Source organism: Lethenteron reissneri, chromosome 3 (assembly GCF_015708825.2).
Source record: "Lethenteron reissneri isolate LAM-NWPU_2019-01 chromosome 3, ASM1570882v1, whole genome shotgun sequence".
In the NCBI taxonomy this organism is placed as follows: Eukaryota; Metazoa; Chordata; class Hyperoartia; order Petromyzontiformes; family Petromyzontidae; genus Lethenteron; species Lethenteron reissneri.
Window position 1 is genome coordinate 10,132,656 of NC_083781.1, and position 108,333 is coordinate 10,240,988.

General features: G+C 53.3%; 3 protein-coding genes across 5 annotated transcripts; 2 read left to right on the plus strand and 1 right to left on the minus strand.

Moving 5' to 3' along the window:
- Nucleotides 1–1,439: 1,439 nt before the first annotated feature.
- LOC133346211 (extracellular serine/threonine protein kinase FAM20C-like) lies at nucleotides 1,440–18,763 on the plus strand. The gene is made up of 9 exons (XM_061557727.1): nucleotides 1,440–3,638; nucleotides 6,893–7,080; nucleotides 11,363–11,441; nucleotides 12,960–13,168; nucleotides 13,577–13,757; nucleotides 14,580–14,689; nucleotides 14,832–14,913; nucleotides 16,337–16,396; nucleotides 16,869–18,763. Exons 1-9 carry the CDS (start codon nucleotides 3,028–3,030, stop codon nucleotides 17,242–17,244), a joined length of 1,896 nt encoding a protein of 631 aa, XP_061413711.1. The 5' UTR covers nucleotides 1,440–3,027; the 3' UTR covers nucleotides 17,245–18,763.
- A 12,752-nt stretch (nucleotides 18,764–31,515) lies between these two features.
- Nucleotides 31,516–40,431, plus strand: LOC133346417 (forkhead box protein A2-like). Of its 2 annotated transcripts, none has more exons than XM_061557975.1 (3): nucleotides 31,516–31,659; nucleotides 36,685–36,865; nucleotides 39,271–40,431. In XM_061557975.1, exons 2-3 carry the CDS (start codon nucleotides 36,704–36,706, stop codon nucleotides 40,192–40,194), a joined length of 1,086 nt encoding a protein of 361 aa, XP_061413959.1. In that variant the 5' UTR covers nucleotides 31,516–31,659; nucleotides 36,685–36,703; the 3' UTR covers nucleotides 40,195–40,431. The 2 variants fall into 2 exon arrangements, with proteins under 2 accessions (XP_061413959.1, XP_061413948.1); XM_061557964.1 differs by lacking the exon at nucleotides 31,516–31,659 and adding an exon at nucleotides 31,948–32,906.
- An 8,316-nt stretch (nucleotides 40,432–48,747) lies between these two features.
- LOC133346223 (platelet-derived growth factor subunit A-like) lies at nucleotides 48,748–96,029 on the minus strand. Of its 2 annotated transcripts, XM_061557771.1 has the most exons (7): nucleotides 94,530–96,028; nucleotides 77,987–78,083; nucleotides 62,884–62,952; nucleotides 61,709–61,896; nucleotides 52,819–52,939; nucleotides 52,219–52,305; nucleotides 48,795–49,777 (listed from the first exon to the last, which is right to left on the minus strand). In XM_061557771.1, the coding sequence occupies exons 1-7, from the start codon at nucleotides 94,587–94,589 to the stop codon at nucleotides 49,761–49,763; spliced, it is 639 nt and encodes a 212-aa protein (XP_061413755.1). In that variant the 5' UTR covers nucleotides 94,590–96,028; the 3' UTR covers nucleotides 48,795–49,760. The 2 variants fall into 2 exon arrangements, with proteins under 2 accessions (XP_061413749.1, XP_061413755.1); XM_061557765.1 differs by having other exon boundaries at nucleotides 48,748–52,305; nucleotides 94,530–96,029.
- Between the last annotated feature and the right edge of the window lie 12,304 nt (nucleotides 96,030–108,333).

The following is a 108,333-nucleotide window of genomic DNA, read 5'->3' on the forward strand; positions in this document are numbered from 1 at the left end:
CACTACGATGATGACGATGGGTGACCGCTGGGGCATTGTCTCATTCCCCCCCCCCTTCCCCCAGAATGTCTAATTCACGTCCACTGGACGTTCGCTCTGCTGACTCCCCTCTCGAACCTCCCCCCTGCCACCCCCCACCCCATCGCTTAATTGAATTTACGACTTAAGACGCAGTTATTGTTTGTGTTGTTGTGGCGTTTTCTATTTACGTGATGTGCTCTACAGAAAGGCGTTCTCGAAATGTAACTTATTGTCATGATATTACTCACATTCGTGAATGGGGAAGGCCCTCCAATCCCCCCGCCTAAATCTGTCTCTCTTGCAGGCCCATTGCCCAAAACGTCAAGGCCACGGTATTAGTTGTTTCTGTTGTGTACCACCGCTGACGCAGCACCAACAAGCGCGGGGGGAGTTATTCCTAGCCCATAGCTGCCACGTGGCACATTCGTTGCGTCGCCTTGATAATAGGAACACACACACAACACACACACAATACACACAATACACACACACACAACACACACAATACACGTGTGTGTTGTGTGTGTGTGTGTCTTGGTAATACAAGACAAAGACCCCCCCCCCCCCCGTGTAGCCTTGCACATGCTGTTGGGGCAAGTGCTGTGAGTGAGTGGCACCGATGAAGGCCTGCACGGCGCACGAGGTAGGGGGGCGGAGGTATGGCGAGGGTTTCCGGTATCACGCCCGGCCGCCTTTGTCTCCCCAGTGCTGATGTTTGATTCGTGCAACACCAAAACAAATATGTTTTTTAAGGCTGAGTCAACCTAGGGGAGGTCCAGGATCGAATTCAGATGTTCGTCACCTGCGTTGGTTTGTAGCGTGGGCGGGAATCGAACTCGGTTTTTGCCGGGTTTGTAGCGGACTACGTCTCACGCACACACACAGCTGATGGGACCGGTGTTTGTCGGACAGCCGATTGCAGTAAGATCGACGTCACAATCGTCATCTACTCTTGTTACAACACCGTGATTGCAATGGCATCTTCGTGATCATTATCGTAGCCAGCATCATCGCATACAGTCGTAACAACACCGCGACTGTTGAATCATCTTCATCATCATCGCCAGCATCACAAGCATCATCGGCATAATCATCATCACCATCACCACCATCATCATCACTCTATTGTAGCTCTGTGTAGTCACTGTTGTAACCACACCAGCACTGTGACGACACCACCACCGTCACCATTGTAATGACACCCTCAATCACCATTGTAATTACATCATCATCAATCATCATGATTGAGAACCAACAGCGGCGGCAGCAGCACACGAATCTATCGCCCCCTTCAGAGCGCATGCACCGCGTGCATCCATTCCATCAGCTCTCTCCTCCTCCTCCTCTTCCTCCTCTCCCCCCGAACTCTCTCCCGCCTCCCCATCCACACCGCGCATCACTCTGCCAGCTCCGATACACGCGCGCACGCACGCACACGCGCATTCTCTCTCCCTCTCTCCCTCTCTCACACACATACGCATTATCTCTTTCTCTCTCTCGTTCTCTCACACACACACACGCGCATTAGCTCTCCCTCTCTCTCACACACACGCGCGTGCTCTCTCTCACTCTCACACACACACGCGCACACGCGTGCGTCTCTGCGATTCAGAAGCGGGTCACCGCTTCCGAGCCAAGGGGGTGGGGGGTGGGTGGTGTTAGTGGGTAACGTTTTAATCAGGAGCCCACGGCTCATCGTCGCTCGATGGAAGATCTCCGGTATAAGAGGAGCAGCAGCAGCAGCATCAGCAGCAGCAGCATTTGCCACCGCGAGCACAGCGACCAGCGCAGCTGCCGGTAGACGGAAGGAGGGAGACGCAATGAGAATTGACTAAGGTCGCGGACGGACAACGCGAAGCGAGCGGTGTTGGCTGGCCGCCGCTTGGCTGGTTAGGTCGGTGGGACGACGCAGGGAGGAGGAGGAAGGAGCGTGGTATGGGTTTCGGGGATGTATAGCAGCAGTGAGAGATCCGATGAGAGTGAGTAGAGAATACAATTATTTGTATCATCAGCGGAGGCGGAGGCTTTCACAATCGGCGGCATCCGAGGCAGCGAGCGGTGGTCGCCTCTTCGTGCCGATGTCATTCGGCGACACGAGCGTAGGATTCGCTTTCGTTCTGCCGTCTAAAAAAACACATCGCCGCTCGTATGCGTGTCATTGGACGATTGTTTATCATTAGCGCTGCCGCTACGCTCGTAACGATTTGTACAACAGTGAGGCCGTCTCGATCAATGCCTCTTCATCGTCGCCGTTTGTATGATAACAATAATTATTATTAATGCATTAGTTAGTATAGGGAAGGAACTGCCTTCACACGATAATGATACTACACGATCGTCAGGATTGTTATAACCTATTGTGTGTCACTGTCCGGTAGCATTCGGTATTCACACGGGGGTTTTTCCCCTTGTACGGGAACAATTCCTATCGGGTCCGATGACCATTATTATTATTATTGTATAATTATAATCATTGTTTGGTTATGCGACTGCTATCATTGGCCGCAGTGTTCGATCACAAACGACACCAAATGAAACACAACGCGTTTGTCCATAGCACTACCTCTTAAAAGGAGGAGGAGGAGGGTGGGGCGGGTATAAATATATATAATCGGCGACGTTTCGGGCGAGAGGCCAGAGATATAAGTCATCAAATCATTTCGATTTAAAGCTTTCGTGACTGCAGGGATTCATCTTCTTGGTTTTTTCGGTAAAGTCGCGTAGAAGGGAAATAATAAAATAATACAAAATAAAACATTATAAAATCATATCGGCCGCTACAGCTGTCGGGGAATAGAAGAACGGGGGATTCGGGTGGGGGGGGAGGCAAGGAATATCGCAGCAGTGCCTTTGGCGTGACTGTAGCCTCGGTAGATATCTGGCTATAGATAGCTGGCCAGATCACACGGCGAAAGGAAAGGGGGCTAAGAGCCACCACCACCACCATCATCATCACCATCATCATTAGCATCACCGGCAGAAGTGACACCAACGACGGCAGCCAACATGATGAAACGCAAGTTCAAGCTGCTGCTCGTGGCCGTGCTGGTGCTCGCCTGTTGCCTGCACATCGTGCTCGACCTCCTGCCCGAGCTGGAGAGGCGAGTGATGCGCGCGGACGAATGCGGTTGCGGCTCGGCAAGCAACGTGGCGAGGCGCTCACGGCACAACGCCGCCAACGACGGGGGCAAGGCGGCTTTGAGAATTCTACAGGACGTTAGCAGCGGCGTAGTCGGTGGTGGTGGTGGTGGGTCATCGAACAGCAGCTACCACCACCAACACCACCAACAACAACAGCTGCTGCGGCAGGCACCGCCGGCGGCTGACGACGGTGGCGACGAGTCATCTCGTGGCCGGAAGAGGATTGCGGGCGTTGATGGCGTTCCGGCAGGCGGCATGCAAGGGGTTAAGAAGAGGTCGAGGGATAATGGTGGTGGTGGTGATGATGCGGAGGTGGTGATGGTGGAGGACTCGGCGTGGTCGTCTCTAGACGCGCTATTCGCTCACCCTCTCTACACGGTGACCGTTCCGACGCCATCCAAGGAAGATCTTCTCTTCATCGTGGAGCCGGGAGCCAAATTTAATCCCAAGAGTAAACGCCTGGACAGCGATGGGTGGTGAGTGTGGTTGATGTATGACGATGACAGCCACTGTCACCCCCACTCCACTCCCTCCTCCCCCCCCACATCAACTGTGAACACAGTCATGACGGTACTAATGTGATTATCAGCTCGTGAAAGATACCGCAATCGTCATCCGCCTCGCGCAATCGCCATCATTATACAATTATCGTAATCATCATCACCGCCACCAACATCATCGTCATGACCATAATTGCACCACCACCACCACCATCATCAGTAGCAGCAGCTGCTGCTATTGCAACCGTCATCAGCAGGAGGGAAAAGCACCGCAATTCCATCATTACACCATCACAATCCACTACAAATATAATTGTCATCGTCAGCACTTGCACCACTGCAAACATCGCCAGCCACTGGAATTGTCATCAGCGCCAACATAGCCCACAATCATAATCCTATAACGTCACACTGCAAATGTGTTTAAGGGATACTGTATCTACACGTGTGTGTGTATATTCAAATGTATGTGGGGAGCGGTGGTGCAGTGGTTAGCGCACTGCGCTACGAGCCCGGCGACCCGAGTTCGATTCCCGCTCACGGCCAACACCGGCGATTATCTGAACCGATCCTGGGCCTCCCCTAGGTCGACTCGGCCTCAAATGAGTACCTGGTGCGGTGTGTAAACATCGCCACTGGGGAGACAAAGGCGACCGGGCGTGGTGCTAGCCACCCACCCACCCCCTCGTGTTCCGTTCTGGCCTTCATATGTGCTTGCTAACAGCACTTGCCACAACAGTCAGTTACAGGCTATACGGGAGATCTTTGTCTTTGTTAAACGAAGAGGATGCACCCCACTGCATTGTCTTGCGATGTTATGCATGCATGCATGTACAGTGTGCTGTGCGTGTCCCAGAGCAACGTTGCGAGCTTACGCGAGTACTGTACAATGCAATTTGCGAGGAGCGGTGGCGCAGTGGTTAGCTTCGCTGGCTCTGCAAAACCCGGCGACGCGGCTTCGAGTCCGCCAGCTCTCGCAGCACAACATCGGTGAGGAACATCTGAACCGTTCCCACGGCCTCCCTCGAGGTCGACTCGACCTTAAATGAGTACCTGGTAAGGTGTGGATACAAAAATATATTTTTTTAAACCCCCTATGAGCACTGGGGAGATAAAGACGGGCGGACAAGGAATGATCACCCCACCTCGTGTGCCGTGTCGGCCTTCGTAGGTGTTAGCGAACAGTGCTTTGTCTTCGATGTTAGGATTAGGTACTTGGCAACCAGCAGCGTGAGAAACATCATCACTGATGACAACAAAACGATTAGAAACGTAATAGTCATTACAGCCAGCGCCTACCACCCCCCCCGCCAGCCCCCCCCTTTCCCCCGGGCACATATATACGTGTTTTCCGGAGATCAGTCCCGGGCGGCTCCTGCTGAAATGAAGCCGCTGCGTACATAATAAGAGCACTCGCTGCACTGGCTGACGCGTTCACACCCGGCTGACGGGGTGGGGGGGTCCTGCCGGGCGCGAACGTCGGGAACAGTAGCCGCTCTCCAAGGTACTGACTGGACTTTGCTAATTGAAAAGAAAACACACGAACACAACACGCGCACACACCACACGCATATACACACACACACCACGCACACACACACTACACACACACACCACACGAATATACACCACACACGCACACCACACGTATATACACACACGCACACAACACACGCACACTCCACACGCACAGATGCTCCTGTTGATTCCGCCTGAACGGGATTGAGTCTCGTCTTGCAAGATTCGCCTGGGCGACATCAACATTCCAAACGGCAACGAAATCTAAAACAAAGTCGACGAAGCGATAGTGAAAACGGAGCGAACAAACCGCGTGCGTTCACTATCCAGGATCAAGCTTGATTTGCCTTCTTAGATGGAACTGAATTTGGGCGGCGAGGCGCGTTTCGCAGGCCAGGTGCCCGGGGTCGACCTTGTGTCGCCGCACAGGGACAGCTGCTACTGGGGGTGCCCCTTTTCAAAAGTGGGTGGCGGCGGTGGTGGTAGTGTGCTTTGGTATGAAGGGCGCGACGATAACGATGATTTACACCATTGGAACCTCCTTTGCCAGTAACAAATATGATAATTGTTTTTTTACCCTTCTATCTGGCAACAAAACTGACACCTTTTTTACGAGGAGTCATGTTTGCATAGACCACAATACCTGCAGCCATAATGCAAACAAATAACATAACTCTGATAATATATGCACTGTCCTGGACCAATCAACTTCAAGGACAGTGCATATATCATCGGAGTTATGTTATTTGTTTGCATTATGGCTGCAGGTATTGTGGTCTATGCAAACATGACTCCTTGTAAAAAAAGGTGTCAGTTTTGTTGCCAGATAGAAGGGTAAAAAAAACAATTATGATAACGATGATGGCCGTGCGTGGTGGAGGTCGCAGATCGTGGTGCTGGCCACCCACTCCCTCGTGTACCGTGCCGGCCTTCGTGGGCGTTTACTTCCTGACGGCACTTGCCCCAACAAGTCTGTTAACGCCATACGGGGGATCTTTGTCTTTGGTCGTGGAGGAGTTTCGGTGATGAGTGGTTTTTATTTATTTTCTAGAAATCCAGGAGAGCCACACTGAGTCGTAATAAGGCAATTATTGACGAGGGTCCTTGTCACATTTGGGTTTAAAAAATATATATTTTAGGCTCATCATTTCTGAGCGGTTAAACCACGTGGGAGGAAACCGGAGCGCCCCCCACCCCGCGCGAGAGAGAGACAGGGGGGGGGGGGGCACAACGCTCTTGACAACCTGAATGTGAAATGGCAGTTGTTGCTCTCCATCTACATCAGCAGCCGTACGAAAGAATAAGAAGAATAAGAAATGTGGAGTGCGGTGACCCCCTGGCTCTCCACGGCAGCGCTCGATGATTGCCAGGAGGCCACGTGAAGCGGCGTAGCCACCACCACCGCCGCCGCCGCCGCCGCCGGCACCGCCCGGCTGTGAAGTTGCGTGGTGACGACGGCGCCGGTGATGGGAGATGTGGACGCCGCTTAGAGCTACAACATGAACGACTCTGATGATGATGATGATGGCAATGATGGCAATGATGATGATGGCAATGATGATGATGATGATAATGATGATGATGGCAATGATGGCAATTATGATGATGGCAATAATGGCAATGATGATGATGGCAATGATGGCGATGATGATGATGGCAATGATGATGATGGCAATGATGATGATGATGGATGTTCCTCCCCTCCCCCGCAGGACGAGTGACCCTGCGGCCGAGCCAATCCCCGGCCCGCATGCCGCGGCGAGCCGCAGCCCGTACGACACGTACCCCAACTGGCTGCGGTTCCACGTGGGGATCACGCGGCGTGCCATGTACGGGCGCCGGGCGCCAGTGGTGGACGCCCTCCTGGGCGACCTGCTGAGCCAGAAGATCGTAAGTGTGGGTACGCGGGCATTTTCCTCTCCTAAATTCTGCACACACCACGCCATGTCAGCATGACGCCACGCCATGGCGACGCACGCCACACCGTGTCATGCCACGCATCGCCACACCATGCCACGCCACGCCGTGTCATACCACACCACACCACGCCACACCACGCCATGCTGTGTCATACCACACCACACCACGCCACCCACGCCATATGTCACACCACGCCACACCATGTCATGCCACGCATCGCCACACCACGCCATGCCGTGTCATACCACGCCACGCAATATCATGCCACGCATCGCCACACCACGCCACACCATGCCATGCCGTGTCATACCACACCATGCCACACCACACCACACCACGCCACACCACGCCATATCATGTCACACCACGCCACACCATGTCATGCCACGCATCGCCACACCACGCCATGCCGTGTCACACCACACCACACCACCCCATACCGTGTCACACCACGCCACACCACACCATGCCACGCCACGCCAAACTTGCCACATCACGCCGTGCCACGTCACATCAACCGACTCCAAACCACCCTAGTGCTCTGGTCAGTCACACCACGTCCTTGCGATCACGCCACACCGTACCACACATCACACCGTACGTACCACACATCACACCGTGTCACGTTACACCCGCGCCACGCCGCACGCGTTGCTATGCTTTATACTAACGTTGCTGCTGCTGCTGCTGTTGTTGTTGTTGTTGGTGGTGGTGGTGGTGGCGGTTCAGTTGAACTCGGGGTGCGAGTTCAACTCCCTGGTTGGGAGCCGATAACATGAGCCCCAACTTTGTGTGGAAGTCAACGGCGGTTTGTTCCTAATGGGTAGACCCGCCCCCGGCCATAGGAATGTGGAATTCCCACCACCGGTGCTGCAATCCGTGTTGGAGCATGAGATCGCCTTCAATGTTATGAAACTTGTGGCAGTGGTCAAGCGAATGGCGATTTAGTCGCCGTGGTCACGTCGGTGCCATTACACCGGCGATGGTTTCGTGGTCAGGGAAGTCGCCACCGGGGGAGACGGAGCGGTGAAATCGGCTCGCGGATCGGGTGGATGGGTTACAACGTGGCAGCACCGCGAGGAGTGGCGGGTCGACGGATTGGGGCAGGCCCTTCATCCAGCAGTGGAGTGACCATGGCTGCTGATGATAACACTGGTCAACAAAAAAAAACTATTCTGGCCTGGACTTTTGCAGCTGTTCTAGACTAATTTCAGGGTGCTGATTCCAAATCTGATCTCAGATTTGCTCTATCACATCTCATTTTTATGCTATTGGCATACCCCATTTTCATTGATTTTACCCGAAATTAACTCTGTCACTTATGATTGCAAGTTGTTGCGAGTCAGTGACTGCTTTAGTGTTAAAATATGGTGCTGTATTTTTAGGATAGTGTGTTTATAATATCATTTTATGTAGATATCCACATTTATTTAATATTTTTCTTCCGCAGTTTTTATTGAAAATGCAATATTTGATATCTCAAAAACCTGATGTGATAGACAAAAACTGATGCCAGATTTGGAATCGGCACCCCAAAAATTACCTTAAAACCGTTGGAATACCTTATGCCAGAAAAAGTGTGTTGACCAGTGTAATGACGATGATGACGAGATCTGGCAGCAATGAAAACGGTAGCGCAGATGCAATGCAGTATATATATAGACTGTATATAGACTGTTTATATTCCAGTGGGGGTAGCTATCGAGTGTGTAGGCAGTACAACGGCACCAGGGCCCCCACGGGTCTGGGAAGCGAGAGGGGGGAGGGGAAATTGGAGACGGGGGAGGGGGGAGGGGACATTGGACAGGAGGGAGGGAGGGATGGAGGAGTGACGATGCCCAATTCGATTTCAATCCTCGGCCAGGTTCTGCTCTCCCCCCGCCCCTCCCCCCAATAATCACATTAAACAATGTTCTGGATGAAAACAGACCGGTGGATGATTGAGTTTAAAGGCGTCGACCACGGGAGACAGAACGAGCTGTGTGACCACCGCTGGAAGCAGCAAGCCGCTGTGGCGAGGAGACCGCTGCCTTAGGGGCGTGCCGGTTAGAAATGGGAGCCTAGGTTCAATTCCCAACTCGGGCACCTCTCGCTCTCTGTCTGTGGAGGTTGTGTGTTCTTCCTCGTGTTCTCCGTGGGGTTTCCCGCCTGGGTTCCTCCCCCAGCTTGAATAAAGGCAGCAGCAGCAAGAGCATCAGCAGCAGTGTGGAAGAGCAGGCTAAAAATGCCCTCCAGAGCTCCCTCTACTGAAGGGCCTTCTGGCAGCAGCTGAGTGAGAAAGCACTTGCAGGGCATGCACCTTTAGCTGTATCTTTGGCCGGGACCAGCCTAGCGAGTTTCCCACGTGGACTTTGACTCGCCTGAGTACGTCGATATACCTGAAACTAAACTCAAACAGTAGAAACGGTTTTTTTTTGTATGTTACCATGTAAGCCCCACTGAGCTATACAGATTTTATTTTTCAGAAGCGACCTGGCCACAAATGATAGCTCAAAGAGAAGTGGCTTATGTGGATTTCTTTTTTAGCAACCAAATACTCTGAACGCACGTTTCTAAATGTGGAGGCAAAAAACCGGAGGATCCGTCGACAAATCTATGCTACAACGGGGAGAGAGAGACACGCAAACTCCAAATATACTGCACCCACGACCTCCTGTATACCAAGCGAGGTAGTTAACATCTCCTAGCCACTGTAACTGGGATCACTCGCACACATGCAGTAGCAACATCGTCCCATTACTGCGAAAACCTGGCAGGACCCTCCTAAATAAAATAAAAACAAGTCTTGAGACTCAACGCGACAGTGACAAGATGTTAACTACCTCGCCTGGTATACAGGAGGTCGTGGGTTCGATCCCGACCCTGACGCATTTTATATATTTAGAGTCTGCGTGCCTCTTACTCTCCCCGTGATCGCGTGGATTTTTCTCTGGATATTTCGGCTTTTCCCTCCACATTCAGAAACATGCGTTTGGAAGATTTGGCTGCTATACATTTCCACATTTTAAAAAAGCCAACTTCGTTGAGCTGATCATTTATCGCCAGGTGGCTCCTGCAGAAGAGCTGTACACAGCTCAAGTTGGGCCTTACCTGGTAAAACAAAACAAAAAATGTAGTCTTAATAGTGGCAGGCACTCTCCCGGGTCAACAAGCCCGTGGCGACATCGACCACGCTCTGTGCTGCACTGCCCCCGAGTGGAGACAGCGGGGAGTGAACGTCACTCGCAGCGCACGGACGCAGATCAATCGGGGTTCCGGGCGTCCACGACTATACACAAAGACCAAGATCCCCGGTAGAGCCTGCGGCAGACTGTTGGGGCAAGTGCTGTTAGCGAACACCTAATGAAGGCTGGCACGGCACACAAGGGGGTTTGGGTGGCCAGCACCACGCCCGGCTGCCTTTGTCACCCCGGTGGCGATGTTTACACACCGCACCAGGTATTCATTTGAGGCTGAGTCGAATAGGGGAGGCCCAGAACCGGTTTTGATATTCGTCACTTGGTGTTGTTGGCCGTGAGCGGGAATTCGAACCCGGGTCACCAGGTTCGTAGCGCAGCGCGCTAACCGTTACACTACCGCTCCATTAATACACACCACTACTACACACGTGTAGATCTGGCTTAGAGACCCCTACAACATTTTGGATTGAAATCCTCCTTTATTATTATTTAAAACATTTTAATTGCAAACATTTTCCTCGCAGCGTTCAGTTTGTGCTCATGATGCTTTAAATGCAATATTAACAGTAGCCTGGTTTGGGCCACTGGTGCATGGTGACGTCACCATGGCGCTCGTACCAAGCTAGGTGCCCCTCGAGGCCGTCGCGCGAAGTTGCCGACGGCCCCGCTGCTGGCAGGAGGTCACGGGACGGAGGTCACGGGATAGAGGTCACGGGTTAGAGGTCACGGGTTAGAGGTCACGGGATAGAGGCAGGTGCCGTGGGTTGACTGACTGAGATGACTGCCAGAGGCACCACCCACTCACCCGTTCTCCCCGCCAGCCACCACCACCACCGCCACCACCACCACCGCCGGCCGCCACCACCACCACCACCGCCGCCGGCCACCACCACCGCCACCCGCCGATGAACAACAGCGCACGCGGTCGCACCGTTGACACTTGAACCGCCGCGCCATCTGGTCGGTCCGCACGCACACCGCGTGACCCCACTGCCGTCCGTTCGGTGTGCCACCCTTCCTCGACCCCTTCACCCCCCCCCCTCTTCCTCTACCCCCCCCCCCCCCCCGCACTTCCCGATTCAGTCATGAAGTCGGGTGGCACGCAGCTCAAGCTCATCATGACCTTCAAGAACTACGGCCAGGCGCTCTTCAAGCCCATGAAGTAGGTGCTAGCACGCGTCGCACCGGGCTACACTATAGTAGCCACCCCAGCAAGCGCGCCGACGTTTATAATAAAAAAAAAACGTCGGCGTGTGGCCGGAAACCGTCGGACCAACGTTGCCTCGACGTTGGCTCAACGTTCCGTCAACTTTTGGCCCAGAGGACAGGGAATGGGGAAGGGGTTGACCCCATTTCATGCCTTGCACCAGGGCTCATTCGAACCAGACTGGGGTATGGAGGGGTGGGGGTATGAATGGGTCCACTCCCAGTTGGTCGATTGTCAGGTTGCTTGTTGGTGGGGTAAAGCGTGGGTACTCACACCTCTTGGAAAAACGTGGGGCACCACCTTGGCCTTGAATGAAGGCGTAAGCAGCAGCAGCAGCAGCAAGAGCATCAGCAGCAGTGTGGAAGAGTAGGCCAAAAATGCCCTCCGGAGCTCCCTCTACTGAAGGGCCTTCTGCCAGCAGCTGAGTGAGGAAGCACTTGCAGGGCATGCACCTTTAGCTGTATCTTTGGCTGGGACCAGCCTAGCGAGTTTCCCACGCGGAAGTTTGAGTAAACTGAGTACGTCGATATAACTGAAACTAAACTCAAACAACGTAAAGTTTATTGGTATTTGACCAGGTAAGGCTCACTGAGCTTTGTAGCTCTTTTTCAGAAGTGACCTGGCCGCAAATGACTGCTCAAAGAAGTGGGTTATCGTGTGGGAATTTATAGCAGCCAAATGCTGTCAACGTGATGTCGATTCTAAGTGTGGAGAGAAAAACCGGAGGACCCCGAGAAAAATCCACGCGACCACGGGGAGAGTAAGAGACACGCAGACTCCAAATATACAGCAGCAGGCGTCGGGGTCGGGATCGAACCCACGACCTCCTGCGTACCAGGCGAGGTAGTTAACATCTCCTAGCCACTACATAACGAATGACAAAATAAGTATAACCCGTAAAAACAAAGTTTTTCACTCTAAATCCTTTATATGCATGGCGGCTAGAGTCCTCTCGTCCTCTGGCTTGAGATGGCTGCCACCTATGGGTCAGATGATTGTCTGCAGTATTAAACAATTGGTAATTAAATATTTAATTTGTTTTCCCTAAACAGTGTAAAATTTTGGACAAAAAATTTTCACGAACATTAATTGTCTCGCACAACGAGTCTGTGTGCAAAATGTCAGCTCGATTGGATCACGGGAAGTGGGTTAAAAAACGACCGAAAGGTTTGCACGGTCGTAAGCAAGCAAGCAAGCACGCAAGCACGCACGCAAGCAAGCAAGCGAACTTAATATAAAGGATTAAAAAAATTAACCCGTAAAAAATTCACGAAAATTAATTGTCACGCACAACGAGTCTGTGTGCAAAATGTCAGCTCGATTGGATCACGGGAAGTGGGTTAAAAAACGACCGAAAGGTTTGCACGGTCGTAAGCAAGCAAGCAAGCACGCAAGCAAGCGAACTTAATATATAGGATTTAAAAAGTTCACTGCTTGAGTTACGAGCGCTCCCGCTCCGTCTTCTACCCACAGGCAGCGGAGGGACCAGCAGACGCCGCCCGATTTCTTCTACTTCTCCGACTTTGAGCGGCACAACGCGGAGATCGCCGCCTTCCACCTCGACCAAGTGCTCGACTTCCGCCGCGTGCCCCCCGTGGTGGGGCGCCTCGTGAACATGACGCGCGAGATACGCGATATCACCAACGACAGCAAGCTCATCAAGACGTTCTTCATCTCGCCCGGTGAGCTGAATTGTTCATCCGGTCCGTCCGTTGGGTTTGTCCATCCCTCTGTAGCTCGCTCCATCTGTCCGACCATCCGTTGGTTCGCACACCCATCCGTCGATCTGTTGGTGTATTGGTTTGTCCATACATCTGTGCATCTGTCCCATTCGGATTGTGCATCCCTCCCTGAGTCCGTCAGTATGACAATCCGTCTGTCCACTCGTCCGTCCGTTAGCCTGTCCACCCACACAGCTGTCAGCATGTCCATCATCCATCCGTTAAGCTGTCCATCCATCCATTCGCGAGCATGTCCGTCCATCCATGAGTTAGCCTATCCGTCCATCCATGAGTTAGTCTGTCCACCCATCCATCCGTGAGTCTGCCCATCCTTCCGTAACGTCTGCCCACGTGTGCGTGCGTGAGCAGCGAACAACGTGTGCTTCTACGGCGACTGCTCGTACTACTGCACGACGGAGCACGCGCTGTGCGGGCAGCCCGACCAGCTGGAGGGATCCCTCGCCGCCTTCCTGCCGGACACGGACATCGCGCCGCGCACCTCCTGGCGCAACCCGTGGCGCCGCTCCTACCACAAGCGGCGCAAGGCCAAGTGAGCGCCCGAGTCCGGTCGCGGGGTTCGAGGCGGTAGCGGTGTTGGCGGTGGTGGTGGTGGCGGTGGCGGCGTTGGTGGTGGTGGTGGTGGCGGTGGCGGTGTTGGTGGTGGTGGCGGTGGCGGCGGCGGTGGTGGTGGTGATGGTGATGGTGGTGGCATCGGCGGTGGTGGCGGTATCGGCGGTGGTGGTGGTAATCGCGGTGGTGGTGGTAACAGTGGTGGTGGTGGCGGTGGTGGCGGTGGTGGCAGTGGTAGTGGCGGTAGTGGCGGTGGTGGCAGTGGCAGTGGTGCGCGCTACCGCCACAAACTCGCACGTGGTCGACGCCGGTGTCGCATATCTGAGCAGGTCGTGGGCCTCCCCCTGCGTCGACTCGGCCTCGTGCGAGTAGCCGGCGCGGTGTTTAAACGTCGCCGCTGGGGAGACAAAGGCGGCCGGCCAACCGCGCTCATCGCACCACCGATTAGCACGGTTGGCTACGTACGGTGCGAAAGAAGTTCGACGCGCAGTACACACACGGCCACCCACCCCATCGTGTGCCACAGCGCCGGCCTTCACAGGTGCTGCTCGCTAACAGCACTTGCCCCAACCGTCCGTTACGGGCCACACGGAGCACTCATTAGCGGTGCGGTGCGCGCAAATATTCCGGGGAGACAAAGGCGGCCGGGCAGGCGTGGCGTTGTCTACCCCACCGCCCGCCTCGTGCGACGCCCTGCGAAACCTAGACGGGCACCTTTACATTTTTTTTGCGCGTGACCCCCCCCCCTGTTCTTGCCCCCCCCCACCCCTCCACCACCCCCTCCCCCCCCCCCCCGTACCAGCTGGGAGATCGACCCCAACTACTGCAGCGAGGTGCGGAAGACGGCGCCGTACAACTCCGGCACGCGCCTCCTGGACGTCATGGACATGACGGTGTTCGACTTCCTCATGGGTGAGCCGAGCCGAGCGTCCGCCGAGCGTCCGCCGAGCGTCCGCGCGCGCCACTGCGTGCCCGTCCCCCCGATTCGCCGCCGTGCGACCTCCGCTGTGGCCCAGTCTCTGACCGGCGGGCGGTCGCGTCCGTGACTTTGCAGGCAACATGGACCGGCATCACTACGAGACGTTCGAGAAGTTTGGCAACGAGACGTTCATCATCCACCTGGACAACGGGCGCGGGTCAGCGGCGCCCTGGATTCACTCCCCCGCCCCCCCCCCCCCCCCACACGATCGAGTCGACCGCTCGCTCGAGTCGAGTCGACCACTCACTCACTCGAATCGACCACTCACTCACTCGAGTCATCCACTCACTCACTGAAGTCGTCCACTCACTCACTCGTGTCGTCCACTCACTCAATGAAGTCGTCCACTCACTCACTGAAGTCGTCCACTCACTGACTTAAGTCACCCATTCACTCACTGAAGTCGTCCACTCACTCACTGAAGTCGTCCACTCACTCACTTAAGTCGTCCACTCACTTACTGAAGTCGTCCACTCACTCACTAAATTCGTCCACTCACTCACTTAAGTCGTCCACTCACTCAATGAAGTCGTCCACTCACTCAATGAAGTCGTCCACTCACTCATTTAAGTCATCCACTCCCTCACTGAAGTCGTCCACTCACTCACTTAAGTCGTCCACTCACTCACTGAAGTCGTCCACTCACTGAAGTCGTCCACTCACTTAAGTCGTCCACTCACTCACTGAAGTCGTCCACTCACTGACTGAAGTCGTCCACTCACTCACTGAAGTCGTCCACTCACTCACTTAAGTCGTCCACTCACTGACTGAAGTCGTCCACTCGCTCACGTCGTCCAATCACTCACTCACTCACTCAAGTCGTCCTTCTCACCTGTTTAGCCTTTGAGCCGAGGGGGCTGATTGATTCGAGGGTATCTCCTGGGGTGGAATATGCTACCAGAGTGTCCACTAGGGGCAATGTCCACAATGGGCAGAACACTTCGTGTGGATACTGTCTGTCATATAGACACTGTTTTGGCAAAACAATATTCTTTATCGCACATACTGCAACACCCTTATTTAATTACAATTTTTTCATGGACAGCTCCCACAGTGACATTGCTATCGTATATTTTTGTGATCCAGAGATAAAATGCTTCGTGAAAATACGTGTTGGCATTTGCCACCCTAAGGCGTACTGACAAAACTATCTCTGGGGCAATGGCTCAATGACCAGATTCCTAACCAATGATCCATTTACTCATCCATCCATCCATCCACTCATTTACTCACCCATTGACTCACTCACCAAACCACTCGCTCACTGACGCGTCCACTAACTCACCCATACATCCACCCTCCCACCCACTCATTCATTGACTCATTCCCTCACTCACTCATTAACTCACTCACCCACCTGCTCACTCACTCACGGACCCGCCCACTAAGTCACCCACTCACCCACACACCCAGCCACTCATTCACTCACCCATTCCCTCACTCACCCATTAACTCACTCACCCACCTGCTCACTCACTCACTGACCCACCCACGAAGTCACCCACTCACCCACACATCCACCAACCCAGTCACGTGTCGACCTTGACCAGGCACGTGATGGAACTTGTCTTGTCCTGCAGGTTCGGGAAACACTCTCACGATGAGATGACCATCCTGGTGCCTCTGCAGCAGTGCTGCTGGTAAGATGCACCACGGCTCGCCATGAGCACGATGATTTAGCACGATTCATCATGATTAAGATCTGGAAGAGTGTGTCAAATTATGTTGTAGAAAGAGAGAGGCTTTGTAGAGCTTCCTCTAGCAGCGGAGGCCCTTCCGCCAAAATTGGCGTGAGCGAGCACTTGCAGGGGCTGCACCTTTACCCATTTCGCTATCCCGCATATCAATTGTGAGCTTAACTTCTTCTCTCCCTCCCTGCCATCATCACCGTCATCATCACCGCCACCATCACCACCACCGCCACCATCACCACCACCGCCACCATCGCCACCATCACCACCACCGCCACCATCGCCACCGCCACCATCACCACCACCGCCACCATCACCACCACCATCACCACCACCGCCACCATCACCACCACCGCCACCATCACCACCACCGCCACCATCACCACCATCACCACCACCACCCCCACCGCTCGTCCTCCAGCATCCGCAAGTCCACCTACCAGCGCCTGCAGCTGCTCGCGGAGCCCCGGTACCGGCTGAGCGCCGCTATGCGCGAGTCCCTGAGCCGCGAGCCGCTGGCGCCCATCCTGATCGAGGCTCACCTGCGGGCGCTCGACCGCCGCCTGAGCCTCGTGCTGGACGAGGTGCGGGCCTGCGTGGCCAGGCTCGGCATCGACGCCGTCGTACTCCCAGAGCCGCCCGCGGCGGCCGTGGCGGCGGCGCCGCGAGGCGCGGGCAAGGACGCAGGAGGGAAAGGAGGTGGTGGGAAAGGAGGTGGAGGAGGGGGAAAAGGAGGAGGCGGTGGCGGTGGTGGCGCCGCGGCGAAAGCCGCCGCAGCCGCGGCACGGCGGAGATAGCCGTGCCGACGGCGCTCCTCCCACGGGATGTTGTTGCCGGCGGCGTGGCGACGTCGCCGCGACGTTGGAGTTGGCCAGAGGGAGGAGGCCAAACGGGGCCTCCCGGCGTCGCGGGAGGGCTGCTGCGTCTGCGCGGCGCAGAGACGGGGACGCGTTGCGGGAGGGACGGGGGAGAAATATCTCCCGTGGAGCGACGAGCTGCGCCGTCAGTCGTGTTCGGTTTTTTTGCCTCGTCGCGATCGCGGAAGCTCGCGGAAGCTCGCGGGATTCTTACAAAAGGCTTCGTCGGGGAGAGGGCACCGCACCGCCCCGGTGAAGAAGACACAAACTCTAAACCCCAAGGGGCGAGGTGGTAACTCGCCCGGGCGTCCGCGACGATGGATTTGAACGACGGCGGCGCGGCTGCACGTGGCCGGGGGGGATGCCTTCGTTTCTCGCCGAATCATTTATTTTGTTGCCGGCTCAACTGGCGGGCGTGAGGGCCTGGCCACTGGCCGCTGGCCGCTGCCCGGCGCTGGGCCCGATTGGTGTGTGTGGGCCCTGTTAGCCGGCCAACGCGGTGCGGTTGGGACTGGTGAGTGTTCCGGAGTGTGGGGGAACGGCAGGGGGTGGGGGTTCAGGCTGGCAGAGGGGGTCACGTCTAGTTCTCTCCATACCTCTCTTTTCAGCTGTGCCCCCCACAGCCGCCCCCTCCCCCCCCCCCCTTAATCGCACCGCTCTCCCTGGCTGCAGTCGTCCGGTGCTGAGTTCCCATGGGCCAGCGGCTCGGAGCAAGCCGGGGCGAGCGGCTCGCCCGACGACTCCCCGAGCTCTCGCGTGGCGAGGCGGAGCGGTGTTTTGCCGTTGCGCTCTCTCCTCGCTCACTCGCCGCAGGGACGGAGGAAGTGGGGGGGGGGCTCTTTCTCTCGTTTGCTGGTGGGCCTCCCTCCAGTTGCGTCGGATCCTCCATTGGCTGCCGCCTGCTTTGTGGAAGGAGCCCAGTGGGGAGGGGGGGGCCGTAGGGGAGGGGTCGTGATTTAGACAGCGGCACCAAAAATGGGGGTGATCGATCGGTGGTGAAATTCTCAAATTTTTTTTATCGAAATTAGATTTTATTTCTTTAAACTAAAATATATATTGAAAGAAAATATATAATATAAGTTGGGATGCCTGGTGGCAATTTTGTTTTTAGTTGTTGAGTCATTTTTAATTAGCGGCGCAAAAGTTTTTTTTTTTGTAAAAATATTTTTTAAAAAGAAGAAGTGACGACAAGTGACAGACACAAAACCACCCGCGGAGGGTTTCGTCGCGATGGGGAATTCGCTTCCGTAGGTTTTCCTCTCCGTTCTCGCGGCTTACGATCGCTAGCGAAATGTGCGACTTGGCGGTAGTAGTGGTGGTGGTAGTGGTGGTGGTAGTGGTGGTGGTAGTGGTGGTGGTGGTGGTCGTGGTGGTGGTGGCGGTGCGGAGGGCACGCGCGTGCCTGGGTAATTTATTAGCGACGATGGCGAGCTCCGTCGCTTCTCGTGCAATGGGAATCTGTCGATCGATCGGGACGGCAGTGTGTGGGGGGGGGGGGGGCTGGGGGGGTCGAGGGGGGGTGGAGCGGGAAAAAATATCGCAGTGGCAAAACCAGAGTTTTTCGGCAAAATAAAACTTCGCTTAAACAATATATACACACACACAGATAGCAAAATAAAGATCCCCACCCCGTATAGCCTCGAACAGACTGTTGGGGCAAGTGCTGTTAGCGAGTAGCACCTATGAAGGCTGGCACGGTACACGAGGGGGTGGGTGGTTAGCACACATGCCCGGCCGCCTTTGTCTCCCTAGCAGCGATGTTTACTCCGCACCGCACCAGGTACTCATTTGAGGCTGTGTCGACCTAGCGGAAGGTCCCGGACCGATGTGTATCTGTACTGTACGTTGAACTTCTTTCGCACCGTACGAAGCCAACCGTGGTCGTCGGAGGTGCGTGGAAGGACAACAAACTAAACACAAAAAATCATTTCTAAAGAAATTATTTTTAATTTCTAAAGAAATTATTTTTCAATCGACACGATTTAAAAGTGCGTTCCAGACGGCCGCAGAAGCGCCAAATCTGAAAGTGGCGCGCGACGGCGATCACCATCATCTTTCGTCCATGGCCAAGCCCAAAGCCCGCCGCCTCCGTTGCTGCTGCTGCTGCTGTTGCTGCTGCTGCTGCCGTTGCTGCTGCTGCTGCTGCGAGGATAAGCGGAGTTGGCGTGCTTGATGGTTGATGCTCATCGACACCACTAGACAGCCGTACACGTTGACGCGGTTTTAGTTTTTTTGTGAAAGCTTTTTTTTTCGTGTCAACTCTCGTTCCGTTTAATCGTACGGCCTCGTCCGAGGAGCGCCGCCGCTGGCCCCGGTGATGGCCCCGGCGCACGGCTCGCTTGTGCGGTGGAAAACGAGCGGAAGAAGGAGGACGAGAAAACAAAAACGACGAGAGAGAGGAACAATTCCGTGGACGGCACTGCGGCGGCGGCGGCGTGTGAACGTCGGTTCGCGACGCTTTGCTCTTTGGGATGGGTTTTTATTTTTATTTTGTTGCACTAGAGGGGCGTACGACGCGGATGTGGAACCAGCGCCTTGCACGCAGGGACTAAGCGCTTGCTAAGCGCCGTCACGGGCGTGCGCTCGATTTTAAGCCCCACACACATTCCCCGCGCGATTATAATTATCGCCTAACTTATTTTCTGCGAAGACAACAACGACGACGGATGTCGTGTTTTGGTGGCGGGCGGGGAAGGCCTCGGCGGGTCTCGGCACTCGTTCACGTGGAGGATTCCTCCATTGCACGCGTTGGACCAATTCCCCTTCGTATCATCGGAGTCAGGATGTTTATTTATGCTGCGGGAGGAATCCGATGAGCTATTAAGCTCTTCTCTTTCTTTTTTTTATTTCTCACATATGTCCGGTCAGGGGGCACGGGGTCAGAATGTTACAATGACAAACACAAAAACACCGTCAGGAGTGCCAAAGTATGGGAAAGGTTGTCAAATCACTTGCGAAAAATCTACAGATGAAACTAAAAACATTTTCTTACCAGGCAAAGTCCACTGAGGGATGAACTTATTTTTTCAGAAGCGACCTGGCCACAACTTATAGCTCAACAAAAGGGGGCCTATCACGTGGACATTTGGAGCGGGGGGGGGGGGAACTGGTGGCATGCATCTTGGGTGGTGCTTATCTTCGTTGGCGATCCAGTGGTGGGAGAATCCACGTTCCTATGGCGAAAGCCCAGTATGTATATAATGTGGCACAACGGCTGTTCATTTCTCACAAAGTGGTAATCATTTTACGGAGCCCAGAGGAATGATGGGCTCGGTTCCCTCCTCCCAAGCAAAACACAAACAGTACAAAGGCAATGATCCCCCGTATAGCCTTAATATACTTTTGGGGAAAGTGCTGTTAGCGAGTAGCACCTAATGAAGGCCGGCACGGCACACGAGGGGGTGGGTGGCCAGCACCACGCCCGGCCGCCTTTGTCTCCCCAGCGCTGATGTCTTTTTACACACCGCACCAGTTACGCATTTAAGGCTGAGTCGACCTAGGGGCGATGGGGGCTGGTAATCAAACTCGGGTCGCCGGGTCTAAGCTGTTAGTGCGCTAACCACTGCGCCACCGCTCTCTGTATGTTCGCTGTCACTTCAAAGTGCGATAACGGCGAGTCTTGCCGATGCGTGGCAACGTTGCAATCACTACTGAAATGATCGTCGTCATCGTCGTCGTCATCGTCGTCGTCATTATTATTATTAGTATAATTGTTTCGATTTAAAGCTTTCGTGACTGCAGGGATTCATCTTCTTGGTTCTTTCGGTAAAGTGACGTAGAATGGAAATAATAAAATAATAAAAAGTAAACATAATAAAATAATATAATAATAAAAAATGTATTACTTTATTATTTCCATTCTACGTGACTTTACCGAAAGAACCAAGAAGAGTATCATTGTTGTTCACGTGATTATTCCGGCTCACGTCGGCTGTAAATATCACTTTGATTTCACTTCGTTGTTGCTTTTGTTGTCGATGGTGATCGATGCAGGCGTGGCGGGTGATGCGCCGCGAGGTGATGAAGCCATGGGGGGGGGGGGTGGGTTTGGTTTTTTGGTTTTTGCCTCTGCTTTGGACCAGCCGCACCACGCCGAGACAACGCCCCTTGACACCTCCACTGGCACACGCGAGCCGAGCCAGCACGGCTCCCAAACGGCACGGGAGTTTTTATTTTATTTTATTTTCCCACCGGTTATTTGCCACCGTGCCAAGGCCGAACCAAACGGTGATGCGAAGCTACGCTATAGCTAAGCAGTTTTTTTAGCAAATTATTGTTTTTATTTATCAGGTAACGTCCAACTGAGCTGTGTAGCGCTTTTTCAGAAGCGACCTGGCCACGAAATGATAGCTCGACGAAGTGGGCTCATCATCATCATCATCACGTGGAAATGTACAGCAGTCGAATACTCTGAGCGCGTGATATTGATTCTAAATGTGGAAGGGAAAAACCGGAGGACACGGAGAAAAATCCACGTGACCACGAGCAGAGACAGACACGCAAGCTCCAAATATACAGCAGCAGCAGGCGTCAGGGTCTGGGTATAGCCCACGACCTCGTGCGTACCAGGCGAGGGAGGCTGGCTGCCCTCACAAGAAGACGTCTGACTCGGGGCCAAGCAGGGCCAGGGCCGGTGGCTTGGTGACTCAATCTTTGCTCGTGACGTCAGTGGCACGGCTCGGTGTGCACAGTGGAAAAACAACCCGGATGCGACGGCTAAGTTGTTGTTGTTATTGTTGCTGCTGCTGTTGTTGTTTGTGCTCGTGCACAACTGGCAACGCAGCAGCAGCAGCAGCAAGGGTCGCCGAGTAATTTGTTTATATACTTGGTCAGCGCGTCACGTGGGTTATCTCAACAACCAAACATGACAAATCGTAGCATCGGGGTTGTTGGGGTTCTTTTTATTCACAAGATATGGACACGCGGATCTCATGGGGGTGGAGGAGGGGGGTGGCATCAATTTGGCGCTTTGGCAAATTAAGTGGTGGGCACGCTCGGTGCGCAAACGCAGAGGCAAAAATTCCGTCCCCCACTCCCCCTTTTCCCCTCGAGCGCCGCGTGCGTTGGCGTGGCTGTGCAATAGCGTTGCGGGGACGCTTAGAATGTCGTGGGCTCCTGTGCGGACAGGGGTGATGATGTCGTGAAAAGTAAATTGTTTTTTTAATCAGAACGGTAACCGTTCTCGGAGCCGCCGTGGGGCCAATCACCGGGCGCGCCGCGTTTCCAACGGCAAACGGAGCAAACCCCCGCCCCCCCTCCCCGCCGAATGGGCAAAAATAAATTAATATATACACGCAATAGGCGACGTTTCGGGCAATGGCCCTTCTTCGTAGCAGCACCTTCAACGGAGGAGGGGGAGGAGCTTCAAAACGACACGAACTCACTCGCTGTGTCTGCTGAAGCCCTTTCGTCGTAGCCAGCAGCAGCAGTGAAACTTCAACATTGGTGACATCGATATCCTGAACCACATCGCTGCCATACGCGGAGATACATAGACGCATAGGGATACATACAGACACATGGAGACACACAGAGAGTCCTAGAAATACTTAGTTACAGCCTAGACGAGCCACAGTAGTGGACTTGTGGCCACGCTACCCACACTATGGACCATATATTAAACACAGAGACACACAGAGATACAGACTCATAGAGACCCAGAGAGACACTTTAAAGACAAGCCGCAGGCGTGCAAGTGTGGCCATGCTACCCACACTATGGCCCATACAGTAAGCACAGAGACACACAGAGATGCAGACTCACAGAGACTCACAGAGAGACTCATGGACCGCAGAGTGAACCCACTGCGGCCTGCGCTCCTTCAACGCAGGAGGAGGAAGAGCGGCGACACGACACGAACTCTCTCCCTCTGTCTCTCTGCTGATGCCCTCCCGTCGTGGCCAGCAGCAGCAGCAGCAGTAAAACCTCCACATCGGTGACATCGAGCTCGTTGGACCACATCGCTGCTGCTGCAGCTGCTGCTGCAGCTGCTGCTGCAGTCACCATGCGCACCTCCTGCGTACGGTGTGAAAGAAATGCAGCATACATACATAGTGGCCAATCAAGGTGTCACGTGGGGAAACATTCCAATCGATGTGTTTTTATTTGTTCGGCTATCACTTGTACGACGTTTCGCCGCAGATTTGCGCTGGAAATCAAGCGACGTCACCAAAAGCGAAGTTTGTTGATCTTCCCCCCGTACGGTGCGAAAGAAGTTCGACATAGAATAGCAGAGAGAGAGAGATGTTTGTATGTACGCGTGTATGTTCAACTTCTTTCGCACCGTACGGAGTCAACCGTGCGAATCGGTGTGCCGGGGGAAGGACAACAAACTGAACGTAAAAAGCGCTTGTAAAGAAATGAGTTTTTAATTTGGATAAATTAGGTAAAAATGCACACACGTTTAATTCCACTCAAAAGTAGAAACACATATTTTGACTCCAGAAATAATCAAATTTGAGGTGCTGAATAAAAGTGGGTGGCTTGCATAAAGACAATTAAACTCATCGAAAGGAAACCACCCGATAATATTCAGCACATCAGATGTGATTATTTCTGAGGTCAAAATTATATATTTTCTACTTTGGAGTGTAAATAAAAGTGTGTGAATTGAAAAAAAACGTGTCTTTAAACGCGGGACTTGAACCGGTTTCTTTTTTTTAAACAAAATCTTTAATTGTCACGCGGGACCACGAGTCTGTCTAGAACATTTCAGCTCGTTAGGAATTCGTACATCCGAACATATTGAGCGTCATAAGATTTGCAGGAATACAAAGAGACATCAGGACGAGTTCAATAAAAGTGTGTGTCATGATTAAAATGAGTTTCATTGACAAGTGACAGGTGTCGTTTGCCAGTGCGTGGTGGAGGTGGGGCGATATTTGTCACGTGATTTTTTTTTAACCAAATCTGGTGATTTACTAAAAATTCTAACTCGGCGAAATTGGACTCCCCCCCCCCCACCCACTGTATAACGTCAGGTGCTCCATAACCGCGCAGCGCAGCGGCGTGCGAGTGTATAGCCGAGCAGCGAGAGAGCGTTCCAGACGGCCGGTGGAGCAGCCACGGGGGGAGAAGACCGCCCGCTCAGCCAGCACCGGGCCTGGGGTCATCTCCGCCTTGTCGATGATCACGACTCAAATATTCGGCGCATCCTCGTGCGGGGAGGGGTGGAAGGGGGTGTTACAAGACCGTTCGTGTTTGCAAGAAAACCAAAATATCATTTTCTTGTCTCTCATTATTACTCTTCCTACTGCGTAATTTGCTACGTGCGGAATAAATAAATAAAAACAAGACGCAGAAATGTTTTTTGCAGTTCTTCGCTTGAAGCTGTCGGCGCCGTGGTTTGTTTCGTGAGCAAGTAAATGCCCAAACGACGTAGCGCTCACGGTTCCAGCCAGTGCCATCAGCATCAGCCCATGGTCAAGCGCAGGCTTTCAGAATACTCGCAAACCCTCGCCCTGCCGAAGAGCAAATATTCAACGTGCACCACAGCTACCACCACCACGTGGTGTCCTTCCCCCGCACTTCCGATCAGCACGGTTGGCTACGTACGGTGCGAAAGAAGTTCAACGTACGTACCACTACCAACCGCCCGCTACCAATTACTAGCAACAACAAGAACAACAACCGACATTCGCCACTTCAGTAGCGGTGACGTCGCCACGGCGCTTGTGCCTGGCTAGGTGCACGTTGAGGCCGCCGCGTGAAGTGTCGAACGCCCGCTGGCAGGAGGAGGTCACGGGTGCCATGGGTCGACCGACTGAGATGACTGGCCGATGCACCCACGTGTGCCAACTTGCTGTGTTTTCGCCCTCCGACGCATACACACGCACGCGCCCACAAAGACAAAGGTACCCCCGCCCCCCCGTACAACACCACGCCCAAGGCCGGCTTTGTCACGAGCCGACTGACTGAGATGACTGGTCAAAGCACTCGGGCTGCTGCGACCACCACCACCACCATCACCGCCACCGCCACCACGCTATTTGCTTTCTTTGCTGTGCCAATTACAATGATTGCCAGCGTAATTCATGGGAAAGCGCCCCCCGTCTGCTGAACTCCCTCCCGGGGTTGCGACGCTCGCACGAGACGGCATCGGCCTCAACGGCCAAAGCCCCCGGACGAACGACGCCTCGCATGGGAGAGGTCACCCAGGAGCAGAGGTCGCAACCGGGTACCCGATACCCGTACCCTACCCGATACCCGGCTACCCGTACCCGGCCGGGTACGGGTACCCGTTTGCGACCCTGGTGCGGCTGGGTACGGGTACGGGTAGGCCGTGAGTCACTGGTGAGTAACTGTTTGTCACTCATTTCCCAACGTCTTGTCTCTTCTCACAATTCAAGTTCCTAGAATCAACCCACCCGCGCCTGCAACATGGCTTCATCCCAGAGGTCGCAATCAGGTACCCGATTCCCGTTTGCGACCCTGGTGCGGCCGGGTACGGGTACGGGTAAGGAATCAAAACCCGTTTGCGACCTTTGCCCAGGAGTCGGAGGTGGTGGCGGTGGTGTTGGTGGTGGCGGTGCTGGCCACCCACCCCCTCGTGTGCCGCCCTGGCCTTCGTAGTTGCTCACGACCAGCATTTGCCCCAACAGTAAGCTAAGGCTACACGGGGGATATTTGTCTTTGGTGGTGGTGGTAGTGGAGGAGAAGATGAGGAGCTGGTGAGACGAGCGAACATCGTGAGGGGCGGGCGGGGGGTGGGGCACGGTGGGAAGACGCAGAGAGGGAGAGAGGGTGGCGACTTTTAATTAAAGGAGGGGAAATCTGGGGGGCTTGGCAGCGTGGAAAGTTTGGAGAGGCCTGCTCTAATGGTGTTATTTTAACTGGGGCCGGTCCCCTTGATTCTCCCCAGCCGCCTCGCGGATAAACAAACATGAGCGTGGAGGGTTTCTCCTCCATCTCCTCCATCTCTCTCGGCTCTTCCACCCACCCACCCTCCTCTCTCTCCGTCTCTTTGAGGAACTCACAGCGGCCGTGGGGACTCTCTGGAGAGGAGCTCTCATTCAAACTCTCACGCGCGGGGGACCCTGGGATCGAGCAGAGAGGAGTTGGAATCCGTCGAATTCCAACGCTCACCCGGCATAGTCTAATAATAATAATTATGAAACATATAATAATAATACCGGTAATACAAATAATCATTTAGCAGAGGTCGCCCCAGGTCCGTTCAATCTCCCGGCTTGGCAATATGAAAGTTTATTCAACACCAAAGACGAAGATCCACCCGGTAGCCTGAACACACTGTTGGGGCAAGTGCTGGGAGCGAGTCGCACAAATGAAGGCCGGCACGGCACACGAGGGTGTGAGATGGCTAACACCACGCCCGGGCCGCCTTTGTCTCATCAGTGCTGATGTTTACACACCGGATCGTACGCATTTGAGGCTGAGCCTACCTAAGGGAGGCCCATGACCGGTTTGAAATATTCGTTAGTTGACGTTTGTCGTGAGATTGGGGAATCGGGCTCGGTTTCGTAGCGCGGTGCGCTAATCACTCCGCCACCGCTCCCCCCCACTCCCCCCCAAACCGTCACTGCCTCTGTCCACCCAGCAAGTGGTCGTTATTTTTAAATCCTTTATATTAAGTTCACTTGCGTGCTTGCTTGTTTGCTTACGACCGTGCAAATCTTTCGCTCGTTTTTTAACCCACTTCCCGTGATCCAATCGAGCTGACATTTTGCACACAGACTCGTTGTGCGAGACAATTAATGTTCGTGAAAAATTTTTTCCAAAATGTTACACTGTTTAGGAAAAACAAATTAAATATTTAATTACCAATTGCTTAATACTGGCAGACAATCATCTGACCCATAGGTGGCAGCCATCTCAAGCCAGAGGACGAGAGGACTCTAGCTGCCACGCATATAAAGGATTTATAGTGAAAAACTTTTTTTTACGGGTTATACTTATTGTTGTTATTTTCTTTGAACCTATCCACGTGACTTTACCGAAACGCCCAAAGAATATGGTTGGAACCGTTGGGTCGTCGTTCGCGGAACGTTCCACATTTGCAGGTCACCTGGTGGTCGAGTTGGTGTCGGTGGGTTCATGGGTACACCTGGTTGGTTGCTCGGACTCGTTTGGTGAGTTCATTAAATGCCGTTGAAGGAGCGCGGACTGCGTTGGTCGACTCCACGGTCCAGTTAGTCGATCGGTGGCAGTTCGCGTGTGGTCAGTGGGGAGCGGTGGGTGTAGTAGTTAGCGCTACGCTGCGCTACGAACCCGGCGACACGGGTTCGATTCCCGCTCACGGCCAACACCAGTGACGATTATCTGAACCGGTCCTGGGCCTCCCCTAGGTCGACTCAGCCTCAAATGAGTACCTGGTGCTGTGTGTAAACATCGCCACTGGGGAGACAAAGGCGGTCGGGCGTGGTGCTGGCCACCCACCCCCTCGTGTACCGTTCCGGCCTTCATAGGTGCTCGCTAACAGCACTTGCCCCTGCAGTCTGTTAAGGTTACACGGGGGATCTTTTGTCACTCCCGCCTCTTCCGAGACGCCGTCTAACACACCATCCACACACCTTAGCCCTCTTCTTTTTCTTCTTGGTTCTTTCGGTAAAGTCACGTAGAAGGGAAATAATAAAATAATACAAATAAATATCATGTTTTATTTTTATTATTTTATTATTTCCCTTCTACGTGACTTTACCGAAAGAACCAAGAAGATGAATCCCTGCAGTCACGAAAGCTTTAAATCGAAGTTCACTCTTTGTTAAGCTCACTTGGTCAAGGGGATATGCAAATTAAATGAAGTCGTGGAAGAGTTGGGCCATCAAAACCACAATCTCTCTCTCTGTCTCGAGATGGGACTTCTCTACGGCTCCCTCAGGCTGGGGAGCCGTTCCGACAGCAGTGGCGTGAGCGAGCAATTTGCAGGGCTGCGCCTCTAACCTTGGTGACAATGTCATTGATTTGTAGGATTCACTTCAAAGTGGAATTTTACATCCAAATCGAGTGCAGAATTCGACGCAATGCGGTGTGGCGTTCGTGTGTGCGGTCATTGGTGACCGGGGGGCTTAGAAGCCGGTTTTGAATCACTCGCAGCTGGAGTCGAACCCAGGTCCTCAGGTGTGCTCATCCTGTTGGCGCGTTGCAAATTCCACATTCCTATGACAGGGGCATTTCAACGCCTATATGGTGCATATTCTAGTTTTACGCAACGATGTCCATGTTGGTTTAATGTTGTACTCTACAAGTAGACCGTACACGTGAGTGTGTGAGAGACTGTGGCGAAATGTTAACTCCCTCGCCTGGTATACAAGAGGTCGTGGGGGGGTTGATCTCAACCCTGGCGCCTGTATATTTGAAGTTTGCGTGTCTCTCTCCCCGTGGTCATGTGGATTTTAGAGTATTTGTCTTTGTGAGCGCGTGCGTGTGTATGCACCGTGCGGCGAAAAACACAGCAAGTTGGCACAGTAGGGGGCAGAGTAGGAGGCACACGTGGGTGCATCGGCCAGTCATCTCAGTCGGTCGACCCATGGCACCCGTGACCTCCTGCCAGCGGGCGTTCGACACTTCACGCGGCAGCCTAAACGCGCACCTAGCCTGGCACGTGCGCTGTGGTGACGCCACCGCCACTTGTTAGTGTTGTGTGCGTGTCACCACCAGAGTGTGAGCAACAGCTTTGGGAAGCCTTCATCCAGCAGTGGTTTGATCGTGGACGATTGGCACCCACTGTTAACGCTCCAGACTTCTCTCTCCCGTGTGCCCCCCCCCCCCACCAACTCTCTCCTTCCCTCTCAGTGAACTCTCTCTCTCCTCCCCAGACCACACATGTCGAGAGAGCCTGTGGCTGTGTTTAACTAAATAATAATAGTACGAAGAAGAATCCCTGAGCGTGGTGAAAAAGGCAAAGCAAAGAGTTCGCCCTACCGCGCGTTATACGGGGAGGAGAGAGAGAGAAAGAGAGACGTGGAGTTATTGTAACCGAGGTTTTCATTTCTCACGGAATATTTTCCGGATCGGTTGTATTGGATGTATACTGGGTGTGGCGTGAAGAGACAGACCCCGGGCATACGTTTAAAACCTGCCAACATTACACGAAGACAAAGACTGTAGGGGCAAGTGCTGTTATCGAGCACCTATGAAGGCCGGCACAGCTCACATGGGGGTGGGTGGCCAGCACCACGCCCGACCGCCTTTGTCTCCCCAGTGGCGATGTTTTTGCACACCGCACCAAGTACTAATTTGAGGCTGAGTCGACCTAGGAGATGCCTCAAGACCGGTTTAGATCATCGCCACTGGTGTTGGCCGTGAACTCCACAACATCACACACACACGCGCGTGCGCGCGCAAACACGTGGACAGCTACAAAGACACAGACACAGATCCCCCGTATAGTCACTACAGGCTGTTGGGGCAAGTGCTGTGAGCGAGCGAGCACACCATATGAAGGCCCGAACCACACGCGAGCGGATGGGTGGCCAACACCACGCCCGGCCGCCTTTGTCTCCCCCAGTTGTTATGTTTATAACCCCCCGAATCAACCAAAGGAACCAATTGCCAAACCCCGCCATCCAGTCAATCATCACCACAACTCGCTGAACCGTGTCCTAAACCAGTGCAGTCTGCGCTCATTCGATGGAATATAATGAACTCACCGAGGAATCCATCAACCCACCGACCAGGGTAACCCTGCAACCATGGAACGTTGGGTCAACGTTGATCCCCAACGGTTCCAACCATTGGTCGACGTTGCCCCAGCGTCGCTGTGATTATTGGGCCAGCCTCATACAGACAGCCAACTGAATCAATCGATTGATTGACCAGCTGACCAATTCATCAGCCAGCACATCAACTCAACCAGCCGTCACCAACGAACCAACGCATTTCATAAACATCCCCGACGAGGTCACACACACACACAGTCACACACACACACACAGCCACACACACACAGACACACACACACAGACACACACACAGACACACACACAGTCTCACACACACAGTCCCACACACACACAGTCTCACACACACAGTCCCACACACACACAGTCTCACACACACACACAGTCTCTCACACACACACAGTCTCACACACACACACACAGTCTCACACACACACACAGTCTCACACACACACAGACACACACACAGTCTCGCACACACACAGTCTCACCCACACAACACACAGTCTCACACACACACAGTCTCGCACACACACAGTCTCACCCACACAACACACATTCTCACACACACACATTCTCACACACACACAGTCTCACACACACACAGTATCACACACACACAGTCTCACACACACACACATTCTCGTTCATCGTCGTCTCTCCTCCTCGCTCCCCTGAGTGCGTGAATTGCCCGGACTGTGGGAAAGGGAGCTGGTGTCACTGTGTGTGTGAGACTGCGTGTGTGTGTGAGACTGTGTGTGCGTGTGAGACTGTGTGTGCGTGTGAGACTGTGAGTGTGGTGGGGAGTGGTGGTGTAGCGGTTAGCGCGCTGCGCTCCGAACCCGGCCAAACGGGGTTCGATTCCCGCTCACGGTGCTAGGCATCCCCGAGATCGACTCAGCCTCAAATGAGTACCTGGTGCGGTGTGTAGACATCGCCACTGGGGAGACAAAGGCGGCCGGGCGTGGTGTTGGTCACCCACCCCCTCGTGTGCCGTGTCCGCCTTCAAAGGTGCTCGCTAACAGCGCTTGCCCCTACAGTCTGTGAAGACTACACGGGGGATCTTTGTCTTTGTCTCTGTTAATATATTTTACTACACGCGTATGTATCCGTGCGTTTACGCGCGTGTGTGTGCGCGCGTGTGTGTGCGTGTGTGCATGCATGCATGACATGGTTATATATTAAATATGTGAAGGCGTGTGCGCGTCAAAGTGTGTGTGTGTGTCTGTCTTCGTGTGTACGTGTGTTCCCGTGCGGGGAGCGGTGGTGTAGCGGTTAGCGCTACGCTGCGCTACGAACCTGGCCACCCGGGTTCGATTCCCGCTCACGGCCAACACCAGTGACGATTATCTGAACCGGGCCTGGGCCTCCCCTAGGTCGACTGAGCCTCAAATGAGTACCTGGTGCTGTGTGTAAACATCGCCACTGGGGAGACAAAGGCGATCGGGCGTGGTGCTGGCCACCCACCCCTCGTGTACCGTTCCGGCCTTCATAGGTGCTCGCTAACAGCACTTGCCCCTACAGTCTGTTAAGGCTATACGGGGCATCTTTGTCTTTGTGTGTTCACGTGTGAGGGGAGCGCTCACGGCCAACGTCGATGACGAATCTCTGCACCTGTGCTGTGGCCTAACCCTAGGTCGACTCAGCCGAAACAATCATTACTTGATGCGGTTTGCGTAAAACGTCAACGAAGGCCTACGGGACGCTACGAGGTGAGGTGGGTGGCCAGCACCACTCCCGACCGCCTTTGTCTCCCCCAATGTCGACCCTTTTTTGTGTGTGTGTGCGTGCGCGTTTGATTACACAGCACAAACAGGTAAATGATTTAAGGCTGAGTCGACCTACGGGATATGCGGGGACCAGTTCCCGCGTGCGTCACGGATGTTGCCATTCAAACACCATAGGTGCTCTCTAACAGCACTTGCCCCAACAGCTATGTCAGGCTATACGGGGGGAGCTTTGTCTTTGTTGGCTTGTGGAGGGGGGGTGGAGGGGGGTTGGAGGGGGGGGGGTTGGAGGGGGGGTGGAGGGATTCGCTCCCCTCGATATAAACCCCGCGCGACGCTCTGCGCTCACTCCGTAACTCCAGGGCCACACGTGTGATCATCCCGCCCCTGCCCGTTCATCCCACACAGCATCTGCAACCAACCACCACCATCATCATCACCACCAACATCATCATCATCAGCAGCAGTACCGTCACCAACACCATCGTTGTCATCATCTACCTTGGCATTCATGGTCGCAGCAGCTTTGGGCGGAGCTCTTATCAATGCCATCATCATCGCCACCAACATCATCATCATCAACATCATTATCACCAACATCATTATCAACACCAACATCATCATCGCCACCAACATCATCATCCCCAACATCATCATCACCAACAACGTCATCATTATCATCATCACCAACATCATCACCAACATCATCACCAACATCATCATCAGCATCATCATCCCCACTACCATCGTTATCACCAACAACATCATCATCACCAACATTATTTGTGAGGTCGCAATACGCAGCAGCAGCATGTTAATATTGTCACGGAAATAATAATCAAAAATCGTCGTCATCGTCATAATCACAACTTTTGGTTATTTTCCATCACGAAGTTCATTATAATCATCACCCTCATCGTTATCATTTATCAATAGCACGTAGCTCCTCGTCATTACACATTGCAGTACTATTCATTACATTTCAAAATAACAATCAACCATCATCAGAGTATTTATTCACATTCGTCACGGATGTTGTCTTAAGCACATCATTAAATAATTGATGAAGCTTCATCACAATCACAATCATCATCAGCAGCAGCAGCGTGATCCTCCGAATCAATCATCGCCGCCCCACGATGTTCAACCACACCCAGTACCCGTACAACTGCTTCAACTTCGACGACGATGATGGGCTGGAAGACAGCGATGATAAAAGATCGAGACCGCCATACAGGTACGTGCAAGTACACACAGATACGTGCAGGTACGTACAGGTACATGCACACACAAAAGCAAAGGTCCCCCGTATAGCCTTCAGCAGACTGTTGGGGAAAACGCTGCTAGCGGAGCAGCTATTGAGTGAGGTCCGATCACCATCAACACAGAAAACTCACAAACCGTGCGTGCACACTCACATGCGCATGCATACATACACCACACGATACAAATATCCCCCTTATAGCCTCAACAGACTGTTGTGGCAAGTGCCGTTAGCGAGCAGCACCTATGAAGGCCGGCACGGCACACGGAGGGGGTGGGGTTAGCCGGCACTACGCCCGGTCGCCTTTGTCTCCCCCGTGGCGACGTTTGCTCCACACAGCACCGGGATACTTATTTGAGGCTGAGGCGACCTAGGGGAGAGGCCCAGGAACGGATCAGATGCGGGCCTGCTAGCCGAGATCGGAGCTCGGGTCGCAGGGCTCGTAGCGCGGCGCGCTAACCGCTGCACCACCGCTCCCAATGACTCTCGTGCCAGGCTAGGGGCACTTTGAGGTCACGTGATGTGTGGGAAGGCTCATTGGATGAGGGTCACGGGACAGAGGCAGGTGTCGCTCGATCATGATGATGATGGTGATGATCGTGATGATGGTGATGATCGTGATGATGGTGTAGATCGTGATGATGGTGAGGATCGTGATGATCGTGATGATGGTGATGATCGTGATGATCGTGATGATGGTGAGAGGATCGTGATGATGGTGTAGATCGTGGTGGTGATGGTGAGAGGATCGTGATGATGGTGATGATCGTGATGATGGTGTAGATCGTGGTGGTGATGGTGAGAGGATCGTGATGATGGTGTAGATCGTGATGATGATGATGACGGTGATTATGGTGAGGATTATGATGATGATGGTGATGATGGTGATGATGATGGTGATGATGATGAGGATGGTGAAGATCGTGATGATCATGATGACGGTGATGATGGTGAGGATTATGATGATGGTGATGATGATGATGATCGTGATGATGGTGATGGTGAGAGGGTCGTGATGATGATCGTGATGATCGTGATGATGGTGTAGATCGTGATGATGATGATGATGACGGTGATGATGGTGAGAATTATGATGATGATGGTGATGATGGTGATGATGATGGTGATGATGGTGAGGATGGTGAGGATCGTGATGATCATGATGACGGTGATGATGGTGAGGATTATGATGATGGTGGTGATGATGATGATGATGGTGATGATCGTGATGATGGTGATGGTGAGAGGGTCGTGATGATGGTGAGGATTATGATGATGATGGTGATGATGGTGATGATCGTGATGATGGTGATGGTGAGAGGGTCGTGATGATGATCGTGATGATCGTGATGATGGTGTAGATCGTGATGATGATGATGACGGTGATGATGGTGATGATGATGGTGATGATGGTGATGATGGTGATGATGGTGATGATGATGGTGATGATGGTGAGGATGGTGAGGATCGTGATGATCATGATGACGGTGATGATGGTGAGGATTATGATGATGGTGATGATGATGGTGATGATCGTGATGATGGTGATGGTGAGAGGGTCGTGATGATGGTGAGGATTATGATGATGATGGTGAGGATTATGATGATGATGGTGATGATGGTGATGATCGTGATGATGGTGATGGTGAGAGGGTCGTGATGATGATCGTGATGATCGTGATGATGGTGTAGATCGTGATGATGATGATGATGATGACGGTGATGATGGTGATGATGATGGTGACGGTGATGATGATCGTGATGAATGGTGATTGGTTTTAACATGTCTAGGTGCGGGATTCTGAAGTTTTTCACGAATCTGTCCGTGACCCAGCAACCCCTCCTAGATCGTCTCTCGCGGCGTTCAATGCGTCACCTCTCGCCCGCCCCTCCGCGTGTGTTCCATAAGATTTCCACAATTTTTCGATGTAAAGCTTTCGTGACTGCAGGGATTCATCTTCTTGGTTCTTTCGGTAAAGTCACGTAGAAGGGAAATAATAAAATAATACAAATGAAACATAATAAAATACATTTCGATTTAAAGCTTTCGTGACTGCAGGGATTCATCTTCTTGGTTCTTTCGGTAAAGTCACGTAGAAGGGAAGTAATAAAACAATAAAAATAAAACATAATAAAATAAAATAATTCTCACGCCGTCTTCAGGTGAAGAATGAGCTTATATATATATAAGCTCCTAGCTTGGCAGTGTCTCATTCTTCACCTAGGAGCTTATATATATATAACCTAGGAACTTTTATATATATAAGCTCCTAGCTTGGCAGTGTCTCATTCTTCACCTGAAGACGGCTGCTTGCGTTGTAGCCGAAACGTCGTGAGAATTATTTTATTTTGTTTTATTTTTATTGTTTTATTACTTCCCTTCTACGTGACTTTACCGAAAGAACCAAGAAGATTTCCACAATTCCCTTCGTGCTCCACCAATCCACTCACCTCTTCCACCTTCGTAATCACCAGCGGACTAGTCACTAATTGGCACGTTCTTGTTTACGTGACAAACCTTAGCAATTGGCTGTGTCGGGTGGTGGCGGGTTTAACGACGCATTTATATTTACGCGATCTAACTCCAAACATCTCCGTTATAGATCATATTGGTCGCGAAGGCCCTGCTACCTGTTAAACTCTTCCACCTTGTGGCTCGCTTTTTCTCGCCGTCTCTCTCTCTCTCTCTCACCTGCCCCTTACTGAACATCTGTAACAAAAAACAAGAGCTTTATAGATCATCGGATTTCCTCCAGCATAAATATGTTGATGATTCCGATTCTCTGTGCATCAACCCCTAAACTCTTCCACCTTGTGGCTCGCTTTTTCTCGCCGTCTCTCTCTCTCTCTCACCTGCCCCTTACTGAACATCTGTAACAAAAAACAAGAGCTTTATAGATCATCGGATTTCCTCCAGCATAAATATGTTGATGATTCCGATTCTCTGTGCATCAACCCCTAAACTCTTCCACCTTGTGGCTCGCTTTATCTCGCCGTCTCTCTCTCTCTCTCACCTGCCCCTTACTGAACATCTGTAACAAAAAACAAGAGCTTTATATGTCATCGGATTTCCTCCAGCATAAATATGTTGATGATTCCGATTCTCTGTGCATCAACCCCTAAACTCTTCCACCTTGTGGCTCGCTTGTATCGCCGTCTCTCTCTCTCTCACCGGTCCCCAGCTGGACATCTGTGCAAATCAAAAGCTTTATAGCTCATCGGATTTCCTCCAGCATAAATATGTTGATGATTCCGATTCTCTGTGCATCAACCCCTAAACTCTTCCACCTTGTGGCTCGCTTGTATCGCCGTCTCTCTCTCTCTCTCTCTCACCGGTCCCCAGCTGGACATCTGTGCAAATCAAAAGCTTTATAGCTCATCGGATTTCCTCCAGCATAAATATGTTGATGATTCCGATTCTCTGTGCATCAACCCCTAAACTCTTCCACCTTGTGGCTCGCTTGTATCGCCGTCTCTCTCTCTCTCTCACCGGTCCCAGCTGGACATCTGTGCAAATCAAAAGCTTTATAGCTCATCGGATTTCCTCCAGCATAAATATGTTGATGATTCCGATTCTCTGTGCATCAACCCCTAAACTCTTCCACCTTGTGGCTCGCTTGTATCGCCGTCTCTCTCTCTCTCTCTCACCGGTCCCCAGCTGGACATCTGTGCAAATCAAAAGCTTCACAGCTCAAAGGATATTCGGATGATTCTGATTCTCTGTGCACCCCCCCCTCCCCCCGAAACGCAGCTACGTTGCTCTGATCGCCATGGCGATCCGGCAGAGCCCAGAGCGTCGTCTCACTCTCGCCGACATTTACGACTTCATCCGCTGCAGCTTCCCCTTCTACCGCTCTGGCACCGCGTGCCGCCAGCAGGCGTGGCAGAACTCGGTGCGACACAATCTCTCCCTCAACAGCTGCTTCCGCAAGGCGAGTCCGTGCCACGCGCGCCCGTGCCACGCGCACCCGTGCCACGCGCACCCGTGCCACGCGCACCCGTGCCACGCGCACCCGTGCCACGCGCACCCGTGCCACGCGCACCCGTGCAGCCCCATCCATTCTAGATTTGAAGCTTTCGTGACTGCAAGGATTAATTCTTAGGTTTGTTTCGGTAAAGTCACGTAGGTAAAAAAAATTAAAATTAATAAAAGTAAAATAAAAAATAATAACATAAAATAAAAATCACGACGTTTCGGAAGCAACACAAGCTTCAGGTGGAACCGTCACAGCACGATAGCTGTATCAAGTAAATGAGCCGTCGTGATTTTTATTTTATTATTTTACTTTTATTAATTTAAATTTAATTTTTTTTACCTACGTGACTTTACCGATAATACCTAAGAATCAGCCCATACAGTTGACGGACAAATCCGGTTGCGGGGCCCCGTAGCATATGTTGTTATGAAGGCCCCCCCCCGCCCCCCTAAATTTAAATTAAATAACAAAAAACACGTAAATTTCGATTTAAAGCTTTCGTGACTGCACGGATTCATATTCTTGGATCTTTCGGTAAGGTCACCTGCTTGTGTTGTGGCCGAAACGTCGTGAGAATTTGATTGTTTTATTTTTATTATTTTATGATTGCCCTTCTACGTGACTTTACCGAAAGATTCAAGAATATAAAAAAACACGTAAATATTAAAACACGTAAAAAATTACTTGTATAGTAAAGTCATTTATTCTTTGAGGGTCTTTCGGTAAAGCCATAGTAGATAGAAAAACATTTTTAAAAAATATTAATTTCTGCAGTCACGAAAGCTTTAAGTCAAAGTAATGGTATTTTTTCATTTGCTATAGAGCCAGATAATACGACAAATCGCTAACCTTAAACACCCGGTCGTTCGTAAAAGTTGAAGGCGGTATAGTACTATAGTAATAGAGCAAGTGCAGAATCACTGAACCGGAATTGATAGCTTGAAAGCATTGAGCGCGGGGTCCTTGAAAGTGCGGGGCCCGTAGCTACTACATGTGTAGCTACTTGTGCTACTGGGATCATCCGGCACAAGTAGCTACTACATATGCAGCTCCTAGTGCTACTGGCATCATCCGGCACTGATCCCATCCCATCTCCACCTACCCCCTCAACCCGCGACTGGCCAAACATTGAGCCGCGTTCCTTCCCTGGTTCGTTCGTTTCTCAAATCCGCTCGTCCCTGGCGAGGCTCGCGGCGGCCGACGGCATGCCCATGTTTACACGGCAATTGCCCAATGATCGCTCGTTACAAACAACAACATCCCAGACAATCGGCGACGCGCGGCTGATTCTGTTGCTTGTTTGTCTCTTGTCACGACTACCGAGATGCCGAACGCAACACACACTCGGTTCGACAGCGTTGTAAAACGACCGGTCGACGCCTCTTCTCTTGGGATCACCGCCTCTGCCATCGCCGTGACTCCGTTAAGGAGGAATCGGTTGGTGGAGGCTCGAAACGACGCACGTGTCAGTGTACCTGCTTGTTTTGTGAGGTCGCTCGCTCGCTCGGTCTCTCGGTCCGCTTGTCCTGGTGAAGGTAGCAGTGATAGCAGCCTGTTGGGCAGTGGCGGTCTACACCCCTCTTTCTCCTAGCGATAGACTCTAGAACTACATTACTATTATACACTACGACTACACTACACACTACACTATACTACACACTACTATACACTATTACTACACTGTACACTACGACTACACTACTATACATTATACACTACTACTACACTACACACTATAACTACACTTCTACACTACTACTACACACTACTATACACTATACACTACACTATACATTATACACCACTATACACTACTACTACACTATACACTACTATTATACTATACACTACTATACACTACTATACCACATACACTACACACTTCTACACTACACTATACACTACTACACACTATACACTATTATTACGCATACACTACTACGACACTATACACTACTATACACTATACACTACACTATACACTACTCTACACAGCCTCTAGCTCTTCCTTGGGGAATTCCCAGGCGTGTCCAGGCCAATCGAGCGACGTCGTCCCACCGCCAGCAGCAGCAGCAGCGTGGTCCTGGGCTGCCCGGTAGAGTTCTATCCTTACCGGGTGCCCCAACAACCAAGATCATTTGGTTTAATTCAACTTTATATAGTTTTTTTTAAAAAAATATTTAGTTTATTAACTCCTCGCTGCCGCGTCTGTCTGTTGGCCGAGTCACCCTTCAAAACGGAGTTGTCACGGCTCAAATGGGCAATTTTACTCGGATAATAAACTTTGGATTCTACTCGCAGCACTTGCCCCCAACGCTCCGTGAAGGCTATCCGGGGGACCTTTGTCGTTGTCTTCACAGGTGCCAAGGCCAGGAGGAAGCGGCCAGGGCAAAGGGAATTTTTGGACATTTTCTGCAGGATGTGAAAACATGTTCGAACTGTTTGAGAATGGGAACTTTCGTAGGCGGAGGAGGCAGCAGCAGCATCATCAGCAACAGCATCATCAGAAGCAGAACAGCAGCAGGGTGCTTCGTCGTGGGAACAGCAGTCAGCAACTTCATAAACAGCATCAGCAGCAACAGGGCAATCATCATCATCAGAATCATCAGCAACATCAGACTCACGATCAGCAGCAGAATCATCATCAGCAGCAGCATTGTCATCCGCAGCAGCAACACCAAGATCAACAGACGCAAATTAATCAGCAGCAGCATATTAATTACCACCACCATCAGCAGCAGCAGCAGCATCATCAGCAAAGTTATCATGACCAGCAGCAGCAAGGGCAAAAGGAACAACACAATTATAATCATCAGCAGCAGCATGAACAGCAAATTCATCATCATCATCAGCAGCAGCAACAACAACAGCAAAATCATCACCACCATCACCACCAGCATAGCCATCATCAGCAGCAGCAGCAAGGGACAGGCATCATCAACTCTTCTGCGCTGCCTGCATCGTCCATTGTGTTCACGGACAAAGACGGTCTCCATTGTGGGTCGTCCACCACCACCACCATCATCAACAACGACGACAACGACGACGATATCACCACCACCGCCACCACCAGCAGCACAAGCACGAGCAGCATCAGCAGCAGGAGCACGACGAACTCAACAAGCGCTCGGATCTCGTTCAGCATCGAGTCCATCCTGGCGGAGCGAGGGTTCTCAGCGCCAGCAGCTGCCGTCACGTGGAGCGCGCCCGGCTGGCCCGTGCCGGGCCTCTCGTACGGCCACCCAGGACCCAGCGTGGTCGGCCACCACGACACCGCGTGGTGACCATTAAGCCACGGCGATAATAATGATCACTTACACTCCCCCAGCTATCGCTCCCTCCCCCCTGTCAATCTCCCCCTCTCTATCACATCCTATCAACCCCCCTCCCTCCTTCCCTATCACTTCCGGTGGTGGTGTGGTGGTGGTGCGGTGGTGGTGGTTCTGGTGCGGTGGTGTTGGTGTAGTGGTGGTGCGGTGGTGGTGGTTCGGTGGTGGTTCGGTGGTGGTAGTTCGGTGGTGGTGCGGTGGTGGTTGTGCGGTGGTGCGGTGGTGGTTGTGCGGTGGTGTTGATGTGGTGGTGGTGCGGTGGTGGTGGGGTGGTAGTGCGCTGGTGCGGTGGTGGTGGTGCTGGTGCGGCGGTGGTGCGGTGGTGGTGTGGCGGTGGTGATGGTGGTGGTCCGGTGGTGGTGGTGGGGCGGTGGTGGTGGTGCTGGTGGTGTGGTGGTGGTGCGGTGGTGGTGGTGCGGTGGTGGTGGTTCTGGTGCGGTGGTGGTGGTGGGGTGGTGGTGGTGCGGTGGTGTAGCGGTTAGCGCGCTGCGCTCCGAACCCCGGCGAGCCGGGTTCGATTGCCGCTCACGGCCAACACCGGTGACGATTATCCCGAGCCGGTGCTGGCCATACCCTAGGTCGACTCAGCCTCAAATGAGTACCTGGTGCGATGTGTAAACATCGCCACTGGGGAGACAAGTGCGGCCAGCCGCGGCGCTGGCCACCCACCCCCTCGTGTGCCGTGCAGGCCGTCATAGGTGGTTCTCGCTGGCAGCACTTGCCCCTACGGTATGTTAAGACTTTACGGGTGATCTTTGTATTTGTCTTTTGTTGCTGAAGCAGTGATACATTCGGCGCGTTTGTTTCACGTGACAGATGTGTGGAATGGCTGCGTGAGATGAAGGAGGGTTGTGCGGCACACATTCTTCGTGAATTTTATTACAAATTTTTAAATGTCATCTCAAAACTAAGAAGAAGAAACCCCGATATTATTAATGATCATACTTAAAATATTAACCTTGGGAATAAACAATTAAAATGTTTTAATGCCAGTGTTAATATCAGCGAAATATCCTAGATTTGAAGCTTTCGTGACTGCAAGGATTCATACTCTGTTTTTTTTCGGTAAAGTCACGTAGGTATCTTCTCCAGGACGCTTGTGTTGCGCTCAAAACATCGTGATTTAATTTAGTTGTTTTCATTTATTTTATTTTCATTTTTTACCTACGTGACTTTACCGAAACAACCAAAGAGTATCAGCGAAATAACCCGATGTGCCCTGAATTTTGGGCCACAACTTTACACTGTGTGATGTCCCCCGTATCCACTCGATGGGGCTCATTGGCTTGGCTGATTCGAAAACAAATCCAACAACAGAAATTTAATATCGCAAATGCTTCTCCTCGCCGTTTCTGCGTGTCTGTTGTTGTTGATGTTGTTTTATCCTCGTGTTTTTTTTTCTTTCTCCAGCCCGCCTGCACTATTATTCTGTTCTGATGCCGATGGGTGTCTCTTGTCATTTTGCAGATTTCACAAATGTTGTTGGCATTAGCCTCGTCGCTTTTACAAAAATCAATCGGCAGTTCCTCAAGCGGTGGATGGTGGTGTCACGCCGTACTCCGAGTGGCTGACCAACACGTATATGCATGTACGGTATTTTAAAAGTGCTGCCCGCTACTGCGTGAACGACGGCTCACTTTAATGGATGTTCGGAGGTAGCTCTATATTGTCAACTTTCGCGAGCTAGATAGCACAATTGTTAAACAACAAAAACAAACTCATACACTGCTAAACACTAATCTAAGCAACGATTTACAACCTCTTCGTTAGCGTCGGTACTTGTTACGTGTTTACTCGATTTAGCTGGACTACGGTACTTTCAGTAATAAAGAAAACGTTCAAATAACGCGATCGCTGTGCGTTCATTCGTCAACTGCGCCGAGACACCAAACTCCACACGCCTGAACGCCCGGCGCACGCTAAGCTGACCGGCCCACCCCTTGATAACCTGGGTTCGACTTCAGTTCTTACTCGCCCGGGGGTGTTCGTTCAGCGGACGTCTGAATTCGACCGAGGCGAGGCACGGGGCAACCCGGTTCGGGATATTCGTCATCGGCTGAACGCCGCAAAGCGAAACTCGAATTCTGGATTCCTTGCCGCTGCAGCTGCGCGCAAAGCCACTGACGTCACCGTTCCGTAACGAGCACAGGTGAAGATCCTACACACACACCACACCCCATACCCCCCACACACCCCTACACACACTCCCACACCCCTCACACCCACACAACCACACCCCCACACCCCATACACTCCCACACACCACACACCCCCCCCCCACCACACACCCCCACACCCCACACACCCCCACACACCCCCCACACACCCTTACACCCCACACACCCCCCACACACCCCCCACACACCCCCACAGCCCACACACCCCCACCCCCCTGCACCCCCACACACCCCACACACCCTTACACCCCACACACCCCCACACTCCCCGTCGTTTGAGCCACCCGCACGCAGCGAACGCGCGCGTCCGCGTGCCTCTCTTTGCGATGCCGCGCGCTCGTCTACGCGAACATTCGAGAGGAGGTGTGGGAGGAGAAGGGGGGGGGGGAGTCGGAAGGGGGCAAGGAGGAGAACGTGGGGGGCGGTGGGGAGGGGGGGGGCACGTAATTGCGTCTCGGTGTGGGGCGGGCGGGCAGGCATCGTGACATTTGAGCGCATGGCGATTATCCAATGTAAATGTAAACCGCCCAGAGCGGTTGTGCCAAAGAGAAATAGGTGGAGCCCCCCTCCCTCCCGCCCCCCTGTTTATATTTTTCTCACGGTCCTTTCCCTACCCCCCCCACCGCTACCCCCCCCCCCCCCCCATTCGGTCCGTGATGTAATTTGGCCGGGCAGCCAACCCTGACCGAAGCAAAGCAATGTTAAGAGCCTAGCCGCGTTGATTACAGAAGGCGTGGACTTCGACAACAGCGAAACTGCACCCACGCGGCGAGGTGTTGGTGGATGGAGGGGAGAACGGGGCGAGGGGGGCTGTGGATGATGGGGGGTGGAGGTGGTAAACACGGCGCAAGACCACACTTCCCTCGATATTAGGGGCGGTAATTTCATGGCCCATAAACGAGTGACATTTAAGCGGCGGCGTAAACGCGGGGGCAATTCCGGAAGAAAAAAAAAGGCCTAGAGCCCTATAGTTTGAATGTAATACTAATAATAATCGTAGCGGTAATAATAATAATAAAAAACAGTCGTAAAACACTAAAAAAACGTTGCTTAACATTGTAGGTGTGGGAACAGTAACGGGGGGAGGGAGGGTGGGTTTAGTGCGTTTGTGTTTGGTGGAGTTTTCCGATGTGGTGGTGATGTTGGGGAATTAAGGAACTGCACTGCCATTCCGGGAGATCGAACCGACCATATCTGCGTTGCAAAGTGCAGTGTGCTCACCATGGCATCGCAGCAGCAGCAGCAACACTCGCTACTACAAAAATAGAATCTAAATATGATTAAACAGGGTGCTTCACAAAAATGTTAACACTTCTGAGAATTTGCAACAACACCACAAGAAATGTGCCTCCCGAGCTCTGGAAACCACCTGGAGAAGATTCCAGGCAATGCGTTGACAACGATGGCGAACAAGTGGAGACACTTTGAACTTTTGAAGCTATTAACGTACATTTATTGTAATGTTGCAGTGTATTAGTATCCGTTGTTTTTACATTAAAAAACGATAGTCCCATATAAGTGTTAACATTGTTTTGAAGCACGCTGTATTTGCGTAGATCATGCAAATCGCATCTCACAATCGCGGAGTGAGGGGTAAGGAGGGAGGGGGGAGGAGGGAGGGGAGGGGGGACGAGGAGGGAGGGGGGAGGAGGAGGGAGGGGGGAGGGAAGGGGGGAGGGGGGAGGGAAGGGGGGAGGGGGAAGGGGGAAGTAGGGAGACTTACACAAAGCCATCATCTCAGTTCAGCTCCTTTTTATTTAACCCAGGCGAGAGGGCCCCCAACGGAGACAACGCAAATGGCACAAACACACACTGTATAGTTGTGTTGTTTGCTACACGGGCGAAACGGACCAAGTGAAAATACGAACTGAACAACAACAAAAAGTAACTCGTCAAAGGTTATTATAAACAAACACAAAAAATAAACAAAACAAAAATATCGCGCGCAGCAACGAAAGCAAACGACAACTAAAATCCAACAAATGCCAGCAGCAGCTGTCCTTCAAACGTTCTCGATCACAGAGGCCGTAGGCTGGAGAGAGTCTCTGTGCGCGTCTTCATCTGCACGCCACGCTCCGCGCACGTGGGTCTGTCTCCGTGTCCCGTCTCCGTGTCTCTGCGTGCGTGATGCAAGCTCTTCGCGTTGAGTGTCTCTTCCCGGCACATTCCCGATGTCCCGCCTGGGTTGCACGCAACAATGTGCTCATCTTGGCAGAAATATCGGGGGCTTTTTCCAGGTTCAACATCACCCTTGCAGTCCATCATCAGCTGGCCACGATAACAACAACAAAAAAACACAACTGTCCATGAGGATCACCACGAGTAGATCTTGACGCTGTCTCGTCGTTATCATCATCAATCATGATGATCATCATCATCTTTCTTAACCCTTGCAGTCCATGCGCCATCATCATCAGCCGACCACGATGAAGGGTCATGAGTTAAGCAGGCTGGAAAACAAATCCATCAGCATCATCATCATCCTCGTCGTCGTCATCTTCTTCGCCGACTTGGTAAGTGCCAAACGTTTACCACGAGGAGTTGGCAGTCATGGGACGGCGGCGCGTTAAAGCGACGACTTCGCTCCAAAAGGCGACGCGAAAATGCGCGCGTGCGAATATCGTTCGAGGCTCCCCACGGAATCGCGCGAACGGCGCCACGAACCCCGCGTCAAGTCTTGAGATTAAACGCGACCCCCACCCACCCCCTCCTCCCTCCCCTCCTTCTCCCCCTGATGTCGCCACGACGGCCGTCACCGCAGCCACCACCACCACCGCCACCACCACCGCAGCCACCACCACCATCGCCGCCACCACCGCCACCACCATCACCGCCGTGCCAACAGCAGTTGGCGAGATCGAAACCCTGGCCGCGTTCGCCTACAACGACGATCGGCAAAGATTGGCAGAGACGCAGCGGCAATGGTGGTGGCGGTGGTGGTGGTTTTTAAATCCTTTATATTAAGTTCGCTTGCTTGCTTAGGACCGTGAAAATTTTTCGGTCGTTTTTTAACCCACTTCCCGTGATCCAATCGAGCTGACATTTTCCACACAGACTCTTTGTGCGTGACAATTTTTTAGGACAAAAATATAATATTTAATTACCAATTGCTTAATGGTGCAATGCAATCATCTGACCCATAGGTGGCAGCCATCTCAAGCCAGAGGACGAGAGGACTTTGCCGCCACGCATATAAAGGATTTATAGTGAAAAACTTTGTTTTTACTGGTTATACTTATTAACGGTGCAGTTGTTGTTGGTAAGGCAGGGCCCTGACTGTGGATTCCGGACTCAGGCGCTCTGTTTGTGTGGAGTTTGTGTGTTCTCCTCTCGGGTTTTGTTAAATTAAAACTAAACGTTTTTTTATTTTTAATTTTACCCGGTAAGGCCCACCGAGCTATATATATAAAACTCTTTTTTTCAGAAGCGACCTGGCTACCACAAATGATATGGACATGGATAGCAGCCAAATACTCTAAACGCGTGACGTTGATTTTAGATGTGGAGGGAAAACTCGGAGGACCCGGAGAAAAATCCACGCGACCACGGGAGAGAGGGAGAGACGCAAACTCCCAAATATACAGCAGCAGGCGTCAGGGTCGGGATCGAACCCACGACCTCCTGTATACCAGGCGAGATAGTCAACATCTCGCCACTGGTATACATAAGGTCGTGGGTTCGATCCCGACCCTGACGCCTGCTGATGTTGACTGGAGGCTTCCATCCGGGTTACTCCACTTTTCTCCCGAGTGATGATGTATAAGTCGGCGAAACGTCTCAAAGCAGGACCCTCCTGCAAAAAAATAATAATCCTCCGCCTCAATGTGGCTTTTCTAAAGTAAAACTGGGGTTGTTTCGATCACCAGCCGAGAACTGTCGAGATGATGAGTTCGATATCTGGGGGATTGCTCCACCCGTGATGTATAAGCCGGGTTTCCTCGATATGTGTCCAGTTTACGGTGTTAGCCCGGGCGACCAATGTCCGACTATGGAGAGAGTCACTGACCCCGCACGGAGACTAATTTGCCCTTTGTCAACGACATCTCCCGTCGACGTAAATATTCACGTATTAGACCCAATTTGTGATCGAAAAGGGCCTTCTGAAGCGTGGTATCTGCCCAGTTACCAATGACTGCACCAGCATATTTAAAAAAAAAACACCCGTGCATCGCGGTTATATTTTTTGGCTGTCCGTTTAAAATTCGGATCATTTCGGCTCTGGCATTGCGAATTCGTTGGTAGGATCACAACGCAAGCGACGCGGTTTGGACAACAACAACAACAAAAAACTAAACAAACACCACGTGTACGATCATATCTGTCCCTCCGTGGCATCAACGAGTAAATGAGACCAATCGGAGCGAGTGCAGTGGCTTCTACAGTTGACGTCGCCTCTTGCGGGCCCACGACGCGCCCTGACACAGGGTGGTGCACTGCCCACTGCGACCATTCCTTCGTCTCGCGGCGAGCCGCCGACAATGCAAGCCGACGGTGATGTGGCCGCCGTGGTTTGGAGCGGCGGTGCATTAGCGGGTATCGTCCAACTTGGCGATCGTCGGCAAAACGCCGGATGTCAACCGGGGCAGTTGGGACGACCTCTGCACGCGCGCGCGCGCACGAAGTGCTTGCGCGCGCGTGCACGTTGCACTTCTTTCGCACCGTACGTAGCCACCCGCGCTGATCGGATGGTGCCGGGGGCAGGGGGGGGTGTAGAACAACGAACGATACGCAAAAAGTAAAAGAAAGCGCACAAGCTCGACGCGGCGAGCGAGCGAGCGAACGAACGCAATAAGAGGGCTCGACTCGGGGGGGCCAGAAGCGCGCACGACGGGACGCGGCGGCACCGTTTAAGATTCCAAAAAACGAGGATATTTGCGTTATCGGCGGATTGACTCTGTTAATGTACGATCGTCGTCACGCACGTGGGGGGGGGGGGGGTTAAATACCATCGCGTCGCAAGATTGCGGTGGGGACGTTGAGCAGCACGAGTCACGTGTCTTGGTAGCGCGTCGTGACGAAGTCGCCGGGGAGAATGGGGACGGGTAAAGAATGTGTCCAAACAAAGACAAAGATCCCCCGTACGGCCTTGGCAGACTGTTGGGGCAAGTGCTGTTAGCGAGCACCTGTGAAGGCCGGCACGGTACACGAGGGGGGTGGGTGGCCAGCACCACGCCCGGCCGCCTTTGTCTTCCCAGTGGCGATGTTTACACACCACGCCAGGTACTAATTTGTGGCCGAGTCGACCTAGGGGAGGCCCAGGACCGGTTCAGATAATCGTCACCAGTGGTGGCCGTGAGCGGGAATCGAACCGGAGTCGTCGAGTTCGTAGCGCAGCGCGCTAACCACTACACCACCGCTCCCCCACACACGCACATACATACGCATGTACACAAAGACAAAGATTCCTCATGGTATAGCCTCTTCGGAGAGTTGGGGCAAGTGCCGTTAGCGAGCGCACCTATGAGCGGGGTGGTGTGGCGAGCACCATGTCCGGCCGCCTTTGTCTCCCCAGTGCTGCTGTTTACACACAAACACACCGCACCAGGTACTTACTGTACTCATTTAAGGCCGAGTCGACCCAGGGGAGGCCCCGGAACCAGTTCAGATCGGGAAACGGCGGGTTAGTATAATGCGGCACGCTAACCGCTCCGCCACCGTTCCCCCCATATACACAAACGTATGCACACACAAAGCCACGCGCACGCATACATAAACGTACGCATATGCACACACACACATGTACACACGCACGCACACCCACGCGCGCAGGCGTGATGTACGGCCAAGAAAGTGTTTGAGAACGGGGTATATCGAAAACACGTAGCACCAAAAGATACCCGGCTCGTTTAACGCCAAAACCTTAAAACACATCAATTACGTGCTAATATACGGTAACATAGTAATAACGTTAAAACAGCGACTACATTGAAATATACAAAAACAATATTATTAGAAGGGTAATGAAAGAGTATTGCATGATAAGGAGGATGGATAGGCGTCGTCTCACGGGGCTCTCACCGAGGTACAAACATAGCGTTCCCGGATTCTCAAAACGTCCGACCGCTTCACCACGCAAACCACGTGTGCGTGTGTGTGCGTGCGTGCACACGCGTGTGTGTGTATACACGCGTGTGTGTATACACGCGTGTGTGTGTATACACACACGTGTCATGGAGAGCGGTGGTTAGCGCTGCGCTACGAACCCGGCAGCCCGAGACCGATTCCCGCTCACGGCCGCCAACACTGGTGACGATTATGTGAACCGGTCCTGGGCCTCGCCTAGGTCGACTCAGCCTCAAATGGGTTACGTGGTGTAGCGGTGTGGAGTTAAACATCGCCGATGGGGAGGAGACAAAGGCGGTCGGGCGTGGTGCTGGCCACCCACAACCTCGTGTGCCGGCCTTCGTAGGTGCTACTCGCTAAAAGCACTTGCCCCGACAGCATGTGAAGGATATATGGGGGATCTTTATAAGTCATCACCTTGACAAAGACAAAGATCCTCATTTTAGCCTTTAAACAAAGGGCCGTTAAGGGCAAGTACTGTGAGCGAGCGCCTATGAAGGCTGAAACGGCGTACCTATGAAGGGGTGGGTGGCCAGCACCACGCCCGACCACCTTTGTCTCCCCAGTGCTGATGCTTACACACACCGCACCAGTTAAAGCTGAGTCGACCTAGGTGATGACACATACACACGCATGCACGTGAACATTTCGAACACTCCAACAACACGAAACGTAATATAATAATTTAAAAATGTGGTCAAAATTTGTTTTACGTCATTATCCGTGAGTGTTCTGCTCATTTGCCGTCAAAGGCCCGTCCCCGTTCGTGGGTGCGTGAAAGATGAGACCCCAGACTGATGGAGTTGAGATGCGCCGAGGTCCCATTTCACGACATTTCAGCACCATATCACGCGATGTCACACCGTACTTCCCCATCACACTCAATCCCACACACCATCACAATCCTACGCAATCCCACTCAATTCCACACCATCACAATCCTATTCAATCCCACTCAATCCCACTCAATCACAATCCCACTCAATCCCACACCTCTCTCCAGGCTGACTCGCCGCATCACTCGACAAAAACCGCGCCGCCCGTTAAAATCGCTTCAGCGTCGCACATCGTCGTGTTCCAAAGCAATACCATCGCCAGTGACGGCATCATCGTCGTCTTCATCGTCGTCTTCATCGTCATCATTCATATTAATAGTAGCAATACAATTCAAAGTGTGAAACATATTATTCATATATATTGCAATAATACAATTAACTGGGCAGGAGGCGGGGAGGGGGGTGGGGGTCTCTGTAGCGGTGGCCACGCCGGTCGCCACGGGCCTCATCTCCTCCTGACACCTGCAGGGAGACCGAGACACACGCAGACACACACAAAGATAAAGATCCCCCGTATAGCCTTAACAGACTGTAGGGGCAAGTGCTGTTAGCGAGCACCTATGAAGTCCGGAACGGTACACGAGGGGGGTGGGTGGCCAGCACCACGCCCGACCGCCTTTATCTCCCTAGTGGCAATGTTTACACACCGCACCAGGTACTCATTTGAGGCTGAGTCGACCTAGGGGAGGCCCGGGACCGGTTCAGATAATCGTCACTGGTGTTGGCCGTGAGCGGGAATCGAACTCGGGTCGCCGGGTTCATAGCGCAGCGTGCTAACCGCTACACTACCGCAGACACACACACAGACACGCGCAGAAGTTCAACGCACACGTACATATCTAAATAAGTAAGTAAATAAATGATCATGCTGAGCACATCAAATCAATCAATTAATACCTCTCAATGCCACAATTTCCCTATCCAGAAAGGCCTCCATCGTTCTCTCCATCTCACTCTCTCACTGTGTGTGTGTGTCTGGCGTGCGTACATCTGGGTCATCGCCAATCACCACCACCACCACCAGCGTCACCTAACCCAGTGGTTCACAACATCATCGTCGTCGGCTTACATTCGCCACGCAACCAATCGTAACAAGAAGAGACATTTGTTTGGTCGAATTGGGTAAACGAACGACAAAAAACAACTCCACATTTCTGCAACGCCGCGCGTTGCACGCGGTGAACACGTGACGCCGTTGCCCATTCATGAGAACAACGCGTCACGAAGCGGCGGTCCTTCCAGAGCCACATCGCGACTCCGAAAAGCCACAGGTTCCTCACCCCGGGAGGACCCCGTGTATACCCCATGGCGCGGTTAGGGGCCATCCATTGAGTAGGTACGCACAAATGTGTCAACAACTTGATCCCTCCCCCCTCCCTGTACGCACGCGAACTTTGTACACCCCCCCCTCCCCCGAATTCTATAGAACGGCCGATATTTAATCCACGCAGAAACGATCAAGGATTAATAATATTAACGTGTTTAAGCAAACAGATAGTCCACCGCCGGACTATCTAACTCATTTGAAGGACAATGTAGACAAATTATTATCGAGGCTTCACCCCCCCCCCCCGTTTCCTATGCGTACGTACATTGTCAATAGACCCCCCATACGCAAGCGTACGCATCTGGGTTAACCCCCTTCCATGTGTACGTACTAAAGGGATGGCCCCTTATCCGCCGCTCCGCGTTTGCCAACCCACCACTTGGGTACCGAATTTCTACTCTTTGTTTTTTTTCGGTAAAGTCACGTAGGTAAAAAAATAAAACAAATGAAAACAACTAAACAACTGCGATTTAATTGAGTTGTTTTCATTCATTTCATTTTTTACCTACGCGACTTTACCGAAAAAACCAAAGAGCATGAATCCTTGCGGTAACGAAAACTTCAAACACCGAATTTCTCTCCGCGCCACGCCGACTCCGCTACGGCCCGGCAGGGGGCGCGAGAGACGTTCACACCGCGCGCTTTGAGAGCGGCTCATGGGCCATGCCCGACGGGGAATCCTCCAAGGCATTTGCTCTGTCCGCAGCCGTGTGCTGCGGTTCTGTCCGTGTGGTGTTCTGCGGTTCTGTCCGTGTGGTGTTCTGTGGTTCTGTCCGTGTGCTGTTCTGTGGTTCTGTCCGTGTGCTGTTCTGTGGCTCTGTCCGTGTGCTGTTCTGTGGTTCTGTCCGTGTGGTGTTCTGTGGCTCTGTCCGTGTGGTGTTCTGTGGCTCTGTCCGTGTGCTGTTCTGTGGTTCTGTCCCTGTGCTGTTTTGTGGTTCTGTCCGTGTGCTGTTCTGTGGCTCTGTCCGTGTGCTGTTCTGTGGTTCTGTCCGTGTGGTGTTCTGTGGCTCTGTCCGTGTGGTGTTCTGTGGTTCTGTCCGTGTGGTGTTCTGTGGTTCTATCCGTGTGCTGTTCTGTTGATCTGTCCGTGTGCTGTTCTCCGCCTCTGTCCGTGTGGTGTTCTGTGGTTCTGTCCGTGTGGTGTTCTGTGGTTCTGTCCGTGTGGAGTTCTGTGGTTCTGTCCGTGTGCTGTTCTCCGCCTCTGTCCGTGTGCTGTTCTTCGCCTCTGTCCGTGTGCTGTTCTTCGCCTCTGTCCGTGTGCTGTTCTTCGCCTCTGTCCGTGTGCTGTTCTCCGCCTCTGTCCGTGTGGTGTTCTGTGGTTCTGACTTCTGTGGTTCTGTCCACGTGATGTTCTGTGCTTTTGTCCACGTGATGTTCTGCGGTTTTTTCCACGTGATGTTCTGTGGTTTTGCCTTCTCCGGCTTTGTCCGCAGCAGTGTGCTCCGGCTCTGTCCGAGTGGTGTTCTGTGGCTCTGCTTTTTGCGGCTCTGTCCGCAGCAGTGTTCTGCGGTTGTGTCCGAGCGGTGTGCTGCGTGCCACGGCTGGCTTGGCACCTGTCGCGGTGCCACACACTCACCCTTGGGGCCCATGTGGTCTTGACACAGCTGGCGCCTCCTCTTCTTGCGGCGCGCTGGCACGCACTTGCACGCGTCCCTGTCGTAGACTGTGGGCACAGAACGTCTCGGAGATCAGGAAACGCCCAGTAAACATGCAACGTTGGGCCAACTTCGTGTGGCAACTTTGGGACAAGGTTGAGTTAATTCGCACGGCGGTATTCATTGGGACGGACCTGCTGGATTTCGAGCCCCGAAGCGCCGCAACGAGCACCACCGCCGGGCCGGCTGCGTGCAAGTGGGTGGGGTGACTCGTGCCGTGAGCAGGTGAGCGGGCGGGCGAGTGAGTGAGCAAGCGGACGGGTGAGTGAGTGAACGATGAGCAGATGGGTGAGTGAGTGAGCGAACAGATAGGTGAGCGAGCGAGTGAGCAGGCAGGTGAGTGAGCAGTTGAGCGGTCGGGTGAGTGAGTGAGCACGTGGGCGAGTGAGCCAGTGGATGGGTGAGTGAGCGGCCGAGCGATTACGCCAATGGATGGGCGAGTGAGTGAGCAAGAGGACGTGCGGGCAGGTGAGTGGGCAGACAGGCGAGCGAGCGGGCAAGCAGCCGGACGAGTCACTCACCCTCCAGGTCTCCGCACGCCGTCTCGGGCACGCACTCGCAGCGGCACTCCAGGTGCTCCTCCATCTTCACGAGCACCTCCTTCATGCGCAGCCTCTTGCGCGTGTACTCGATCTTGGCCACCTGCACCCGGGCCAAGCGCAGAGCACAAGGCGGCGGGTTTATTGAGCAGGCAAGCGAGCGAGCAAATCGGGCGATGTTAACCGCACAACAAAAATCCAACGCGTTGGGGTTTTTTTTCTTTTCCCTGTGCAGCCATCGGTGACCGTGCTGAGATCACCAACTCGCTATGCTTGAGAACCAGGTTTAATCACCACTTGGTCTACGTCAGCGTATGCATCTTTGTGTGACTATAGGTCTCTGTGTAAGTCTACAGGTCTCCGTGCAAGTCGATGGATCTCTGTGTGCCAGTCACTGGTGACCGAGCTTAGTCCATCAACTTGGGAACCCGGATTCGAACCCAGGCTCCTGGCGGTTGCCCGGCTCAGCGTCCCTGACCTCCAAGCCACCCCTCGCCGCCTCTGAATGCCGTGATTTATATTTGATTCTTCTTCTTGTGGCCGGGTGTCGCCGTGGGTCAGAGTGTGCGCGCGACGATCAATCAGGAGGTCGTGAAGGGGGTGGTGGGGGGAGGTCACATCTCAGTCGGGGGTCAACTCGGCTCATGATCATCATCATCGTCTTCGTCACCATCATCACCACCATCCATGGGGGGTGGGGGGGGGGGTCACAGATCTGCGGGGGCACGCTGCCACCCTGGCGGATAAACGCGCGCACCGCAAATGGTCCATCGGCAGGTCGTGCGTGGTGGGGGGTGAAGTGTGGGGCGGTAATCCCCACCTCTTCCCCAGACGTCCTGCCGAGCGTGGAAGAAGAGTAGGCCAAACACGCTCGACTCGAGGGGGCTCTCTCTCTCTGGAGCTTCCTACAGCGGAGAGGCCCCTTCCGCTGGCAGTAGCGCGAGCCAAGCCACTGCGGGGCTGCACCTCTACAATCCGCCCAGTAGCGGCCAGGTGCGACCAGATCTATTCTCCAACTCGTCAGATCTCCCAAGCTCAGCGGGGCTCGGCCTGTCCGCGGAAGTGCTCGATTTCAGGGATAAAGGCGGCCGCGCTCGCGGTACAGAGCGGCGGGAGATGGGAGGGGGGAGTCCTGCATCAACCCCCACGTGACGCGCCCCGCGCCACGACTGAACATTAGACAACACGTAATGAACGAACGAAGAAAAGAATGAATGGGCGGATGAAATGGGACCCTTTGGGTGTGACCACGCGGGCACCCATTGAGGACCCGGGGAATAAGGAATGAAACAGAGAGTGCTCTGTGCTGCGTGCGTGTGCGTGTGACGTCTGCTGGGATGCCGCGCGTGACGTCACGTGCAGACAAGCCCGGGCGATGAGTCACGTGTTGCCAAACAAGGCAACACGTGAGGTTGTCCAGAGGTGCGGAGTTTGCGGGCGAGTGAGTAATGTCGGGTGGGTGAGCGGGAGGGTGAGTGAATGATTGAGTGAGCGAGTGGGTTGGGAAACGCGCGTTGGTCAAGTGAGTAAGAGGGTGCATGGGTGAGTGAATGAGTGAGCGAGTGGTGGGGGATTGAGCGAGTGAGAGGGTGAGTGCATGGGTGAATGAGTGAGCGAGTGGGTGGGTGGGGGATTGAGTGAGTAAGTGGGGGATTGAGCGAGTGAGTGGGTGAGTGCATGGGTGAATGAGTGAGCGAATGGGTGGGGGATTGAGCGAGTTAGTGGGTGAGTGCATGTTGTGAATGTGCGAGCGAGTGGGTGGGGGTTTGAGCGAGTTAGAGGGTGAGTGGATGGGTGAATGTGCGAGCGAGGGGGTTGGTGATTGAGCGAGTGAGAGGGTGAGTGCATGGGTGAATGAGCGAGCGAGCGAGTGGGTGGGGGGTTGAGCGAGTTAGAGGGTGAGTGGATGGGTGAATGAGTGAGCGAGTGTGTGGGTGGGGGATTCAGTGAGTGAGTGGGTGAGTGGATGGGTGAATGAGTGAGCGAACGAGCGAGCGGACGAGTTGGTGAATTGAGCGACTGCCGCCTGACCCAGTGAGTGTTCGAGTGAATTGGATGGGGGGTGAGGTGGCTCTCACTCAGCTTCGTCCATCGCGATGTGTGGGAAATCGCTCGTGCCCAGCCGCGCTCTTTAACGGACCGCTCTGTCACGTGGCGTGACGTGGCGTACGCACGGATGCATTCACACGCTCTTGAAGTATTGAGTTTAGTATCGAATTCGAACAAAAAATGGCATCTTCTTGTTACTTTGTTTGCCAACCCCTGGGCCAAAACCCTCCACTCCACCAGGGTGGCAGTGCCCGCCCCCCCCACATAGATCGGTTCTCATCTGTGACCCCACCCCCCGAGGGATGGTGATGATGATCTACTACTTCTTCTTTCGTACGACGGCTGATGTAGATGCAGAGCAAGAACGACAATTTCACGACGGAAGTGGTCAAGCCGGCAGGCGACCGCGTCGAGGAGCAGCGGACGCGCGGCCCGACTCCGTTGAGCGAGAAATCGCGACGGGTGTCCCATCGACGCGGCGACCGAACATCGACCATCGATCTCGCCGTCTCCAGAGCAGCAGCAGCAGCAGCGCGAGCCGCGGTGACGATGACGACGACGACGACGACGATGATCATGAGCCGAGTCGACCCCCGACTGGGATGTGAACCCCCCGCGACCTCCTGATTGATCGTCGCGCGCACACACTGACCCACGGTGACACCCGGCCACAAGAAGAAGAAGAAAATATAAATCACGGCATTCAGAAGCGACTGGGGTGGGGGGGTGGGTGGGGGGGGGGCAGAGGTCACAGACGCGCACTCCGATTCTCAGAGATAATTACCACTGCGGTAGTGCTGCTTGTTGCTGGCCGCTTGGCGTTTTGGGCCACCGCACGAGCAAAACAACAACAGCAACAACAATCTAACGCGCGAACTTTCACGGTCGTGATTACGATTAATATTTTTTACATTTTGGGGGGGGGGGGGTCGGGAGGGGAGGATGCGGGGCATCAGATCGCTGCGCGAGGAGTCACGCGCCACCGTGTGTCGTACACCTTCCACCACCCTACAAAATAAACAAAAGTGGTCAAGCGAGATCGCCTCGCGTTCTAGAAATGGCCTGATGACGACGATAATGACGATGATGACGATGACAACGACGATGACGGCGCGATGATGATGACGATGATTACGACGATGATTACGACGATGATGGCGTTGCTGGTGGTTGTCACCATCAATCGAAACGTCCGTATCAGCCTTTTTGTTGTTGTTGTTGTTCTTGATGACCCGTTGCGTATCCAGGGGGGTCACGAGACAGAGAGAAACATCGAATAATTTACTTGTGCGGTGTGGCCTCAACCAAAAACCATGAGTCTACTTACGAGTCAAACACAAACCTTAAGTGAATTCTTGCAACAACAAAAACACGCGCATTTGGTGCTCAACCCTGAGCCAGTGGTGGAAATTCCACATTCCTATAGCAGGAGTGGAGCTGGGAGCGGGGGGGGGGGGGTGAGTCTCTCTATAGGACAACCACGAGGGTGGTGTTCATAATATCTTTGGTACCAACTCCTCCGGAGGGACGAAGGGCAGAGTCTTAGCGTGACCGCGGCCAGGATTCGAGTAGCTCTCAACCGCCCCCGATCGCGATGCCGCTCAACCTCGGGCCGCTCAGCCCGGCCCCGCGTGAGACGCCGGCGAGAAGACGCGCGACCCCCTGGCCCCGTCACGTGTCGACTCGACGACCCTCGTCCTAGGCCGCATCATCATCGTCATCGTCACGATCATCCGCCGCACAAACCACAAGCGGGCAAAAGATGCGCGGACGATGCCCCGATGCGCAAGATGGAGGACTTAAAACCGCTCGGTGGTGACCCATCGTCGTGGTGGGTCATCCGCGACACGACGCAGAACGACGCAATGCGACCCCCGATCCCCGGAGCGCGACATCGCGGCGTCGATGCGCTCCGCTGGTCTCCTGACGCGGCCGTCTGGGCTTGACCAACTTACAATGTCAAATTGTAGTCGTTGCTCTGCATCTACGAAAGAATGAAGAATAAGAATAATAAGAAGAAGAACGGTCCCTCGCAGCGTTACAACAGCGGCTGCCCACACAGCTGCTGCTGCTGCTGGCTTCAGGACTATTAACAGAAACGTGGAGGGAGGGGTAATAATGAATGAATTACACATGAATTAATTGATTGATATCAAGCGCCCTGCCACACACGCACACGAGCCCAGCACGCGGCTGGCACCCACCCACGATGCCTGTCTGTGAGGCGAAGAGGCTTCCGGGCAGAGTGGTGAATCGTCTTTTGTCCCCGCTGTTGGTACGGCAACGGGCAGCATGGCACGACAGAAATGCCCCAGCACTCCCAACCCACCCACCCGGCCTCGCAGCCATCCCTCTCACCCTGCTCCCAACCATCCACCCACCCACCAACCCAGCCAGCTGCTGATCTAGCCAACGACCCAGCCACCCACCCAGCCAGCGACTCACCCACCCAGTCTCCCACCCTGCTCCCAACCACCCACCCACCAACCCAGCCAGCTGCTGATCTAGCCAACGACCCAGCCACCCACCCAGCCTCTCAACCATCCCTCCCACCCTGTCCCAACCAACCCACCCACCAACCCAGCGACCCACCTCACCCACCAACTCACCCACCCAGCCTCCCAGCCATCCCTCCCACCATGCTCCCAACCACCCAGCAACCCACCCACCCAGCCACCTCACCCAGCCACCCACTCACCCAGCGACCCACCTCACCCACCAATTCACCCACCCAGCCTCCCAGCCATCCCTCCCCACCGTGCTCCCAACCACCCAGCGACCCACCCATCCAGCCACCTCACCCAGCCACCCACTCACCCAGCGACCCACCTCACCCACCAATTCACCCACCCAGCCTCCCAGCCATCCCTCCCACCGTGCTCCCAACCACCCAGCAACCCACCCACCCAGCCACCTCACCCAGCCACCCACTCACCCAGCGACCCACCTCACCCACCAATTCACCCACCCAGCCTCCCAGCCATCCCTCCCACCATGCTCCCAACCACCCAGCAACCCACCCACCCAGCCACCTCACCCAGCCACCCACTCACCCAGCGACCCACCTCACCCACCAACTCGCCCACCTAGCCTCCCAGCCATCCCTCCCACCGTGCTTCCAACCACCCAGCAACCCACCCATCCAGCTACCTCACCCAGCCACCCACCCACCCAGCGGCCCACCTCACCCAGCGACTCACCCACCTAGCCTCCCAGCCATCCCTCCCACCGTGCTTCCAACCACCCAGCAACCCACCCATCCAGCTACCTCACCCAGCCACCCACCCACCCAGCGACCCACCTCACCCAGCGACCCACCCAGCCTCCCAGCCATCCCTCCCACCCTGTCCCAACCAACCCACTCACCAACCCAGCCAGCTGCTGATCTAGCCAACGACCCAGTCACCCACCCACACCCAGCCACCTCACCCAGCCACCCACTCACCCAGCCACCCACCCAGCAACTCACCCACCCAGCCACCAGTCCAGCCAGCTGCTCATCTCGCCCGACGTAAGGCACTACCACTACAGTTCGCCTATCCATAATAATATTTATTCTATATTATTTGAACGTACATTAACGTAATGCAATTAACAGGTAAAATGAAAAAATGTGGCGATATTGATTTGGCCGGGCGTCAAAATAAATCCCAGGACAGCGCTCCGGACTGTTCCGGACTGTGCCGGAATATTCCGGACTGTTCCGGACTGCTCCGGCTGAGATTAAGCAACCGACAGTACCGCGCAAACCGTAACAAAAAAAACGACGCCTGCGGATGCAATGGATTACCGTCATTTGGGGGCCAGGATTAGATTCAGGAATCGGTCTCGTGAGCTTTAGGTCGTCTCGTTTTTTTTGCGGGAGGGAGGGGGGGCCTTCTCGTTGGTATTGTTTCTTGCTTTTCTTGTTTTTATTTTTCCCGTGCTCTTTCCTGGAGTTTTTGAACCACTCCGCCGGCCTACGTACAAATGCAGGATACCGTGTCACGCACGTCGCCTTTTTTGAACGAATCGCTCAGTGATCGATCTTTACGCCGCCACCGCCGCGGGTTTGACGCAGCTGTCGTGAGCACAGCGCAAGCCACGGGAGTTGCCAACTACCGAGTGCGCAGGCGGTGCAATTGCCACTGGCACCCACGAGAGTGGTCCAGGCGCTGGGCTACGGAGATGGGAGGGCGGGGGTGCGGAGAGATTGGACAGGAGGGGGCCCAAATAGTTGTATTTCTTGCACCAGGGCCCATGACAACGACACTAATCCAAGAGCATCCGTTTGAAAGTTTTATTTGATAAATCAGTTCCCTGCTACAGATCCACGAGCCTCTCTCTCCCTCTCTCTCTGTCTCCCTCCCTCTTGTTAGCCACCCTAAAGGCAGAACTGGCACCGCGCACTCACTCGCTCACGCCCGCTCACAGAAGTGTTCCTGGGCGACCCGCAGGCACGAACATTCCAGGGGACATTCCCGCCGTGACATTCCCGACTCCGCATGAGACCGACCTACGACGTCCCACCAATCATTCCGTACCCCCCTCCCCTACCCTCTCAGTCACCTCTCCCCTACTACGTGTGTGGTCTCACGCAATTATACTATCACTTTTTAAAATAATATAGCAAATGTACTTATTTACTATTTTACTAACTTTTTTTTTACCACGTAAGCCCCACTGAGCTGTAAAGCTTTTTTTTCAGAAGCAGCCTGGCTATCACAAATCATAGCTCAACGAAGTGGCTTATCGCGTGGAAATTTATAGCAGCCCAATACTGATTCTAAATGTGGAGGGGAAAACCGGAGGAACCAGAGGACCCGGAGACAATCCACGCAACCACGGGGAGAACACGCAAACTCCAAATACACAGCAGGCGTCAGGGTTGGGATGGAACCCACGACCTCCTGTATACCAGGCGAGGTAGTTAACATCTCGTCACCAGGAGAGCCATAGGGCTCATTTTCAGGTGGGTCCTGCCGCATTGTTTTTTTTTACTTTAAGATGTTTGCAGCCAATTAATTACCAGCTGTATATTTATTATACAAGCGTTGGAGGAAACCGGGGCACTTGGGAGAAAACCCCACTCCTTGCGCGAAGGGGACGGCAGCAGCACGCCATCCCCTTACAGATGGAAACAGATGGCGATCAGTCCACTTCTCTCTACCGCCTTCTCCTGGCGAGCCAGAATATGGCACTGCCTCCACGCCCGCCACTGGAAGAGAGGGGAGTATCACAACCGTCTGTGCGATGATCCACCGACCTCTCGCTGCTGCCTGCACAGCAGTGCTAGATTAGAGGCAGCCACATGCAGCAGCGTAGCCGCCGCCGCCACCACCGCCGCCGCCGTGCGGCAACGTGGCGACCATCGTGGCAATTTCACGCGTTTGCCGGCGTCTCGCAACCGGGATTACGATTCGACGTTGATTTTTGGGGTCCGATCACTCCGAATAAAAACGCGCGTTTTTCCGAAACCTTTCAGATGATCAAGGGGAGGAGGGGGGGAAGGAAGAAAAAGAAAAAAATTGTTTCCGAATATTCCGAAAGTGTGACATCACAGGAAGTGACGTCACAAGAAGTGACATCACTCACTTACAGTGACGACACTTCCGTGATTTTCTTTTGGGTGTCCTGCCACAGGTGGCGGCCCGCGTGGCATCGGGCTGACGACGCGCTTACGCGGTCGCGTCTCGTAACAACGACCCCAAGTGTTGGAGAGAAATCCCGGGAATAAAATCCTTCACATCGCGTCGTAAACAAAAATCCACACGCGAAACCCGGTGGCTTCCGCATCACGCTCGGTGTCGCGTCGCCGCCTTCAAGCCGAGCTCTCCCTCTCGCTCTCCCTCCCCACCACGACCTTCGAGAAGTAAAATCACGCGACGACAAAAAAGGGGGTCCCAACGCCGCCACCAACGACGGCGACGCTCTTGCAGATTAAATCGGTGGCCCTTGATCGGCGTCAGTCGAGGGAGACGCCCGGCCATGGTCCCTCGCCTCCTTTGTCCCCTCTCGTCGAAGCGCGGTTTAAGATTTGATTATTTTTCGTTTCAATTTTTTTTCCCCCCGCGTAATCTTCCTTTGATTTTGTTGTCGTCGTCGTCGCCGCTGATTGGGAAATAGTGGCACCCACGCAGGTAGAAAGAGATAGAGGGGGATATTTTTGGCTCCCTTTGAAAAGAAAAGGGATTGCAGGGGCTGACTACCCCGAATGTTTATCTGCCACCACTGTGTACGCGATGCCGAGTACGCGACGCCGCGCACAGCAGGAGGATACACAGCTGGTGCATCTGCCAGTCATCTCTCAGTCAGTCAACCCATGGTACCTCGCGTCTGTGCCGTGACCTCGGCGAGCCTTTGACACTTCACGTGGCCTCAAAACTGCACCTGGCCTGGCACAGTTGCCGTGGTGACGTCGCCGCCACTTCGTGGAGAATGACGGCTGTTGTCGTTGCATGCGCGGAACGGTGTACACAAAGACAAAGATCCCCCGTATAGCCTTAACAGACTGTAGGGGCAAGTGCTGTTAGCGAGCACCTATGAAGGGCCGGAACGGTACACGAACGAGGGGGTGGGTGGCCAGCACCACGCCTGACCGCCTTTGGCTCCCCAGTGGCGATGTTTACACACCGCACCAGGTACTCATTTAAGGCTGAGTCGACCTAGGGGAGGCCCAGGACCGGTTCAGATAATCGTCACTGGTGTTAGCTGTGAGCGGGAATCGAACCCGGGTCGCCAGGTTCATAGCGCAGCGCGCTAACCGCTACACTACCGCTCCCCACGGTGTACACACGCACGCACGCACACACGTGCGGGCACACACAGAGGAGGGGGGGCCCACCTTGAGCTGGCGCGTGTGGATGCGCGACGGCGTGCAGCGCCGCGCCGCCGTGTTGCAGCAGCCCGAACAGCGCGGGAGCTCCACGCAGCCCGGCCACAGCATGAAGTTGGCGGAGGAGGTGTCCAGCAGCGCTCGCGGGATCTCCACACTCGCGTTGCGCGGCTTGCACGCCGCGATCTGGGCCTCCTCTACGCGCGGGTGAGTGGGTTGGTGGGTGGGTGGGTGGGTGAGTTGGTTGGTGGGTGGGTGAGTGGATGAGTGGGTGAGTGGGTGAGTGGATGGATTGTGAGTGGGTAGGTCGATGTGAGTGGGTGAGGAGTGGGTGGATGGATGGGTGGATGAGTTGGTTGGTGAGTGGGTGAGTGGATGGATTTGTGAGTGGGTAGGTCGATGTGAGTGGGTAAGGAGTGGGTGGGTGGATGGATGGGTGGATGAGTTGGTTGGTGGGTGAGTGGGTGGGTGAGTGGGTGAGTGGATGGATTTGTGAGTGGGTAGGTCGTTGTGAGTGGGTGAGGAGTGGGTGGGTGGATGGATGGGTGGATGAGTTGGTTGGTGGGTGAGTGGATGGATTTGTGAGTGGGTAGGTCGATGTGAGTGGGTGAGGAGTGGGTGGATGGATGGATGGGTGGATGAGTTGGTTGGTGATTTAATTGGTGGGCGAGTGAGGAGTGAGTGGGTGAGTGGATTGGTGAGTGAGTCGGTGAGTAGGTGAGTGTGTGCGTGAGTGAGTGATTTGAGTGTGCGAGTGCACAGGAGACAAAAAAACACGATCAAACTCAGCGCTTATAGATGCACACGTTGGGCTTATGATGTGGAATGTCGGGACCAGGTCTTGTTAGCTAGAACCCTACGAGCCCAGGTCGTGGTGCTGGTAGCACACCACGTGCGAACCACGACGCCACCGCTCCCCGCACAAAGAGGCACAGATCCCCCCGTGTAGCCTCAACACTGTTGGGGCAAGTGCTGTTAGCGAGCAGCGCCTACATGGAAGGGTGGGTGGCTAACACCACGCCCGGCCGCCTTTGTCTCCCCAGTACTGATATTTGTGTAAACACACACGGGTACACCCTTTGCTCGTCAATGCAAATCCTCGTCCTCATCCATACAGAGGTGAGTGCGTGCGAGCAGGTGCAGGTGTGCAGGTGCGCGTGTGTGCGTGTGTGCGAGCATCTCACCTGGGCTGTCCCTGCTCCGTGTGTGCGATACGCTCCTCGGTCGCAGGATGCTCTCCGACGAGTAGTACTCTGGGTAGAATGTCATCAACAAGGCGCGCGTTAATTTGCATAGCAGGAGGAACAATCGATAGGTCAACATGCGTTAAGACAAAGGTGTGTTGCCACTACCCCACCCCCTCCCTCCTCCCCCGTGTAGCCACGTAAGACCGGACATCTGTGAACAAGAGTTTCATTGCTCGTCGGATTCCTCCAGTATGAATACAATATTCTGATTCTGAAGGCTGTCAAGGGGAGGGCAGTTCGTGACCACCTACTAAGGTCAAGCATGGGTGTTGTGCAGTGGCCAGCAGTCATCATTTACGCCAAACCAACCCAGGGGAGGCCCACGTCCAGGCCAATGCGCGGACGCAATTTTCTCCCGATGCGCGTCGTGGAGTTGGACGGCGTGGTGAAGTACGGCCGTGCATACTTCACCACGCCGGTGGACAGCACGACAACACGGCGTTAGACGCACGCACGCACGCAACGGTGATCCGCAGCAGTATTTGTCAGTCTTCTTGGTTCTTTCGGTAAAGTCACGTAGAAGGGAAATAATAAAATAATAAAAATAAAACATAATCAAATAATAAAACAGAATAAAATAATTCTCACGACGTTTCGGCCACAACGCAAGCAGCCGTCCTCAGGTGAAGACCAGGTCTGTCGGGGAGACAGCGTCTGAATGAAACACCACCACGCTGAATGAAACACCACCACGCTTAAATAGACGCTCCAAGCGTGGTGGTGTTTCATTCAGACGCTGTCTCCCCGACAGACCTGGTCTTCACCTGAGGACGGCTGCTTGCGTTGTGGCCGAAACGTCGTGAGAATAATTTTATTATGTTTTATTTTTATTATTTTATTATTTCCCTTATTCGTGACTTTACCGAAAGAACCAAGAAGATGAATCCCTGCAGTCACGAAAGCTTTACATCGAAATGTATTTGTCAGTCAGCAGCCAAAGTCAAGGTAGAGTGATTTCTTGCTCAAATGAGCATTGAGGTAATGGTACTCATCTAATTACTCACAGCACTGAGCCTCTGGTGGAAATTCCACAGTCATATGACGGGGGCAAGTACATCCACAAAATAACTAACGTTTATACTTCCCCCCTCCCCACACACACACAAAGTATAGTATTTATTTTATCGACCCATGAAGGATGATGGGCTGAGTCAACCCCCCAACCAGGAGTTGAACTCCTGACCTTCCGATTGCGAGCCGCTCGCTCGACCCCCGAGCCACCACCTGGCCGGTGAGGCGGTTGGGGACACTTGCAGCAGCACTTGTACCAGGCTAGGTGCACTTTGAGGCCATAAGGCTTGGCAAAAAATCACGAGCAGGAGGCCACAAGGGCTGAGGCAAGCGCGGACGTACAAAGGCAAAGACACACACGACATCAACAAAGACAAAGATCCCCCGTATAGCTTTAACAGACTGTTGGGGCAAGCGCTGTTAGCGAGCACCTATGAAGGCCGACACGGCACAAGAGCTGGTGGGTGACCACCACCATGCCCGGCCACCTTTGTATCCCGAGTGGCGATGTTTACACACCGCACCAGGTTCCCGTTTGAGGCTGAGTCGACCTAGAGGGAAACCCAGGACCGGTTCAGATAATCGCCACCGTGAGGGGGAATCGAACTCGGGTCGCCGGGTTCGTAGCGCAGCGCGCTAACACCTGCACTGCCGTGCCCCTCAACACACATGCACACACGCACACACACGACTCCACAGAAACATACACGGGCACACAGATACAAACTTCGTAGTTATTCTGTTCATAAAACCATTTTATGGTTCCTGGACAGAGAGTCCCAGGTTTTTACTGCCGGTGTGGCAACGCTGGGTCACTGCGATGGTCCACATCAGCCTTGACCACTACAAACACGGGTCAGAGGTCACGCGTATCTAAATGTGGGCGATGGAATAAATAATTAAACAACGCACGTCAAATTCTCACCGTCCGTCCCTCCGCATTAAAAATAAAGTCAACAAAAAAGGCACACGTGCTTTTTTTTTTTGACACATCCCATCAGCCGCACGGCTTTTCCCGGAACGAGTAATTTCGGTGGCGTCGGTTCAACGCAAACACAAACCTCCGCACCAATCTCGCATATTTCTCAGTTTCGCGTCAGCAACCCAGGGCTTGCTTAAGACAAACAGCTCGGCGCAGACACACACACAGTGCACAGTGAGACACAGAGAGGCAAGGGAGACGCAAGACAGATGCAAAGAGAGACAAAGGCGTGCAGCAAGAAGCCAGACAGATAATGTCGGGGGCTCTGGAATAGCTGTACTACTCTGCGTGTTTTACACACACGTGACAGGCACAATCCCGTGCCGGGCCCGTCTCTGCGTGGCCGCTGTGTTCTCACGGCAAGGGGTCTAATCAAGAGCGCTTCGCGGCTGTGGTCAATAGGGCAACTGACCGAGCCCGGGGGGCAGTGACCACGCCATGTGTCTGCCCATCTCTACCCGACCAGGACTCGTCGCTTTGACCATCCGCCTACGGGAGCCCCCCCCCGCCCCCCCACATCGCCCGGCATCTTCCAAGTGAAGCGGCGACGAGCGTTGATCGAGCGGCGTAGTGGGGGCGAGCTCTGCCCCCCCCACACACCTGCTTGGTGTGGGGGGGGGCAGTGGCGGATCCAGAGGCAGGGGGGGGTGCAGTGTCGGGTGATCACAGAAGTACAAGTAAGCTACATGTGTAGTAGCTACATGTGTAGTAGCTACATATGTAGTAGCTACTACTACATGTGTAGTAGCTACATGTGTAGTAGCTACATGTGTAGTAGCTACATGTGTAGTAGCTACATGTGTAGTAGCTACCACTACATGTGAAGTAGCTACGGCCCCGCACTTTCAAGGGCCCCGCGCTAAATGCTTTCAAGCTTTCAATTCCGGTTCAGCGATTCTGCACTTGCTCTATTACTATAGTACTACACTGCCTTCAACTTTTATGAACGACCGGGTGATTAAGGTTAGCTATTTGGCGTATTATCTGGCTGTTTAACAAATCTAAAAATACAATTACTTTACTATGCAAGTTAAAAATGTGTGTGTTTTAATATTTATCTAGGGCCCCTTTATAACATATGCTACAGGCCCCGCACGAGCTTAGTCCGGCACTGGGGGGGGGGGGGGTGTGGGTACCCCCCCACCCGCCATCCCTCCCCGGCCCCCTTGAGACCCCGATAATTGGCATCGATCGTATTGATCATGATTAGAGAAAATACATGGAGTGTTGTTTTGTAGGAATGTATAAATGTCGGGCCCTCATTTATAATCTTAACATTTCAGGAGCGCCCCCACCTCTACCCCCCCTACCCCCCCCCCCTCTCCTTGGCAAGTTTTGAGTTCAGTGCAGCAGAGTCGGTCGCTCCACGTTGCAGTCCTGGTCAGACGCGGACCTTCCCATCAGACTAGACAAAGATGCCCCGCGTAGCCTTAACAGACTGCTGGGGCAAGTGCTGCTAGCGAGTGGCGCCTCTGATGGCCGAAACGTCACACGAGGTGGGAGGGGGGGGTATGATGAGAGCTTCCAGTATAACGCCCGGCCGCCTTTGTCTCCCCAGGCCGAGTAGACCTAGGGGAGGACCAGCACCGGTTCAGATCAATCGTCAGTGGGTGTTGGTGGCCGCGAGCGGGAATCGAACTCTGATCGCCGGGTTCGTAGCGCGGCGCGCTCACCGCTAATCGCTGCGCCACCGCTCCGCGCTCACCGCTACGCTGCCGCTAATCGCTGCGCCACCGCTCCGCACGCACGCACAGACACACACACACGGGTTTTTTTCAGAGCATAGCACCCCACCCCCCCCGGAACGGAATGCGGCGATGTCGTTGGCAGCTACGCGTGAAAGCGACGCGAAAATTTCCATTAAAGAATAAAATAAAGAATCGGCGAGCGAATGCAAGTGAAGCGTTACATAACGGGTGAAGTGTCCCGCTCCGCGACCGATCATCGTGTAACGTAACCAACCCCCCCTCGCCCCACCACCTCGGGGCCCAGGGCTGACATCCGACCCCCAACGCAAATATTCATCTCCCCGTCGTCCCAGTCAAAGATGGGATCATTCCGAGTCTAACCTAGGGCCCAGTGACATTACAGGGAGGGAGGGAGATGATGGGAGGGGAGGGGGGAGAGAGGGCCTCTTGCCTGAAAAGCATTCGGGGCAGCTTCATCAGCGCCGGGTTCGAGACAGATTTGGCCCCTGCTGATGAAACCCTACGCGCCGAAATCGCCCCAGTACCGTCGTTAAACACGCTCACTCGCACGGGAGGAGGGGGGGGGGTCCGTTGCCATGCGGCTGATGGGATGTGTTAAATCCTACTTTTATTGCACTATTTTGATTTTTTGTTGAATTTTTTTAAAGCGTTACATTTAGCAATTTGTCGAGACAATTACGAAACGTCGCGACTCAACAACGCCCTCCTCCTCCTGAACAACGCTCTTACGACTCAGTGAGGCTGTTGCCGTTATCGTTGTTATTGTTATTAATGCACGTGGACCTTCACCGCGGGCTCAAGGCCACGGATATGAAGAAGATGATGATGGTGGCGATGGTGGCGGCGGCGGCGTTGAATATTCTAGGCATCTCTGTGCATCCTGCTCGGAAAGCGGCCGAGTCAGTCGGTGGAAGGCGGTCATAATCCATACATTCCAAAACTACCGCTCCGTTTTGTTTCAGTTCCAAAGGTCGTATTTGTTAAGTATGTACTGTAGCTTACAAAGACAAAGATCCCCTCCCCCCCCACCTCCACCGTATAGCCTTCGCAGTCTGTTGGGGCAAGTGCTGTTAACGAGCGCCTGTGAGGGCCTGGCACGGCACACGAGGGGATGGTTCGCCCCAACAGTCTGTCACGGCTCTAACGGGGGGGGGGGGGGGGGGGGGGTCTTTGCCTTCGATGTAGCCCGCGTGATGTCGGGTTCCTAATCCACGAGACGGATTCTCGGGAGAGTCCAGGTTATGAATCCCGGTTCCTGGCAGTGACGAGTTTCGAGCGGCAGGGCGCCGTTGCAGAAGTTCGCGTGGTTCGAAACCCAGCGGCCGCCCCGGTTAATACCCTTCCACGGTATCTTGGCCAGCGTGTAAGAGGAGGCGACCGGAATTGGAAGAGTAGGCCAAAACAGTAGAGTGTGGGATGGGCAGAGCGGGGAGGGGTACTCCCCACCTCTTCCAAGACGTCTGGCCAGCGTGGAAGAGTAGGCCAAACATCTCTCACTCTTTTTTCGATTTAAAGCTTTCGTGACTGCAGGGATTCATCTTCTTGGTTTTTTCGGTAAAGTCACGTAGAATGGAAATAATAAAAATAAAACATAATAAAATAAATAATTATGCAACATAATAAAATAACTATTTTTTGCTTTACTTTGATTATTTTATTATTTCCATTCTACGTGACTTTACCGAAAGAACCAAGCAGATTAATCTCTCACTCTTTCTCTAGAGCTTCCTCCTCCTCCTCTAAGTGGGCATCCCCTTCTACCAGCAGTGGGGCGAGCCAAGCGACTGCAGGGCTGCGCCCTTGTGCCACCGCTATCGATGGCACGGAACCATGCGTGCCACCCCCCGTGGAAGAGCGGCGGTGATGCGGTCAGCGCTACGCCGCGCTACGAAGCCGGCGAACTCGGGAGTTCGATTCCCACTCAAGGCCGACAAAACGGTGACGGATTATCTCCGAGACGGTCCTGGGCCTCCTCCCCTAGGTCGGCTCAGCCTCAAATGAGTGCCCGGCGCGGTGCTGTGGTAAACATCGCCACTGGGGGAGACAAAGGCGGCCGGGCGTGGTGTTGGCCCCCCCCCCCCCCCCCTCCTCGTGTGCCGTGCCGACCCTTCATAGGTGCTGCTACTCGCTCGCAGCACTTGCCCCAACGCTCTGTTGAAGGCTATGCGGGGGATCTTTGCCTTCGCGTATGATCACCAGCCGAAACGTTTTGTTTTTATTTTATTTTCTAGAAATGCTTTTCAAAACTCGACGCTAGCGGAGGGCGAGAGATCGTGCGAATCGTTGGACTTTGATGAAAATAAAACTGCGGGGTTTTTTTTGCCCACGCACGCAAGCACCACCCCCCATATTCCACAAAATCTCTACGAGATAAAGGCAAAGGCCCCCCCCCCTCCCCTCACCACCACCATCATTATAATCGTCACCAACATCATCGTCACCGCCATCATCATTGTTGTTACGACCATCATCATCGTTATCACCATCGTCACCGCCATGGTCGTCGTTGTCATCACTATCATCATTATCATCATCACCATCATCATCATCGTCACCATCGTCACCATCATCGTCGTCGTCGCCACCATCATCATCATCACCGCCATCATCATCGTCACCATCGTCACCACCATCATCATCGTCATCATCGTCGTCACCATCGTCGTCGTCGTCACCGCCACCATCATCATCGTCACCATCACCACCATCGCCATCATCGTCATCGTCCAATGGGATCGCGGCTGTATGAGAATGTCTCGTTTGTCACCGATTTGGGGGGGGGGGGGGCTTATCGATGTAGACACTCGGCCAAATCGGTCAAACGAATCCTCAGAGGCAAACAACCCCACGACTTGCTACCGATGACACCGCCACATGCGCGCTTTGAGGCATTGCGCGAGTTTGCGCCGTAGAAAACCGAGCTATTATATTATTTTATTTGTATTTTTTCGTGTGTGTGTGTGATTGGGGGAATCCCTCGATCTGTAGGAGTCATCATCAGCAGCATCATCAGCAGCAGCGGATGACTTTTCTTCGTTGCTGGAGTTAACCATCATCCGCGCCTCCGATTAGCACGGTTGGCTACTGTACGGTGCGTACGAAGTTCACCGTACACGTCCAGACATAATACATACACACGAAGGCGGTGGTCGCTTAGACAATGTGGCCACTGCCATTGTTAGAGCCGAGCTGGAAATATGGGCTCTGTCTCTCCGTCTCGGTCTCTCCGTCTATGTCTCTCTGTCTCTCAGTCTCTGTCTCTGTCTCTCTGTCTCTCCGTCTCTGTCTCTCAGTCTCTGTCTCTCAGTCTCTGTCTCTCAGTCTCTGTCTCTGTCTCTCTGTCTCTCCGTCTCTGTCTCTCAGTCTCTGTCTCTCAGTCTCTGTCTCTCAGTCTCTGTCTCTCTGTCTCTCCGTCTCTGTCTCCCCGTCTCTGTCTCTCCGTCTCTGTGTCTCTCCGTCTGTCTGTCTTAGTCTCTCTGCGCGCCGCGCGCCCCACGAATCCATTCACTGGGCCGTGGCGTTTTTGTAAACTTCGCTCGGGGGTGGTGGTGGGCGGGGGGGTTGGGTGGTGGTTTGGTGCGGTACAAGCGGCCCATTGTGGTGGGCAAGCCCGCCGCCACTGCCCCCGTTGTTGTTGCTGCTGCTCCTTTGCCGGTTTGTTCGCACAGCGGCAGCAGCAGCAGCAGCGGGGACAGATCGCCTCGCTCGTCTTCCTCGCATCGTCCAGATAACCCAATCTCAGTTTCCATCTGGCACCGCACCAGCCCAAACAAACAAAGAGCACCCCCGTCCCCACCCACCCAACCACCCACCCAAAATAAGACAACGATTTATCCATCCTAACACGTAGCAGGCGTTCGCGACCAATATCATCCATAAGAGGTTTATTTTGTTTGGGTTAGATCGCGTAAAAATGTAAATGTGTCGTTAAACCCGCCACCACCCGACACAGCCAACTAGTAAGGGTCGTCACGTTTAACGACGCGTTTATATATTTACGCGGCTGAACCCAAAACATTAAACCCCCCTCTAATATGAATTATCCATCCTCTCTAAATCTTGAGAATAAGTTTTCCCATTTTTTCTGGCAACAAAACAGGTGCTACGATGTTAAAACACCAAACTGAAACCTTTCACAAGGAATCATGTCTGCGTTCACCACAATACTTGTGGTCAGAATGCAATCCAACAAAAAAACACTCTGATCATATATGCATTGTCTTTGAAACTGATTGGTCCACACCAGAGACAGCTTTCTTTTGACCCTAGTCCGCCTTTTGGCCTCCTCTCTAAATCTTCCCACCGGCCGAGGTGAAACTCCGTTCTTTAGAACTGATGTGGGTGTGTGGGTGTGTGTGGATGTGTGTGTGTGGATGTGTGTGTGTGGGTGTGTGTGGGTGTGTGTGGATGTGTGTGGATGTGTGTTCGTGTGTGCGTGCGTGCGTGCGGGTGGGTGTGTGTGCGTGGTTGTGTGTGTTGGTTTGTTGTCCTTCCCAGCCAGCACCTTCGATTATCACGTTTGGCGACGTACGGTGCAAAAGAAGTTTCGACTCACGCACGACACCCATTACGGCCTCCATGGACTGTTGGGGCACGCAAGCAAACCAGCCCGGCCGCCTTTGTCTCTCCCCCCATATGCCGACGGGTGTACACCCACTTAAGCACCTGCTCTCCGACGAAAATCGGCAACGGGCCGAGTGAAAGATTCCCAGCCTAGGCGAGCGTCGGTGGAGATGATCTGAACCCGTCCTCCTGGGTCTCCGCCAGGTCGACTCAGCCTCAAATGAATACCTGGTGGGCTGCGTTTCCATCGCCACGAGGGAGACAAAGGCGGCCGGGCGCCCACCCCCTCGTGTGCCGTTGCCAGCCCTCACAAGTACTGCTAGCTAACGGCACTTGCCCCAACACTGTTAGAGGCTATGGACGTGAGTGTCCACCGAGTGTGTGTGTGGGGGGTGTGGGGGTGTGGGGGGTGTGGGGGGTGTGGGGGGTGGGGGGGGGCTCCGTGTTGATATGAACATTGCACTGGAGGCAGCGCCGCGTGGTAGTATAGCGCCCGCCGAACAATCGGGCACCTTGTGAACTCAAACAGCAAGGGTGCGAGCGGGGGGGGGGGGGGGTGGATGGGGAGCAGTGCGATAAGGTGCCACGATGACGAGGTGACACCGCGCGTGAAATGGCAGAGCGATAACGCGGGAGGGGGAGGAGGGAGTGGGGGGGGGGGTCAGGCGGACGACGATGACACCTGTGGCGTCACGCGTCAAATACTAAAGGGTGCCCTTGTCGCAGTGCGAGTGATGTTCGCGAGTGTGCGCCCTTGCGAAGGCTCCGAGTTGGTTGGGTCGGCCAGCGCCACGCCCGGCCGCCTTTGTCTCTCTCCAGTGACGATGTTTGCACACCGCACCGGGTACTGTTCAGTTGTCAGTTGAGGCCGAGTCGACCTAGCGGAGGGCCCAGGACCGGTTTCAGATCATCGTCAGTGGCGTTGTGAGCGGGGATCGCAACTCGGCGCGGCGGGTTCGTGACGCAGCGCGCCGGACTGCTGCACAACCGCTCCCTACACAAATAACAAAACTACTACAATGTGTTTTTTGTTTGACCAGGCAAGGCCCACTGAGCTGTATGAAGCTCTTCTTCAGAAGCGGCCTGGCCACAAGTGATGGCCCAACGAAGTGGCTTATCACGTGGAAATGTACAGCAGCCAAATCGTCGAAACGCGCGATGTCGATTCTGAATGTGGAGGGGAAAAAACCCCGGAGAAGACATCCACGTGGCCACGGGGAGAGAGAGAGAGACGCAAACTTGAAATATACAGTGGATTAACCACAGCTGATGACGGTGGCAGTGATGGCTTGGGTAGGCATTCATCCAGCAGTGGATTGACCACGGCTGCTGATCGTACGCGCGGGCGAGAAACAATTCCACGGAGGTGTGGTGCGAGGGGAGCTCAACCCGCTTGCGGCGAGGGTGGCGGGGAGCGGTGGCGCAGCAGTCGGCGCTGCGCTGCGCTACGAAGCCGGCAAAACCCGGGATTCGAACCCCGCTCAAGGCCGACACCCGGCGACGATTATCTGAAACCGGTCCCGGGCCTCCCCTAGGTCCACTGGGCCTCAAATGAGTCCCCTGGCCACCAGGGAGACAAAGGCGGCCGGGCGCGGCGTCGGCCACCCACCCCCTCGTGTGCCACAGTGCCGGCCCTTCACAGGCACGCCACGTGGCATCGTACCACGTTGACGCTGACGATGACACAAAGTGGCGTTCTTGCGTCCGACTCGGAGGAACCCGCGTCTCACACACACACAGAGAGAGGAGGGGGAGGGAGGGTGGGGGAGGTTGGGGTCTTTGCCTCTAGACATCGGGCAGTAAACCATCAGCGCCGGTCTGAACGAGTCACAGCGTTCTGCTTTGTGCAGAAGCCAACGCGAGTGAGTCCGACTCTGCTGATGAGACACTGGATGTTGAAATCGGGCCAGAGTTTGACTTGTAACCGAACCAGTGCTGTAGAAATGATGCACTCGCATGAGGCCGAACCCGGCTTATGGGATGTGTAAAAAGAAAAATAAGCGATTTTTTTTGTCACGTGGCTTCTACTGCTGCTGCCTTCCATCCCGTCTGTGGTGGCTCCTCCTGACGCCTCTGAGTCGACCTCTCTCTCTCCCTCCGAGTCGTCCTCTCTCGCTCTCTCCGAGTCGTCCCCGCTCTCTCCCTCTACGCTGTCTCCTCTCTCTCGAGTTGTCCCCTCTGTCTCTAAGCTGTCCCCTCTCTCGTCCGCTCGGCGCGACGATTCCTCAAGGGGCAGAGCAGTTGATAATTTCGAAGGTGGCATCTGTCGTTTGCGATGGGGCCTCGGCTAACGCCGCTACGGGCGGGTCGGTGTCCTCGCCTGATCATCCCCCTGTGGTCTGCCATCGTCTGCGCGCGTGGTTTGGGTTGAGCACGGCCTCCGTCCGAGCACGCCGAATCATCCGGCCGAGCGCACGGCCCTTCGGAATCGTCAGAATGTTTCATTCGGACTGGAGGAATCCGATGAGCTGTGAAGCTTCTCTCCTTCACGGTAAACGTTCCCACTGCGTCTCCGGGTCTTCATGTCGCACCGCAGCAGGACATCTGCAGCCGGACTCGCTGTGTAGTGTCAACGACGGCAACGGTAGGCAAAGACAAAGGCGCAGCCCCGCAGCTGCTCGTTCGCGACCACCGTTGACGGAAGGGGCCTCGACCCGAGCTCTAGGATGGTGGGGTGGGGGGGGTTGTGGCCGATTCTTCTGTGCTGACTCGTGCGTCCTGGCACGGGGCCGGCAGTGTTCCCCGCACTCTACCCCACCCGCACCACGCGGCCCGTGCGATCGCTCCGCCGCGTCGACCACTCACGCCGCCGGTCGAAGGTTCAAGAGACCGGCGACGGGTTCGACGAACGATCCGACAACGGCCTCTCACTTCCGAGACGGGCTTCGCGAAAAAGTCCGGCGGAGGCTCCGAACGGCGCGCCGGTGGTCCGGGAGGGCGTCGTCAGAAAGTCACAACGACGAACAGTTACGAAAACAAAATCACGATAGGAGCGCGAAGTATAGGGAAAGATAAGAAAATTATTAAAACTAAATTTTTTAAAAAAATGTCATCTTACCTGGTAGAGCCCACTGAGCTATTGGCTTGGCCACAAATGATAGCTAAACTAAGTGGCTCATCATCATGTGGACATTCATAGCGTAATGTGTGAAGGCGGGGGGTGCGGGGGAATGTAAGGGGATGCCACACACAGAAACTCTACCGGCCAGAGAGCATAAGCCTGTGCCCCAGTTCTCTGTTTCCGTGTGCGTGGGAACAACACTCGATCTCCACTTGTATATAATAATCAGAAACCGGACTTTGCCTTCAATCGCACCGATGCTTGCATGCTGAGCACGGGGCCCATGGGGCCTTAACGTGAAGCAGGGCCAGCCACAATCAGCACCACCGAAGTTTCGAAACGGCAATATTGCGGGGGTCAACACTCGGTGCATCCACTGTCGTCGCATGCGGAGAACGCGAAGCGACGGATGGAAGCACCCAAACTCTCCGCACTTTCTTCCCGGGCCTGTCCCTCCCCAACGGAATATTAAAGTGTCGTGTTTTTATTTCATTTTACACATCCCATCAGCGACATGGCCTTGTGGGAGCGCGTCGTCGTTCCGGCAGCAGGAGTGGCAGCAGAATGAAAAGGTTTCTGGCTCAACCATCGAACAAAGAATGGTCACCGCAAAGCGCGCTTTAAACGCACTTCTGCGGCCGTCTGGAACGCTCTTCCTGCCGATGTTAGCAAGCCGCTGGAGCTAAGCGCTTTTAAATCTAGGTTGACAAACTCTTTCCTTTAGAAATGCTTCTCGTGTTTCGTTTGTCGTCCTTCCCCCGCGCCTCCGATTGGCGCGGTCGGATACATGCGGCGCGAAGGAAGTTCAACACGCACGCGTCAGCATTCAACGCGGCACATTCGTCAGCATTGGGCTCAACGCAGGGAAACCGTGGTCCGGTTTTGACACGTGCAACAAAAAAAAAACACCCCAGCGTCTCATGAGCAGAGTCGGTGGTGCTTTTGCTGCTCAAAAAGTCCGTGAGAGTTTGGCACAAAGCAACAAAAAAAAACACAGACACACAGGAGGGACCCAAACAGGGCCACCCCCTGTCCCTCTACCCCCACCCCCTCCTGAAAGGCGGGCGAGAATAAGAGAGGTGGCGAGAGACGCGGCCATGTGATTCAGGACCAGTTCCCTTGTGTTTGCTTCCGCGGGGCGCGTGAAGTGGAACGCGCGGGTTAAAGTCCAACGCGTCCCTTTCGCTCTCCCTCTCTCGCTCTCCCTCCCTCGCTCTCCCTCTCTCGCTCTCCCTCCCTCGCTCTCCCTCTCTCGCTCTCCCTCCCTCGCTCTCCCTCCCTCGCTCTCCCTCCCTCGCTCTCCCTCTCTCGCTCTCCCTCTCTCGCTCTCCCTCTCTCGCTCTCCCTCCCTCGCTCTCCCTCTCTCGCTCTCCCTCCCTCGCTCTCCCTCCCTCGCTCTCCCTCCCTCGCTCTCCATCTCTCGCTCTTTCTCTCTCTCTCACTCTCCCTCTCTCGCTCTCTCTCTCTCTCTCCATCTCTCGCTCTCTCTCTCGCTCTCTCTCGCTCTTTCTCTCCCTTCTTCTCGCTCTCTCGCCAATGTTGACGGACGTTCGTTTTTGTTTTGAAGAGGCGAGCGAGCGAGCGAGGCAGGAGAGCCGTGAGCTCCACCTCGCCGTGAGCTCAAGAGCTTGGGAGAGGGGAGAGTATGATGGGGGGGGAGGGTGTTTTGTTTGTCCACACGGCGAGCGTCAAGCAATCAATTCAACGTTCATTTGTTACGTGGAAAGTCCCAAGTAGCCAGCTACCCAGCTAGTTCGCGGGGGGGGGGGGTGCGGGGTGGAGATCCGTGGTTCCATCGGCGCGGAAAACGATCGGCGCAGATCTGCGTCGTGCTCGCTTCCCTCCATCTCGCCCCCCCCCACACAATCCACCCAACTATGCACCCCCCTCCCCGCCACTACACACACACGGCTGCCCCATTCTCCCCATTGAAGACGCCAAGGTCAAGGTCAAGAGGTCGTCGCGGCAAATCCTGTCGACGTGACCACAACCGGCACCGGTCGCGTTCTCCCCGCGGAAGCGGCTGCCTGGCGGGTCCCCAACGCAGAACAGTCGGTCGCGCGCGACCCAATCGCCTTCACACGTGAACGCCTCCGCAACCTGGGCCTGCGAGCAGCTTGCGCCAACCGGTTGCCCACCGACGGTCCGCTCCGGCGTCGACCCGCCAACCGGACCCCCGTCGCGGCGTCACGTGGTGCGTGCCCACGTCCGCCGCCGTCCGCGTGTCCTCACCGCGCGGGTCTACGGCTCTCTGTGCGAGTTCGCGGACCCTTGTCGCGAGCCGTCGTCGGCGCCCGCGCCTGTTGATCGCCGACTCGCTACGCTCGGTGAAAGGCGGCTTCAACGCGGGCGGCGGATGTAACCGGGAATGCGAACCCAGTCCCATCGGCGTCTCTGACCTCTGATGCCACTCGGCCGGAAAAAAAAAAGTTCTGTTGAATCCGAAGTAATAAACGCGCGTGGCAGTTGTAGACTTAGCGCTGGGGAATTTTTATCGTGGAGGAGTGAAACCCTCCCCCCCCCCCCCCAGTGTCTATCTGTCTGTCACACTGCGTGTCTCATTGTGTCTCTCTCTCGCCCTCTGTCTCCTTCCCTCCGCTTGGCAGTAACTCTCTCCGAGTCCTCTTCTCTGTCTGTCTACGGCTCGAACAAAAGCCCCCCACCCCCCACCTCCCACAACCCCCCACCCACCTCTCTCTCGTTCTTCATTTAATCACCCAGCACCACACTGGCCATGCCCGGGACCAGCTATGCCTGTGCACTGGTTCAAGAAATCAAATGAGCACCATTCCACCTCGCACTGCTTCCTGTCCAACTCCCCTCCAAACTCCTTATTCATAGCCCGGTGCCTGGGTCTCTCCCCGCAGCCCGCGCACCCACGTTACAGTTTCACCGCCTGCACACTGCAAATGTGTCTACGAGCCCAGCGCTGCCGCACGCTCAAAGGCCTGCCCTGCCCCAAGCCCTCCCCCATGCCCTGCCCTGCCCTGCTCCGTGCTGTACCTCAAGTCATGCATTGCCCTGACCCAGGCCCTGCCCTGCCCCAAGCCCTGCCCCAAGCCCTGCCCCAATCCCTGCCCCAAGCCCTCCCCCCATGCCCTGCCCTGCTCCCAAGGGACAACTTTACGCGACTCTTGCAGACTCATCCCTACCCCGCCATCCCCCACCGCCCCCGTCATGCGCACTCTGGGCGAGGTGGCGAAGCGCCTTGAGAGATAAACGCGCGTGAGTGTGTACGCGCGCGCACCCAACACGCACTCGGCACGGCGCGAGTGCCACTGATACACAAACACAGCTGCTGTCAAGTCCCTCTAGACGCACGTGAGCTCACTTGCCACTCTCGCGCGGTGACGTTATCCGTTCTCGCGACGATGATGGATGGTAATGATAATGACGGCGGTGGTGGCGGTTGTTGTGGTGGTGGTGTAGCGCGGTTAGCTGCGCTGCGGCTACGAACCCAGCGACCCGAGATCCACTCCCGACATCATATCTGGGTCCCTCCCCCCACCTAACCACCATCCAGGTTGACTCAGCCTTAAATGAGTACCTAGTGTGGTGGGTAGTAAACACGAGTACCGGGAAGGCAAAGTCGGCCGGGCACCACCTCAGTCGGTGGTGCTGCCTCCGAGCAGAACTTTCCCCAACAGTCTGTTGAGGCTACGCGGGGGATCTGTGTCTTTGTGTTGTGTAAGAGTAACCAAGACTGAGCTTTACCTACGGAGTCAAACGGCAACAGGAACGGCAGGTCGCTGATGCTGTGGATTTCAGCCCGCGACAGGACGTCCAGCACGGCCTGCGGCATCTCTGGCTCCTGCAGACACAAAGTCACCATCATCAACATCATCATTAATATCATTATCACCATCATCATTAATATCATTATCATCAACATAATCATTAATATCATTATCATGAACATTGTCATTAATATCATTATCATCATCATCATTAATATCATCATCAACATCATCATTAATATCATTATCATGAACATTGTCATTAATATCATCATCAACATCATCATTAATATCATTATCATGAACATCATCATTAATATCATCATCAACATCATCATTAATATCATTATCATGAACATTGTCATTAATATCATCATCAACATCATCATTAATATCATTATCATGAACATTGTCATTAATATCATCATCAACATCATCATTAATATCATTATCATGAACATTGTCATTAATATCATCATCAACATAATCATTAATATCATTATCATCATCATAAACATCAACATCGTCATTCAGATCATCATCGTCATGAATATCATCAGCAAAATCGTCGGTAATATCATCATCAATGTTATTACTATCTTAATTAATATCACGATGGGAAGTAATTTTATCTTCATTAATATTGTTGTCACCATTGTGATTGTCATTAATATCAACGTTATCACCATTAACATCATCTACATCACCAAAGGCAAAAATCCCCCGTATAGCTTGAACAGACTTTGGGGTCAAGTGCTGTTAGCGAGTAGCACCTATGAGGGCCGACACGGCACACGAGGGGGTGGGTGGACGGCACCACGCCTGGCCGCCTTTGTCTCCCTAGTGGCGATGTTGTTTACCCACAGCACCAGGTACTCATTTGAGTCCGAGTCGACCGAGGGGAGGCCCAGGACCCATTCAGATAATCGTCACCGATGAGCGGAAATCTTCACCACCACCATCATCATCATCGACATCATCATGCCCACCCAGCGGAATCAATGGGTGCAACCGAAAACCCAACCAGTCGATCGGCAGATTTTGTGTGGGAACTTCCCACCTCTTTCCAGACAAAACCTAGCCGGTGTGAAAGATCCATGGAAGAGATTTTTCGGGTTAAATCGCGTAAATATAAATGTGTCGTTAAACCCGCCACCACCCGACACGGTCAATTAGTAAGGTTTGTCACGTCAACAAAACGTACCAGCTAGTTACTAGTACAGCACACCCAGTGTGTTGGAGAGTAAACCCACAACGTTTGCAATTCGATTAACCGCGACGCTTCACCCCTAATTACAACCAGCGTCATCAGGCGGCAGCCAGAGTTGTGGAGAAATCCTCCTCCTGATTCGGTCTTAAATAGAGGGGAGGGATTCATGTGATGCCGTCACTACGCGAGCCAATATTTGGCGCGCGAACCGCCAGTGTGAAAGAGTTGGCCAGGAAACTCCCCCTTTGATGGGGCTCTGGAAGGCTCCGTTCCGGCAGCGGCGCGCATATTGCAGGGGCTGCGCCTTTACTGCTATTGCCGGGGGCACGGGAACTGCGGACACGCAGGCATCGCGCAGAATAGCAGCGGTAACAAGGCCGGCGGCGATCTGTCAAGAATGACGCAACTCTCACTCAGGGTCACTCCACCGCGACCAATCTGCCTGCCTTGCCCTCTCATCATCGCCACTCGGAGCGGCTCGCGGACTCAACAGCGACAGCCCCCCCCCATCCCATTCCACCACAGCCCCCCCCTCCCCCACCACCGCTCACTCCCAGGGTGCCGAAACGACGGACGCATCCGCGTCGAAATCATTTCAGTGGCGAGGAATCGGGCGGCGTCATCGGCGTCTCTCCGTGCGCGCGTGTTGACCTCTAGCTCCTCGCCCCGTGACCTCTCAGATGTTGAGACCTCGCGACTCGCATCCACCCATCCTCTCCCAGCCTCAACATCGCCCGCCGTACCCCCCCCCCCCCCCACACTCCACCACACCTAACCCTAAACTAGCCCCCCACCACCATCCCAGCCACACATGAGCCGTGACCTTTACGAGCATCACAAAACGCGTGGTAAAGACGGGCGGTGAAGGGGGGTAGCCCCCCATAACGGCGGGGGGCTGTCACTGCCGCCGGAGGCAACTCCACTGGGCAAATCCTGGGGTGGGTGGGTGGGGCGCGAGAGACTTTCGCAGACTCGTCCCCACTGAACAGGCCGACTAAGCGACGGTAGGAACTTCCTCCTCTTGTGCACGGCGGCAATTGGTTCGCCAAAGCGATTCGGTCGCTAAGCGAGTACAGAAAGTACACGTTAGAGGCTGCTAGAGTCGAAAGTTACCCCCTTTGTCAAACCACAAAACGTATTTTATAACATTTTAAACAACGGATACTAATACGTAAAGACACTAACAACATGATAAACGTATGATATTAAAAGAAAGGTGGTTAAGCAGTGCATTCATTGATATTCAACGCACCTGGAACAGCCCCTCGTTAACAGGGTAATGGTCGGTAAGCGAACACATGGAAATCTATGGATGCACTACACTACTGTACACTACATTATAAACTACTATACACTACACTGCTATATACTACTATACACTAAATTATACACTACTATACACAACATCACTATACACTGCAATAACATACACTACACTACACACTACTATACACTACATTATACACTACTAAACACTACACTACTGTAAACTACATTATACACTACACTAAACACTATTGTGCACTACTGTACACTACATTATACACTGCTATACACTACACTATGCACTACTAAACACGACACTACTATACACTACACTACTATACACTACACTACTAAACACTACACTACTAAACACTACACTATGCACTACTAAACACTACACGACTATACATTACACATTGGGCTCTACGTCGCTCATAGGGGCGGTCGTTAAGAGGGGTTCTACTCTGTAGACATTTAGATTGTTGTACCGGTTAAGGCCCACTGAGCCATGTAGCTCTCTTTCAGAAGCTACATCACCAATGACAGCTCAACGAAGGCACTTACTGTCACGTGGACATTTAGAGCAGCCAAACACTCTAAACGCGCGACGTTGTTGATTCTAAATGTGGAGGGAAAAACCGGAGGACCAGAAGAAAAATCCACGCCACCACGGGGAGGGTGGGGGGCGAGACACGCAAACTCAAATATACAGCAGGTGTCAGGGTCGGGTTCAAGACCACGAGCCCCTCAACGCCAGGCGAGGTTGTAAACATCTCGCCAACGTGACGCCCAGATGTCTGTACAGGGGTGAGGGTACCCACACTTTACCTCGCCGCACCCGAGCTGCCGATCGAGTTCACAAGGAGACCTCAAACACTCGCGTCGTTCGTCGCGAACGGGAAAACGTATGCGGCAGTGGGCCCGACGTTCTGGGCAATGGGCCTTCTTCACAGCTGTACGGGCTTGACTCGGTTGGTGGTGATGCGGTGATGATGTGGTGATGATGTAGTGATGTTGGTGATGATAATGTGATGTTGGTGATGATGATGTTGGTGATGATGATGATGTTGGTGATGATGATGATGATGATGTTGGTGATGATGATGTGATGATGTTGGTGGTGATGATGATGGTGATGATGATGATGATGTTGGTGATGATGATGATGTTGGTGATGATGATGTTGGTGATGATGATGATGATGTTGGTGATGATGACAATGATGTTGGTGATGTTGGTGATGATGATGATGTGGGTGATGATGATGTTGGTGATGATGATGATGATGATGTTGGTGATGATGATGATGTGGGTGATGATGATGATGTTGTTGGTGATGATGATGATGTTGTTGGTGATGATGATGATGTTGGTGATGATGATGATGTTGGTGATGATGATGATGTTGGTGATGATGATGATGGTGATGTTGGTGATGATGATGATGGTGATGTTGGTGATGATGATGTTGGTGATGATATGATGTTGGTGATGATGATGATGTTGGTGATGATGATGTTGATGGTGATGTTGATGTGGTGACGCTCCCTGTCAGCCGGACACTGCCTCGTCTCCCCACCCCAGCCGCTACGACGCAGCACAAACCCAGTCTCGACAAAACTCCACGATTCATTACCTCGTAAACCACGCCAAGGTTTTATTGCGGCCATATTTTACTCATTCACCGAGAACCAAAACATATTCTTAAAAATTACATCACGTGTCCTCCCCCCCTCCTCCCCTCCCCCCGTCGTGTTGCGATCGCAAGGGGCTCGTTCGCGAGCAACTTGACTTGTTGCAGCAAACAGGAACCCGTGACAAAAGGGGCGATGATCAGCGACGCAACAACAAAAAAAGCCGGTAAACATGCCCCGTTGGCGTCAACGTTGGGGGCAACGTTTTGGGCACCTTTTGGTCAACGTTGGGTCAACTTTGGGTCAACGCTGGGTCAACATTGGGGCAACTTTGGGTCAACATTGGGGCAACTTTGGGTCAACGCTGGGTCAACATTGGGGCAACTTTGGGTCAACGTTGGGGAAACTTTGGGGCAACTTTGGGGCAACTTTGGGTCAACGTTGGGTCAACGTTGGGGCAACGTTGGGGCAACGTTGGGGCAACTTTGGGTCAACGCTGGGTCAACGTTGGGGCAACGTTGGGGCAACTTTGGGGCAACTTTGGGTCAACTTTGGGTCAACGTTGGGTCAACGTTGGGGCAACGTTGGGGCAACTTTGGGGCAACTTTGGGTCAACGCTGGGTCAACATTGGGGCAACTTTGGGTCAACATTGGGGCAACTTTGGGGCAACTTTGGGGCAACTTTGGGTCAACGTTGGGTCAACGTTGGGGCAACGTTGGGGCAACTTTGGGGCAACTTTGGGTCAACGTTGGGTCAACGTTGGGTCAACGTTGGGTCAACAGTGGGGCAACGCTGGGTCAACAGTGGGGCAACGTTGGGTCAACAGTGGGGCAACGCTGGGTCAACGCTGGGTCAACGCTGGGTCAACGCTGGGGTAACCTTGGGTCAATGTTGGGGTAACCTTGGGTCAACGTTGGGTCAACGGTGGGGCAACGTTGGGTCAACGTTGGGGCAACGTTGGGCCTCACGCTGGGTCAACGTTGGTGCAACTTTTGGTCAACGTTGCCCAAACGTTGGGTCAACGTTGGGGCAACGTTGGGCTCACGTTGGGGAAACGTTGGGCCCAACGTTTCCCAGCCGGCCGTCTCGGCTGATCGTGCCGACAACGAACGAGTGAAGAACGGCGAGGCACGCTTGCCATGGGGAATTACTTCCCCGCCCCCCCCCCCCCCCCCCAGGGATTTATTGTACGGTGAAGAGAGACTTAAGGCGGTGAGAAGTGTGGGGGGGAGGGTGTAAGGTGCAAGGCTGTAATTGCGGACTTTCTTGGAAGGCGACATCACGGAGGTCTGTTTTTTTTTTGTTCACGAAGACTGTGAAACGTAAATTCTAAGAATGCAGGGGATGGCCAATTGATTCTGGGATCGTGTTCACAGATTGAGGCGGGTGGGGGGGGGCAGTAGAGGGGTGGAGGGGCGAGGGATCGGAGGGGGGGCAGGAGAGGAGCGGGGGTGGATGGGCGAGGGATCGGGGGGGGGGCAGGAGAGGGGTGGGGGTGGAGGGGCCAGGGAGCGGGGGGGGGGGGCAGGAGAGGGGTGGGGGTGGAGGGGCGAGGGATCGGGGGGGGGGGGTGCGAGGGGGGAAGAGAGGGGGGGGCGACGGCTCTTACCGTGAAGTCCTCACATTGATCATCCGTGAGCGTTCGGCTCGCGAATTAACAAACGGGGACGTGTACATTGACAAACTCCCTGGGTTCGATTCCCGATTCGGTCGGTTGTCTGCGTGGAGTTTGTACGACCGCTCTCTCTCCCACTTTCTGCAAGGGTTTCCCCCCCCCCCCCCGGCTTGTCCGGTACTTCCTGCCCATAGCTTGTGGAAAAATCGAACCACCGATACGAGATTACGTCGCACGGGAATTGTAAACGTCGTGGGTTTACTCTGCACCCCACCCGGTGTGCTGTATTTGTCACGTGACAAACCTTACTCATTGGCCGTGTCGGGTGGCTGCGGGTTTAACGACTCACTTATATTTCGATTTAAAGCTTTCGTGACTGCAGGGATTCATCTTCTTGGTTCTTTCGGTAAAGTCACGTAGAAGGGAAATAATAAAATAATAAAAAATAATACATAATAAAATAATTCTCACGACGTTTCGGCGACAACGCAAGCAGCCGTCCTCATGTGAAGAACAGGTCTGTCGGAAAGACAAGACTGAGGACGGCTGCTTGCGCTGTGGCCGAAACGTCGTGATAATTATTTTATTATATTTTACTTTTATTATTTTATTATTTCCCTTCTACGTGACTTTACCGAAAGAACCAAGAAGACACACTTATATTTACGCGATGTAACCCAATAACAAAAACAACTATTTTTACGTACAATGTTACTGGTACCGGGCGAAAAACAACAACTCCCGAACGCTTAAACAAAATTACGCCGCAAAAAAAATTACTCGGTTGGAATTTAAACATTTTTGAGTTCCTTGAGTTGCGTATTCGTAGGAATCCATTTTTTGCGGGAGTGTTTTCATGGGATTTGCGTCACGTTCTCTGCGAAATTAGCGGTGACGAGTGTGTTATGGGGCAGCAATCGACGCCTCCCTCCTGCGACGCTTTCCCTGGGCAAAGAAGCTAAATTATTGAAATAAATAAATCGTCATCGCCGCCGGAATCATCATCACAACCATTGGCACCACCATTGGCACCACCATCATCACCATCACCACGGTCAACGTCTCATCTCGACCGTTTCTTATAATTATCACCACTGCCGCCATCGTCGTCAATATCATCATCGTCACTACCACTATGACCATAACCAACATTACTACCCCATGACAACCATCGATACCCATCATCACTATCGCGAAGGGGCCTGGGAGGCAGGAGTTGTGAACAGTACCATGCCCGGCCGCCTTTGTCTCCCCAATGCTAATGTACACCACACACTGCACCAGGCACTTATTTAAGGCTGAGTCGACCTCGACCAAGGAGGGGGAGGGGTAGTGGGTGGAGTGGGGGGGGCTCTGGACCAGTTTCAAAAATTCGCCTTGAGCGGGAATCGAACTTGGGCAGCCGGGTTCGTAGCTCAGTGCGCTAACCATTGCGCCACCGCTCCCCACCAACGCTCCCCACCACCACCACCACCAACAACAACAACCACCACCACCGCAATCAGCCCACGTCACCAACAACTGAGATTCCCTGCTACTCGGATTCTCGCTTAGAGCATCACAAAGACCATCAAAGCTTGCGGAGGACTCATTTGAATCCATTGTTACCACTTATCAGATAACACACACACATACAAAGATAAACCGTATAGCCTTGAACAGGCTGTTGGGGCAAGTGCTGTTAGCCAGCGGCTATGAAAGCCGGCACGGCACACGAGGGGGTGGGTGGCCAACGCCATGCTCGGCCGCCTTTGTCTCCCCTGTGGTGGCGTTTTACACACCGCACCAGGTACTCGATTGAGGCCGAGTCGACCTAGGGGAGGGCCCAGGAACGGTTCGGATAATCGTCACCTGGTGTTGGTGGCCGTGATCGGGAATCGAACTCGGTGGCGCCGGGGTCGTAGGGCAGCGCGCACTCAGAACCACGTTGATCAGCTCTCAGAGCTGACTCCAGAATTGTCGGCGGACGAAAGGAAAATATAGAAGCGAGAGACGCAGAGAGAGAGGGGGGCAGAGAGAGAGAGGCAGAGAGAGAGGGGGGCAGAGATAGGGGGCAGAGTGAGAGAGGGGGGCAGAGAGAGAGGGGGGCAGAGAGAGGGGGTAGAGAGAGAGGGGTAGAGAGATAGAGGGGTAGAAAGATAGGGGGGCAGAGAGAGAGAGGGGGGCAGAGAGAGAGAGGGGGGCAGAGAGAGAGGGGGCAGAGAGAGAGGGGGGGCAGAGAGAGAGGGGGGGGCAGAGAGAGAGAGGGGGGCAGAGAGAGAGAGAGGGGGGCAGAGAGATAGGGGGGCAGAGAGATAGGGGGCAGAGAGAGAGGGGGGCAGAGAGAGAGGGGGGCAGAGAGAGAGGGGGGCAGAGAGAGAGGGGGGCAGAGAGAGAGGGGGCAGAGAGAGAGGGGTAGAGAGAGAGAGGGGGGCAAAGAGAGAAAGAGAGGCAGAGAGAGAGAGGGGGGGGGCAGGGAGAGAGAGGGGGCAGAGGGAGAGAGAGAGAGGCAGAGCGGAGATGTTCGAGGAAGATATTGCGGCACCTGGCAGTGACGCATTCACACGGGCACGAGTGACGGGACAGCAAGAGACCTCTCTTATCTCTCTCTTATCTCTCCCCCCCCTCTCTCCTCCACCCTCCAGTTCTACCTTCTACCTCTGCATCTCACTTACATCGCTCACCTCTCTCTTACCCCCCCCCCTCAACCCCAATGATTCTCTTCTCCTCTCGACCCCCCCTAAACTCTCTCTCTCCGACTCCAATACATGCCATCTCCACCCCCACCTGTTTCGCCTCTCCTCCCTCGCACTCCCCTCCACCCACCATCCGCTCTCTTCTCTACGACTCCCCGCTGCCCCCCCCAACCAACCCACCACCAACTCTTTCCTCGTCTTTTTTTTCTAGATTTGAAGCTTTCGTGACTGCAAGGATTCATATTCTTAGGGTTTTTTCGGTAAAGTCACGTAGGTAAAAATTTTTAATTAATAAAAGTAAACTATCGTGCTGTGACGGTTCCACCTGAATACGGAAGCTTGTGTTGCCTCCGAAACGTCGTGATTTTATTTTATTTTTATTTTACTTTTATTAATTTTTTTTTACCTACGTGACTTTACCGAAACAACCTAAGAATATCTTTCCTCGTCGCCTCTCTCTCCGCGGTCTCCTCTCTGCACTCTGAGTAACCGTGTGGTGGCCATGGGCGTTTGGTGCAGCGAATGAAATGGGAACCCCCCCCCACCTCAATTGCCTCTGTCTAATTTCCACCTCCACCACACCCCCTCTACCCCCCCACCCCTTCCACCCCCCTTCCACCAGCCCCCCTCCCCTTCGTGGCCCTAATCACTCCGGCCCGTGGTGCCACGGTGCAATTGTACCCCCCAGCGCACTCCTTGCCCAGTAAACATCCCAACGTCGAGGCAACGTTGGGGGGCAACGTTGCAAAGTTTCCTGGGCAGCTTCGCCACTGTATATTTTCTACCCCGTCCGCCCCTCTCATCTCACGTCCTCGCCTTCCTCCCGTCTCTCCCTTCAAATCCTCTCTCTCGATTCCTTCTGTTCTCTATCTCTCGCGCGCTCGCCTCTCTCTTCCCCCACCCACCTCTCTTTTTTTCTACGATCAGAGGAAACAAGAAGATGCTCGGTGTAGTCGGCACTTTGCTTCGTTGGGACATCTCTCTCTCTCTCGCCTTATATAATATCTTGTTACGAGCAGATCTTGTCCACTCCAGCAAAAAAAAATGTTTGCTGTGGCTGTCGCACCTGATGACGAAGGCTTGTGTTGCTTGCGAAACGTCGTGATTTAATTTAGTTATTTTAATTTTAATTTTATTAAAATTAATTTTTTTAGTGTTATTTAATTTTTTATTTCCACCTACGTGACTTTACCTAAACAACCAAAGAGTATAGTTTTGCTTCGTTCATCATTTCGTTTTTTTTCAATGCTTTGCTTTACAAGCCACCCCCCCCCCCTTTTTAAATGAAAGATTTCACAAAAGATTTCACGCTCTGCTCTCCTCCTCCTCCACCTTCTTACCCCTTCCCTCTCTCCCTCTCTCGCGACTCTCTCATCTCAAATCCTCACGCACGCTCTCATTGAAACAGGTCCGACTGGAAACGGAGCCCACTTGTTTTTCCACCAGCCCTGTTTATATACAGAGTTCTCTACATGTGCGTGCATGTGTGTCTACGTGTCTTAATCTCTCCGCGTGTGTGTGTGTGTTAATCTGTGTGCGTGTCAGTCAGCGGGGAGCGGTAGTGTAGCGGTTAGCGCGCTGCGCTATGAACCTGGCGACACGGGTTCGATTCCCGCTCACGGCTAACACCAGTGACGATTATCTGAACCGGTCCTGGGCCTCCCCTAGGTCGACTCAGCCTTAAATGAGTACCTGGCGCGGTGTGTAAACATCGCCACTGGGGAGACAAAGGCGGTCGGGCGTGGTGCTGGCCACCCACCCCCTCGTGTACCGTTCCGGCCTTCATAGGTGCTCGTTAACAGCACTTGCCCCTACAGTCTGTTAAGGCTATACGGGGGATCTTTGTTGTGTCAGTGAGCGGGGAGCGGTGGCGTAGCGGTTAGCGCTACGAACCTGGCGAGCCGAGTTCGATTCCCGCTCGCGGCCAACACCGGTGACGATTGTTTGAACCGGTCCCGGGCCTCCCCTAAGTCAACTCAGTCTCAAAATTAGTACCTCGTGCAGTGTGTATTCATCGCCACTGGGGAAACAAAGGCGGCCGGGCGTGGTGCTGGCCACCCACCCCCTCGTGTGCCGTGCCGGCCTTCACAGGTGCTCGCTAACAGCACTTGCCCCAACAGTCTGTTAAGGCGACACGGGGGGGATCTTTTCTTTTGCATGAATGTGTACACACACAAGCGTCTGTTTGTGTCAGTGTTGGTGAACAGGTGTATATTGCATATCTGGCAAACAATCCTCGTCCCCTTGTTACACCACACGGCATTGGCACCACGTTGAGTGCCATGTCACTGAGCGAAAGGCTCACACAATAATCGTCATGCCACAAAGAGGAGCTGTCTCTAACATCTGGCAGGTCACCAGCGGTGATTCAAGCGAGGCTGAACCGTGCTCATGAGACGCAGTCACTGTATGTGCATGTCAAAGCCAGTCCACAGTTGACTTCTACAGAATCAATGCTATACATCATGGGACCTCCTTTGCCAGTTCCAAAATATGAGAATAGGTGTTCCCCTTTTTAGCGTCCTCTGGTCTAACACCGTTTTGAGACTAGGCTCAAAAGAAAGCTGTCTCTGGTGTGGACCAATCAGTTTCAAAGACAATGCATATATTATCAGAGTATGTTTTTAGTTTGCCTTCTGTCCACAGGTATTGTGGTTAATGTAGACATGATTCCTCGTAAAAGGTTTCAGTTTGGTGTTTTAACAACTTAACACCTGTTTGCTTGCCAGAAAAAAGTGGAAAACCTATTCTTAATGCTGCTGAAAATACGCACTCTCAGAAGGGCGTACGATGGCGACGGGTCGCGAGACATATCGCCTGCTTAGCTTTTCTCTAACTTGTAAAGATCATAATCCTCGTTGCGTGCTCAGGTTTGATTCTAGATGGGGACCGGTACCCCACCTCGACCTTAAATATAATTTCCAAGTTACCTGTATCAAACTTTAATAAACGAATGTAAAGAATGTTCTGGAGACCCCGAGGGGCCAGGCCAGAGGACTGAAACCCTCTCCCGCTCGGGTAGCCGCCAGGAACAAGACAATTGCTCATGAAAGCTCACTAGGGGGGTGGGAGGAGAGGCTGCCATTCCTTTGTTGGGAGCTAGTCCGGTTACCACCTGGGCCCCCTGTGGGATACAGGAGGCCCCAGCGTTTCTAGATTTGAAGCTTTCGTGACTGCAAGGATTCATACTCTTAGTTCTTTCGGGAAAGTCACGTAGGTGACTTTTTTGCTGTGACAGTTTCACCTGAAGACGAAAGCTTGCGTTGCCTCCGAAACGTCGTGATTTTTTTGTTTTTATTTTTATTTTTAATTTCATTTTTTTACCTACGTGACTTTGACCGAAAGAACTAAGAGTATAAGGCCCCAGCATGCCGGTTCTGGCAGCCGCCACGGTGTGGACAGTCCTCCACTCTGGGGCAGGATAACGACAATCAACAGGGAGGGGCTCTTCATCCGAATCAAATCATGACGGGGGATGTGGGAGCGCATTGGTGCGGTGTGGGAGGCTGCGAATCCCATGCCACTGTGGACTCGACTCCCGATCGGCAGCAGGCGGAGGCTGCCTATTCTTGCTGGCGGGGGCAAGGCTGATGAGTCAAAGATGCCTTCTATGACCTCCTGCCCCAGGTGTTGGCTAAAGTACCCCCTCCCCGCCCCCAATTTGGGATACGAGTCTTCTTATTGGGCGACTTAAACAAACACGAGTGGGTCGTAACAACACTTGGGCAGGAGTTATTGGTCCGGATGGACCAGATCAGCGAAAAAACACAACAACGGCAGAAGAATGCTGCTCGATTTGGGTGTCACGGTGGCTAGGAGATGTTAACTACCTCGCCTAGTATACAGGAGGTCGTGGGTTCGATCCCGACCCTGACGCCTGCTGCTGTATATTTGGAGTTTGCGTCTCTCTCTCATCATCATCACGGTGGCTAGGAGATGTTAACTGCCTCGCCTAGTATACAGGAGGTCGTGGGTTTCGATCCCGACTCTGACGCCTGCTGCTGTATATTTGGAGTTTGCGTTTCTCTCTCATCATCATCACGGTGGCTAGGAGATGTTAACTACCTCGCCTAGTATACAGGAGGTCGTGGGTTCGATCCCGACCCTGACGTCTGCTGTATATTTGGAATTTGCGTCTCTCTCTCTCATCATCATCACGGTGGCTAGGAGATGTTAACTACCTCGCCTAGTATACAGGAGGTCGTGGGTTCGATCCCGACCATGACGCCTGCTGTATATTTGGAGTTTGCGTTTCTCTCTCATCATCATCACGGTGGCTAGGAGATGTTAACTACCTCGCCTGGTATACAGGAGGTCGTGGGTTCGATCCCGACCCTGACGCCTGCTGCTGTATATTTGGAGTTTGCGTCTCTCTCTCATCATCATCACGGTGGCGAGGAGATGTTAACTACCTCGCCTAGTATACAGGAGGTCGTGGGTTTCGATCCCGACCCTGACGCCTGTAGATGTGGAGCTTGCGTGTTCTCCCCGTGCTCGTGTGGATTTTCCTCCGGGTCCTTGGCTGCTATAAATGTCCACATGATGATAAGCCACTTCGTCGGGCTATCATTTGTGGCCAGCTCGCTTCCGAAAAAGAGTTATACAGGTCAATGGGCTTTACCCTGGTAAGTAAAAAATAGTTTTTAATAGAATACAGCCAATGGTCTTGTAATCACCAAGTCCACATCAGACTCGTCTTCTCGTGCACGCTGGGCCCAAACCGGGACCCCTGGCTGTACTTTGTTGAGGCTGAGCAGAGAATGTGGGTCCCCATGTCCTTCACACCCAGCAACCACCGTCCGTGGAGTTGGTCTGTCCACGGGCAACGCCGGTGGCCCAACACAATGGCAACTCACCCTTTAACGCAACTCACTCAATAGGAGACTTGCAGCACCACCCCCCCCCCCCCTAATCGCTGTCCTCATTACGGGGAACGAAATGGCTCTCTCTGATCTCTGACCTCAAAGGTGCGGTCTGCAGATTTTTTTGTAGTTTGCCGAGCATTTCTGTGAGGTCTTGCGGAAGGGTGAAACACCCTCTAAGCCCAAACAACATCGTGGGGCAATTGGGGAGTTTGGGGGGTGAGAGGCTGCCTGACGCTACGATGGTTGCGGAGCATCAAAACGATGAAGTAGCCACCACAACCGCCACCCCACCTGCGAGTGGCTGGCCGATGTCGCTGTTCCGCCAACAAAGTGACGTGACGTTCTACGGGCCCCCGAAGGAGAAAAAAAAACCGAACGGATTGTGTGACCACATATTTCGAGCAGGATTTTATGGCGCTTGCAATGGATTTTACAACAACAAAAAACGGGAGGCTGGCTGATCGATAACCCGGTGAGGACAACTCGCTGCCGGCTAACCACGGTGTATATGTTGATGACTTGGTAATTGCTGGTCACTCGGAGAAAATTGGGGGGGGGGGATCTGCTGTGGAAACAAACCAGCCTCTGCCAGACCAAGGCACCTGGGCCCTTTGTGTCATCAAACACTCCACCCCCTCAACTCTCCAATGAGTAATGGATGGGGCAGTTGTGGAGAGAGTGGAGGAGTTTACATATTTGGGCAGTGTGCTCATGCCCCAGCTCCGGTTTGGCAGTGGAGGTCTCACTTCGAATCAGTCGAGTGCCATTATCTTTTCGTCAGATGCGTAATGCTGCCCGGAAGCTGCATCGCCAGTCACTTGAAGTTTCGAGACTTCTTAGTTAATAATATTCATGACCTCTCGTGAAGGACGCCACCGATCCGTTGGAGGCAGTCGACGCTCACAACAACGAGCGGAGCGCCGGGCGGCTAAAACACAGAAATGTGGCATAGTGGGGGAGCACAGGTGGTGCATCTGCCAGTCATCTCAGTCAGTCAACCCATAGCACCTGAGTCTGTTCCATGACCTCATGTCAGCGAGACATCCACACTTCACGTCATAGCCTCAAGATGCACATAGCCTGGCACAAGCGCCGTGGGTGACATCAGCTTCCGTTATTGTGTTGCGTATCATAATTCTACATATATGTTTCGCATCGAACTAAGACACACGTGGTAAAGACAGGAGGTTTCTTGCCTGTAAGAGCCGCTAAGTCACCAGCTTTGATTCAAGCAAGGCAGACCGCTGCTGCCGATGAGACACTGCGTGTCGAAACCGGTCCAGAGCTGGCGAACATCAGTGGCGAGCTGTTAACTACCTCGCCTGGTACGCAGGAGTGATTCGTGGGTTCGATCCCAACCCCTGACGCCTGCTGTATATTTTGGAGTTTGCGTGTCTCTCTCTCTCCCCGTGGTCACGTGGATTTTTCTCCGGGTGCTCCGGTTTTCCCCCCTCCACATTTAGAATCAACATCACGCGTTTAGAGTGTTTGGCTGCTGTAAATGTCCACGTGATGGTAAGCCACTTTGTTGAGCTATCATTTGTGGGCCAGTTCGCTTCTGAAAAATAACTGTATAGCCCAATGGGCCTTACCTGGTAACATAAAAATAAAACATAGTTTATAGTTTTATAGAGTGATGTCCTAACCGGTCCCGATCATAGATTAACCTCCACCCACACCGTGGCCCCCTTCTTTCGCCAGCTCACATTGACGAGCGCGGAGAAGTATGGCCAAACAAACAAACAAACAGACAACCCCCACAACCGGCACGGCCTTCATCCAGCAGTGGAGTGACAAAAGGGGCATCGAGTTGCGTTTGTGTAGAGCGTGGTTGCGTCAAAGGGGCTTTGTCGAGACGGCAAAAGCAAACGAAATGTTGTACGATGGTTATCTGCAGAGGGAGAGAATAAAGAACAGAAGCCCCGGTGATTGATATCTGAGCGCGGAATAGTCGGCAGAGAGGGGATCTCATCCAGCTGTGGATCGATAATGACCGATGAGCATGATGGTGGTGGTGGTGGTGGTGTTGTTCAGATGGTCATAAAGATAATGCTGAAAATAAAGATGTGATGTTGATGCTGTAGAGTATGGCATTGCTGCTCAGGATGATACTGCTGCTGCTGATGATGCTACCATCACTGCTGATGATGCTGATGATGATGCTGATTATGCTGATGATGATACCATCATCATCAGCAGCAATGACATAATTGCAGCATCAACATCATCATATATTAATTATCATAATTATCATCACTGCTGCTGCTGATGATGCTGATGATGATACCATCATCATTAGATGCTACCATCATCATCAGATGCTACCATCATCAGCAGCAGCAATGACATAAAGTGCAGCATCAACATCATAAAATTCATTTTCATCACTAGCACCACTGCTGCTTATGATGATGCAACTCATGATGCTAATATCACTGCTGCTCCGGATGATGGAGATGCTACTAATGATGATAACGATGCTGATGCTTCTGCTACGAATGATACAACCGCTGCTGCTGCTGATGGTGTTTCATACTGCCCTCTACTGCTGAAACAGAAGTTTCTGCTGACGGGGATGTCGCTGCTACTGCTGCTGATGAGCATTCTATAGAGGATGATGCTACTGATGGATGTGTGTAACAGTCTTGCTGCTCATTGAGCTGTTGATGATGACGACACTCCTGATGACGACGATGACATTACGCACGAGAATAACGCCACTGCTGCATGATACTAATGACGATGATGATGCCGCTGCTGCTGATGCTGTCGACGAATTATGGTGCTGCTGATGCCGATTCCGCAACTGCTCCTGTTGATGATTGTAACGACGATTCTGATGCGGACAAGTGTGATGCGTGTAACAGAGTCAGACTAATTGAGACGACCACACACAGGCACTGCTGCTGCTGATACGACTATGATCACGACCCCGCCGCTGCTGCTGATTATGATGACAACGCGAATACTCCTGGTTATAATACTCCAGCTGACGATGATGCTACTGCTGCCACTGATGACTCTGCTAGTGTTGATGATCATCATTCCACTAGTGACAATGATTACCATCATAACTATGATTACTGCTGCTGCTGATGATGATGATGCTGCTGCTGCTTTGACAATGACGACGACGATGGTGATGCTGCTACGGATGATTCCGCTGCCGCTGCTGCTGCTGCTGATGATCATCATCATCATCACAACTTCAATCCCATTGAAACTCTCGCTCTCTCGCTCTCAGCCACACTCACCTTGGCGCCGATGAAGCACACGTGACAGAGCGCGATCAGCAGCTGGGTGCGCAGATCCATGGCGAGACGTGGCCACCGCTCTCGCGCTCTCTCTCCCGTCTCGCGGTGTCGCGAACTCCTCCTCCGTTCGACTCCTCTTAGGATTCTCTCTCCGGAAACCTTACAGACCTCCTCCTCCTCCTCCTCCCTGGGACTTGTGTCTCATGGTGTCTCCGCCAGCCACGTCTTATCTTCTTATCGTCCCGGATCAGAAATTTAAAAAAGCCGGAGCGAGGTGTTCAATCGGAGCGCTTTCGAATAAGAACGCGCGAGGATGAACGATGGTGATGGTGATGATGGTGGTGATGGTGATGATGGTGATGGTGGTGATGGTGATGATTCAAGCTGAACCTTTGGGGTCAGGCGAGTCCAGAAGATTTAAATCGGCGGCTTATCGCGCGTTGATTCCAGACCAGCACGAGTCGAGCGTTCCCGACCCGAGTCCTCGGATTGAGCCTTGACGTTGCCGGGGACGAGTCCAGAGCCGTTCACTCGTTGTTGTCGTTGTTGTTGTCGTTGTTGTTGCACTGGCTTTCGTGGTCGCTTCCACTCGAACTGGCCGAGAAAAGTGAGACTCTCCCGTCTCTCTCTCTCTCTCTGGTGTCTGCAGCTTTGCTTTTTTTGTGTGGTGGCGGTGAAACTAAAATAAAAAAATTCGAAACACTCCACCAAACCAAAAGAGCCGCCGCTGCTGATGACTCAATCTTTCACTGCGCCGTTTCACAGCCCCGACTCACACCGAGGGTGGACACGAGGAGCCTCGGCACCCACTAACACCACCACCACCTCCTTCCTCGCTACTCCAACTCAGTCCAAACACCCCCCCGCCCGCCTCTCCAAGCCCGCGCGCTCGACGAATCTCGTGACGAAAGTTGGAGGCTAGAATCAAACCCTCCCGCTCGCCACTCACCACCGATCCTTCGGTGGCACAAAACTACCAAGGCCACCAACCCAGCGAGTTCGCTACGAGGTTCGTCGCTGCAATGCACAAACTACTCGGCCAGGCGTGAGCGACTGCCTCCCAACGCCACCGCCACCAGCAGCGAAAATCGAGAATCCGCGCACTTGCTGGATGGAGCTTGTCCCGGACTCTTTAACTTGCTGTGCGGCTGCTGCAACGCGCCGCTGGTCGTTCACGCGATACAACGAAAAGTGCTTCTGTGACCACCACGCCACGCCACGCTTCCTCCTCCTCTTCTTCTTCCTAGGTCGTCTTCGATGCCACGACGAAGAACCACGCACATCAACAAGTGCTGCGGCTTACTACCAAACCAGCGCAGGCAGTCACCAACACCACCGCCACGGGCAGCAGTAGCAGCAGCAGCAGCGGCAGCAGCAGCAGCTCCTCCTGCCGACCAGCTGAGACGTTCGCCAAACTGAGCGTTGCTCGCCCCAACGCCTGCCGCTTTAACATTGGCGGCGTGGGTGTGCGAGTTGAGCTACAGCGGCAGCAGCAGCCAAGAGATTCGTCGTCTGGCCTTGCCCATCCCCTCTGCGTGCGCGCGTGTATGTGTGTGTATGTGTGTGTGTATGTGTGTGCGTGTATGTGTATGTGTGTGCGCGCGTGTGTGCGTGTGTGTGCGTGTGCGCGTATGTGTGTGTGCGCGCGTGTGTGCGTGTGTGTGCGTGTGCGCGTATGTGTGTGTGTACGCGCGTGTGTGCGTGTGTGCGTGTGCGCGTATGTGTGTGTGTGCGCGCGTGTGTGCGTGTGTGCGCGCGTGTATGTCTGTGTGTGTGTGCGCGCGTGTGTGCGTGTGTGTGCGCGCGTGGGTGCGTGTGTGTGCGTGCGCGTATGTGCGTGTGTGTGTGCGCGTGTGTATGTGTGTGTATGTGTGTGCGCGCGTGTGTACGTGTGCGCACGTGTGTGTGTGTGCGCGTGTGTGCGTGTGTATGTGCGTGTGTGTGTATGTGCGGGTGTGTGTATGTGCGTGTATGTGTGTGTGTATGTGTGTGTGTATGTGCGTGTGTGTATGTGTGTGTGCGCGTGTATGTGTGTGTGTGTATGTATGTGCGTGTGTATGTGTGTATGTGTGTGTGTGTTGAGAGTCTGCGCGTACGTTCCCCCCCCCCCACCCCTCGTGTCTGCTACTTCGCGCGCGTCTGCTCGCTCGCTCGCTAAAAGCACTTGCCCCCCCCCCCCACGCAGTCCGTCAAGGCTATACGGGGGATCTTTGTCTTTGGTGTCAGCGTTACGCTGCGCTCAGAGTTCTATCCAGCCGTGCAACTAACTCTCTCTCTCACACACGCACGCGCACTCAGATCTCTCTCCGTGTTTGCATAATGTCTGATTTACTCTGCAACTCCGCAAGGTTGATGCTATCCGGGGCCAGGGTTCGGCAGCAAGATCTGTGATGCTGGAGAGGGACAGTTGGTGGAGTTTCGCGATGGGACGTCTCTCACGTGGAAGGGGCGCGCAGACTACAGTGGGTCGACTCGGCTAACATTTATAGCGCGTGAGAGAAGATGGGAGGAGGAGGTGGTGGTGATTGTGATGGGGAGGGTGGAGGGGGAGGGAGGGAGGGGTGGTGATTGTGATGGGGATGGTGGGTGGAGGTGGAGGGAGGGGTGGTGATTGTGATGGGGAGGGTGGGGGGAGGGAGGGAGGGGTGGTGATTGTGATGGGGAGAGTGGGTGGAGGTGGAGGGAGGGGTGGTGATTGTGATGGGGAGGGTGGGTGGAGGTGGAGGGAGGGGTGGTGATTGTGATGGGGAGGGTGGGTGGAGGGGGAGGGAGGGAGGTGGTGGGGAGGGGAGGAGGGAGGGCGAGTCTAGAGTCCAAGTAGAGGGGTGTAGGAAGACTGAGCGAGTGAGAGGTGGGAGGGAGGGGTGGATGTGGTGGTGGATAGAGGGATAGTGGTGGTGGTATGGGGAGCGGTGGCGCAGCGGTGAGCGCGCTGCGCTGCGAACGTGTCCACCCGGGTTCGATTCGCGCTCACGGACAACACCGGCGACGATTATCTGAACCGGTCCTGGGTCTCCGCCTTAGGTCGACGCAGCCTCCCCTAGGTCGACTCAGCCTCAAATGAGTACCTGGTGCAGTGTGTAATACATCGCCACTGGGGAGACAAAAGGGGGTCGGGCGTGGTGGTGGCCACCCACTCCCTCGTGTGCCGTGCCGGCCTTCATAGTTGCTCGCTAACAGCACTTGCCCCTACAGTCTGTTAAGGCTATACGGGGGATATTTGCCTTTGTTTGTGGTGGTGGTGGTGGTGTGTGGGTGGGTGGGATGAGGAGTTAAGATTAGTGTGGTTGAGTGATCGTTGAGTATATACAGTACGTATTTTTCCAAAGTCATTGATTTCCTGCGGGCAGCAACAATCAGCACTATTGAAGGTGCAAGCGATAAGAGTGAACGCACCATGCACCCTTCGCCTGCTGCTGCTGCTGCTGCTCAAACGAACGTTCACACGGCGCTCACCTACCGTGTACAGCCCTGAGCCAGCGGGTGGCAATTCCACATTACTATGGCAGGCGGCGGAATTTTGCGAGGGGCAACGTGACGACTGATGACAATGGAGGTTCATGTGAAACCCGACTTTTGGCCGGACTCTCCTGATCATAAGGCGCTCTGGAAAGTACAAATGTTTTTAAGCTAAACTCAAAACTATACACTATACTATACGCTACTTTACACTACTATACACTAGTTTACACTACTATACACTACACTACTATACACCATACACTACTATACACTATACTCTACAATACACTACACTATACACTACACTACCATACACTACACTCCTATACACTACCATACACTACTATACGATACACTACGCTATACACTACTATACGATCCACTACGCTATACACTACTATACACTACACTATACACTACTATACACTACACTATACACTACTATACACTACACTACTTTACACTACGCTATACACTACTATACACGACGCTATACATTACACTACCATACACTACACTATACACTACACTACTATACACTACGCTATACACTACTATACACTACACACTACACATTGGGCTCTATGAAAGCTCCGTCGTTTCGTGATTAGTCCTTAATAAGGGTGTTTAACCGGGTAAGGGTCCCACTCAGCTACGCAGCTCTTGTTCAAACGCGACCTTGGCGATCACAAATGATAGGTCATCATCATCGTGCGGGCATTGTATAGCAGCAGCCAAACACTCTGAACGCGTGGCGACGTCAATTCTAAATGTGGAGGGGGAAAACCGGAGGACCTGGAGAAAAAAAATCCACGCGACCACGGAGAGAGAGAGACACGCAAACTCCAAATATACAGCAGCAGGCGTCAGGGTCAGGATCGAACCCACGACCTCCTGCGTACCAGGCGAGGTAGTTAACATCTCCTAGCCACCGTGATGATGATGAGAGAGACACTCAAACTCCAAATATAGAGCAGGCGTCAGGGTCGGGATCGAACCCACGATCTCCTCCATACCAGGCGAGGGAGTTAACATCTCCTAGCCACCATGATGATGATGAGAGAGACACTCAAACTCCAAATATACAGCAGCAGGCGTCAGGGTCGGGATTGAACCCACGACCTCCTGCGTACCAGGCGAGGGAGTTAACATCTCCTAGCCACCGTGATGATGATGAGAGAGACACTCAAACTCCAAATATACAGCAGGCGTCAGGGTCGGGATCGAACCCACGACCTCCTGTAAACCAGGCGAGGGAGTTAACATCTCCTAGCCACCGTGGCGCGAAAGTGAGACGCATCTCATACTTGTGTCCGGTGTCAATAAAGTTCTTTAAATGTGGTCTCGCACACACGCGCGCACACTAATAAGTAATAGCCTTTAACCTTTAACAGGCTGTAGGGGCAAGTGCTGTTAGCGAGCACTTTTGAAGGCCGGCACGGCACACGAGGGGTGGGTGGCCAGCACTACGCCCGACCGCCTTTGTCTCCCCAGTGGCGATGTTTACACACCGCACCAGGTGCTCATTTGAGGCTGAGTCGACCTAGGGGAGGCCCAGGACCGGTTCAGATAATCGTCACCGGTATTGGCCGTGAGCGGGAATCGAACTCGGGTCGCTGGGTTCGTAGCTGCAGCGCGCTAACCGCTACACTACTGCTTCCCATACATATAAACAACACCCACACCGACAACTTTGCTTTAAAATGCGGATAAGACGGTTCAATCGCACTTTTATCCCCGACAAAAAAATGTACGACAATTAATTAAAAGAACAATTCCATTCACCAAGGTGAAGGCTAACGTCGGAGTGACAGCCCACGGAGGGAGACGCCACTTCCGAGAGAAAAGAACCCTCCACTGTGGAGATGGAGCGACGGATATCAGCCGGTGTACAGATGCCGGAATGGAACGATAACTTAATTCTAGATTTGAAGTTTTCGTGACTGCAAGGATTCATACTCTTTGTATTTTTTCGGTAAAAGTCACGTAGGTAAAAAAATTAAAATAAATTCAATCACGACGTTTCGGAGGCAACACAAGCTTCCGTCTTCAGGTGGAACCGTCACTTGATACAGAGGTGGGGGGAGGGGGGGTGCCTCCGTCCATCAGCGGATAGATCCTGGACTGATTGTGGGAGCAAAACCCCGAGGTGTGACAACTCTCAAAACTCCACACAGATCGATACAACGCTTTTTGCACCGCTTGCGTCCGGGCCCACCACATTGTTCCGAGCCTATAACATCTGGAATTGATCGCCGATGTCCCTGAGATGTCCGAAAGTAGAACAATCCTTTGAGGTGTGCGCCCTGTCCAACTTGTAACTCCGTCGATCGTCTCGGCTCGTTAAACGCCGAGCCGGAGAAGATGCGACACCTTTGGATTCACCGGCGCACAGCTGTGAAACACGCACAATAACAATAACAGCAACGACAACAACAACGATAACGACGACAACAACAACCATTCCTATTCTTGGGTTTTTTTCAGTAAAGTCACGTAGATAATTTATTTTAATTAAAATTATTGAAAGTAAAATAAAAATAAAATAAAAACACGACGTTTCGGAGGCAACACAAGCTTCCGTCTTCAGGTGGAACCGTCACAGCACGATAGCTGTATCAAGTGATGCAGCTGAAACGTCGTGATTTTTATTTTATTTTACTTTTATTAATTTACATTTTTTTATCTACGTGACTTTACCGAAAAAAACCTAAGAATATGAATCCTTGCAGTCACGAAAGCTTCAAATCTAGAACAACATTCCTCTTCGTATATTTATTCCTTCATTTCTTGATTCACATCTTCAGTTAAATCTCCCCCCCAAAAAATTATCTCCGTTACCGCCACTGCGCACAGAGTTGGCGAAATGTTGACTACCTCGCCTGGTGCACAGGAGGTCGTGGGCTCAATCCCGACCCAGCAGCCTGCTTCGTGTTAAACTATAGATTGTGTGTGTGTCTCTTTAACGACACATTTATATTTACGCGATCTAACTAAAAAAAACCTCGATGAAATGCCTATATAATATGGCTCAGTGGGCATTACCTTGTCAAATAAAAAGAAAACACGAGTTCAGTTTACTCGTAGTAAATAAATATTCTCTATCTCAATCAGAGCAGCGTGCTGCCGACCGCTCCGAGTTGCTCGTCGTTCCGTCACATCTGCCGTGGCACCGGCCGATTTTTTTGCAAGCGGCCTCCTTCCCACAGCGCTGTGGGCACTATGGTTGGCACAGCGGTGTCCCCCCCCCCCGGGCCCCCCCCCCCACCCCAAGCGTCTCTGGTGAGGACGACGATTCATCTGCACCCTGACATGCGAGACATCGTGTGAATGCGCCAATTTCCACCGAATCGCAATGCCCTTTCACGGACCCACGGAGCCCTCCCGCGCACTGACAGATCTGACATTCATTTGTCTCTCTGAGGATGTTAAAACGAAATGGCGTTGGCGATGATGATGATGATGATGAGGACGATGATGATGCTGCTGCTGATGCTGCTGCCAACTCTGGCTCCCGGCTACTCTGGGGTCACGTCAGCCGCATGCCCAGCCACCGCATGCCCAGCCACCGCATGCCCAAGTAGCTTCTATTTGGCCATGACGGAGCGAATGCGGTACGGGAAAATGTGCGGCTGAGTGGACTTGCCGACGACTGGTGCCAGCGGTGTCAAGATCGGCCTCTGTGGAGGAGGCTCGTGAAGGACGCTACTGGGCAGTTGGAGGCAGTCGCCCTCCAACAACAACGGAGGGCGGAGGAGCGACGCTCACAACAACGAGAGGAGCACTGGGTGGATAAATGACAGCAAGCTGGCACAGTAAGAAGCACAGGTGGTGCATCTTGGTCAGTCCCGTGACCTCCTGCTTGCGAGTCGGTGACACTTCACGTAGCCTCAATGTGCACCTAGCCTGGCACAAGCACTGCAGTGACGTCACCACGACTTAGTATCGAACGGCGGTATGGTGTTGTGTGTACACGAGTCTGCTTTGTTAGTGGTAACTTTCAACAACTAAATAAAATAATTGTCATTCACATCATAAATTTCAATTTTCACCACTGCAGTAATCTGTTGGCCGGGGTAGACATCGGTTCCACTTAAGGCAGGGATGAGGAACGTCCGGCCCGTGGGCCGTATAAGGCCCACGAAATCATTTGGTGTGGCCCTGCCAAGGCAACCGCAGGCAGGACTCGAAATTCAATAAATCTCGGAGCAAACCTGGAAAAGCAGTTGCGAGTAGCAACATCATCAACACCATCTTCTTGGTTCTTTCGGTAAAGTCACGTAGAATGTTTTATTTTTATTATTTTATTATTTCCCTTCTACGTGACTTTACCGAAAGAACCAAGAAGATGAATCCCTGCAGTCACGAAAGCTTTAAATCGAAATCATCAACACCAGCTAACATCATACGCCTCGCCAAAGAGAAGCAGTCCCAGCCCATCACATTAGGAGCGAGTGAATAAAATGTTTGACCAAATGTAACTGGCAAAATTTTAAGTTGATCATTTGGTATGGCCCGCGAATGATGTTTTAAATATCCAAATGGCCCTTGGCAGAAAAAAGGTTCCCCGCCCCTGACTTAAGGCATAAAATACATTTACACGGCCAACGAGAGTTCATGTCGTGAAATCTCCACGCGTTCGAGAAATTGGACCCGGCTAAAGTTACGCCACCTCGATCGGCACCGACAAACCAGATCACGGGTAATTTTTTTTCACTTAACGCACGTTCGCACAACGCGTTTTCACTGTCACGCAGTTCCTCCATTTGGGGAACACATTTTTTTGCACATCGTTATAACGCAGAAACGCGCCCGTTACAACGCAGCACGTGTCCGCTATAACGTAGAATGCGCCAGTTATAATGTAGAATGCGCCAGTTATAACGTAGAATGCGCCCGTTATAACGTAGAATGCGCCCGTTATAACGTAGAACGTGGCAGTTATAACACGGAACTAACCCGTCGTTATAACACGGACCGCGCCCGTTATAACGCAGAACGCGCCCGTTATAACGCAGAACGCGCCCGTTATAACGCAGAACGCGCCCGTTATAACGCAGTACACGCCCGTTATAACGCAGTACGCGCCCGTTATAACGCAGCATTCGCCTGTTATAACACGGAACATGGCCGTGACAGCGCGGTTTCTGAGTCGTGGCGGCTGAGCGCTATGATACAGTACGCGGAATGATACGGCACGCGTCGGCTGGCGTACCCTCATCTCGGCTCTTTGTCCCAGCCGTGCGACGACTGCATGGTGATCATCATCATCATCACGATTATTTTACCGTGCGAATGCGATTCGGTGGCGGTACTTTGCTCGGCCTGTGTTCGTGGAAAACCCGAGGCGACGAACAACCCTCCTGAGATTCTCATTGCGAGCAAGAAATCAGATTTGGATTGCCCCCCCCCACCCACCCATCCCACACCGAGACTTGACATTTAAAACGCCGAAGGATCACTTTGTAGTTTTGCGGCCCGACCCGTGGCTGAAATCAGCGCCTGGATAATTTCCTTATCTCTCGAGGCGCTCGCTCGCTCCTTCGCCGACACAGCCGATGTGCACCCAAGCGTTCACCTTCGCGCGATAACCGCTCGCTCGCTCGCTCTCTGTGTGTGTGCGCGCGTCGTCGTTGTTGTTACGAATATCCTTATTATGATTTGACACAAAATACGAAGCGACCATTGTTGAGGGGTTTTCACCATGGCACCCCTATACACAGTTTGGCAAAAAAAAGCTCCGGCTACAGCTCGCCCACACCCCACCAACACCACCACCACCGCCACTCGGCCAGAAACGAAGCCACGTGGCGTGCCTGATGGCCGTGTTGCACAGGTGTGGGAATCCAATGTGCCTAGTCGTGAAGATACTGTCAGGGCGAAGTTGGCGCTGCGATTTGCAGAGCTGTACGGCAGAACGTCAACGGAGTCTTTTCTTTAATTTTCCTGCGCGCTCGCGACCGACGTGAAACAACAAAAATATATAAAACAAGGGGCGACTCCAGCCGGGCGCTGAGTACGTACACGGCCACAATCTCCGGTTATGGATCTGGAGCCATCGACACGCTCAGTTTTGTCCCCGGTATGTATTTGTTAGAAGACTCCAATGCGGTAATAGTTTATCGCGGGAGCTTTTTTTTTTAGTTTTTTTTTTTTTGCCAGTATCAAAGTACGGAAAGTCAGAATAGGTTTTACCCTTTCTGCCAATAAAACAGGAATTTGTCTTTAGATGATCAAACACCAAATAGAAACCTTCTGCAAGGAATACGGTTACTGCATTCATCACACGCACTTGTCGTGCACATGCAAACAAACGTGCTCTGATTAAAACACATTCCTGCGGAGGGAGCTGGTAGGAACGTTGGGTTGCTCGGTCAATGGCCAGGGTCAACGGCGGCGTGGTGTATTCAGCAAATATGGCCGACTGTGAGGGCGGGCACAAGCCGGCGTGAGTAGGTTAAACGTTGAGTTTTATAAGGGCACCACGGGGTGACCAGCCCTCCCCACCCAGCCCCACCTCTCCCACCACCCACCCAGCCCCACCCTCACCACCCAGCCCCTCCCCACCCTCCCCACCCAGCCCCTCCCCCACCCTCCCCACCTAGCCCTTCCCTCCCCACCAGCCCTCCCTGCACGACGGACACAATAATCCCCCTGTGGGCTGGTGTAACCAGAGGTTCCTACCAGTAAAAATGATGCATTGTCTTGAAACTGATTTGGCCTACACCAGACACATCAGCTTCTCTGGCCAAGTGTCACCAGTGTCAGAGCAGAGAACCTGGTTTTATTTCCAGAAAGGGTAAACCTATTCTTATTTTTCATGCAGTCATCGTTTTTTTTTTTAAACCTGTCTTCTTCTGCATACCGCTGATGTTTGACTGCAGACTGTAAGAGCAAAAACCGCTGTGACTTTAACAGAGGTGGCTGATGAGCCCAGATGATTCCGTGTGGAGTAGAAGAATGGTGAATCGTCGCTGCCTGCGATGATACTCTTCATAGATCCCTGTGAGTCTATGAGTCCTCTATGGAGTCTGTGGGTCTGTACTGAATCTATATATCTCTAAGTGATGTCGATCGGTCTCAGTGATAATCTAAAGGTCTCTGTGTAAATGTATGGGTCTCTATGCGAGTCTCTGGGCATGTATCTGAATCTATAGATCTCTGTGTGATTCTATGGCTCACTATGCGAGCCAAGGGGTCTGTATTTGAATCTATAGATCTCTGAGTCTATGGGTCTCAATGAGAATCTAGAGATATCTATGTGAGTCTATGGGTCTCTTTGGGAGTCTGTGGGTCTGTATCTGAATCTATATATCTCTAAGTGAGTCGATCGGTCTCAGTGATAATCTAAAGGTCTCTGTGTAAATGTATGGGTCTATGTGAGTCTCTGGGCATGTATCTGAATCCATAGATCTCTGTGTGATTCTATGGCTCCCTATGCGAGCCAAGGGGTCTGTATTTGAATCTATAGATCTCTAACTGAGTCTATGGGTCTCAATGAAAATCTAGAGATCTCTGTGTGAGTCTATGGGCCTCTATGCGAGTGTATGGGTCTGTATTCGAATCTATTAAACAAAAATATTTTTATTTTACCAGGTAAGGCTCACTGAGCTCCGCAGCTCTTTTTCAGAAGCGACCTGGCACAAATGATAGCTCAACGAATTGGCTTATCGTCGATGTGGAAATGTATAGCAGCCAAATACTCTAAACGCGTGACGTTGATTCTAATGTGGGGGAAAAAAACCGGAGGACACCGGAGAAAAATCCACTCGACCACGGGAGAGAGAGAGACACAAACTCCAAATATACAGCATGCAGGCGGGCAGGGTCGGATCGGGATCAAACTCAACAACCTCTGTATACCAGGCGAGGAGTTGACATCTCGCCACCGTGTAAGTCTATGGGTCTCGTGTGCGAGTCTGTGGGTCTCGGGTCCTGAATCTCATCGATCTGCCGCTGATTATCGCATGGCTGGTGTCACCAGTGGCGCAACGGCTGTAGCCTGAGACTAAGGTGTGTGATGAGCCACGTTGATTCCGTCTGGAGTTAGCGGAGTGGAGAAGCGCTGCTGTGACGACGACGATGACGCCGATGATGACGATGATAACGATGACGACGATGACGACGATGATGGCGATAATGACGATGATGGCGATGATGACGATGACGACGGATGACGGCGATGATGACGATGACGACGATGATGGCGATGATGACGATGACGACGATGACGATGATGACGACGACGATGATGACGATGACGGCGATGAGACGATGATGACGACGATGACGGCGATGATGACGATGACGACGATGACGATGATGATGACGACGACGACGATGATGACGATGCTGATGACGATGACGACGATGATGACGACGACGATGATGACGACGACGATGATGACGACGACGATGCCTCCTCCTTCCTATTGTGTTGAATGGACTGGACGGTTCGGAACAGAACGCGGGCGAGGACTTGCGCACGAAGCGACGAAAACGTGATCATTGAAGACGAAGGGATGAGCTGCTCGTGACGCGCCGTACCGGAATAATATCCCCCAGACACCGTTGTAACCGCCTGCTCCAACAGATGTGTCGGGGATTTCAACGGGACCCTACATCTCTGCTTTGTTCACCCTGCTCATGGCCTTACAACACCACGAATAGCCAAAGGGGCTCTGGGTTGTCCTTCCTGGCTTTCGGAGTCCCCGGCCCTCTGCTCACAATCATTCATGACGGTCGTCGTGGTGGTGGGCAGGCCCGGGTAGAGCTGCGTGGCCAGGAGTCGGAGCTGCTCACTGTTTACCTTGGGGAGCAAAAGGGACGTCCTTTCACGGCCCCTTACACCACGCAGCATCTTCCACGAGCACGGAACTCCAGAAGCTGTCCACGGCTGCACCGGAGGAATTTCCATCTTGCACGGATATACAATGGGGAGGCTGATCGATGCGTTGGTGTGGTCAAGGGATGACTCTCTCCTGGTCAACTGTGTCAAGGCGCATGCTTATGCCCTGGTAAGTGTTACTCACTGTGGGAGGGAGTTGGAGACCCTGCTGCGAAACGTGGAGTTCGTTACCACCACCGCCGCCGCCACCACCGCCGCCGCCACCCACTAAGACAAAGCACATGCCTGCCTACCACGCGTCAATTGAGCACTCCAATGCCTCGACTTCCACGGGTCATGGGCTGCTGGTTGCAGAGGCTGGAGGAGTTGTGCATCTGGGCCCCGTGTCCAGTGCCAGTTCGGCAGCGGAGGTCTCACTCTGCAATCCCCCCGGGTGGCATTGCCTTGCCATCGGCTGTGTCACGCTGCCCTTTGCGTCCTGAAGTCGATTTGGCCTGCCGCTCCCGACGAATCTCCTGCCTGGTTTTCTCGCCAGCAGTCGTAGCCCTCCCTTTTCGCGTGCTCGCAACACCTGGGGCCTCCTTATTTTTTTTGCAGGAGCAGCTGCACGACCCATGGGATAACATCCAGGCTGGCCTAGCTCACCATCCATCCTGGGTTTAACGAGGCTGGATTGCAGCGAGCGGGGCTGACAGATTCTTGAAATATCCAGAAACGGTGCCATAAGTGAGCTCATCCCACAGGCGAGGATACATTGGATGAGTCACGTAGCCGGTTAGAGGGGGCTAAACGGGCGCCGCACGGGCTGGAGAAGAGATGGAGCTGATGCAGTACAGGAGGATGTGGACTAGTGACTGGTACCAGCGGTGTCAAAATCGGCCTCTGTGGAGGAGGCTCAGGAAGGACGCTACTAGGCAGGTGGAGGCAATGACCCTTTCACGCGTGGTACAGTCGGGGGCACAGGTGGTGTATCTGCCAGCCATCTCAGTCAGTCAACCCATAACATCTGGGTCTGGCCCGTGACCTCCTGCCAGCGAGCCTTCGACATTAATGTGGCCAGCATCTACATCAAGGGACCTCCTTTGCCAGTACCAAAATATGAGAATAGGGTTTTCCCCTTTATCTGGTAACAAATCAGGTGTTAAGTTGTTAAACACCAAACTGAAACCTTCAACAAGGAAAATGTCTGAATAAAAAAAAACACTGATAATATATTCATTGTCTTGCAAAAATGATCAGAGTTTGTTTTTTGTTTGCATTCTGACCACCAGTATTGTGGTTAATGCAGACATGATTCCTTGTAAAAGGCTTCAGTTTGGTGTTTTAACAACTTAACACCTGTTTTGTTGCCAGATAAAAGGGGAAAAAACTATTCTCACTTAATGTGGCCTCAAGGTGCACCTAGCCTGGCACAGAGCACCGTGGTGACGTCGCCACCCTATAGTGGCGAATGGCGGGTGTTGTTGTGGTTGTGAAAGTGTGTGTAAGTGTGTG

Coding starts and splice junctions, on each gene's coding strand:
- LOC133346223 (XM_061557765.1), bottom strand. CDS start 94,589: ATGGATCTGCGCACCCAGCTGCTGATCGCGCTCTGTCACGTGTGCTTC. Junction 78,084..94,529: donor TGTGCTTCATCGGCGCCAAG/GTGAGTGTGGCT, acceptor TTGTGTCTGCAG/GAGCCAGAGATGCCGCAGGC. Junction 52,306..52,818: donor GGCGTGCGGAGACCTGGAGG/GTGAGTGACTCG, acceptor CTGTGCCCACAG/TCTACGACAGGGACGCGTGC.
- LOC133346211 (XM_061557727.1), top strand. CDS start 3,028: ATGATGAAACGCAAGTTCAAGCTGCTGCTCGTGGCCGTGCTGGTGCTC. Junction 13,169..13,576: donor GACGTTCTTCATCTCGCCCG/GTGAGCTGAATT, acceptor GTGCGTGAGCAG/CGAACAACGTGTGCTTCTAC. Junction 14,914..16,336: donor CACCTGGACAACGGGCGCGG/GTCAGCGGCGCC, acceptor CTTGTCCTGCAG/GTTCGGGAAACACTCTCACG.
- LOC133346417 (XM_061557964.1), top strand. CDS start 32,809: ATGTTCAACCACACCCAGTACCCGTACAACTGCTTCAACTTCGACGAC. Junction 32,907..36,684: donor AGATCGAGACCGCCATACAG/GTACGTGCAAGT, acceptor CCCGAAACGCAG/CTACGTTGCTCTGATCGCCA. Junction 36,866..39,270: donor TCAACAGCTGCTTCCGCAAG/GCGAGTCCGTGC, acceptor TTGTCTTCACAG/GTGCCAAGGCCAGGAGGAAG.